Genomic DNA, 120,767 nt, shown 5'->3' with positions numbered 1-120,767 from the left:
TGCAGGCAGAAGATAAGGTGGCTTTCACGTAGTTGCATTTCATCAGAGCAAGACTTACTTGTTTAATGGCCATAGAAGCAGCCCTTCAGGAGGAAGTCTGGGGAAAACAGAGATTGGAGCTTGGAATCTTGAGAGGCAGGTTGAAAGCAGAAGCATGAAGTGATTTTGCCCACGTTTTGAGGGCACCGTATTTTCCTCTTCAGCAGTAGCTGGGTGCATACAAAGTGCCAGGAGCTGCTGCCACCAGCTCTGCCCTTCTGCTCCTACTGACACCCCAGGGGCAGGGTGATGGGCACCACCATGGACCTGGATTCTCAGCAGCAGAACAGCTTGCTCTAAGGCATTGGTAAGTTTCTCAGCAAGCCAGCCCTGTTGTGTTTTGCAGCCTTTTCTCAGGATACAGTGAATGAGTCTTGGCAAGACCTGTAACAGCCAAGGGCTGACTCCTTACTTAGCTTTCCTATGAGTCTCTTCATCCATGAGCCTTGCAACCCAGCCCATCCTCAGTACTGACCCAGTTTATTCATGTAACTACAAGGAAAACAACACTTAAACACCAAACAACAAAACAAAAGGCAAACCTCTCCCTCTTGGCATGCCAGCATGGTCAGGCTATGTGCAGGTTCCAGTGCCAGGCTCACCAAGACTGGGATCCAGTGGTTTCCTTTTGGCTCCCCCAGTTCTGTCCACAGGACCCCCAAAACCACCTGGAGCAGCAGCACCTTCTTCTGCCCCAGGAACAGAGCCTTACCCGGGCCATTGCTGGGGCTCACTGCAGGGCTCAGTGCTAAGAAAGCAACCTTTGCAGAGTGTGGGCTCTTATGGCTCCCAGCAGGAAATGGGGGCTATTGGGAACAGCTGCCAGTGTTACTGGGTCTCTCTACCTCTGATCAGTGGGCTCAGCTGATGCTATGGGGTCAGCTTGGGTTGGCATGGGCTCAGTCAGGAGGAGTAGCACCACGCTATCTTGCTTCTCAAGTGTTTAGAGACTCCTCTTAATAAAAGGGAAAAAAGCAAAATCTGTATTGTGTTTGAAGAGATGAGGCTCGAGCCTTCCTGCTCTTCACCATCTCCTCGCCATTGCTCAAGGCAAAACCTGCATCTCCCAGAAATGTGGGGAGGACTTTCCTCCAGCAGAGCAAGTCCCCTGTGCTGTGCATCATGCCACACCACAGCCCTCTTATTCACGGAATCACAGAACTGTTTGGGTTGAAGGGACCTTAAAGCTCACCCAGTTCCAACCCCTGTCAAGAGCAGGGGCCCCTTCCACTAGAGCAGGTTGCTCCCAGCCCCGTCCAACCTGGCCTTGAGCACTGCCAGGGATGGGGCAGCCACAGCTTCTCTGGGCACCCTGTGCCAGCGCCTCAGCACCCTCACAGGGAAGAGCCTTTTCCCAATGTATAATCAAAATCTACTCTCTTTCACCTTAAATGCATTCCTCAAAGGAAAAAATAATCATTGCATAGCAGACTCCTTCAATCACTAGATTTTAATAGCCATATAAATCCTTTGCATACAGCAATCTGTAGCATATGAGAAACCATAGAGATACCAAACAACATTTTCTGGCTTTAACCACATAAAACTATCAGCAATTTTTATTTTGTTTTTTTTTAGATCAACTCCTGTAGTAGAAACAATAACCAAGCAATAACAGCAAACCTCTGATCTGCTAAAAGAACAATGCTTCTTCTCTCAAAAAGAGCAGAGAAGCTGACAGGGAGTTTCAGATACCTGTACAGATCTGGGGACCTCAGAGAGACGTCGTGAAGATGGCTGTCAGCACCGCAAGCCTGCGCACCCAGTCGGAGGGGCTCTGGTCTAGGGGTGTCAGCCCCGAGGAGCACTGGGGGTGATGCCATCTGCTGATTCACCTTCAAGAGACCCATGCACCTCCATGCCCTCCAACAGCCTGAGTCCTGCCTGAGACAGGACCAGCCCCTTCCCCGTGGTGAGTGTCTCACCCAGGGACATGCAGGACCTGTCTCCTCGCAGGCTGCAAAGTGTATCTTGTCTGCATCTCCCATTTCCACCTACAATTCATCACTCAGCAGTTACAACCATCCAGAGGACACACAAGTACACCGAACCTTCCCACACCACCGCCCAGAGCCTCGCAGGAGACCTGCCCCCCTCCTCCCCACCCAGCAAGCCCAGGAGCCCGCATCCCCTGCGCTATGCACACACACACAGCCTGCTCCAGCCCTCACGCCTGGTTTCAGCGACGCTGGCGTTCGCAGAATTCACGGAATTCATTAAGGAAGTCGCTATTTACATCAACGTGTTCAGCAACGCGATGTGATGGAAGAGCTGAGACAAGAGTTTGCCCGAGTTTGCTGACTCGCACCCTGCCCACGGGCTTATTGCTGACTCAGGCTCGGGGGCCGAATTGCCCCGGGTCGTTTCCATCCCTCTGGCTCACATGCCACCATCTGCATCCCAAGTTTTGACTCTCTATGTTCACCCTCAGGGGGAACCATCCCATGGGCAAGGCAGGCTGTGCGTGGACGCCGTACCCTGGGCAATGTTAAGGCATTACATATACACGGGAGCTGTTCAGGGATTTAGAAAACCCACTCAAAGTGTAAACATTTTGCACATACAGTCATTGGACTCCTACGCATGAAGTTTTCTGTTGTTTTCTGCATAAATCACGAGTTAAGGAGCTACACAAAGAGCACTCGAGCTGGAGCACTGGGGTTCTCTTACAGCACAGCAGCATGCAACGTGACGGGACTCTAAGTAGTAGAAATATTGTTAAGTCTCGGTGCAGGACTCTTCCACCTTCCTACACTTATAGAGTTTAGGTAAGTCATTAACAACTACGTGCTGGTAACTTGGGTAAGACGGGCCACTGCGTAAGGAGCTTCAGCACACGGCATGGCTAGCGCTTGGTGATTTCAGCTCGTTTCTACTTTATCTCTAAGTAGAAAAGGGAGAGATTCTGCTTCCATTCCTGTATCTATGGAGGATGCTCAATGACCCCTAGGTCGCTGTGCTGGCGGTGCTATAGGTTTAGGTCTCAGTGGTTCTGATTCTGCCTTCCTCAGGGACTTTGGCACATTCAACCCGATTCATACAAGATCCCTGAGAACTTATCAAAGCTGCAGTACTTTACAATTTAAAAGACCCAGCGTGGGTGCTTGGCTACCCGCCGCGCTCATGCCTGCTTCTTGTTGTTGTCCGTGCTCTGCAGCAGTGCCAGGAACTCCAGGATGAGGTTGGCTGTCTTGCGGGGCCGCTCCACCACCACCGAGTGCCCGCAGTTCTCCAGGATGTACACATGGCAGTCTGGGATAGCGCTCGATAAAACATTGGCACCGGAAACATCCAGGACCTGGATGGCAGGGGAAAACATAGTCAGTCCCACAGGCAGAGCTGGGCTTTGCTGGACACCATAGAAACCCCACTGGAGGTGACTTTGCAAGCTCAAGTGAGATGCTGAGCAGGGATGTGGATACAATCGTTGTGATGCCAGCTCCATCCCATGGTACCCATGCCTGGGAATAGGGCAGGGAGGCTGCATGGTGTCTGTCTCCTCATACAGCCAGGAACTCTTAGATGTTTTTTGACTGGCAGCTCAGTGCAAAGGAGTCATGGCAAATGCTTACACTTCTGTATTTACAGAGCCCTTTGCATAGGGGACAGGGACACACATGTGCCACACTGCGCCCCTGTGGGTGGGCACGGGCAGAGGTGGAAATGTGGTGCTGTGGGTAAAGAGAAGGGGGCTGCATACCTGGTCCTGCCTTCCCCAGATGACCTGCGTTGGCGCTTTGATCTTGCTCATGTTCTCATGCAGAGAGTGCCTGGACTTCTCATTTGCGATTTCTAAAAACACTAGAGGGGACAAGAGGACAGTCAGTCCGACCAGGGGGATGCTCTGCCTTCCCTTTTCACAGGGTCCCTGTGGGTCAGCCCTGCTAGTGTCCCCTCACTGGGAAACCCAGGCAGGGATGATGTGCAGAGCCCCAGTGGGCTCTCCCTGCATAGCCACCAAGTCCCGCTGTGGAAGGACCCTCTCCCAAGCCCATCTCCTTGTAGGTATTAGCACTGATGTACCCAGCTGGGAGGGTGAGGGTGAAGCAGCCACCCCACTGCCCATGGGGCTGGCAGTGCACTGCTACCAGTGACCAAGGCACATCCCCAAACCTGTTATTGATGTTGCCCCCTCCCACCCTCAGCAAGGCAGCAGGGGTGTGCTGGGGCTGAGCAGCAAGCAGGGGACACGGGGTAGCCTGTCCCCACACCCCAAGGTCTGGCTGGAAAGCCCGGTGAGGGGCTGCTGGACACACTTACATTTCCGGTAGAAATCATTGTGTGGGATGCGAACATCAACGAGGCCCTGGAGAATCTGCAGGGGAGCAGAGGAGAGCTGCTGAGGTGGAACCCGTGTGGGGCTGAGTGTTCCCAAGAGCACCCAAGAGCGTGGCAGGCAGCCGGAACCGTTCCCCCACCGCCCCGATGTGCCCTGCACAGCCTGGCCCCAGCACAAGCATCCTCCTATTCACATCTGGCTCTCACAACTGCGCTTAAGTAACACGTATTTCAGCAACAAGTATTTTTGCCTTCTATGATGCAGACCCGAGTTTCTCCCCCAGGCCGGCTACCCACAGCCAGCAGCACACCTCAGCCATGACCGTGCTTTTCTTGCTTCCCTTATTATTTTGCCAGAAGGGTGTTCCCTTATGGTTTTTTCTTACTCTCCAATCTACTGATGCCAGACTTCCTAAGGAAAACCAGCTTAATGGCCAGCTCCTCGCCAAGTTCCTCTTCCCTGACAATAGAGGAATAACATTTCCATCACTTTTGCTAAAAAAGCCACAGACAATTGCTTTCCAGCCGGACAACAGCCGCTTTAGTTATTTAATGCTTCCTGCCAGCCATATTTGCTTAAAAAACCCTTTGACATCCCAGCTCGCTGCCAAAGACCTCAGGGAAGGAAGAATTTCAGTGGGCGCTGGCAGAGGGAGTGGGAAAAGTGAGTTTGAAGGGAAAGCAATGGAAGTGGTGCCAGGGCTGTGCCGCCCGCCCGGGTGACTGGGGAATGGCAGCGCTGGCTCCAGCCCTGGCACCACCTCATCTCCCACCGTGCAGGCTCCAGGAGAAGCAAACCCCTCTCCACCTCTGACCCCCCCTTTCCCAGCCGCTGCAGCCGGCCCGGGCTCCTCACCTGCTGCGGCACCTTGAAGCGCACATAGGAGCAAAGCTTCAGCATGTCCGCCATCTCCTCGGGTGTCGAGGGAATTAAAGGGATCCTGTCGATGAGTTCGGACTCCTGCAGCTCCCGGAGCTGCTTAATGAACTTGCTGTCGGTGGTACTTGGCAGACCTGTGTTGAAGGAGGAAAGGGGCATGAGCTAAAACCCATATGAGACCTCCAGAGGTAGAGCATCGCTGTACCAACCTCCCTCATCCCTGTCTCTGGCCTACTGCCTGTCACTCATTAAAAAGTACATAACAGTGAAAAACAGGGGAAGGAAAACAACCTGTACATAGAGCACCTCAATGTGCACTCAGAGATGCTCCAGGGCTTGACACTGCCAAGCCCCTCGAAGCAACACGAGGTATATTCCCTGTAGACATTCATTAATTCTTTGGCGAAAACTATAGCATTATTTTCCGTGTACCCAGGAGATGCAAACAGTAATGCCCATGCCCACCCAGTGCAGGCTCAGACAGAAAATTTCAGATGCTCCTTCTGTAGGCAGCACTGTGGGGAAAATCCCTCAGCAGCTTAAACTCCACAGCTAACAGCAGCCCCCACACAGAGGTTTTACATCCAGAAAGATCCAAGCAGGCAGCTAACCCCTCTCCAGAGAGGACCTACCCCCACCTTGCCACCCCCAGAGCCTGGTAGCTAGGTAACATTCACTGTGCTTCATTACTTGTGTCTTATCTGGAGCCGCTTTCCGTGTGTGGGAGGGGGAAGGAGCTGCCATGACAACCGGGATGCAGCAAAGCCCTTCCCAGCAGAGAAGCTCCCCATGCCTCCTGTATCACATCATGCCCAGGCTTCCCAAGCCCCTGGTCAAGGGGATGGTGGGGATGGAGAGGTGCTGCATGGGCACACGGGCACCCCACTGACCCATACCCAGCCACCAAGCACCCTTCCCACTCAGAGCACCCAAACATGTGGGGACAGAGCTCTGGCTCCTGAAGCCCCAGCCTTCCAGCACACCAGGGCTCCCAAGAGGCCAGACTGGGGAGGCTGCTCAGGTTCCCCCTCCAGACCCGAGAGGCTGCAGACATGCCATGTAAAATGCCTGCCATCAAAGGGAAAAGGCATTTTCCCCGGAGCAGAATTTGTGCCATTTGCCCTAAGTCCCAGCTTGAGTCACACAAAGGCACAGTGGGGCAAATTCCAAAGTCTTGGAGAAGTGCAGTCAGGACAAGGCTGTGATTTCCTCATGCACCCTGCAGAGATTTTCAGACTGTAAATACAAATCAGTTCAAAAGCCTAAAAGCCTCATGTGCCTCCAGCACTGCTCTGGACTTTCACACCGGCTCCTGTGTGCCCTCTGCCTATCTCACCTCCCCATCATTGCCCACCTGCAGGACAGATGAGGGTCAGGCTGCAAATGTCCTCTGGGTACTGAGCAGCATAGACACCGGCAACATTTCCCCCCATGGACGTGCCAACCAGATGAAAGGGCCTTTTGTTCAGGTTGATGCATTCCACAAACTGGCAGGGGAGCAAAAGGAGCATTGTTAGGGGAGAGCAAGCATGGGGTCATTAGAGAAATGCAACTCAAAGGTCTGAGGCTGGTGGCTCTGCCTGCCTGGGAAGGAAAGGACTGGGGCTGCATGAGGCAACATCCCTCATGTCCCTACAACCCTCAAGTCCCTGCATCCCTCTGCAGAGGCAATGCAATGCTGGGCTTTTACCTGGTGTATTCTCTTAGCTTGTCCACTAATGGAGTAGTCATCCGAGGCTGAGCGGGTTGTGCCCTCATGCCCGGGCATGTCAACACACACCAAGTGCAGGTTCTTTGGCAGGAACTGCAGAAACAAACCAGGGGTGGTTATTGGTGCAGGAAATCTGCTGCGAAGCCCAGGGATGGGAACTGACGACCACGGGTGGGAGCAGGGAGTCGCTCTCCTCCTAGCAGCCCCTGGTTACTCATGCACCACAGTAAGTCAGCTGATGTACCAAGGATGACATGACAAGAAACCACTGCCAAGACTTGCTTCCCATGGAGGAGGCAGGTACATACTGCCATTCGCCTGCAGCTCTGCACGTCGCAGGGATGAAAGGGATCCAACAAGCAATGAGCGCAGAGATAAGAATGGTGTTTCCAGCATGTTACAGCAATCGTCACATCCCATAAACACAACCACTGGGTGCCCACCTCCCCCCCCCAGCCCAGGACCATCAACTTTCACTAAGTAGCAACGTGGTAGAAATGGAGTCCCACCTTCACTATGGACAGCCACATGTCTTTATGGGCTGAGAACCCATGTAGCATCAGGATGGATGGTCGGTATCCAGGTCTCCCTCTATAGGAATAACAGAACTGATAGTCATCGTAGGTTGTGTATCTAACCTGCATACCCAGGGCTCGGCGCCAGTACCTGGAAACAAGGAGAAAACAATACCAATAAGTGAGGCAAGACCAGGACCCAGAGGCAATAGAAACCAGGTGACAAGTTCAAACTCAGGCTCCAGACTGGCTAGTTAGCTAAAGCCAGTTAGGTTGTGCTCATGTCATGGGACTGTCTGCGACTAACTGGGACTAATCCTGAGCATCTGGTCCCTGGATTACATGTGTCCCTTACAGGTGCAGTACTGGCAGCTGGTTACTCACGGCTGCACTGCAGATGGCTTCTGGAGACACTCTTATTTAAAACTTATAAAAAGACCCTAACCAACTGATTTGGCAGTGGAAATGGGCCAAAATAGCAACCCTGAAACTGAAAATGCCCAAAGGTTGATATGAGAACAGAGGCAGTGTGCAGGATGGGCAGGCCAAGGGAGGCACTTGTTCTAGGTGGGTAAGGTGGATCTGTCACAGGTTTATTTGGACACAGTCCCACATCAATGGCAGAACATCACCCCACAGACAAGCATATTGAATCCCAGCCAAAACAACTGTGTTACCCAGGAATAACACAGAGACCCAGTTCCAAAATGACAACTGTACAATCTTTCAAATGTATTCATACACACAGAGAGGACCAGAGGGACCATCGTTACACAGGGTCAAACACTCCTGGGTTAACCCCAGGGAAGCCCAGGCTGTTCCTCCGAAAGCAGAGGCAGATGGCTCCTGCAGCGTGTGCTTGCAGCCTGCTTGAAGAGGATGCAATGAAACTACTGCCCAGAGGGAACCCAGACAGAGATTACTGGTGACACTTTGGACACATGATGTGTGTGTGCAGTCCAAGACAGGGGAACAGGCTCACTTCCTCAGCATTTCCCCTGTGCTCAGATGTAAACCTTTTCAAGACAACTGCTGGGCTGGTCCTGATGGGCAAGATGCTGGCAAATACTTCTATATGTGATAGCAGTATTTATTTGAGATACAAGAGCAAGGTCACCAACGCTGCTGGGCTGTCCTAGCTCTCTGCCCACTCAAAGCTTATGCATAGTGCAATCCTCTTTTAGCATAATCTCTTTTTAGAGGGAGTTAGTGGGACTTAAGCAGCATCTCAGCTCTGGGCTGGTCCTACAAGGAGAGGTGAATTTCTCCCTAATAAGTGTCTTAAGAGCCCTCGCCTCAAAGGCACCGGTGTAAACTGCCGATGGGCAAGATGATAACATTTTTAGCAACTGATCCTGATGGATCAATTCAGGAGAAGGCAAAATAATCTGTGCAAAGCTGAACTGATCCCTCGCAAGGTGTTAACACGCTTAGCGGCAGCGGCTCAACCGATTAACCCCTGGCAGCAGTGCAGGCAGGCTCGGGGCCGGGGTCAGCCTGGACGTCATGGAGGCGCATTAGCAGCAGGGCAGGCAGAGAGGCCACCAGTGACAGAGCCCAGTGTGACCCTTGCCCGAGCCAGCTGAGGACATGCAGAGCAGCGGCAGGGAGGAGAAGAGGGGCAGTGAGTGGTGGGAGAAGGGAGAAGTGCCCCCAGGGACCCCCGGGGACCTGCCAGGAGCGATGCTGTATGGGGCTGAAAGGGGGAAGCAGCACGGAATGCTGCCTGCCCTCTCTCCTGCCTCTGCTGATGGGGAAACACAACGACTTTCCCCCCACAAAGGTGACTCAGAAAGAAACAAATAGGAAAGGAAGAGTGAAGGGCAAGCCCACTCTTCTTTTTCCAATGACCCAAAGAAAACAGAAGCCCATTTACACGCACAACATCGCAGTTACTCCCGCAAGGAGCTGATCCTTCCAGAAATGCTGGAAGAAAAAGAGATGAGGGACCTTACCCTTCAAAAGAAAACATCCCTGCTGATCTCCACTCACACACTCCCTCCCTCAGCTGAACACAGACCCACCTACCCACGGTGCATTTACATTCAGCCCCTAACTTGCAACCCTGAAGAACAAGGCAACAAGGTCTTCCTCACCTCCCTTTCAACCCAGCTCCTCAAAACTCATCCCTTTGCACCTCTTTTTCCCTGTCCTGCCCCCCCTGCCTGTGGACCTCCAAAGGTTCTGCTCTGGTGCAGCAGCATCCCTTTGGCAATCCTCCTCTGAACCCATGAGGTTCATCAGCCCATCAGGGTCCTCCCTGGCTTCCACCGACCACTTCTATGTCCAAAGGGAAACAAAAACACTGGCAGGACCCTGCTCTCCTTTGGAGAACAACGTTTGGCCTACCCATACAACACACAATGGTAAGAAATTCTCCCCTGTGTCAACCTAATCACTGGGGTTTTCATCCCGTCCTCCCTCCTCTCTCAAGCCTCCAGATGCTCTGATTAAACGGTTGGTAATAAACGTGCCGCTAGAAACAGGCTTCATCACGCTGCTGCATGAGCGCTTGGGTGGGTTAACGTCCTCCTCTCACAGGAGGTCACTTTGATTTGGAAACACCCCGTGAGCAAAACTGCAGGAACCACCATCTGCCAGCAGCACGTGAGGGCAGCCTGCCATGCTGCCTGCTGCTGCCTGCGCCGGGCGATGAGACACTGCCCCAGCTTCTGAAGGGAGCCTTATTCCAGCTTTCCCCTGCAACAAATCCAGGCAGGAAAGCTGCCAACATGCTTATCACTGATTTCCAGGGACAGAGGAGGATGGAAGGGTGGAGGATGTAAAGCCTGCCTCCTGGTATCAGAAAGGACGAGATGCAAGGGGGTCAGGAAAAGCATCACTCCATCTTCTCTGCTGCTGCAGCCCAGAAGAGAGGGAGAAAATGAAAAAAGCCTTATCTGTAACTGCTAGCAAGGGAAAAGTCCCTGCCAGCTGAGCAGCACATGAGGCAGCACATGAGCCCAGGGACCCGCGGCAGAGCCAAGGACACCCTTGCTGACAGCTGCATTGATGAGGTGGGAGGTCACCAGGCTGGGGGCCCGCAGTAGCGATGACGCTTTTCCCACCCACAGCCCTGTCCTTGGGGAAAACAACCCAGGAAACTCAGAGACATCCTGCGAGCTGGTGCTTCAGCAGCCCAGGAGCCCCGCTGCAGGACAGCAAGATGCCGGCAGCCCAGCCGAGCCTGCACTCATAAGCCTCAGCAGCAAAAATGCATTGAGAAAGTGCCCTTTCCTTCTCCCAGAGATGCTCAAAGCCCCACACAGCCCCTGGAAACACCACCTCACCCACTGCAATCGCCATCATGGGCGGGAACACCCCCCTCTGTCCACACCGCCTTGCTGCCCACGGGCTCTCTGCAATAAGCCCCATGCGCCTGCGTGCGTGCGGGGACCGGCTGGGGAGCAGGAGTAATTCCACCCCCGGGCTGAAATGAGAGCAGCCAGGCTAAGAACTCACCAGTAGTAGATGCGGATAAGCGCTGAGGGCCAGAGAAGGAATGAGGCCACAAAGGCCAGGATGGGGATGGCCAGGGTGCCACCGGCGATGACAAACATGTTCAGTACATCCAGGTCCATGCTGCTTTTTACTTCCCGGCCTCACCTGCCTGCATTTAGGGAAGGATCAGACATTAAACATCAGAAATGATGACAAGTCAATGCTATACGTAGTACACCCCCTCTGCTCCCATGGAGAGAGGAAAGCAGCTCTGTGAGAGGCAAAGGATACCAGGCAGGACCACAGAAAAGTCTTTGACTTTCAATTAACTCAATTATTTCATTCGGCTCCTTGATGGATCTAATACTGCAATGTTAACCTTTCAGGAGAGCACGTCTCAAACACACAATGAGCCTCCTAACAGGCATGGACCACATCTGGGGCAACAAAGCACAACATGGCCCCTGGGGCAGTTTACAGACACAGGCAGCACAGCACCCCAGGGGTGCAGGCAGGGCTGTATTAAACAGGCTCTACATTTCTTTTCGGAGGCAGGCGTCCATCTCCAGCTCCCCTCCCCCTGCCCGGTCCCAAATCCCCAGCACACAACCACTGACCTAGAATTGATGGCTTGAGCCTGGCTCTCATTACCACTCCGCACAGGCATGAACTAATCAAGGGAGCAGAGCCTATTAATGGGCTCGGGGGCTGAAGGAAACAACCTGGCAGGGCACTCCTTGGTGACTAGCCCTTAGCTGAGACAAACCCATCCCCACCCCCACATCCTCTGTCCTGCCCCACGGATGTTTTGCACTTGTCAATCACAGGCTCCCATCCTGGCTCCCGAGCATCCTTCAGACAAATCTCGGGGGTTGAGGCAGGCAGAGGACACATGGTACAAGGATGACTCTTCACGCAACACCATTCTAGTCCCTGAGCTCGCCCCACCACGAGCAGCTGGGAGATATTATTCTTATTAAGAGATTAAACCCTGTGGCACACACATCTCCTCTAATTCCCCTTGCTAACCAACTTACGCCTTGCCTTCTCCTCGGCACTAGCTCTTCTGACACACATTCATAAAACGAAACCTCCTCAATGCTTGGTCTCCCACCAGCCATCACCCTTCATCACCACCCCACGTTTTTCCATGCCAGGACAGGCAGATTAATTCCTGCTTCCTGCAAGACTCATGGCAGTATGTGGCATGTTGCGTATTACGCCGTAAAACAGGAACAGAATCACTGCAGTCACATCCTCTCCCCCTCCAACGCCATCACACCCCCCCACCTTACACATGACTAATTAAAACAACAGAACCTCTGAAGCAGCAGCCAGGTTTGCTCTCGTTCCCCAGGGAAAATAGGAATAACTGAAATCTGAGGAATAGTGTAAATATTTCCACCAGGCACCTCCTTTTCAAAGCTAAACCTCATTTCCTTTTTCAAGCCCCAACAACACACCATTATTCGTTTCATTAACATTCTGCAGAACGATCTTTGATCTCTGCATAGCTGAACACTGTGCAACAGATAAACTGCATACGGGAGAGCAGGGGGGCTCGGGAGCCCACCTGAGAGCACTTGCTGCCTTTCATTGTGTCACTGAAACCGGGAAGAAATGAAGCACAGAATATTGCCGTCACTCCCATCGGCAACCGGTAACAAGAGAAAGCTGCAGCTAGGGAAAAGCGTGGGGTACAGGAGCCCCTGTGGTTCCCAGCACGGGGTCACCGCCTCCACCGCTCTTGGAAAGCAAAACAAGGGAAAAGCCTTTAAAAAGCCCAGCTTACTTTGCAGAGATCCCCTCCTCCTCTCGGCACAGGTCCCGCGCACTGGGGGTAGCGGCAGTGCCTGAAAACACCGTCAGAAGAGGAAAAAAAAAGGTTAAAATCACACTTCTGCTTTTCTCTTCCTTTCAGGCTCGGTAGCTGGTGACACGGCGAGTTTGAGGACAGCGAGTTTGGGTATTTAAGCCACTGGCTTCCCCTCCAGACGCCTCATCTTCACCTTGTGACCAACCCTTCCCCTGTTTATGTAAATGTCGTCTTTTGTACAATAAAGCCCAACGAGGGCACTTGTTCCAAGCAGGAACAAAGTGCAAGCTGCCATCCGAGATGAATTGAAAGCCAGCGCGGTGCAGAGGGGAGAGCCAGCACCAGCAGCCCCCGCCGCAGCAGGGCTGCACAGCCCCCAGCGAAACAAGGCTCATGGCTGCGCTTCAGGTGATTACAGCTATTAGAACAAAGCCAGATAAGCTGCTTCCTATCTCCTTCCTCTTCGTCTTAAATGTAATTTTCCAAGCGCTCCCAGTGTCTCCCCTCCCCGAGCCTTCCCTATGCGAGTCAGGCTGAAACGCAGCGCAGCCGCAGGAAATTAGTGGAGAGGCAGGGAAACACTGGCTGAACTCGCCAGCAGCTTTCGGCCGCGGAAAATCACGCTAGAGGCTCAGCGGGAGCACCAGATCCAGCCCCCATACGACTGCCCAGGGCTGCTTTGAAGCAGAAAACCCCCTATAGATCCCCTCTGCCATGGCTGCAGGGTTGCCGTCCCCGCTGTGCTGGCAGTTTTGGCAGGGCCATGGCAGCCACTGCTCACCACGTGAGCCCCGGCACCCAATGCCGGCCACGCGTACCCAGCCAGCCCTGTTCAGGGCCCCCGCTGGCCATGGGTACCCAGGGAGCCCCATGCTGTGGCCAAGCCTCCTCCTGCGTGGGCAGAGCATCACCACCAATCTCCATGGCGATGGAGGTGCTCGGAAGAAAAATGCCAGCAAGCCCAGCTCCGTGGTCAGAGGCTGCCACCATCACCGCAATCCTCGGTACCTCCAGCCACATAAAGCCACCTGTGCCCCCAGCAGCGCTGCGAGAACATCAGCTCCACAAAGCCATGCAGTATCAACCCCCTGCGACGGTGCTTTGCACTGGCACTGATCACCCTCCCTGCTGCACCAGGTATCAGGGACAGGAGTGGGCAACACTGCCCCAAGGACGATCCTTTGCTACCAGCTAGACAGACATCATGGGCTTAAAAGTGACCCCGTGGTAACAACTGTAAGTCTTCAAACTACAGCTCATCCATCACTCGGAGGTGCCTTGTGACCAAGAGTCACAGCAGATGGCCCCAAGCATTGCTACTGCTTCTTGGAAGGATCTCTGAGTACCTCATAAATTAACTCACAAACATCAGTTAGGCAAGTCTGATAATTGCTGTGATCCCTGTGGTGATAAGGCCAAATGGGATGAGCACCTGACAGGACAGATGCCAAATCAGGAGCAGCAGTTCTCACACCAGCATGTGAGCCACAGCCCCTGTGTCCCACCTGAATGGAGAAGCCCCCAAACAAACCACCCCAGGTAATGGGATGGACCCAGGACAGGTGCTAACAGGAGGCTTCAGTGTCTGAGATGGGGTCCCCAAGAACTCCAGCTCACACGCTAGCTGTGTAAGAAAAACCCAAAACCTGCAAGTGAGCCATTTCCCTTGGAATCCACTTCCCCCTTGACATCCTCAACAGGCAGAAAAATAATATTGACTATAAAAAACAACTAATATTGCTTATGTCCTCAGTGGTATATTTTGTACCATGACCTTTTAGATGAGAGTCAGAGTGAAGTTATAATTTAAGATCTGTTAATATTTGAAAGATCTCTGTCCATCAGCCAGCCAGCTCTCAATCTTAATCCAGCCTCCAGAGGGCTGGGAGTAGGAAACATGCCCTTTCACCTTCATTTATTTATAGATGGCAGAAATGAGATCATTATTTCTGCAGCGCCGTTTCACAAGACGTGCATCTCTAACCTGAGTGTACCTGTGCTCTAATGTGAGCTGGGCTGGTCCCCATCGCTGCTGCTGCACCCCAAAAACGGGACAAGCCGGGACAAGCTGTCAGTGTCACTGCTAGCCAGCCTGGGGACAAGGCGGCTAAGAAGCACACCCGGAGCAGGCTGTGCCACCAGCTAGCTACCGGGTTACAAACTCATCCCATGCCCGTCCTGCTTCCGGACCCTGACACCATCCCCATCCTGCCGCACATGCACACAGCAGAGGATGCACAGCACAGCTCATGTCACGAGTGTACCCGGACTCAGCCCTCTCCGGGGGGGAGGGATGGAGTAGAGATATCAGGGACTACCTCCAGGTCCCCTCTCCCAGCACACAGCATCCCCTCTGCCCCAAAGTAACCTCCTCCAGCAAAATGATGGCATCCTCCAAAGAGCAGCAGCCGAGGTCTGCTGCCCTTCATGCCCCATTTCCTGGGGGGGGGGGGAGGGGGGAGGGGGGGGGGAGAACAGAAATTTTAACGAAAATGGATTAAATATTTATATATATTAATTTATTTCTTGTATTTCGGCTTCTCTCCTGACCTGCCCACTCTTCCTCCCCTCCCCCAGTGATGCCAGGGTTGGGACCCAGAGCGGGGTGGCCCGAAGGGCGTCCCGGCATCCTCCCCCCGGTCTCCCCCGGTCTCAGCATCGCTACCGTCAGCCCCCCACCCCCTCCCCGCCTCTCACCGTGCCGATCCGAGCCGGGCCGGGCCGCAATGGCAGCGCGGAGCGGTGAAACGCGGCGGCTCCGCTGCGCCCTCCCTCCGTCCCTCCGCGCCGGTGCGGCTCCGCGGGGGCGCAGCGCAGCGCTGCGAGGCGGGGATGTGGCGCGGCTGCGGGGGGGTGCGAGGGGGGATGTGGAGGGAATACAACGAGGTGCAAGGGGGGGGAAATAGGGGTGTAAGGGGGAGATGCAATATGGCTGCAGTGAGGGGGCAAGGGAGGGCGTAATGTGGCTTCCAGAAGGAAATAAGTAGGGGTATAAGAGGGATGGAAGTGGGGATGCAGTGGAGCTGTAACAGGAGATGTGATGGGAGTTCAACGGGGGTGCAAGGTGGGGATGCAATAGAGTCGCAGTGGGGGGCTGAGGGGGATAGAACGGTGGGAGGACATAATGGGGCTTCTGTGAGGATAGAAGGGGGTACCAGAAGGCTGGAAGGGGAGCTGCAATGGGATGCAAAGTGGGGATGCATTGCAAAGGTGGCTACAATGGGGAGATATAATGGGACTTCAGTGGAGGTGCAAGGAGGGATGCGATGGAGCTGCAGTAGGGATGATATAATGGAGCTTCCATAGGGGTACAAGAAGGGGGTACAACAGATGGAAGGGGGGATACAGCAGAGCAGCAACAGGGAGATGTGATGGGACTTCAGTGGGGGGGCAATGGAGGGTGCAATTGGGCTGCAGCAGGAGTGGAAGACAGATGTAACAGGGGTGTGATTATGGGACTTAGTAGGGTTTCCACGGGGTTACAAGTGGCACTTGAAATAGGGTGTACAAAGGGGATGCAAAGAGGCTGCAAGAGGGCTTTAATAGAGTGCAAAGGGAACATGAAGGGGATACAACAGAATGGGAGGGGGCTGCAATAATGCTGCGACATGAGTACAAGCAGGATACAACGAGGGTGCAAGAGGAAATGCAAGGCAGATGTATAGGGATGCAGTGAGATGCTTAGGGGATGCACTATCACTCTAATTGGGGGTGCAAGAGGAAATGCAACATGGCTGCAACAGGGATGCAGTGCAGCAGTCCAAGAGGCAATGCAACAAGGAGTGCAAGGGGGACATGACAGGGGTGCAAGGGGTTACAGTGGGGAATGCAGTGCAGCTGAAACAGGGATACAACAACTGATGCAAGGGGGTATGCAAAGGAGACACAGCAGGGATACAAGGACGATGCAATGAGGCTATGGAATTTGCACAGTGGGGTTGCCATGGGGATGCAACAGGGATAAAAAAGGGAATACAGTAAGGCTGCAAAGGGTTACAACAAGGAGATGCAAGGGTAGATACAACAGGGTTTACAAGGATGTTAAGGGGAATGTGGTACAAGTGCCACAGAGATACAAAGGGGAATGGAGAGCTACACCCCACACAGAGAGTGCACAGCCCCTTTGCAGGAGGCCTGTGAACAAGCCTGGGGGGCAGGGGACATCTCCCCCTTCCCCAGGTCCTGGCACAGGATTGCAATCAGGGAGCACAGAGCTCTGTCACATTTCCTATGGAAAGGACACAAAGGCTGAAAGTTTAAATCAGAGCATCCCACTGATACTTTAACACCTGAAACAGGATGTTTAAGCCTGCCACTTAGGTTGCAAGCCTGTTACCTGCCCTCTCTTCCGAACAGATAACACTGTTCGCTCTCAAGAGCTGTATTTCAACCTGCATTTAAAATCTGCTTTGGTTTTTCTTACAACTGCTGTCCAAATCCTTCTGCTATGAACTAATTTACTTCCATCTCCCTTGGGTTGCATATCAGGTTGGTATGCACCTTTAAGATATGCCCAGAAATATAAGAAAACTTAATTAAATTGGAAATGAGATCGGCTCCTGACTAAATGCAAGCAAATTAGGTCAAACCTCACTGATGTGTACTTTGACAAAGGATGTCCCTTTGGACTGGCAGGCTGGGAAAGCCAAGAAAAGAACTGGCATAAAGGGCTTTCCAGGTCAGAGTTTACTACAATAACCTAAAGCTTTTGATAACATGAGCTGTCAGAAGAAATGTATAATCAGAACTGAGGGGTTTAGGTGGCCTGGTTTTTAGGTTTTTAGGAAGGCAAGGCACAGATTCATGCAGCTTTTTTAGGGTTTTGTTTGAAGAGCTTCCCAGTCAAGCTAGGCTAAGCAAAAATGAGCTTCCACTAAGATGACCTAAGCAGACACAGGAGGTATTTCACAAGCCTTTAAACACAGGTTATTTGTTCAACTTTCTCAAGCGCGACCCGAGGCTCCCGCAGGACACATGCAGGGCAGTGCTGACTCACGCCAGGGATGGATTACCCACTGCATGGTTATTCCAGGCCACCTGGTGGGAAAACCCCTGGAAACAGTCACAGCAAATTATAGCTCTTAGAACAGCGAAGCTAAAGCAGGGGCCTGCTGTGGTTTTATGTCGAAACATGGCATGAGCTTACTGGGGAACCCACTCTTGTAATCTCAGCCATAGGGAAGAGTCATCAAGTGTCTCCTTTGATGGTGATAGGGAAAGGAGGGATCTTCAAGGCTCTCCTGCGTCAGCTACCGCAAGGGCAACGACACAGATTCAGCAGGTCATGGCTGCAGTGAGGCTGTTGGCAGCACCATGATGACATTACTGTTCAGGGACCAAGGCTGCTCCTCCATCCCAGCACAGCAGAGGGGACCTTGGGTTTTATCGGTGGTACAGGGGCCGTGTCGGAGCGCAGGGTACGGCTGGGCTCCTTGTTCCCATTGAGAGCAGATGAGCCCTGGGCTGGAGGGGAAGCCCCAGCAGCTCTCTGGGCACTCCCTTGAGGACTCTGCAAAGCCGTGTTTGGGGTGGCTGCAGCATGGCAAGCTCAAATTAAAAGCCAGCCCCTGCAGTGACCTGCTCTGTGCTTTTGTTTCTCCTCTCAGCCCACAGACACAACTCATCACAGCTGCAGCCCTGGCAAGGACTGAGTCACCCCATGTCACCCCCTGAGGCTGCCAGTCTTCTGGAGCCAGCACCAGCTAGCCTGACCCTCAGTCCTAATGCCAGGATTCCTCATTCCTAATGCCAGTGTCAGGAGCCAGGCTTCACCCCGGCACGGGAGCACAGCTTTGATGCTGTGAGCAGGCTAGAGGATGACTTATGATCCAGTTAGAAACAAAATGCCTTTCTGAATCAGAGTAGCCAGGGGGGAAGATATGAAAAATAACCAGGATGAGCTGTCCTATTGACCCCAGAAATGAGGCACATAAACTGCCTTGTTTTCCATGGGAAGGTGGAAGCTCTGCTTGGATTCAGGCCAGGGTAGCTCTGGAGAACGCGAAGCTCCTCATGAAACTGAGGAGCAGCATTGCTCCACCAGATGAAAGGCTTCCACGTTATTTTCCACTGCTAGGTGATGAATCCCTGGGGAGCACAGAGGGATTGTTTGCAACCTTAACAAGTGACAGCAAGCTGCTTTGGCAAAGTGAATCAGCTTTCTAGGGTGACTCGTCCCCTCTCATGCAGGGGTGGCACGGTGGTACAATCCCATGAACAATTTCCCATGGGAAAGCACTGTGGCAGTGGGTGCCCCACAAACCCAGCATGGCCCCACAGCTCACCCATGGGACCTGCTGCTGAGGAACACCTCACTGTGCCCTGAGCAGAGGAAAGCTTTGCTGACATACAGCTGCCAAAATCCACCCCTCAGGGCAGAGAGAAGCTCTCAGCTCACCCTGGTTTGCAAACCAGCTCTGGGTGAGCACAGGGGTAGATAACCCCTGCAGGCAGGGCTCCAGGCAGCTGCCCCCGTCACTCTTGAGCAGCTCCATTGCACAGCCTGGGACCCACGCATATACAAATGCTCCTGGGTTTCAAAACATTATGAAGCAGCCCTACCTGCCTGCTAACAGCTTTAAACAATACCTTCTTAACTCAAAGTTAATGCGTGTTACACACAGTCTAATTACATCTTTAGCTGCTGACAATAAGGGTGCACTTACTGTTAGAAACCCCTCCTTCATCGGTGGCTGCAATATCTTTATGGAGGGATGACTTCAAAGCCCGCTCTAATTGCCATGCGTCACAGCCTTTATTCCAGGTTGCTGTGAGCTCTCCTACACTTCAGCTAAGTGGCCTGCTTCAAGAAACTGGAAACACAATGAGGCGTTTTTCCATGAACTGCTTTAGCTGGCAGGCTTTCACCCCTGACATCCACTGCTTGAGCAATCCTGACGTATTAAGTTGAATAAGATAGCCCTATCAGAGCCCTGTATCAGCAAAGGAGTTATGCTCTGACAGTAACTTAGTATTCCAGAATTATAAACAGAGGATTAAGTATCAAAGGTGCTGCTATTGATTCAGAACATACCATAGATCTTGCACACCACATAATTTAACCCTCAATTATACTGAATTTCCAGGGACGCAGGCCACTTATCACCATCGGACTGACACCAAAGCCACTTCCCAAATGACCAGATTCGGTCTGCAGCCCAATGGTGAACTTTAGCATGACAACATGGTCCTAGTGCTTTGCTACTCATTAACTTGAAATTCCAGGAGACTGCCATAAAGTGCTCAGCCCGATGGCTGTGATAAGGTCACCGAGAGCCCAAAGGTCATTTAATTTGCCCAAAGGAACCTACTTTTATGGTGATGTTTGTGACTTTGGGGCTGGCTTCTCCCACAGACCTCCCCTCACCACAACGGGTGTTGACAGAGCTGCAATTTAGGTAGAAACAATAAAAATTAAGGAACACCCAACACAAAGCCCGGCACATGAGAAGGGAAGCACATGAGTCCCTCCTCCAGTAAACAGAGCTGTGGGGGGGAGCTGGGGAGCACCAGCCTGGGGGTGCTGGTCCCCACACCCCAACACCACCCAGTGGTGTCTCCTCTGGAGGGACAGGTGTATGGGGATGCTGACCGGGGCAGCAGGGGGATGCTGACAAGCTGTGGCTCGGGCAGGCAGGAGCAGCCTCTGTGCCCTTCGCAGAAGGAGCACAGCAGCACCGGTGTCCCCAGCAGCGCTGAACCCCCTCCAGCGCACAGACACCACGCTTGGCACGCAGGAGATGAGATAAAATAAAGCCTCAGTGTTACTTCCAGGCTCTGAGCAGAGCCCTAGGTCACCTCGCGCCCCGCAGGTCTCGCCCCACGGAGTGCCCCATGAGTCGCAGTGCCCTGCAAGCCCAGGCCAGGCTTCCTGCGCAGAGCACGAGGGGATGTGGGCTCACTCGGTGGCTGCCACAGAGGCGCAGGAAGCGTCAGAAATCCTCAGTCCATCGCTGCCAGCACAAACAAAGCTGCGGGTGCTCCATGAGGCAGCCAGGGCTGCGGCCAAAAGGAAGCGACTGCACCAAAGGGGAGAGGAGGAACCCCCCATGGCTGCCAGACTGTAGCACCCTGCTATCGCACGGGGACCCCGAGCAGGCAGATGATATGGGGACACATCCCACCCCAACCATCCCTCAGCACCTGCTTGGGAGCAGGAAGGAGACAGAAGGCTGAATCACTGCTCCAGTCCCGGCCCCAGCACAGGCTGTCAGCAAAGCTTGACTGAAACACCCTGAAGAGGAGCAGGCAAGGCTTGAGCAGCACCTACTCACAGCTCTAAGCTCTTGCCCAACCTGGCTTTGGCATTGCCTGCAGCCTCATCACTTGTCCCTTCTTTCCTGGGAGCAGGGAGAGGCTGAGAAGGAGCTTTATTAGGGAACTTCCCACAGGTGCTGCTCAGCTGAAGGTGATGTTCCTCACCCAGCATCGTTCAGAGTAGGGGTGAAAACCCAACCCAGGCTGATTGCACCAGCAGCTTCATTTGTCTTGTGCAAGACCAGGATAGCCCTGAATGGGCAGGGTTCATAAGCTGGCATCGAGTGGGTTTTATGGTGCGATATGGAACAAAGAGCATATGCAGGGAAAATGCAATAAGCAAAGAGATAAAATGGTGCAGAAAGGAGCATGAGCTCCGCACGTCACTGCACAGGGTGGCTCTGCCTGTCTGCTGATAACACCCGGGGTGTAGGGGAGGGCTGTTAAGTGAGTCCTGGGGACAAACAAGGCAGCGTCAAGGCACAGTTCAGGGTCAAAGTCCTCATAGGCACCACAAAAATTGCTTCTTGGTGCCTGGGTAACCCAAGCAAGTCTGGGCTTGGGGAGAGCTCTAGGTTTTGATGGCTCTGACCCCAAGGCTGCAGCCGCTGTTGCAAACCGTTGGCTCACGCTGTGCTTTTAGCGAGGTCAAGCAGGAGATTTACAACCCTTAAAGCTGTTGCTTTCCCTTCTGCATTATTAGTTTCCTCTAGAGCCTGTCCTGCTCAAGGCTGGCTCATTAGAGACCCAGTGGCGAGAAGGCACGGCACAACCCCTGTGATTTGGGAGGGCCACAAGCCTGCTCCCAGGCTGCTGTGCTCATCAGGAAGCAGGAGGGCAGCAGGGCAGCTCCCGGCGCAGGCAGGGCAGTGGGGTCCAACTCAGCTGCAGGGCTGGTCTCAGGGAAAAGAGGATGTGAACGAACCTGTAAGCACAGGGAATAAAATCCAAGATACTTGAAGATGCCATTTAGCCTGACTTCTTGTTATACCTCCTGTCATTATAGACCTCCTGATGATAAATGCATCTCCAGGCACACAGTGGAGGAGTAAGGGAGGTCAGGGGAATGGTTTCCCTGCAAAAGCCACCCAATGTGACAAAGCCATCCCAGCTGCAGCATCCTCACTTGAGTGTCACCTTGGCCAAACTCATGTGCCCCCCACCACCACGCAGCTCAAGCCAGACCCACATACACACACCCTGGGTCACCACCCCAAGACTGCTGTGCTGGGGACACTTGGCTGGAGTTTGGGGACAGCACTGGAGATGTCACGTACCTCCCCATGGCTGCACTGCATTGAGCCATAGGGCCCCATCAGCTGTGGGTGGCCCACAGCAGGGTACACCGTGGCTCTGGATGAAGGTGGTAAAAGCGAGTGGCCTGGGGTGATGGATGGTTCATCGCTTTCTCACAGTGTGACTTTCCAACCACAACACAAGCAGAGCAAAACATGGATATGGTCAAAACCACTGCGTTCAGGGTGTCCCACCACCACCACCTCTCACTGGGGCTTCTGGTGCCCACAACTGGTGCCCTCCAGAAACTTCCCTCTTCCCACTGCTGCTTCCCAGACCCTTTCACTATCCACCCTATTCATTTCCTGGTCTTGACCTCTCTCCTGGGTGGCCCAGGGAGCCTGGTCCTGGCCCAACACTGCCCAAAGTGTTTCTGGCTGGTGTCCAGGCATAGCAGGCGTCCCTATGGGGATGGATGCTGGAGTCTGTTGGAGCAGTTGCTTCTCCAGGATGGGGACATTGGCTTGGGAGAGCTGGTTTTCCCCCTGGCAGATGTTCAAAGCCTCCATGCTGCTTTGTGCAGGGAGATGGAGGTGAGGGAAAGGAGGAAATGGTAATTCCTGTTCTTGTTTGTGATTGACACAGCTGACTGCTTAGTTTGATCTCCCAACTGGCCACAAAGGGACGGATGCACAAACACACGCATAGATATTTATAGGCACACTCACGGCAGCTCGTTTTGTCCAAGTCCCCGAAGATGTTGCTCTTCGTCTTGCTTTGGCTCTTCAATTTCAACCCATCTCTGAGCCTAAGAATCTGCTCCTTCAATGTGAGATCTTTTGGAGAAACTAAAATAGGCAGACCTGAAGTTGTGGATGCCGTGGTAAAGGTACGTTCATTTGCCTGGATGAGACAGACATTGAGTTTTTGGGGGATTTCCTAGCTGCGTAATCTTGCACTTTACCTTTTCACAGTTGAATTTCAGGTTAAAATTCAGTGAATAATTTAAATAACTTCATTCTCTTAAAGTAAAAATCAGCCTGTGTTTGAGTAGGATGTTTACTGCTATTATAGCTTGCATGGGAATAGAACAGAAAAAACATCTGCTGTTTGCTTTGGAAATGGAGTTAGAAAGGAAGCAAAACCTCTGTGTGCAGGAAAAGTAATTTTGACTTTGAATGCACAGAGCTTTGGTTTGCGATACGTTATTGACCTTGGTTTGCAATACTTTACTGACCGTGCTTATGTGCTGGTTATGCTACAGTATTCTTGTCTAATTAAACACATATTCTCAGGACAGCAGAGAGAATCGTATTAGAGTGAAAAGCCTGACTGCTAATTCATGTGAGCAAACCCTCACCATCAGGCTCCCTCTGGAGAAGCTGAAGATAAACTCAGCTTTTTTAAAGAACCTTCTTTTGGACTTACAGCTTTTGCAGATGCCCTCCGAGATGCCACAGTAAGAGAAGGTGGTGCTCAGTGTTAGAGGGATGGCTGCAAATGTCAAAAGGCAGTAATGAGGAACGACACCATTTAGGTTTTAATCCTTCGTTGCAAACTGCTGGAGAAGAGGTGTTTACATATCTGGACTGTTTTTATAGCATCAGCACTATGGGCAACATACTGATTTCTGCATGTTTCAGGGGGCAAAAAGGGGTGCTTTTTCCCATGAAATCACTCACAACAAAGCCATGGGCAGAAAGAAGCCCTGGGGTGTGCTGTGCTGCAGGGTGAGCTGGCCTTTCCCATGGAGATTCTGGTGCTGGCCATGGGGATGAGGCAGCCCCCCCAGCACCCTGGAGCTTCTCTGCTGCAGCCCACAGGTGCTGGGACCTCATTTCAAACCTGGGGTTGCTTTGGGCTGTATGGGCTGTTTCAGAGGGGCTGCAGCAGGAGCAGGGACAGGTGAATGCTGACAGCACACGCAGCTTTAGGATGGCACATGTAGTTGTAGGACCCTCGGGGTGCTTACACCAGAAAAAGGATGGAAACCATTGCAGTGGGTTGGTAACGGACTCTATCTGGCTCCCGTCAAAGCCCCTCAAAAGCTCCTGCCACATCCATCTGGGTACCAAGGGATTTGGGGTGCACAGGACAGGTCTGAAGCGGAGAAGGAAACCAGTGTGGCAAGGGGCAAGGAGGAGAGAAAACAGCCACAGGTGAGGGCAGGGGTGGCAGGGCAGCACCCCAGCAGTGCTGGGGTTAAAGCAGGCTCGCAGCAGCAGCTCTCACTGCCCCTTCCCCTCCACACTTCCTCCTCAAGGGCAGGGACAGAAGTTCTTCAACAAACCCAAAACCGCTCTGCTCCCGAGTTCCCTCTCCCAGCTCCAGTGGGGATGTGAGGCAGCTCTGAAAGCAGAAGGACTCTGCTCAGGCTACTGCCCCCCTCCCACGACCCCAGGCTTGGAGCTGCTTCTTCCACAAAGGACTTCCCCGCACCAGTAACCACTTCTGTCCAACCTTTTCCTAATCCTCCAAAACCCACCACGTGCAAAACTGCTTCTGCTCCTTCCCCTCGCAGATCATTTCTCGCTGTGACATCATGTTGCTGATGGAAATAAAGGAGAACAAGAACCGGGTTTGTCCTCTCCTGGTGGAGAAGCTCACCAGGTACGGTGGCCATGGGCAAGTAGGCAGATGTTGGGAAAGAAGCTTGGCAAGAGCCTGTGCTCTGCTCAGTGCTGCGTTATCAGGGTGAAAGCTCAGGGTCTGGGCTTTGTCCCAGCTGTCAAGGAAAGGACAAGGCTCTGGCAGAAGACCAGGAGCAAAGTCAGCTCCAAACCACCATAGGACATGTATTTTTAAATCTCAGTCTGTTAAAGATAATGCTCAAGGGAAAACCAGAGTTTTCCACTGCGCTGCACCAGGGCAGCTGCCTGTCTGCAGCGTTGGGAATTGCTGTAGCAGGGATTGCCTGCCTGGACTGGCAGCCTAGAGGAACGAGCAGCATATGTCTGGCTGGATGTGAGACCCAGCTGAAAGAGAGGTAGAGCAGCAACAAGCAGGAAGGACGTAAAGAGCCAGCGGTGGAGCACAGATCCAGACCGCAGGTCCTGAGAAGGGTTTATTGTCTTTATAACCCCCCTCTGAGGTCAGGCAGGCAGCATCCCGTACCCTTGGGCAAAACTATCTCCTCCTCATCCCCCCATGAATGCAGACATAAACTCAGGAACACCACTTTCCTTCCAGAGAGCTGAAGGGGCCGAAGGAGGAATACCGCTGCGTGGTCAGCGAGAGGCTGGGAAGGAAGAGCTACAAGGAGCAGTACGCCTTCATCTACCGGTGAGCAAGCTCCCCTTGCCAACAAGCCAGACCCTTACCCTACCCTGCCCTGCCCTGTAGGAATGGGCTGGACACAGTGGTGGCTTTGCTCCAAGGGACCCAGAGAGAAGCAGGCTGTGCGGATGAGATGGGCTGTGCCTGGCTATGGGATTGTCCCAGGCAGAGCCACCAGTGTGGCTGTATCCATTGCAGACCATGGCCTAGAGCACGGAGTCAGAGTTAGACATGTCCCAGCAAGCTATGAGCGTGACATCCCCTGTCCTGTTTATTCTGCTGCAGGCAACACCTGGTATCGGTGAAACAAACCTACCAGTACCCGGACACCCAGCCTGGGGATGAGGATGCCTTCTCCAGAGAGCCCTTCACCGTCTGGTTCCACTCTCCAAAAACTGGTGAGACCTTTGAGAAACAAATCATCCTCCCACTGGCAGGTCTTACGGAGCAAAATAGCCCTGCTGGAACCAAGCATGTGGTGGTGGCTGCGAGAGGGGCCACATCCTGACCCCACACTGCTTTTCCTTAAACAAGCAGCATTTTGCCTTTGGGGCTGCTGCCTCCAGCATCATCCACAGCTCAGTGCATGCTGCAGCCCCAGAAAAGCCTCTTCTGCTGCCATGGGCAGTGGTTTGGTGGATGTGCTCCATGCCACTGGCACAGCCAAGGGAGCAGCTATTGCCATGGGTATCAGAGCAGGGTTTGTCTTGCCCTGACACAGCACCTCACCGCATCACAGCTCAGCCTCACTGGGCAGCTGGTGGGGAGCACTGTGCAATCACACAGCAATGGCCTCTGATCCACAGCCAGAACAGCAGCTTTTTCTTCTTCAGACAAACCTTCTTGCTTCCAAGTCAGTCTCTGTTTCTTTGTGATTCATTGTGTGTTTAACCAGTGCACTTTTTCCTGTTCTTTTGCTTTGTTTTTAAGCTGTCAAAGAATTTGCTATAATCCCTCTACACACCACACCAGAGACAGCAGTACGGGAGATTGATGAGCTCTATGATGTGTATTTAGATGTAAAACAGCGCTGGAAAATTGAGGTTAGTTGCCACATCCACATTACTAACAGCAGCTTTGGTACTGACTCACCTGGCATGCTATTCCTTACTCACAGCCTGGTAACCTTAAAACTGTTGACAACAAGCCCCACATTTGAGTCTCTCTAATGTATTTTCATTGGGTTCACCACATTTTAATAAGTAAACTTGATCTCACAATAAAACTGTTGTTTCATCAGTATGTTTGGTGGTGCGCCCAGCAGAAAGAAGGATCATAGAATCACAGAATGGTTTGGGTTGGAAAGGACCTTAAAGCTCACCCAGTTCCAACCCCCTGCCATGGACAGGGACACCTTCCACTGGACCAGGTTGCTCCAAGCCTCTGTGTCCAACCTGGCCTTGAACACTGCCAGGGATGGGGCAGCCACAGCTTCTCTGGGCACCCTGTGCCAGCGCCTCAGCACCCTCACAGGGAAGTTGTTCTTTCTAATACCTAATCTAAATCTACCCTTTTCATTCACCCGTGTCCTGTCCCTACAGGCCCTTGTCCAAAGTCCCTCTCCAGATTTCTTGTCAGCCCCTTTAGGCATTGGAGCTGCTCTAAGGCCTCTCCAGAGCCTTCTCTTCCCCAGGCTGAACAGCCCCAGCTCCCTCAGTCTGTCTTCACAGGAGAGGTGCTCCAGCCCCCGAGCATCTTTGTTGCCTCATTTAGACTTGCCCCAGTACACCCAATGAGTGCTTGCTATTCAAGCTGCAATGGCTACTGGGAGCACCCACTGACCCTAAAAGTCCTTGCTGTCTTCTTTTGAAAAGCTGTCCTCACGATTACCTTTTAAACCCCTCCTACCTTCCAGAACTTCATCTTCATGGGCGACTTTAATGCTGGGTGTAGCTACGTTCCCCAAAAGCACTGGAAGAACATTCGGCTGAGGACTTACTCCGAATTCATCTGGCTAATCGGCGACAAAAATGACACAACAGTGAAGAGAAGCACAAGCTGCCCATATGACAGGTGAAGTGTTCACCACCAAGTCACTCACTGTGACTCCCTGAGGAAAAAAATATATCAAAAGGTATCAATGACTGTCAGATAAAGCAGATGCGCATGAGGACTTCAAAGATAAAACAGTGTCCAGGGAGAAATGAGGACTGAAACAAGGTCTGGATACTTCTAGTCAGGAGCACAAAGCACTTTCCAGGCTTCTTGTCATGCAGTTTTGCAGAAAGTATGGCTTTGAGCTCTGCAGGGATGGTTTAGATAGAAGTGAGGTAATGCTGGCTTCCAAGGCCAATACACACCAAGACATTCAGGTGCCTCACTGGCAAGGACAGCAATGAGCCAAACTGAGCCGAAAGCCGGTGATGGCATCTCTTAGTACCTGGCCCGTCGGTAAGGACAAACCATAGATACCTGTGATTGCATCAAGGCCACCCCTCTGGCCACCAGCTCAGTGCTGCATGCCGCTGGTTGGGCACCCCATAACAGCACGCCATTCCCTTGTTCCTTGCAGGATCGTGGTCAGTGGGCAGAAGCTTGTCCATGCCATCGTGCCACAGTCTGTCAATATCTTTGATTTCCAGAAGGACTTCCAGATGACCGAGGAGCAGGTAGGCACAGCATGGCCTCTGCAGCACTGGGACAAGGACTAACACAGTACAAAGCCAATAGTATCCAGGCAGTTTTGAACATGGCCCTGGCCACAAAGCCATTGCATCCTCCCAAAGTGATGCAGTGGCCATACTGCACCTCCCCACTGCATGGTGAAACCCGCTGGGGCAGTGTTTGGAAAGAGTGTGAGTATCTGGCTCCCAAACCCCTCTGTGCTCTTGTCTTGCAGGCACTGGGGGTGAGCGACCACTTCCCAGTAGAGTTTGAGTTGAAAGCAAAAGGTGGCTTCTTCAACTGGCTGAAATCAAAATTTACAAAGAGGAGACCAAGAAACAGACGCCGCTCGAGCTCGTGAGCGTGCTGAGTCCTCTCCAGTGATGTGGAAATACACAGATGCTGAAGACTAATGTAGATATACCCACAGCAAGTGCAATAGTTAGTGGACAGGAAGCAAATATTTTGTTAAAGTTCAAGTATTTTGGGTTAGAAGGGAAATTAAACCTTCAGGTTATTTTCCTAATTGTATGCAAAGATAGATCAGCTAGAAGCAGCATACTGCATGTACTGTACTGATCTCAGATGTAAGGAACAAAGGGAAAATACTTCGGTGTGCTTTGACTGTAACACCTGAAAGGCAGGGATCTCCATGTGTTCATGTGGGCTCTGGAGCTCTGCCATTCCTCTCCAGGGGCAGAAGGATTAAAAGGACCTTTCTGCATTGTGCATGTGTGTGTATCTGCTTCAGAGCTGCCACTAGTGGGACACAGGTCTGTGCCTGGTGGTTTGCAATGTAAAATGTTGCTGATCTTGGAGTATTTGCTTGGTGTGGGTTTGAAGCTGCTCACAGCATCGAGGCTTCTGCACTAACCCAGCCAGGAGCAGCAGGAAGAGAGTGCTGCTGGTATCACCCCTGCCTGCCTGCAAACCTCAGGTGAGAAGTCCCACCTGACTGAGGATCCCAGCTGACAGCACTGCAACAGAACATCATAAAACTTACATTAAAACCTGATTTCAGCATCATCGTGTGCACGTGAATTGCATTTCCCCTTCCCAACCCCCCCAAACCTCCATGGCAGCCTGAAGTTGTCTGATGAACCAGCCTCTAATGATGATTATTTAACAGAGTGGTGCAGCAATCTGTTTTCTCAGCTCAGCCCACAGGCTGGAGTCAGTGCAAAGCAAACCCTGCCATGCAGATGGCATGTGAAAAGTGAGAATAATCCAACTGTTAGTAGAGGCAGATACTCACTCTTCATCAGCACCCCGCAGTTTGCCTGCTGATGGGGCAGGAAGGGCTAGCAAATGAGCTGGGCTTTTAGGGGAGGAAAGCAGCTTGGCCTTTACGAAACTCACTGTCTGGGGAGAAAGAATTTAGGGAAGAGTTAAATAGAGAGAAGATTATCCCGAGGGGGCTGGGGAGTGTGTGTGCAAGGCAGACAAGAAATCCTTCAACTTTCAGCAGCAATTAATCTTGAAACAATACAGCATTGCATAAGCTCCCTCAGTTACACTCTAGTCAAAGCAAAAGGAAAGAGTCCGATTTAGAACAAATATTTGCATTGGGATTTTTATAGGAATGCCATTGTCTGGCTGACTGCAGCAACGGTTCATGTGAAGGCTGAAATCAGCCTAAGTCTCTGGCCTCATGTCTTAGTCACACATAAATCCCTACTTTTTCTTGGCTTGCAGAAAGGAGCAGTGCACAAAGGAATAAATCACACTCTATTGATATTTCTCTGTTTACTCCATACATTCACTAGACAATAGTGTAATTACATCCCAAAATGTTCAACAGTCCATGTTGTCTCTAGAATTTCCCCACCCAGGGATCATTACCCGGCTGTCCCAACTGCAAAGGGGTTTCTAAGTTGCAGGAGCCTCGATGTATTCTGCAGCCAGATCAAAGTTTGTCTTTCAATGAATGAGGTTTCTTGAGCTTTATTTATTGTCAAACAGAAGTTTTACACTGGGAATCGGAAATGGCCTGGAGAAACTTTGTCTCACGCAAGCCAGGTCTCAGATCATGGCTGGGAGAGAAACAAAGAGGCTCTTCAGAAGTGAAAACTCAGTTTCCTCCACAGCAGGCCTGGCCAGGTGAGAACACAGAGCAGATAGCGTTCAGCTGAACAAAAAGTGCTAAGATCCCCCAGTCCATCAGGTTTGGGTCCTTGGGAAGCCCTTCTCCAATGCATGATGCCAGAGGCATCCTCAATTCCCATCCCACAAGACCACCTCCTAGCCCCACGGGGGGTCCCTGCTGCCCTGCACTGGGACAGAGCCAGGGCTGCCCTCACCCTGCAGAAACCCACACAATATGGGTTTTGCTGTCCTTGGGGGGAGTGAGTCGCTTGGCAGAGAAGCCCCCAGGAACCCAGAGCAGCAGCCTGCAGCAAGACTGCCGTTTCCTCATAGCCTCCATCACCTCACTGGATAGGTTTGTCCATCTGCACCTAGGACTCATCTGAACAGGGCTCATGTCTTCCTCCTGGCCTTGACACTGCTCCCCACTGACCTTGGTGGGCTTTGACACCTCTCTGCCTGTGTCACAGAATGAGAGAGCCTTTGGCCCTGGGCAAGGCTCTACATACCTCCCTTTGCCTCCTTTTAGGTACTGGCAGCAATGAGGACACAGGAGAGCTGATGTAAAACCCCACAGGGCCCCACCTGGCTTGTTCATTTGGGGCCCGTATATCCAAAATACAGACCAATGGAGCACGCACTGTGATTAAATATGCAACATTAGGGGAACATTAAATAAATTGCACATAAACAATCATCAAACATGCTGGGGTGTGCTGTTTAATGAACTCACAAAGGGACAGGGGTCATTAGGACCAGGGACTGTCCCCTCTCAGCATCACAGCAAGTGCCCCTGGCTTTTAAGCCCTTTGGAACAGATCTGTCTCTGTGCAGCACAACCTCTCTTATTTGGGTTTGCATCCATGTTTGTTTTGCTTTCCTGAAAGTCTAACTGTATGAATACACACAGGCATAAGCGATTCAAGCCTCAACATGCTCCAAAGCTCCCACTGCTTCCCTGCAATGAGGGTGATGAGCCAACAGCAGTAGGTACCAGAGCCACCACTGATGGGGTTTGGGCTGGGACATGTACGCACCCTGTGTCTGAACATACAGATGTACATGTGTACAGATGTGCAGCCAGCAATTGAGCTGCATCCCCGAGAAACACCAGGCTGCACTATCACACAGCAGGGCCAATAGCACCAATAGCAATATCAAAAGAAGGAAAATCAAGGAGCCTACCAGCGTGGGGCTACTGAAACCAGCAGTTGGTCCAAGCCTGGCTGTTTGATGCCTCCCTTGCATCTGGAGGGATGGTGGTGAGCAGCTCTGTTCCCAAGGCTGGACTTGGGCACTCACTGACAGAGCATTCACTGCAGAGAAGGACCAAGAATGGAGCAAGGGCTTCATGGGCAGCACTTACATGGCACCCATGGAGCTTGTTCCCAGTTTCCATGTAGCACAGTGGTACGTGGTCTCTGCCAAGCAATCCAAGGAGATGGGGAGCAGAAGGTGAAGGCAGCAGTCATCTTCTTCCTGCCCTGATTCAGAAGGAAAACAGTTTGAAAAGTCACAGTATTTTTTCTCCACCTTAGAGCCATTAAAAGCATTTCCCCACCCTCTGGCAGCCCCTTGCCCAGGATAAGGAAGGTTTTTCCCCCAGGCTACCCCCCTGCGGAGCCATGCGTGCATTAAATATTATTAGGGCACCCTCTGGTGGCATCGCTATAAATCCCTGTATCCAGGGGGGTCCCCACGGCATTTAGCCCAGATGCCAAAGCCAGCAAACCCAGCTGTGGCAAAGAAACATGATTCCTTCATAGGTGGGAGCTCATAGACCTGCCTTCCTGTGCATGCCTCTGTACAGACCTTTTCTATTCACTGTTGAGAGCTGGCCCGCAGCTGACCCCAAAGTGTCCCTAGTCTCACTGTGCCTGTAAATGAGTTCTACAACAAAAACCAGCACCTTTTTTTGGCTCCAAGCCTGTTTATTCATTGCCCACAGTTATTTAACTAGGAAACACGTTGCAATGACCTTTACAAGACTGCCCTGCTTGCGGGCAGCAGCTCCCAGGACCTGCAGGTTATGGGACACATCCACTCAAGGGGACTCCTTGGTGTCCTTTGATACTCCTGCAACAGGGTGGCTGGTTCTGTCCCAGTGCCACAGGCCCCCTTTTCTGGTGCTGGGGGAAACAGCAGTGTGGATCAGGGGTTCTTTCTGCAATCCCTGGAGCCAGGTTTAGCCCATGTTGCTCTCTGCCATCCCGACGGTTAAGCACCACCACCTCTCTCTCCACTATCACCTGGTACAGCACTATGAACGCACTTTCTATGCAGCCGTTTTCTAGCTGGCGTGAAAACCAAGGTTAAATACTTCATGAGCCATTTTCAATACAGTGCCTCAGCTGCCAGCATTTGCAGGGTATTTGCTGCTAGCTGGGAGACAGATTTATATAAATTAATTTCCATATTGGCTAAGGAGCCAGAAACCTTCCCTGGAAAGCTCTGCAAATGCTGGCCTTTGAGACGTGGCTGCTTTCTGTGCATCTCAGCTGGGAGGAGGGCCTGACCCCAGCCATTTTCAATGAATCCAGATGCAAAATCCCACCCCCAAAAAACATACCTTAGCAGGACATCACTGTCAGAAAGAAATACCCTCACACCAAGGGCAGCTCTTCCACAGGGCTCGAAGGATTCACAGGCTTCCAGCTAAGCGTGGATGTAAATATTTGCAGTACCAAAGTCCTGCAGAAAGCAGTTCATCACAGGAAAGAGCTGTCAAACACACCTCTGGGTCTTGCTAAACCAGATTTTGCCTATTACTTTCTTTTAAATCACATATATTACCCTTCCTTTTATGCTATATAAAGAATTTGCTTTAAATCACGGTCAAATTAATAGCGACACGAGCTATAAATCCAGCCTGATCTAGGGACACTGTTTTTAATAAGTGTGCAATATAAACTCACAACCATGAAAATTAACTCTGGAAGTCTGAGAAATTCCAACAAGCCATTTAAAACCATTTCCCAGGAGGCCTTGGAGAACCAGCCCCACACTGGAGGGACAGCTGGCAGCAGGGCTGTTTTGATAACCTTCTGCAAGAGGGACCTGCTGAATATGAACGATTGCTGCAGGCTGCAGAGTGCTGCAGCCCATCCTGCTGCTTCCTCTCCAGCTCAGATGGAGCCATGAAGACGTGGCACGTCACTGTGGGATGGTAATTTCTCTAAGTTACTATAAGAGAGGGAAAGCATATAGTTTAAAATAGACATTTGCTTTCAGGAGTTGGGAAGTTTGATGCTGAAAGTGCGGGTACCAGGAGGGTTTGCTCCTAGCCCACAGCAATATAGATGGGTGCTTCAGTGGCATGTCCTGCACCACTGCTGCTGGCAGTAAAACTTCACACACTCCTTTGTGCTACTGCAGATGGAGACAGGAGATATATAGAATAAAGGAAAAGAAAAATAAGACCCTCGAGGCCAGCTGGCACCGAGGACAGAACAAAAACCTGGGGATGCTGACAGCAGCTTTGCAAGACCCCATCCCCTGCATGCCAACGGGTGCAGAGCTGTGCCTGACCTGGCAGAGGCCAAACTGAGCAACCAGTTTGGTTTGGCCCATGGGAGAGAGCAGCACAGCCAACTGTCATAGCAACAAATGCTTTGGAAAGAGTCTTTCTCCAAATGAATAAAAATCACTGTGTAAAACGCATTGTGCCATTCCCTGAATTAGCAGTTTCAAGCGGCTCCATCCCAGTTTCTGTCAAATGATGTTTGTTTATATGTAACTGCTTTGGACAGGCTTTTAAATGTGATTAATACATAGCCTGTTTCCTTTTTATTATTTTTAAGTAAGAAAGGTGCATTGTCTGGACTGCAAATACATCTCAGGGTGGGGTGAAAAAATGCTGAAAATACAATCAAACCAGTTTAAACCGATACATCTAGAAGCTAAAACTGAGTAGAGAGAAAAGCAGGTTCTGGATTGGAAACTTCACATTCTCACTTTCCGCAGACAATTAGAGGGAAAACTAATTATAGGGTTTGCATAATCTGACCAAACCCAGAGTCCTGCTAAGCAACAGCCCCACAACCCACATTGCTAATACACCAGATAAACATCAGAGCAGCTCAGTGCTTTTTGGTGGTTGAAGGGAGATCCATTCTGGACACAAAAAGTACTCTGCAAAGCCCCAGGCCTGGCACGGATTGGAGACTTACCTGCTGCAGTAACATCACAAGAAAAATTAAGCATACTGGTTTACCTTTTATCACTCTCTATATATAATTATTATAATTAAATAATTAATCTGAAATTAAGTTCTAATAATTGATTAAGATACATATCTTTAGTTTATTAAGATAATCCCTTATACTAATACTAGAAAGGACAAGGAGGTTCCATCAGCTCCCATCTGCCCATGCACCCCATGGGCAGCCCCACTGGTCACCATATGCCCAAGCTGCAATGAGTCCACCAGCACATGTGTCACAGAGGACGTGATTTAGCCCATTAATAAAGCAAGGCACTTGGTGCTGCACCCCAAACGATACTATCCAAGGTTTTATTATAGTGCAAGAAGAATAATATACCAGGTGTCAAATGGCATGAGAGCCATTTACTGGCGTGCAGACGTTGAAGTAGATGACAAGCTCCTGGCAGGCCCTGGATGGATCACCTTTGCCCTTGCCTGAGGCAAGCAGCTGAGCAGAAACAGCACCTGGTGCCTATTCAAGGAGCTGCACTTAATAATACCGTATTTCAGAAAGGCTGAGACTGCTTCGAAAAGTGAACCCTGTGCTGCCAGGGTAATGCTGGGGCAAAGGATAGAGCTGGCAATGTTAAAAGCATGTGCTGCAGCCTGGGACCAGCTGATGTGCCCATGCCCAGGGTTTTCCCCCCAGAATGACGCACAGCTGGGCACTGCAGCCCTGCAGAAGGCAGCTTTGTGTCCAGCATGGACACCTACAGCAAACCGGGACCTTTACCACTGTTAGTGCCTGACAGAGCTGGGCCTGTAACAAGCTGCCTCCCCCAGCTAACACGAGACCTCTTGCATTTTCTGCATGAGGCACAGTAAAACAAAAGGCATCCATTCACATTTGTGCGTGGTGCAGAAAGCAAGGGCTGTGCTGTCAGCAGGTTTAAGTGCACTGTGGGGCTGTTAACCACCTCACTTCTCCCCAGGAGCCGCCAAGCACTGATTAGAAGTGGTGGATGTTCCTGATTGCATCTCTGTAATAGAGCTGCACAACACAAAATGCTATTCTCAGTTCTGAGCAACACCCAAGTATACAAGATACTGCTGGCCAGTGACAGCCATCAGAAACAGATGGAAGCAAGAACTTAATTTTAATCAAACCGGCAGAAAAGAACACTTCCACAGCTAAAGGCAAAAAACCCATGCCAGTCCTCCATGAATAATGAAGTGCACCTCATACCATTGCAAGTCTACTGAGCAAGAGGCACTGGCACACCAGTAACCAGGTACTGCGATACCCCAGCCCTAGAGCTGCCTGCTAAGGTGGGAACTGCAAATGAAAACCCTTGCCAAGGTGCCAAAGACCAAATGCACAGCACAGTTTCCCCCCCCAAACACCACTTCGTGCCCAACAGAAAGTCAGTCTTCAGCTGCCAGAGCTGGTGGAGTTGGCCGGACCTTGTTGCCAAAGAAGATCAATACAGCCATGCTGCACCAAAACCTCGTGTCATCACCACCACCCCATGCTTGCTGCCCCTTAGCAAGTCCATTTTTGTGGCCACCCTCAGTTGTCAGTGCCCAGGCAACGCAGAATTGCTTGCTTTTGCTGGCGGCAACCTCAGACAAGGTAACAATCAGGGTCCATCAGCTTCACAGGCAACTCCCATTAACTTCAGATCATGATTAGACCAAGGTGCCAAGTGGTAACAGGCAAGAGGCGGCCAGACAAGCCCAGGCTTATTGGGAACTAGGAATTACAGAGGCACGAGGCTCTCGAGGTTTACTCAACCCAACAGCTGCATCCAGTTTTTTGGGGTTTGTTTTGTTTAGCAACATGAAACGGGAGGCTCAGGCTGACATAGCACACAGCTAATGAAACACAGCTAACTATAAAAAGGAAATAATCTGATAAACCCAAGGCAGGGGAGTCTTTGGTAACCGCTGCGTCTCAGGTTTCAGCAGGGCTTCCAGCGGGACCATGTTTGGGAAAACATCTGATGGTTTCCATGGCCCTGTGCCGGAGCCAGCCAGCTCCAGGTACAGCATCCTGCTGGGAAACACCTTCTGCAAACAACCACAGGGAGCCTGAGGAGCCAGTGAGTGCCAGCAGTGCCTCAGGATCAGACCGATAACAGGTTATGCCCACCTACCTGCACAGCTCACAGGCATGGGGTTATTTGGGCTGCCTGAAGCTGCTGCTTGCTGTAGTTTGAGCTTTACTGACTACATATGAAAAGAATCCAATGTTGGTTTTAACATGCACATTTTAATGAAGCAAACATTTCTATTTAATAAGTTATAAGATACAATTTTACAATCCTGCATTTTATTCCAGTTTATTTTGTTTTTACTTCCTAGTTTACAATGTAGTGAGCATTTCACATTAAGGCACAAAAAAAGCACAGTAAAAAAAAACCCAACCTTCCTTTATTTTCCCAATGACTGTGCTGGAGAGTAGTGCATCCACACATAACTACAGAACAGTAAGCATGAACTTCTCCCTAGGGTCAGACAGTGACGTTTCAACAGGTTCTCAACAAATCCTACCTTCTCCTAATTGCAGAGTTAAAGCTCAGTTGAAGGGTTTACTAAAGCCCCAGCAGCTGACAGCAACTCAGATATGGACTCGGGAAGTAGCATGGAGTAATCCAGGACAGACAGACAAATTAATAAGGAAGTTTTCTTTCCCCATCCCTCAGCCTTTTGTGGTGCAAGGGGAATTTTAAGAGAGATGAGCGTGCTTCAGGCATGTCCTTGGACTGAGCTACAATAAAATGACTTGCACCAAAGGCGAGTTTGTTGACTGGTATTGCTGTGATTGGTAAATTCATACACCCACCCTCCCTCCTGCCCGATACCCAATTACAGATTTGGGGTCCCATCCCCAGGCTGGCTTCTTTGCACCATCTCAGCTACTTGCCTGGCCCGCAGCCTCCAGGGCCTTTATTTAACCCAGCCAACCCAGGAGTTGTTCTTAAAATGAATGAAAAAGAGTGTGGGGAGTTAGCTGTAAAGTCACAGAAATCTCAGCAGAATCCCAAGCTAATTAAAAACCGCATCATGGCCAACAAGCTACCTGTCTAGATTTACAAAGCGTACAAAGTTTAGAAAGGCTGAAAGCTTCCAGGAAGTCTTTTTCAGTCTGCTTTTGGTTTGCTATAAAAGATAAACTTTTCCTAAATGTAAACCATTAGCAAAGCATTTTCAGAAACATTTCGAGTGGTAAAGCCACTTTTAGTAGCTTTTTATCATGTTAAGCGTTAAAATTGATCAAGTATACAAAGGCACCCATTATAGTACCAGTTTTACCTCATTTCTTTACAGAAAAGAATTTGAACTGGGGACAGCCCATGTCATATTCCATAACTAAAATGTAAAGTCTCCAGTCAAATAAAATCAGTAGTTAAGATATCCAATTACAGAGACAAATTCCAGTTTTTGATTAACATCTAAAGTCTTTAACATCCGCAAGGGAAATTAGTGTCTAGTTATCCACATGATTCTCCAAACATTAACAGTGACCCAGACAGTACCGCCAAAGTACAATTTGAGGAGGACATTAAATAGATTGGCATTAGGTTGGTAAGTAGGATAGAAGTGAAATGCTTGTAAAAAAATGAAGTTACAGAGTTTATGTCTGACTGCATTGAAATGTGAGCCGTGTGTATCTAGATACCGCATTTCGCAACAGGACTGCATCCAGTATAACCCTACATCTGAATTGCAAACAAAGATCGATTCCGATGCCCAGCAAGTTTAAGGAACAGTGACATGGAAGGGACTCCCAGGGATGTGCTCGTCACCCCACTTCACTGCCAGAACATAGTCACCCCTTTCCTTGACGACGTACGTTACGTTGTACTGATGGCTGCCCAAATGCTTGATGGATACCTCTTCACATGGTATTGTAGGCCCGTGGACGCCAACTAACAACATATTTGAACCTACAGCAAAATAACAGACTGTTAGAATTGCTAAGCCTAAATAAACAAGCATGGTTATACCATAATTTATTAGCCCCATAACACAAGGATTTTGTTGTTTTAATTCACAGAGTGGCAGTCTAAGGTATGGTTAAAGTAATTTGGTATAAGAAGGAATTTCATTTATAAAAGCCTTCAACCTCATAGAGGCAAGGGCTCATTTGTGTATTTTGCAAGACCTGAGAGGCTACCACTAACTAACTAGAGCACAGGAGACATTAACAGTGCTTGTGAAAACGAGCAGGCACTGTTGGTCAAGTACTTGGTTAGAAGTTAATAGCAGAGACCAGTGAACACGGCTGGTCTGTAATCCTACCACCGCAATGCTCCCAGAGGATAATGATCAGCTCTCAAGGCTGACGGGAACACTTTGCATCACATGCTACAATCCACCAGGAGGGCTGCTCAAGTTCAGCAACCTGTTTGTTCTCATGCCATAACCCTGTGGTTTCTTTCAGGTGCACCTGGCTCAGATAAAGCCATGTGGAAACGAACTGGCATCTTTACAGCCTCTATATCAGGACTGATTTGGTGAGCACCATGTAGCATTTAGAGTTTTTCTTTAGAACTAAATCATCCTCTCAATCTCTGAATTTTAACTCTTCAAATTGATTTAGGCAAACAGAAAGTCCCATCTGGTTCCTATACTCATACCTGCTTTGCTGCAGTCCACAGAGAAGGAGCTTTTCTGACCCACAAAAGCCTTTGAGAGTCCTGCTCCCCGAGAAACCACTTTGCTAGCATCCGAGGTGGATTTGGGAATGGCGCTATAGCAAGTTTCAGTTGATGACCTTGTAACTGACTCTACCAGGATGGAAGAAGTTTCGTTAGCACTGCCTGGGCTAACCAGTCGCTGTCCTGGAAACAGAAAAGGTTTCAGATAATCAGATTCACCCCATCTGAAAGGCGTTTACAAGGAGGTTTCAAAACCCTCCTAATGACTAGCACACATTCTGCATCCAAAATGCATTTTTGGAGAGGAGCAATTTCCCTCTTGGGACTTTAAGCCAACATCTTTGAGCAACACTGGCAACAACCCCATCCCAGAGCCCTCGAGTGGTTTAAGGACCACAGGATCTTCAAGATGTATTAAGCAAAGCTGGCTGCTGAAGAAGAGTTAATTGTGCTCCAATCACCAAATGCCAAAAATGACTTGAGTTGGCAGAAAAGCAGGTGCAATTTTGCAACAACCCATTTTGAAGGCAGAGCATGTCCCAGCTCAGGGAGATGCAGACCCTGCCATCTGCTCCCAAGGACATCACTGCACCACAGGCACCAGGAGAGGGCTCCCCAGCTCAGGGGCAGCAGTAGAGGTGAATTGCAGTCTGCACTTAAACACAGCACTGGAGAGAGAAAGAGCTTCCTAAATAGCCTTCCTCACATCACCTAAAAGCCTCCCAGACATTACTGACCTTTGCTTAGGTGACACCTGCACCACCAAAATGAGACCAAGAGGGACATCACTTATGCTGCAGGTGACCAGGGTTCAGGCTTTGGGGGGGCGGGGGGGGGGGGGGTAAGGGGTCAATACATCATATTTTCCTTCTACCAATGCAACATCCTAGCGCTAGGTCAGGATTTCATATTCCCCCATGCAACATTTACAGCACTCCACTAAGTCAAGCTGCAAACACTGTGGCTAATGCTCCTGTCGCCTCTCCTGAGATCCCTCATCTAGGCTTTGGAGGTGATGGGGAGAAATGTTTCTCTTCTCATGCTTTTGGGCATCTAGACCTGAATGCCTCACTATCTCAGAGGGACATGTTTGCTCAATGACACAAACTACTTCAGGCACACAGTAAACACCGGTTAGCTTTTTACCTGTAACCTTTGCCTTGAAGGGGCTGCCCACTATGTGGTTAGGTCCACCATATTTAACTCCAATTAAATAGTTTCCTGGAGCCATGGGTGTGTACATGACTTTGTAACCTTCTGGAGTTTCCTGGCAGTCCATTTTCACCTTTGATGGCCCTTCAATTGTAACAGATAGGGTACCTGGACCAGCCTTGGTCGTGTTAATGAAAAACTCCGACTGCAATCCTAGAAAGATGTAGCACAGTAAGAAACACTCCTCACACCCAAGGTTACACAAACAGCCTCAGTTATTACACAGGGATGGGTAGTTCAGTACAAGACAAGGCTGCACATAGGGAGGGACAGCACACACACACCCCTAGCATCTTCACATGGGGCTCTGCACCCCAGCAGCCTCCCCACCAGCACTCAGCTCCCTCCTCTGCTCCAGTTATGCGACTGTGTGGGAGAATGGGTCATGAGAGCCCTTCAGGGACAAAATGGAAGTAATTTGGAATCAAAAGACTGGATTGCAGAGAAAACTCTAAGAACAAGAGCCTTTCTGCTGGGTGTTGGAGCCTGCGCCAACACAGCCAGCCTCCTGCAAGGCTAAGCTTGGGAAAACTCAGAGCCATCTCACTGCCTGGACTATAAATCAGCAGTGAAGAGCCCACAAGAAAGCAAGAGAGACAAGGGACAGGAGATCTCCTGGAGGAGATGGGTGTTTGAACTGCTTGGCAGCAGCACTCCAAGCAGTTTGTGGAAACAAAAGCTTGTTTAATTACAGCATCTGGTTAACACAGCTGAATTATTGCTGCTAATACTAAGCCAATGACACAATGCCAGGAACACAAGAAAAAATTAAGCCAGACTTTCAGCCCCCAAATAATTTACTGTCGAACTCTGGCTTCAAATATTTATGATCTTTAGGCTGTTTTATGAGACACTGCTAAGGAGGAATAAGTGCTTGAGCTCAGTCAAAACCAGGATGGTTATGGGAAAGTTCATGCATGCAACTGAAGCATGCAGGCGTGGTGGTGAACTAGGGAGAAGTTCCTAGCCTCTCCTCCACACAAGAGGCTGCTGTGTCACAACGCTGAAAGAACCCAGCTCCCACAGATGATTGTACCATCTTCCAGGGCTTTAGCAGTAAATCTCACTGGTGCTGCCTGTGAGGCAACATGCGCTGCTCAACCAGAGGAAGATTAATTTCCAAAGCCAGCAAGCTACACGCAGCTTCTCACTGAAGACTTCTTGCTCCCATGTCACTGCTCTTTCCCTGTGCCCCAGATGAAAGCCTGCTTTGTTGGAGGCTGCAGACATGCATCCCTCCTGCGGGGACGTTTCAGGTGCTCAGCCACCAGCTATTGAAACCTCTACACTAGATCATTGTTCAGAAACTGCTGCGCAGCAGCTCCCAGGGCACTGAGCTTTTGGCAGCCGGCAGGACTCAACAAGGGGGCACAGAGTAACTTTGCTGAAGTTAAAGTCTATTTAGATTAAAAACAAACAACCCCGAGCGCTTTTATAGATGAAGAAAAATCGCCCTGTCCCTGATGCATCAGTGGCTAGTATTAATGAGTGCTTTTGTTTCCACCTATTAAAGCAGCACAGGCTATAGTATCTTTATTTTTAGACAGTATGGCTGCCTGTTTCCAAAACCAACTGCTGGGTTTCTCCAGAACAGCAGAAGCTTTGACTAAAGAACTGCAGTAGTTATATTTTTTTCCCCCCAGGGAAGCAAAAAGGTATGAAATGGGGTCCACAAAAGACATCAATAGATAGGGTGAAAGGAATGAGCTATCACCTTGCCTATCAAAAGGTAAAAAACTATCAGTTTTACTCTGCTGTTCACCTGTGTGTGGCCTAATAGAGCACACAATTAAATAAACCAAAGTGCACATCCTGGAATGTTTTCATACTTTCTTACTAAGGCAGTAAATCATATCAATAAGAAAAAAACCCACCAAACCCTAAACCCTACATTCTTGAGTTGAGAACTATCAGATGGGGCAGCCACAGCAGATAAGTGTCAGACTTCCAAGAAGAGTCAGCATTCACACTGCATTTGAAGCACGTGTAGCACACTACAAACAGAACAATACACCATACTCCCTGGAGTTTACACATCAAATTAAATTTACCTTGACATTCCTTAGAGATGCAAGCACTGAAGAAAAGCTAACTGGGTACAGCCTTGCACTCATTTAAGTAACAGGGGTATGCAAGTTAAACAAGACTCCTTCAGCTAGACAGCCAACTCAGTATCTGCATCCACAAAAGCCTCCAGCCTTTACTGTTCATGTTCATGCGTGGAAGGGAGCCAGAGCACCTTGGGAGCACTTACACGGAGCTACGCTAGCCAGCAGAGTCGTAGCCCAGCTGCTAACCAGTTCAAGTGAACTCATGCTGCAGTTGCTGGTTTACAGAGGCTTTAAGTTTGTTATGTCTCAGTATAACCTGCAGACTCACCAATCGATGGTTGTAAGACTTGAGGAGCATGCGGAAAAGCAGAATTAGCCTATGCCCAGGTCAGCAGAGAATGTGTTAGTTCAGCTGCCTTAGCAGGGAAAGTCATGTACATGCCTAGGAACAGGTTCTGCCTCTCTCAACATCCAAGAGCCAACAGGTCTGCAGCAGAGCTGTAAAAGCAGGATTACCTGTGGTACCACTCTCCAGGCCGGCCCCATATGCCGTGACGAGAGCAGGGTTGCCCGCCTGCCCAGGCTCCCCGACGCGCACTTTGAAAGGGCTGCCCACAACGTGGCTCCCATTGAACTTCACATCGATCGAGTGGATGCCGTTCTCATGGGGGATGAACCGAACAGCATACTTATCTGCAAGAGAGGATACAGCAGAGAGAACAATAAAACAGCAATTAAACCACTGCAGGGCTGGGTAGCAACCCTAGCAAGGCTTCTGTAGTGCTTTGACATATTTTGGTCTCACCTTAAGACAACTCAGCAACACAAGCTGCTAAGCTCATACTTAAGTAGGAAAACACTGTATTTATCACAAGAGGTGTCATGAGTTGCACTTTCACCTTGTCTACCAGGACCTGATCTCAGCTGTCATCTAGTCTGCAGGGTGAGTTTTAGTGTTATTTGCCTCACATGTGCACTAAACATGACAACTTAATCACAGCCCAACCTGTCAGCAGGCAAGGGAGCAGCACAGAGAAGTAAAGCAGCTGGTAAGAAAAGGCCAAATCTTACCAGTGGCTTCTCTGACTCCACAGACACCACACCTTTATTTAATAAAGTCAGCCAGCAATTTGCTGATATTTAACATTTTTGATTGCTCGTTAACCCAGAGAAGGGACTGATCTTCCCCAGCCAGACAGCTGCTGTCTGTAGTAAAGACCATAAATCATTCAGGCTTCAAGAGAAAAAGAAAAGCTCGTTGCTGAAATCAGTGCTGAGCTTTCTGTAGTGTTTGCTTATATTTAGCTTCCTTGGCCTTTCGTATGAAGGAGTGCAAGTTAAAAATAAACTATTACTCAAAGATGGAAGCATAGCTTTGAAAAATAAACTTCTTCCCTGGCTAAATTCAACAACCACATCTTATTCCATCTATGATTAATATCATAGATGCAAGCCAAGACTTAAATATCTGTATCTTACACAAGTTAGGCCTCAGTCATTTCAGGAGCTATCTAGCAAAGCATAGATATGACCAAACAACTCTTGACAGTATGAGGTCACTCTCCAAGCCACGTGCTTGTCCCTTGGGTACACTGTTTGCAAGCCAAAGGGACTGAACTCCCTCGCTACGGGGCATGAGCGCGTTTTGGAGGTCACCCAGTTTGCTTCAACCAACGTAAAGCCGTGCTCACCTGGCTCCAGCTCGGACACATGGCACTCTTCTACAGCTCCGGAGGGGCTGTGGACTTTGGCATCGATCTTGCCCTTTGCCCCGTTCAGCCTTATAGCAAAGGATGCTGGCTGATTAACTTTTAATCCAGACTCCTGAGAATGCAACAGTCAGATTATCAAATCTAAACTTCTCGTTTCAGACAGCACAAGATTTGTGGCAGGGAAATAACCACTTTTGCACAGTTTTTCTTTTTCTTTTTTTTTTTTTTTTTTCAGTTTCAACAAAAGGCATAAAGCTGTGACTTGTCTTTACTCTCAGATCAGAAGCTCTCTCTCCCTCAGGGGGTGGCTGACTCAGTAGTCACCCACATTGGCTAGGCTGATTTTTCCCATGGTAACACACTAGTATGGGAAGCCAACAACTCTGCCAAATCAGGCAGAGGCAGGTTTAGGACGCTAATCACCCGTTATCACTGAAGTCAGCCTGCGGTATTCAGGCACTTGATTTAAAGGATGCTTAAGCTATAGCTCCATTTTTCAGCCCGCTCATTCATTCCAGATTCATTCAGGGGAAAACCTCTGATAATTCAGTTGTCTGAAAGAGTAATATGAATGTTTATATTTGCCGCAAGAGGCTGCATTTAGAACGCCACCACAAGACTTCTTAACATAAGAAAGCAATTTAAATCATGAAACCAGATGTTGCTGTGTGTCAGGCCATCGGCAGAAGGCAAGGCAGCTCAGCATCCGTGCTGCAACGGTCCTCAACCGGAGCAGCCCTTGCAGCTATCCAGCAGTAATATTTTACACTTAACATACTTTACCTGATTTCGTTTTCAACTAAATCCTGAAGAGGGAAATAAATGCAACTGAGTAGAACTGAGGTACAATATATAAAGCAAGTCCCTGATGTGGGTTTAGCAAAAACTGATGCTGCCCACTGCGCTCTGTTACTGAATACTCAGCTTTATCTGCCTCTCCAAGACTCAATTGAAGTGAGTATTCCTGTCAAAGAGTCTTTAAATGAAACACAAGAGAAACATCAGTACCACAGTGACTAATTAACGCCCTTGTAACTCCTGGTTAGAAGAGATATTATCAGATCAGACTGCCGTGATTCATTTACACTGCCATGGTGGAGGAGTCCTGCAGCCCAGACAAACTCCTGGGGGCCACAGCTGGGATATATCCAAAAAATCACCACAACTGAAGTACTAATTGGTTATCCTCCTTGATGAGAACTGAGGTACCATATATTTAGACACAGATTCTCAGGCTCACATCCAAGGTTCTGGCTTCGAAGATTTAAGTCAGGCCTTTAATGTCACTTGTATTTTAATGTACGCAGCCACACACATACCAAAATGATATGGTGAGGTTAAGGTGAGGTTAACAGATGAGCCCAGACCAACTACAAAGCTGTGATTCACTCTGAGATTCACTACTGTTCATGAATCATCAGAGCTGCAACTGTGGTTGCATGACCTCAGCCAGCACAAATCTGTGCTCTGAGCTAACGGTGGGGCCCCCTCCATCTGCCCACTCAAATGCTCCAGCAAGGCTGCAGCTACATCCCAGCCACGCAGCCCTGCACTGATTCGCCTGTGGAAACCCTGCTCCTCAGTCAATGTGCCAATCAAGTAACTCAGTATCAGCACAATCGCATTCATGTTTCAGTTCTCCCCTGGCTAATGTGGGTGGAAGACAAGTTTTACGTCCTCCAGTGCTCCTTCTAGAGCCTCTTATTCCTAATTCCCAAGTATTACACTCAGGTGAGCCTTCTGCCTTCATATTTTGGCTAGCTAGAGCTGGGCCAACTCTACCAGCCTGTTACCAAAGGGCCAGCTGCCAAAAATCTCTCTCTGGCTGCAGGCTAAGTTTTAAAACAAGCACCAGCCCAGGCAAGGCTATTATTAAGAAGAAGGGACAACCATTTTGGTCTTGGAGAACAAGGACGAAATCGGTCTGTGTGGTAAGTTTTGGAGATGTTTCCTTATGTCTCACCTGAAGGCTAGTGACAGTGAGCCTACGAGCATCATCGGAGGGGGCGATGACAGGAACCAGGTAGGGGCTTTCAGGAATGTGCTCATCATTGAACTTTATGGACACTTCATAGTTGCCTGAAGGGAGAAAAGAAACAGGGAGTGTCCTTAGTTTCTTTGAAAGTAGCATTCAGTGTTATTTCAGCATGACTTGGTCTTGGTATGTACCTGGCTCTTGAACTATGTATGATACACCACAAGATCCATCTTTATGGTCCTCAAACGCAATTTCTGCTTTACTTGGGCCTTCCACAGCAATAGACAGTCCTCCAGCTCCAGCTTCCCGTGTCCATATACTGAACTCGGCTGTTGAAACACACAAGAGCACATATAAGAGTCAGTTTGCTGCTTCTGGGCTGCAGCTCCTTCCTAACAGACCATGCAGCATCCCATACTTATGTGTATGAGGAAAGGTACCTCATCCCATCACCCTGGGTGATAACACTTTGCAGTTTCTCCAAGAGGCTCCTATTAGCCTTGAATTAGCCTGTCTGCCCATATAACACACCTTACAGCCTCAAGCTCATCCTGTGAGAGCAGTTTCCAAAACAGAAACTGTTTTCTGTTCCAGACTGTATCTGCAGGACGCAGCAGTTATTATTTCTCCCTGTCTTGGGGTGAACCTACAGTGTTACACTAACCTCTGCTTAAGCTTTCAGAGGACAGGTCAGTAGAAACCAAGGCACTGTGCTGCAGACCTGCACATGGTCGGCACTGGACCCTAGTGCAAGCAGAGGACTCACCTGGGACACCTGTCTCTCCACGCTCCAGCCCTGGGCCTCCAGCTCTCACTTTATGGGCTCCTCCCTCGCCCAGCGGTCCCACCGTGAACTGGAAAGGGCTGCCCGGCACCGGCTGCCCTCTGTATTTGACATCCACAGTGTGGACTCCCATTTCTTGTGGCACAAAGCGGACGCAATAGGTGTTTTTGTCAGCTTCTACAATTTCAGCATCAAAGTTTCTCCCAGAGGGACTAGTTACCTGGGCTGCCATATCCCCACAATCAATTTCTAACAAGAGAATAAAATAAATGCAGATTAGAAAGTGACAAATGTTTTCGGTATTTTGTTTTTGGAAGGAGGACCTGAGCTCACACAGTACAAATGACAGAAGAGGCACGTAGGTGCCAGATTGTATGCTGTGTGTGGCTGAGCAGCAAGCCTGTCCAGTTACAGCAGGTGTTATGGAGGCAGGTGAAGAGACCGCCTAAGCCAGCTAAGACTGGCCTGTATCATTTACATTTGGCACACAGCAGTACAAACACTTATCAGCCAACAAGATGATCTTAAAACCCTGGAGACAGGGTGAGCTGTGCAACCCATTCTCCAGCCTCCTGGACACAGAATAGATTAAGGCCTCCCGGATACTTATTTCCCTATATGCTAATCAAGTTTATGTTTATTTTTAACCCTTCAGAGAGACCACACTACCAGGGTCTCTTTCCTCAACTATCTTTATATGAGGATGTCTTAACAACACTGAAGTTCCTATTTCTATTGCTTCAGGTAGACCCAAGCTATACAAGTGTAAGTTATGGTTATGAGGATGACAACATTGGTTACCTGGAATTTTTAGGTTCAGATCACATATGCTTCCTACTGTTGCAACAGACGGAGCCCGTCTTGTTCGTGTGATGCTCTCCTTAACTCTTCCTTCACCACTTATCTTCACAGTAAATGGGCTGCCTGTAAGTACCACAGCAAGTCATTCGTCCTCTGCTCATTACACACTGCATCAAGGGGAGGCATGAAAGCTTTCTCTGAATTGTAGTGGATCATAGGGGAAGTTTTAGAGTCAGCTAGCAGTCAGGTCCAAGTGAAATACATCCATGTTACCAGAACTTGGATTGCTGCTGCTTGTGGAGGGTACTGGTAGGACCTTCTTGAATCTTTGAGACTTACGGTCCAAGCCAGATGACACGGCCCACCTGCAGCTCCAGTGCACTGGCCAGTAAGGCTTTTGTCTACTAACCACAAAGTTCCCAATGCTTCTGCTTACCTGGAATATGTTCATCTGCAAATTTAGTGGACACAATGTACACGCCAGGTACAGTTGGAAAATAGGACACTTTGCAAGTTCCATCCTCTAGGTCTTCAGTTTGGATATCTACCTTGCTGGGTCCTTCAACTGCCAGTGAGATCCCGCCATAACCTACAATACAGCTAAGTTAGCCTCAGATTTCCATAGTCCTATTATAAATTTGACATAAAATAGTCCAAAACCATAGCAGTAGCTAGCCAGTAGGTTTGCATCACAGCAGACATATGGGAGTTGCATGATACCATAACAACATTTTCGTAGTCCTTAGTGCATATTCAAAGTAAAGAATGCATTCAGCATCTAAAATGCTCTGACCATATGTCTTTAATTTAATTAATGTTGTGAAGTTAGCTTGAAAGACTGTGGCCAAGGCTCCACATTAAACCAAAAGGGAAATATCTTCCTCATTTCCTTGTTGCTGTACACACCACCACCAGAACAAGCACAATCAAATGAAAGAAAAGCTTCATCAGTGTCTCAGTGACAGTGCTTTGGCTATAACAGAAGACATCCGCCAAGACAACACAAAGCATTTTAGAAGTTAACAGCAATGCCTGCAGTTAATAACAAGCAATAATGACTGTGCATGCTTAACACATCTCCCATAGCATCTCACAGTCCCTTTGTGATGCAACTAACCTGCATCTCTTGTATCTACAATGAAATCACACATTTCAAAGGTTCGTCCTTCTACCAAGCCACGTCCAAAAACTCTTGCTCGTCTGGCGTCTCCTATCTCAGACTGGACCACCATGATTGTTACAGGGCTGTTTGGTACATGACTCCCGTTTTTCTTGATGCTAACCAGATGTTCTCCCACTTCTCGTGGAATGAATGAGATTCCTACGAAGCAGAGAAATGTGACAAACTTACTCACTTTTTATGCATTTATACTTGATTCAAATGCCTTAATCACACCAAGAAGTGAAATACTGAAAGAGCACCCTCTTTATACATGTTGACATACTGCTCTCAGTTGGGCCACAAAGCCATTCACATATGCTGACAAGAAGTACTTCAATCACAACCTGCAAGCTAACACAAGAGGTCATTTTTCATACTCTTCTGTCTTTGGCCAATGGTACCAAACAACTTCAGCTACTTAGTTTGACAATACTCTTCTAGGAAGGCACAGGGAAGTGAGTCATTTTATGTAGCAAAGCAAACTGGAGTAGACTCTACTATACTACCTTCTCAGCTCATGACTGTCAGAGCTTACCAATGTGGTTATTGGGTAGCCTCTTCAGAAGACAAGGCTCATCACGACCTGACGGGGCTTTAATGGTGGCTGTCAGGAGACTGAGATCAGTCTCATTGATGTCCAACAAAAAGTCAGCAGCAGAACCAAGCTTAACCTGGGACCGTCTTCTGTTATCATCTGAATACATAAAGAGAAATGAGTCAGAAATTATCACAAAGTTAAGTGCAGAACAAGTCAAGGGACTTCACGTTTCAGCCACAAACCAGGTCCTTCATGCTATCAGAGGTTAATTTTCATTATGAAGTGCTTCCAGAAGTCTAAACTTCATACCTGTGATCTTGGCCGTGAATGGACTGCCTGGGATGTGTTTGTCGTTGTACTTGACCAGGATGCTGTAGTTCCCAGGTAGAGTAGGCAGGTACGTGACTGTGCATGTCCCGTCTTTGTTATCAATGCAGCTGATCTCTGCTTTTGAAGGTCCTTCAATAGCCAAGTCCAGCCCACCTAGGAAACAAGGAGAACAGCACTTACGTACATCTTTGTGTATACCAAGTCCAAAGACCTGGTCCAAAGGGGAAGATCCAGTGCTTGGTACTGAAAATGCAGCTTAGATGCATGTTTTCAAAGAAAGGCAGTAAAAGGAGCTCAAGCCAATCCACTAAGACCAAAGCTCTATTTAGTCTGCTAGATTTACCTAACAGTGAGTCAACATCCACTGTATCTAAGCTGCCTTCAGTTTATTTTTAATTTAACATACCATTTGCACCCTGTACCACAGGGTACATCGACTACTATCAGGAAGAGGTAGGAGAACAGTTTTTACTGCAAGTTACAACCTGATATTTGCACAAGTCATCTGCATCACACCAAAGATTTACAGTTGGACAGACTAACACAAGTCAACACTGATGCACCTAACTTCCAAGAAGCTCCTAGTTTAGGGTAGGATGACTTTAAAGAACAGACTTACCCTCTCCTGCATCTTCTGTGACAATGGTGAAAGTTGCTGGTTTATTTGCAACCCCATAAATGAGGCCAGGCCCATAAGCAGACACACTGCCACTGTTTGGATAATTCACATAGAACTGCAGAGGGCTCTCTACAGGAAAAAGAAAAAAAGGGGAGGTGGGGGGAACAAACAAAAGAAGAAGGATGAGTGGCCTGGACTGCAAGAACAAAACAGACATTGAACTGCTCTAACCCAACAGGATCTTATTCTTATGCTTACTGACACCCATGCTCTTCAGTACCATTCCCACTACTTAATATTTGAAGAACCTTTATGTGACTATAATGTACTCAAAAAAAATGGATAAGCCTCCCCTTTTAATTTCCAAAAGATACTTCGCCACAATTTGTTCCACATTCAGTCATGACAAAGTAAGTGCTACTCAAATTACCAGAGATAAGCTTCAATGATGCTGTAAAGGGTCCTATTCATTACAAGTTTATTTTTAGCACATTAAATCAGAACATGACTCAGAAGCAGGCTTTCAGTTCAGGCACAGATCCTGAATTTTAGTAGCTCAGAATTAGAAAATAGCACAGCACATTGTCAGACTCAATGAACCTGAACTAGCAAATTTGAAGGGTATCCAAAACCGTATTTGTCAGCCTCCGATTAGCTAAGCTGATGCACAAGAACAAAAAGTACAGTCACCAATAGCCAACAGTGGTTTCAAAAAAAGGCACAGATAGCTCTTAAGGCCAAAGCTAGATTTTGCAGCTGTGAAAGTAGCAAGTTTGATTCATGACAGCCTTCAAGAAGGAAACATTACAGCACATCATCCTGTCCAGGTGCAGGGTGATGGTCTTACTGAACCAATACATCCAACAGCTTGGCACCTATGGAGGTGCTATATACATACAAAGTGCTGAAGATACTGAAGTAGCACCATGCATCAAAGTTATTGAGCCTCCTGCTTCAATCAAAGTTAACCTTTGTTTCTGAAACAGAACCAGCAGCCCAGTTCAGGCAGTGCTGAAGGTATTTTATCTCATGTCTACACATTCTTCTACAGATCTGCCCCTTTTTGTCCTGGCCCCATGCAGCAGCATGCCTAGAGAACTGTGGGGCAGCGCCAGCCTCCAGGCAAGGCACAGCTTCAGCTGGGGAGCTGGTGAAGTAAGGACAAAAGAAGAGAAGAGAAAAGGAATGAAAGGCAGTGGTTTCTGCTTGTTAAGAAGCAGTCAGGAAGAAAGGAAGATTACAGCTTAGTGTGCATGTGTGTTTTATTTTATTGCAATGAGATGGAAAGAGTAACTATAGTGTTTTAGCCACTGAGTCCTCCCCACAGATTGGAGATTTTATGCCAATGCAGTTTTAAGGATAAACATACACTGTACCCACTAGTTTTGTTGAGCAGCATGGCAGTAAATTTCAACCTGAAAAAAATGGTGGTTAGAAAATTGTACGTTTCTTCTTCATAATAAAAATGCCACAAAAGCTGGTTTCCAAAACTAAGCTCCATTTTAAGCCTGGCTGGTACTATTAAACCACAATGGAGGCTCACATGTGCCAGCACTTACTCCTTTGCTTTAGTTGCTCTCTAGACTGCTTGCAGATGAACTGCTGCTGAATAGTAAGACATCTCAGGCAGTTCTTACTGCAGTGTATACAAGTAAGCTACAGAAACCTCACCAGGGAGCAGATACATCCCCAGGACACTGCACTTGGATTTTCCTCACCTGCTTTGTCAGACTCACCTGGGATGTGCTTTCCCATATACTTTATGTGCATTTCGTGCAGCCCGACCTCCATAGGAGCATATCTCACTGTTACTGTGCCATCTTTGTTATCCACAATATCTGGAGTATCTGTCTTTCCAGAGGGCATGTGTACTTCACCTACAAAAAGCCACCATGGGAGTTACAGAAGGAGAAGCTGCCTACTTCCCCTCTCCCACCCACAGAGAATTGTCTGGCCATTTAAAACAAGCATTTTAAATTGTTAAATTCCTTACCCACAGGCACAAATAGGAGACGAATGGGAACACTAACCAGACATGTTTTCTACTTAAGCTACATGAATGCAACACAGTGGTAGACATCTGGCAAACAGTCCTGTGACCTGACAAACTCTACAGGCAGAGCTATTTGCTTCAGCCACTGAAAATTCCACAGCCAGTCCCAGGGAAGCTCTGATCTACCTCGTCACAAGGCGTTCCCTCTCCAGCAGCTCCTTTATAAAGGAAAGATCAACTGTCCCTTCAGCAGGGACATGCCAGGGCTTGGGATGGGACTGCTGAGCTAGAGGGCAGGAGGTGACACAGCCCGTGTGTGAAGGTTAGTACACCTGAGGCATTACTGGGGTGATGCTCTCAGCTGCCAGACCTGTGGAAGAGGGGTCACCTGTTTTGGAGGAGGTATATGACAGGAATGCAGGATTAGACTGTTTTGCAGCATCTGCACAAAATAAATAATGGAGCTTATCAAGGATGCAGGTAGCTGCTTCAGAGGGGAAAAAGCAGCAATAGGTCCTACGGTGCAGTAGCTCATAGCCTAGCACTGAGGACCACGGCAGCACCAAGAATCCCCTCATTTAACTCACACCATCAGCAGGGCGTATCCTACTCATCCCTCAGTGGGTGCCACTTGACGTGAAATTAAACAACCAAATTGCTGGCAGGATACAATCATTCCCCACATGCAGTCTAGACCACCCAGACTGTTAGCTGCAAATGGATAAACATGCTCATAAAAAGCAAAACTGCCCCCAGAGGCTACGCATACTCCAGGTACCTGTTATTTCTCCCTTCCTTACAGCAAAAGGGATAACCATATCAAAGGGCCTGAATCCCATGCCGTTCATGTCTCCAACCGGGACATACGCTTCTTCTGTGACCTAAAGGAAGCAAAAGGATGGGTCATTTCAGAAAGGAGGGTAGACTCAAACGAACACTGAGCAACTCCACCGTGAGCACAAGCAGAAGAGAGCGTGCGGTGATTATCGCAGCAGCAACAGGACTGGGCTCAACCAGAGCAGCGTCTGGCCAAGCTCTCCTTCGCAACACCACCACACCACAGAGCAGAGCGAATCAAACACGGAATCAATGGAAGACATGCTGGAATAAAGTGAGAGATAAAATGGAACACAAAGGGATGGAACACAATGTAGCGCACACAAGACCCAAAGTGGCTCCATCTGAAAGGATTTAGTTGCTTAAGGCCTGGAAGAGAAAGTGATTTTTGAATGGGCAGAGTGATTGCAACACAAAATGGACAAAAGAAACAAGTTTCACAATGCAACTCTGGACTCAAGACACTGTGCTATTTGACTGTGAAAACAAAGCGATGCATTTGGGTTGCTTTTGCCAACAGTAGACATTGCAGAAGTAGAAGCTGCTGTAGGTGTAATGATCCTCTTCGTGTTTAAATGAGAGTTTATTTGAAGACTCCCTTCAAGCAGCAAAGAAAAAACAAGGTGTGGATCCCAAGAACAATTCATCAAACAGAAAGAATGAACACAATGACCAGAGCAATTCAAGCAGTCCCAAGAAGCGGGCTGTCATCTGGAATGGAACACAGATGGGGAAAAATAGCTGAAAAATGTAAAAATTGTGTACCCAAGGGCGGAATCCGGGGGGGGAGGTGCCCACTGGCTCCTGCGACCGCACGGCAGCATCATCTGCATCTACAGCCTGGGCAGGGGTAAAGGCAGGTTAGCTGTTATTCCGGCATGGAGGCAGTCCTGCCTTTCACAGTACAGAACTTGCAGCTCCTTCCAAGCTGCTCAACACCTTCCTCCCACCATGAAGCCCTCCCAGTCCTCTCACCGTTGCAAGGATCCTAAATTCAGCCAGGGAGCTGGGACATTGCCTGTATCCACAAGCATTGGGCATGGGGGGAAGACACCAGCCAGTATGTGCTGTTGCTGGGAGCTTGGAAGGGAAGCTGGAAGCAGTGCCTAAACACTGGTGGAATTGAATTTCAGAGTTGCTTTTCTATGGGTCTGGTGCAGGGAGGGAACTGAAAGGTTTACACCTAAGACGCAAGTCTCCAAGCACAGCACAGTGAGCGAGCCAGGAGGCAGGGGGGCTGTTGCCACGGGAAGGCTGCTCCCAGTTCATGCACTTGGGTGACTGACCCAGCCCACGTCAAGTCATAGCTGCAAAGCTATTCTTCTGATTCACTGCTGGGATAGCGTTGTCAAGGCATCAAATGTGTTTTCCCGTGGCGCAGCCTCCCTTCCCACCAGGCATGCCAAGAGGATGACTTGTAAATTCCCCATCTCCCCCACTTCACCCAATGAGAGAGGCTGGAGCTTACACTCATGCAACACAGCTCTGCTGGGCTCACTACTGCCCGTTCACACCACTGCAAACCATCCACACAAAATAATCCACTGGAAACATATACGTGGAAAGACTCCACTGGAAAACCAACGCAAAACAGAAATACTGCTGCTTTGCTGTTCTGTGTTCCCAGCTGAGACACCCAAGTCAAACACGTACTGTATCAGTCAGCTAGGAAGTGGGAATTTTGGCTGGCTGGGAGCGGGCTCCCTGACCTCAAGAGGCATTTCCTGTGGTGAGCTTTGAGCAGTGACCAAGGGAGTCATTTTTCTTGCAGAAACCTTCAGAGACACCAGCAACAATCCTCCAGAGTGGCAGGTAGGAAGAGCCACTGTGCCTGGCACCAGGGACTTGCCTGCAAGCTCCAGCCGGACCCAGCACAAATACAGCCATCTGGCTTCATGGACTGAGATGTGCTGGAAGCCCCCTCAGCTGAGATTACAAGTCTAAGACTTGTTTTCCCAACACAGAGAGCTGTTCTTCACATGAAGGGCTTCTGTGAGCCCTGAGAGGCACCTAATCTGCTCCTCGGGAGGGCTATAGTTTTGTTTGCTTTTTAAATCTAAACATGCTGAAGTACTGCACACTGTAAGGAACATGGTGAGAAGGAGAGTGATTTGTCTATAACAGTTTAACTAGCACTTGCAAATCATTTTTAAGTGTGAGCTAACAGCCTGCTTCCCTGGGATCTGCCAGCAGACCATTCCTTATTTTTTGGTCAACATTATAAAGAGACGCAGACAAGTCAGAGCACTGTATCTGACGAGAGCTGAAGTAATTAGTTGTAGAAGCTGATTACAACCACCCTTACATCATTTAGAACAGGAACTACATGGTCAGGAAATGAAAAATTCGTTTGTTCAAAGAAGCCATGTCTTCATCTTGTGGTGACTTCTATCCCTCTTCACTTAACTGTAGTGCCTGCTCAAAATAAGCTCTGCATGTAACAAGGATTCATTAGCTCCTAGTAGTCTAATGAATGCCTAAAGAAACATTTACACACAGAGTTAACCTATCACTAAATAAAATGTGGCAGCAGGAATCCAAGTGGGAGGTATTTCCGGAGCAGAGCTGGCTTACCATGACGGTGAATGGGCTGTTGGGAATGTCCACCCCACCAAAGCGGACATAAATCACATAGGTTCCTGGTTTGGCAGCGGTGTAAAAGATATCGTAAGTCCCATCCTCATTTTCAACAACATCTGCTTCAGCTTCTGTCCCATCTGGTGTCAGGACGGTGCACGTCACTTTTCCCTTCCCTGCTGATTTAGCATCTACCACAAAACCAACCTCTTCACCAGTCTTCACAGTGGGTGCAATTCCAGGACCTACAAGGCAATTTAGTTACAGAAAGTGCTCAGGGAATATTTTTTCTAGGCAGGACACCCACAAGCACCTAGGAAGCATGGCCCCAAAACACCATATAACAAGGGAGGTTAATAGTGTTGATCAGCACAGGGGCATGAAGAGCCAGGCACCAGCTTTCCTTCTCCTCTGCAGTCAGAGAGGCTGAATGAGAACAGAGGGGAAAAAAGCTAAGTTTGAAGAAAGCAGTGCCTTAACCCGTGCTCTTATCATCATACTCCTTTATGCAGGGCCAAAGGCACCATCTTCCTGGCCAGCGACTCAGCTGTCACCGCTTTAACATAAACCTCACTCTGTAAGCAGCTATAAAAGGGCACAGTAGTAGCCATGGCCATGCTTCCTCCTACATTACCCACAAATGATTTTCCACTGCTCTGAGACACATCCAAAAAGAACAGAATATCATGAAACAATGCTCAAATTGTAGCAATCCGATCCAGCCTAAAGAAAGCTGTGTTTAAATGACGACTATTAAGTCTTATTTGCAGTACGTACTTAATACTCCTGCTTTTGACCAGCACTTGTTACCAGGTAAATGGTTCATTTTCAAGTGGCAATGAACCTGCCTTGACAGTATTCCAGCATCTACTCCTACAGTGATTGTATTTCAGCTTTACAGCAGAGAGTCAGAGGCACCTCTTGGAAAGAGGAAATTTAAGCTGGCGTCTGAGAGTAACCTCCATTACAGTTATTTTGAACTATTAGCAATTTAATTTGCTTGGAAGAGTATCACATTCAGCCATTAAGGCCTCTTTTAAACAAATTTTGAAGCAAAGGGGATACCTGCTCTGTGTTTTCCATTGTGCCAGGAATACATTTCTGTTTAAGCAGGCCTGAAAGCAGTCAGCTGCTGGACAGGCACCAGGTATGCTCCAACTGAACGATGCAGGTGAGCACTGTGTCGGGGCTCTTTCAAATGTCTGCCACCAGAGATTAAGTTTCCCTGTTCAATTTGGTCTCACCTTGTTTATTTTAAAATCAGAGGATTTAACATTCAGTGCCATTCTTGTAACTAGTTCCTGTCACTTCTGCTCCCTGGGAGCAGCCTTTAGGTGGCTGGGAGGTGGCAACGCGCCGCAGTGGCCAGCCCAAGTTGTATTTACATCCTTGGAATGAATTCTGGGTTTGCTGGGAACAAAAACTTCTTGCAACACTCACGGTGCGAGGAGCATCATGTAGTGAACGTGTGCAGATGTGTTCTTTTTAAATCAACCTCACTGCATTTCTCAGCAGGATTTATCTAGGCCAAAACAAGCATCAGACTTCAGTTGCATCTGGCTGTTTATAACCACCCAGGCAGATTGAAAGATCTTGCTAGAGACTGCAAGAGATTCCTGCTCACCGACCGGGTGGATACTTCTTTATCACTGGGAAAACACTCTTGTAAGAGCAGCTGGATTACACAACTCTCTAGCATCTTCTACCCCCATTACATCAACTGTACCATGCTCAGAAGGCAGCTTTACCAAGCATAACCAACAGCAACAGAAAAAAGCCAGCACTCACCTGTGGCCAAACACTTGCTGGCATCCCCAGCTGGAGAAGCCCGGATCCGATAGGGAGAGGATGGGATATCATCTCCACCGTACTTAACACCAATCGTATAGCGTCCTGTTTTGTCAGGGACATAGGTGACTGTGTAAGTGCCATCCTTGTTGTCATGAATGTCCACTCTCTTGGGTTTGCCCTCTTGGTCCTGAGGAGTGCAAAACAGAAGATTTAGCCACTATGAAGTTAGTTATGAATTCCTTTAGCAGGGCAGAAAATCTGTTCACAACCATGTTTAGATAGCCTGAAACAAATACAGAACTGCAGCTTTTTGAGGGCTAAATATATTTCACTCAAGGACTAGTACAAGGAATAGACTATTAGGAGCAAAAAGGTATCAGACCACTATAAAACAATCAGTGCTATCATTAACTACCCTTTGTTTGATAAAAGAACGTTTATAAGATGCAGCAAGCAGTTTTAACGAACTCTATATTAACTGGAAGAAGTTTTGGGCCTCATTGTCATATCACTGCTGGAAACGAAGAACATTTCCTGGGTCCTGAGGCACAGATCAAAAGCCAGACTGAATACAAGAATTAAAGAGATACATAAACAACAGAGATCTGAGCTTCAGCATTAAGCTTTTGTATCTACAACCAAGATCATCACTGTGCATGTTTCTGAGAGATACTTCAAGCCTCAGCTTTCAGCACAACTCGTCAGCTGCAAATCATGAAGCATTTTAGAAAGTCTTCCAGGTCTGCATACAGGGAACCACATGTTGACCCCACTCTGTATTTTATCCCTTAACACACTACTAGTGTAAGCTGCACAGGATTTGATATTTTAGGTACAGCATGAAAGAGCTTACTTCTTTTAGCAAGGCTTGTGAAACATCTGACATTCAACAGATCAGAACAAGAAGCAAACAAATGCTGTGAGGAGGATCACCTATGCACTCCCACCGTGCAGGAATTGTGGAACTTCAAAGCCATGGCCAGACTAGGAGCTCTGATAAGTATTTTGGATCTTTTAAGAGCCCACTTGCATGCCAGAATAAAGGCAACTGCTTCGCTGCCCCTGAGCAGCCAGCAGGAGAGCACAGGAACAAGAATGCAGAAGGGCAAGTACAACCGGCCATGCCATGACCTTGGCATGTCAGAGCTAAGAAATATGCTTTATGGCCCACTAGCCAGGGACCTCTCTGCTGAGGACACAGAGTCCAGGCACCAGAAATTTCAGGGAGAGCAGTAACAAGGTCAAATAAAAACATTCCTGTAGTATCTCCTTAAGCAACTTAGGACTTTTGGCAACCTTGAGGGAGACTTGTTTGTTAATTTATCCTCATGTAATGCTGTGTGGATGTTATCTCATGGCCTTGTTGACGAGCCAGCCTTGCTAGAAGGCTGTCTCCATTTCAAATTCCAGCATTTTCATAATCTTACAAGTCACTATTTCTCTCATTTTGGGCATTTGCAGAGTGTAAGGTTAACCAAGAGCCAAGAGCTGTGGACCCTTTTGATAGGAGCCACTCGCACCCACCTGGAACAGGTTGTTTCCACCCCTGCTTCGTTCTGTAGCTACTTACAGTGATTTGTACAGCCAGGAGTCCCTGCCCAGCATCCTTAGCATCCACAGCGAACTCCACAGGCAGGCTGGCTGGTATGCCATAGGAACTGAGACCTGGTCCACTCGCTGTCACTTTACTGGCATCATACGTAGGAAGCACCTTCACCTTGAAGGGACTTAAAGGAAAACCTGTTACTGCCCCCTCCTCCTAAGCCAGTTGCTGCAGTACACACTGAGGTGTGGATACACCTCTCCTGCGGCATCTCTACGACAGGTGCAGCAGGTTCAAAGAACTGCTGAACCTTGAAGTTGTGCAAAGAGCTGCACTGATTAGTAGAAAGGACTACAGCTAGCCCTTAAATGGTGCTCATGTGCTGGGGGAGCACAATCAGGTCACTGAATCTTCAGTTCATTAAACTTAGATGATTTAAATGAAGATAAATTTCATCTTCATCACCTTACCTGCGAGGAATCTCTTCATCAGCGTATTTGACAGAGATCATATAGGGTCCCTCTTGCGTAGGGGTGTACACCACCGTGTGGGTGCCATCTCCATTGTCTACTACATTAACAGGCCCCACAACTCCTAAAAAAGCAACAGACAGTTTTCTCAGCTGTGCTATTAAAACTCAGTTCCTCACCAGCCATTTGCTGCACAAAGCTCCAAGATGCACTGCTCATTTACAGCTTGCAACAGGCTAAATTTCCTTTATTTTGTATTTGAATGAAGGCAATGGACATAGACCAGTGATCGATTTCCCTTATTTTGTATTCAATATCCACTGACTTGAGATAGATTTGTTATCCACTCTCTGGGCTCTCATCTTCTGACTGTAAACAAAAACTAGCATGAAAATACTGGAGAAAAACCTGCTTTCTGTGCAGCCCAGGTCACAAACAATTGCTCAGAATACACTGAAGATCTTTTGAGAAAGAAAATGAGTAATGGTTATAACTGCCTGAACTGTCATTTACAAGATTATATACTGTTACTGGGATTCATTGCACAGAACTGAGCCCTAAAGCCAGTTGATGTGTAGCATTCACCGAGTCTTTCACAACCAGGTATTTGGAAAGGGAAGCTTGCTGCCTAGGCAAGAGAGCCCTGCAAGCTGCCAAAGTCCTAAGAAAGCAGGATCAATTATTTCAATTTGCATTAAGCTAAATCTATAGCAGATTACATGTCATACCAGTTCAGATCAACACACAAAGCAGTCTACAATTATGAGTTGGCTTAAAAACACAGGAAGGATTAGCAGTAAAGCAAGCACAAAAGAAACGTATAGTTGCTGTGCAAAGCCTAAAAGCAGTTCCGCTGGTTCCTACTCCCTCCTCCAGATGATTCCTGCTGTTGCCAATTGGATTTCCAAGAAACAAAATTGCCAGTAGTTAGGGAGAGCTCAAACCTGTCTCAGTGTCACCCTTTGGATCACCTTTAAAGAAATCCGAAATCACTTTCAATGGGGAGCGCTATCCCTGGGAATCCATCTCATCCGCTGCAATTACAGAAGGGTTACCTGAGGGGCACCTGCAGCAGTGAGACCTGACACATCAAGTGGGGAAGCAGCTCTCACGTCCTAGCAAGGCAAGACTTGCAGCCAATACGTACTCACTGCCAACCTCTTCAGCTTAATATCCTGTGCCACTGAGACACAGCTTTCTAGGTTAATGGAAGCATCATTAACACTACTGCTCGAGAGCCTTGGCACTCTCTGGGGACCACTGAGGGGTCCCACAATGTTTCAGAGACTCCTGCAACTCAGCCACGTGTTTCTTCCAAGTCACCATTCACGTGTGAGACTTTGGATTTACTTTTTGATGTCTAAGTCAAAATTGTTCACCAGTGGTGGCTACTCATGTCACATCTCCCAGCTATGAGGATTAGGAAACAGCCATCAGAGATACTGCTAAAAGCAGCACTACCTACGACACAGTTCTCCTTTTACAGCATGACATGTGAGTCAGCTGTCAAGGTACATAAGCCAGATGAAATGCTCATTCAAGTGGTATCACCACCTCTGCAAGAAGGGCCAGGACCATGTTACCCACACAAACACAGAGATGGCAGCACAGCTGGATGGAGGACTTTGGTTCTTACCTCTGGGCCCTGCCACCACCACCTCAAGGGGTGCTACTCCTGCCTTGCTGGCATCTACAGTGAAGGACTGTGGGATTTTGGCTCGAACAGCTGTTCCCAGACCTGGTCCTGCTATCTTCACCTTGCTGGGATCCACAACATCCTTCACAGGAACCTTGAAAGGGCTGCCTGGAAGTTAATGCAACAAGTGTTAAACACCACAGAGCTAACAGTTACAGGAAACCAAAGGTCTTTTTCCCTACTTTTCCCTGGGCTTCCTTATTACTATCTCTCACTCTCAGGTAGTAATGACAACCCCACAGTCTCCATGCTACATCTCTGCTCCTGCAAAAGCCAGAAGTGTAACGATGGTGCTTTCATATATTCACTGTCGAGACTCAACAGTTCAGTTATTTGCCAAGGGACAGCCTTGCTTTCCCTGTCTTACCATCTGTACCCGCTCTTTTATTCCTCCCCTGCAAGTGCTACAGTCTCAACAAGGCTCTTCCACATCCCCACAAAGGCTGTTTCAGAAACAAGAAGAGACTGCAGCCCTTCCTCAAAACTACCACACCACAGCACAAAGGGCTCCACACTTCCCCCCCCAGGTCTGAGGAACAAGTGCCACCTCTGTTTCTGCTGAAATTCCCAGGAAAAGCAGAAAGGAAAACCTCAACATCCCCCAACACAAGTGAGATGCAGCCAAGGAACCTAAGTCCTTAGCTCAATGCCTTCCCTCTTCTGAAAGCCACTGAGCAATAGCTCTTACCAGGAATGTGCTCTCCCCCATATGTGATGTTAACATCGTAGTCTCCTGGAACATAAGGAACATATTCGGCACTGCAGCTCCCATCCTTGTTATCTTTACAGCTAATTTTAGACTCTGAAGGTCCTTCAACAGTTATTCCAAGGCCACCAATTCCTGCCCCTCTGCAAGACAGAAACACACACTGTTAGTATTACCTGCTTCTAACAGCAGCTTCGTAGCCTTCGCACGCTCTGGCTGCGTTTTTACCCTTACTGGAAAAGCAATAACCTGACTTCTGATGTCCAGCCTTCAGTGTGCTCTGCCATGCAAAGCCATTCAGCAGAACCTCACTCACATTTTCCTACAATTTCATTCTCAAGCACTATTGATCCCTAATCTCTGCAGAGTGCTCAGTACACGATGAGGTATTGCACACAGGAATCAGGACACAGCTTGGTCTTGGTATTAATATTTGTACTGGGTTTAGCATCCTGCAATGCTCATTCCCTCAGATATCCCTTAAGGATCAAATAGGCCCAGTTACCTGGTGACAACTGAAAAGGCATTTGGCTGATTTGTGAAGGCTTCTTTAAGTCCAGGTCCTTGTGCTTTTACACGTGATGGATGGCAGCCCTCTGACACATTCACTCTGAAAGGACTGTTTGGCACAGGTACACCATCATATGTTACACTGACTGTGTGTGGTCCTGTTAAGAGGAGGAAAACTCATTCTGAATTCTGTAAATATTCTCATCACTTAACATCACTTCTACAAGATGCTACCGACTTAAATGTCATTATATGGGTAAGAACTTCCTCCTGCATTTCACAATACTTCACTAGTGCTTCATAACTAAGATGCCATATATGCAATGTTCTTCTGAAGCCAAGTTACTGTACAAGTCAATTCTTCAAGTTAAAATAGAGCTACTTTCTGCAGAACCAGCTCCTCCATTGGCAAAAATCTTGCCAAGACGCCAACAAGTTACCGGCAAACCTCAGCAGTTTGCCAAATGCAAGTGTCAGAAGAGCTGCTAGTTCTCGGTTTTCCCCTCTCAAAAAAACAAACCAAAACCCCAGAGGTTACCCTTTTCAAATGGCGTGTACTCTACTGAATATGTGCCATCAGCATTGTCCTGGATGAGACAGTCCGCGGGGGAGCCAGATGGGCTTGTGATCTGTGTCCTGATGTGATCACCACCAGCCTTGGTTAGAGGTCGAGCATCCACAGTGAACTCGGTTGTGGCTTCTCGGAAGACATCTGCAGGATACATTTTGAAGAGTCACTTCAAGAACTTCCAATGACAAAACATTTACCAGCATGATAAACAACTTGTTTGGGAACATAACGAGACACCCCCATCTGAGGGTCACCATGGGAACACGCAAGGCTATTACAGCTTTTATTGCTCAGAATACTCTGTGCAGGACAAAGGACCACAAGTGCTACAAACTCTGATAACAACAGTTATTCTCACCTTTCCCTTCCACTCCTGGACCAAACACTTTAACTCTGCTTGTATCCACAGCTGGCTCCACCTTGACCCGGGCTGGGAATTTAGGCACTTGCTCTCCTCCGTATCTCATCTTGATCGTGTACATGCCAGCCGAGAGTGGCACGTACGTTACGACATAGGTCCCATCTTTGTTATCATCGATCTGGACCTCGGCTTTGGAACCAGTATCCGACACCATGTCCACCCGCAGGTCCCCGGGACCTGCTTCCGTACAGTCAACATTCAGCAGCCCTGCCTCACCTACTTTACCACGGTCCAGACCCGGGCCCGTGGCAATGACTTTGGAGACATCAAATGGCATTTCTATGTCTGCCTTAAACGGTGAACCAGGAATGTGAACTTCTTCAAAGAGGATGTTTACAAAATACTCTCCAGGCTTCGTGGGCAGGTATGAGACAGAGCAGGTTCCATCACCATTGTCTGAGCATTCAATTTTAGCTTCACATGGGCCTTCTACTGTCAAACCCAAGCCTCCAGTTCCTGCCCCTTTGGTATCTATGGTGAACTGGGCTGGTTTTCCAACAAGGCCCCCTCGAAGACCTGGACCGTGAGCTTTTACCTAGAAGAGAATATGCAGTTGAGCTAAACTTGTTTTTTCATGTTATTGCCAGCACACGCTGCCTAGTCAGGCTTGTTTGTATGTAGGACTCAACTAACAAGCTCTTATAAATGCTCTTGTAAAACTCTTTTGCCACTCCTCCCAGTTCTACTATAAAGTTAGTACCTCTTGTCCAAAGAGGTTTCTAGGCAAGGATATTCATACTCTCACCATAACTGTTTTTATATAGCCACGGGCTATAAAAGGTAGAAACATTCAAATACTGGATGGCTGTATGCATGTTTTTCTTGATTTCTATTTCCTTAGAAAGAAGCATCTCAAATACAGTCGAGATGCTCAGGAGGCCTACTTCTATCAAATTAGGGGCAATACTTGTATTTGCCACACTATGCAGGATGCTTGTAGTATTCTTAATTAGTTCAATGCTTTTTCAAATACAGTGTTACAGGAATTACTTCCATGAGTTATGGAACCTCAGTGCTCTCAGTAAGGACATCCCTGGGTCTGGTTTGGCCAAAACCAAGCCAAATCTCATGCAGTAGCCCACATTCAGTTTTTATGTATCAGTTGCTGTTAGAGCCCTAAACCATTCACTTACCTTGGAGGGGTCTGGAGGTAGCGTGGCCTCCACAGTATAGGGACTCCCTGGGATTGGATTGCCATCATAACTCACATCGACCACATACAGTCCTTCTTCCCTTGGGATGTATTTTGCTGTGCTGCACTCCTTACCCAGAACCGGTTCCACCAAACATGGCACAGCCTTCCTCATGGGACTGGAAATATTAACTTCCAGTTTACCCTGCCCACCAGCTCCTCTGGTGTCAATTACAAATTCCTGATCTTTCCCTACTTCCACTCCTGAAAAAGACAAAATGTGTATTACTATGTTAAGTACTCAATATCAGACAGTGCTTCAAGAAATCTCTCATACCACTGAGGGAGCAAGCACTGGCAAAGCCCTGCTCAGGCTGCACCCCCCTGCATGCAAAAACCCTCCAAACTGAGGGGGGGGGGGGGGAACAAACAAAACAGAAACAGCGATTGCTTTGCTTAGTTGGAGCTACAAAGCTACAGTGCTAAACAAGCCTGTAAGACATGGCCTGACAGTATCAGAGGCTCATTTCAGGAGCACAACAATATTTCACAGCCCTAAGCTCTTTCACTTCTAGAAAACCAGGTTTCAGCAGCAGGTGCTCAGCCTGGTGAAGAATTCAGCTCTATTCACAAGAGACTAAACCTCGACACATGCTTTATCCACACTGCTCTGTAATCGTTGCTCCTTTCCCATCAAAAATACCCAAACAAAAAAACCCCAACCAACCCCCCCAAAAAACTTAATTGGATTCAGTCCTCAAGAGGAACAGATAAGTCAGAGTGGCCAAGCTACAAAATTGGACATGGATGATCCCAACTGTAGCAAGTTAAAGATTGTTTTGCCCACTTTTATTCCAGCAGGACATGCTGGCTATAGCACACATTCAGGAGACACTTCAGGAGGAGGCTATGGGGCTTGTAGCCCAGAGATACTTACTGTTTTCCAGTCCATTGACTTTAATTTTGCTCAGGTCTAGTGGAGCAGCAACGCCCACAGTGAAAGGGCTTTTAGGGATAGGATCACCACCGTAAGTTACCAAAACCTTCATCGGACCCTAGTTGGAGAATTTACAAGTTTAGCTCAGTTCCTCACTTCATGCAGATAGTACGTACAGCAGTACATAACCACTTCACGTAATCCATTGTAGCTGACCACAGCCAAACTTACTGGTTTATGGACTCCCAAGCTCTCAGCCCTTCAAAGTACTAAATGTTTTTTAATGCAGGAAGAGAGAAACAGACAGTCCTTTCCAACAGCTAATTAGACTATATTCAAGCTGCTTGGCAAAACCTCCGGCTCAGGCTGGCTCCCACCCTCCTGACGCTCAGACCCATCAGCTGAATGAATGTCCCAGTGCTCCAGACCAGGTATCCCCTTCCACCACACAGAGAAGCCAGGCCAAAGCCAAGCCCACAAAGAGGCCATATTATTACAGCATCTGAAATACCAGGGGTTTAAGCTATACAAGTCAGAAAGATTAATGCTCTTGTGTATTTTGGCTGGAATACCACACAGCCATGGCAAGCTCCAGCCCCATGATGTGTGCTCCTTTTATTCTCTCCTACCGCAGTCCATATTTTAGCTATATTCACTGTTTGCTTACTTTTCGTTCTTGGCCGGTTCAGCTCCCAAGTGAACTAATCATGGATGGTTCACGCAAGCTAGTGAATAGCTTCCATGATTACTCTTGGTTGTTTTTAGAAAACACACACACGGGTATCTGTAGCAACACCATGAGATAGATAAGGCTGAGTAAACAGCACTAAACCAAGGCTCCTCTGCTGCTGACACAGCCCCTCAGGAATTTAACTACCTAGTCTGTCCTCCCCCTACTCTTAAGAGTCGAGAGTCTTATTCACAAGCTACTGCTTACAAACCCAAGAAAGGGTCCAGGAATGACCTACATGCTCACAGCCTGGAGGGACGACAAGGCTACTCTAATTACTGTGCAGTCTATTTCCATCTCCTCTTTTTAACCATTGTCTTCCTGCCACTGCTATCTGCGAGCATCTCCTGTAAGCTCACAGCTCCTCCATGACCCAAGGTACTCCTCCAGATGGGAGGACCAAGGGGAAAGCCTGGTTTAGGCATCCTGGCTTGTCTCAACACTGTTTTTCACATGAAACATAGCAATCTATTACTGCTTACACACACAAGCATGGAGTTCAGATGACTTCGAGCCCTTCTGCGTACCAACTCTGACTGAAAAAGCAAAAGCTTCTCCAAACAGGCATGCCAGCCATTTCCTGAGATCATGCAACTGCTTTATCCAAAACCAAATGCTAGCTCTATGGCGCTTCCAAGAATGCTAATCCAGCATTATCAGTTAAATAATGCTGCAGTCCTCCATATCAGTCCACTTTTATACAGCTACAATCAAGGAAGCTGCCGCAGATGATTGACTAGCTCATGTGTTTGTTCAGCAGAGTAAGAGCAGCAAAATGCTTTCATCTTGGCACTGCAGCACCTACGTCTTTAGAAATACATGAGATTTGTGCATTCTGGCATTTAAGGGCCCTTTACAAACACGCAAGCACAGCATAAGGAAAAACGCTTCTAGTCATTAGCAGCTTCTTCTTTCAGATCTTAAATGGTGTTGCTAGGAAGCATCTTTGAACAAAAAAAGTTAGACTGAATTAATTTCCAACCCAAGGGCAAACCTAAAATACAGGCAAATACTTTGATGCAGTTAATCTGCAGCCCAGCTTCCTTCCTCAGCACCAACTCTTTTGTCTTCCTTCTGGGGAGCTGCTGTACCATCACCCAAACTTTTTGTCCCTGCTCAGGTTTACACCACAGCTCCTTTGACAACAGCAGCTTGCTGAGGGGCAGCACACCACAGCTCAGACTTTGCAGGACCACAGCAGCCCAGAGCAGCTGGTACAGCAGCCAGCTCCATTTTGGACCCTGGGAAGGTTCACCACCTCTCCTCTTCAACTGATAAGGTGTGGAATCACAACATGAGCTGTTTGCTACTGCTTCAATACCTCACTTGTTCCCAGAAAATAAAACAGCAACAAGCTATCAATAACTACATTAGAAAACTGCTTTACTGCTTTCCAATCCCAATTGTCCCGCAGACTTTAGGGGACAGGACACCCTGGCAAGGTTTATCTGCTCATTCCTCTGTGCATAAATACCAGGGAGGAAGGTCACAGCACTATGGCAATATGAGCCATTCACTCTTGCATTCCTACAGAAGTCAAACCTACCTGCTGGATCGGAGTGTACCTAACAGTGTGGGAATAGTCATAGTTATCAATGATGTCCACATCTGCCACTGCCTCTCCTGGCACCGGGCTGCTGAACTGCACATCCAGCGGCGCTTTTCCAGCTCCTTTGGTGAACACAGTGAAGTGCGTTGGCTTGCCATTTTCCACGCCTGAGAAAAAATGTTAATTGTAATTTATGCAGAATTCACACACGGAAACTCTTCCCAAGAACATTTGGTACCTATAAAGCCCAGTCAAGCAAAATGCCAAGAGAATGGAGTTGCTTCCAATCACCTGGCACCCCACCCTGTTGCATTCAGGACTGCATCACTGCATCCCAGCAATGCTCATCCAGGCAGTGACTATCCCACAATAGGTCCAGCACTGGCCGCACCATCCCAAACCAGCTCTCACCAGTTTTGCTCAGCCCAGGTCCCTCAGCTTTCACTTTGCTGGCATCATGCGAGGGGTCCACTTTAACTCTGAATGGGCTGGCAGGAATTTCCTGCAACAAATACACATCTATAAACATAACAACCCTTTACTAGCCAAAACCCAGACAGATAAATCATTTTAAGACACTGTTGCTATAACTCCAGCACCAATTTGAGTAAACTTTCACCCCACTTAAGCACTCTGCTTTGCCTGAGTAGTATCACTCAAAGTCTAGGGCAAAGTTAACAGCTGGATAGTTTGCAAGGGCCTCTTCCTCCCTCCCTTTTTTTTAATAAAGAAAACTTATTTTTACTGCCATGTTCCTTCGAGAGTCACTTAGGTTTTCTATCCTTTAGAAAGCAGCTTTGCCCCATCACTGAGACCACACTCATTATGCCAGCCCAACATATCACATGCTTGAACTCCAGTTTCTCCATCCAAGCCCTCTCACTTGTGTACCTTCAAGTATTACAAAAGTGTTTTTGGAAGCAGTGACCAAAGTGCACGTGAGCTGAAATGGAAGGAGCCAGCTGCAAATTGCCACAGCCAGCTGTTAACTGGCACATGCTTGTTGATCAAAGAGCAGATAAACACTCTAAAACCATCAGGCTGTAAAAGGAAGATGACAAACCTCTCCTGCGAAAAGCACTTTAATAGTGTAGCGCCCAGCGGCAGGTGGTGCATACTTCACTGTGAACGTATCATTAGCATTGTGGATGATGTCAAAATCTATGTCTTCCTCTTCATCACTGACCACACGAGCATCACACTTAATTCCAACACTGACGTCACCTAGGGAAAGTAAATGGAGGCTATGCTACAGGACAGTACAGACATTGCTAGCCAAACAGCCAGCACATTCCCATTTCCAGTAGCTGTTCAAGCGCCCATGTTAACTGATGTAACAGATCACATCACAATTCACTGCAATGTTTTGCTTCCCAAGGTTTTTCCATGAAACAAGGAAAACTAGCATGAAACAGTACATAACCCCCTCCTTGTATGACCTGTGGTTCAGATACCACAGCAACAGCCCAGCCTGCCTTTACCTTCTCCTGCATCTGTGCAGTCAACAGTGAAGTGGGTTGGCTCATTTGCTTTCAGGCCAGTTCTCTCCACGCCAGGTCCAAACACTTTCACTTTCTGAGGATGACTCCCTTGACCTATAAGGACCTACATGGATTCAAAAGGGTGAGAATCACACATCTGTGTCGTCTTTGAGATCACAGTCAAGTCAGAGCATTGCTTGGACAGAGGCTATAGAAAACTGTGCCAAGGTAAGAGTAAATTGCCCCGATTCCCCCAGGCTGCAGCTTGACCTCTGAAATGTGAGCTTGTGAAAACAGAAAGCTTTTTTCAAGTGGGCAAATTCCTAAAAAATAGGAGCAGAAGGACACACCTCCTTGAAGTTCACTGAAGGGTTTTATCATCCTGCTTGTAATGAGAAGTAGTTGTGAGCATGAATGTCCTACTTAGCAAGAACTAGTAATAGCCATCTCTGTACTTACCCTGAAGGGGCTATTGGGAATATTGGCTCCTCCCCAGACAACAGAAATTGTATGTTTGATTGGTTTAACTGGCACATAGGAACAGGCAAACACACCATCAGGCTTGCCCTTTATCTGGATATCGATAGGGTTTCCTTCTCCATCCTAAAAAGCAGTAATACAGAGGGTTTGGGTACTTTAAAAATGTTTGTAATATTTGAACAGCCCAAGACTGTTCCAAAATGTGGTGCTGGGATTTTTTTTCCCCAGAACTGCAGCTCAGAAAGGAGCTGAAGGAACATGCAAATCACACTCCTGTTAGATGAGGAAGACTTACACTTGCTCATTTCTAACACCATCCTACAACACCTATTTTAACAAGCTTGCCTGAAATTCACAGGCTCAAAGACATTTTGGGTGCTTCCAAATGACAACTCCAGGAAATTACACCTTGTTTTGCTGAGAAGATTCCAAGTAAGGAAGCAAAGCCATGTATTTCACATGCCACAGAGAAGTCACCTTGTCTTGAGTTAGGTTTGTTGCCTGACTACATTACACAGATCAAAGCACAGAGCTTTGAGAGAATTACACATGCCCAGAATTAAGTGGTGTGTAAGTGAGCAGAAATACTTAAGGCATTTTTCTCAACAGTATTAAAGCCCTTTTGCTGAAGTTTCACATGGCTGCCTTTGGCTTCTTACCTGTGCATACATCTTCAGAGGTGCTTTCCCAGCATCCTTGGTTTCAACTGTGAACTCAGCAGGATTGTTCACTATACAGCCAGTCCTCTCCAAGCCCGGCCCATAAGCCTTCACCTAAAAAAAATACCCCAAGAGTCTTAGCTTGCAGTTCAGAAAGAAAAGTAAAACTAAGCAATTTACTTCTAAATACCTTCCCCTTCCCACAAGACCCAGGAAGCATGGGATACAATTAGAGGCTAGTGTGAAAGCTGAGAATTTGGACTAATTCAGCAAGTCTTCGTTACATTAAATCAAAACCACAACAGTGTTATTAGAAAAAGCTGAGTAATATCTGGCTGGAGCATGGCAAACTCAGAGCTTTAAGCAGAGGTAGCTTAAGAATCAAGCCTATTACCAGAAGCCTTCAGAAATATCTCTACTGTAGTTATATCAAAGATGTGTTACGCAGGGGTGAACTCTTTCTTATACACCACCTTATCTGGGTTGAAGTCTCCTGAAGCCGGTCGGATGAAGGCCATGTAAGGGCTGTCTTTTATGTCCTCGTCATCACACATGATGTGCACAGCATATTCACCAGGCTCTTTGGGCCAATACTTCACATCACATGAGCCATCGTTCTTGTCATCACACTCAATTTTAGCCTGAGAAGGGCCTTCTATAGCAAAGCCTGAAAAAGTAACAAGTAGGATCCTCATGTTAGGTTTGTGTGGCTGTTAATTTAACACCACTTCCCCAAACTGATTTTTATTAGCATTAATGACAACTGATTCTCTCTGTCACCCTTCTTCAGCAGTATAGGAGATAATCCATCATTCCCTTTTGGATATCATCCCACAAAACCATAGCTTTACACTCCCCATCACACACGTTCCTGTCTCTAGGACTTGCCTTTGATACTCTGATATAAGTTTGTGTCTAGACCAAAAGTCTTACAGACATGTTTGGGGTTTTTTACTGCTGGGAAATCTATTGTTTCTCATGAGTTCATTGCTAGCATTGCAATTGATAAATATTTCAGGCAAGCTAAGTAAAGAAACATACCAAGAGAGCCAACTTCTGTGCCAATGGACTCTACCACAAAATCAGCTGATTTGCCCACAACACCTTCATGCAATCCTGGTCCCCAGGCTCGCACTTTCTGAGGACCTGCTTCATGACCCACTTGAACTTCAAAGGGGCTACAAGAGAAAAGCAAAGCATGGGATTAGAAATAAGGACAAATACAGCATCCAGGCTTTTCCCCAGGCATTTTAATGAGGCTTTACATTGGATTTTCCAAATTAATAGATGCTATCGTGTGGTGGCACAGTGCCCAGCAGACTCTTTCTCTAGCAGAGAGGTCATCCAACCCATCACGTACTTCCATCTTGCACCACAAATCCTGAGTGTCAAATACTTGGTCTGCACTGCTTGCTGCAGCCCTAGACACTGAAATAACAGATCCCTTCAAAAACTCACAGCAAAGTCCAAGCTGCATAATCCACCAAGTTTTATTGGGTTTTGTATTCATCATTTGGGTTTTGCGAGACTGATGCAAATCACCCTTCAAAGCCTTCTCAATATAAGCTGCTGCAGCTCTTGAACAGGCTGTAGATAAACTTTCACAGCAACTGCTTGCCACTAACTTGTCCCCCAGAGTTTCTTCAAAGGTCAGCATTGTTTTAAAAACACACCAACTACACACCCCATCAAAGGGCACAGAACTCAAAAAGGCTTCTTCCAACTCACCTTTTGGGGATGTTGTGCCCACCCCATGTAATCATGACAACGTACTTCCCTGGGGTAGATGGATAATACTCAAACGCATATACACCGTCCATAAAGCCTTTTTGTTTCACCAGCTCCTCCAAGCCCTCTGTTGAAAGATTAGTTCAGCATTAAACTTAACAGCTTCCATCCTGCTTTCAATTACTGAGACAAGCTCATGTTTTCTAGTATTTATTTTAGCTTGCAAGACTAAATTTCTTCCACCAAAAAAAAAGAAAAGGTCAGGTTATATGGGAAGTTAGTTCTAGTTGCCCTCTAGGACAAAGACAGCAAACACTTCCAGAAGAAATACAGCAGAAAGTATTTTAACTTACCAGACTTAATAGATTCCCTTGTGTTTTATTTTCTTAGTCTGCAGTATGATGCATGTCATATGTTAAAACAAAAAAGCTTAACATTTGTCAGACTTTGCAACCACAAGTATGCAGGGAATGCCTACTTTTCATTTTCTTCAAGATGAAGAATTTACGGAGAAAAGCTTAATACACTAAAATTTACATTGATACGTCTGTTGCTTTTTTCCCCCCTTAACGGCATTAAGCCACACAGTCAGAGCACTGTGCGTGTGGAGGAGGTGAAGGCAATACAATGCACCTTTTAATGCTGTCTCAGCCGGGGGGAGGTGACTGGCTCACAAGTACAACACCAGCACAGCAGCTCTCCAAGAGCAGCAGCACGGCCACCACTGCTGGCTGCCTCAGGAGCCAGACCCACCAGTGCTCCCATCACCCCAGCCTGCCTAAGCCAGGTAGAGAGCCACATCCAGAGCTCTTGACACAGCAAAGGACTTGGGGACGGAGCCTGGTAGAAGGTCTTAATGTCAGCCTACCCTGCTCCTGAGCCCAGGCATCCAGTGCAGCCAGAAGTGCTTCCCTGAGACACTCCCAGCTTTATGAGAGCAGGATTTTTACCCTGCCAAAAACCTGGAACATGACTTACTCCTATGGATCAGATGAAGAAACAATGTGAATGCATAAAGCTTGGAGGCCACGGCAGGCAAAGGTGTGGATTTTCTCAGTTTTGCTAACCAATGTGCACTAAGACCTAAACCCAGGTGTAACCTTACCCAGCCCTGCAGATCAAAACCTTCACATTAAGCAGAAAGTATCAGAAATTTGGCTTTTCATGGTGACACAAATCCCATCAGTTCCATCAGGTAATTATAGCCTTGCCACTCTTCCTTTTTGCAATCTCCACTTCCCCCCCTTCTCCAAAACACATCCACAGCACACATTCACCCCAACACTTACTCGGTCCCTTTATAGTCACCGCAAGATCTCCACTCCCTGCTGCTCTAGTATCAACCTTGAAGTCAGCAGTTTCCCTCATGCGGACACCCTTGGGCTGCAGACCTCTGCCAGTGGCACGACATGCGTTTGGATTGCAGGCTGCAAGGGAATTTCAGACATCAATACTGTCTTTCACTCTCAACACACACGTAGCGTAGCCAGCCTGGAACAACCTTTAGATTAGTGTTGATTCAGGCCAACCACAGCTTAGCATTCAGCACAAGTTTTAATGTTATAATACTTAAGGCAGACAGTCAGGAGTCTGCACAACCATTGTCTATGTCCCATGGCTTTTGGGCAGTAAGTGCAGCCAGGCAATACTGACCCCCTAGGAGGGCCATCTTTTAGAATTAAAACAAATTCTGAAGCACTGTTGTTTTCCAATTTGATGCCAGTTATCAATATAAAACTTACATGGCTATCACATACAGATATTCACCATACTAGGCACAATCTTCTTGACACCTTTTGCATTGGGAGGCACACTGCAGAATGGGGTGAAGCTTCTCTTTGCAGGTAAGCCCCCGTGAGCCATATTATTGTGCTGTTCTTTCAGAAGCACGTGCCTGGAATAACTGCTATCAGTACAGCAGAGTTCTACATGTGTTTTGTCAAGTGACGTCACATCAAAACCGCTCCTTGTTGCAGTTCACACTTTCAGAAGCAAAGCCATCAAGCCTTCTGCAGACCAAAGCAGCCTCGGGCAGGGGCAGTAGGTTACATATGGCTGAACTGAAGCTTATGCTTGACCTCTTTACTCCACATGCTTCCCTAGGCTTGCAGAGTGGCTACATAAATAAGAACGTGCACTTATGAACAGTTTTTGTTACACAACCCCAGCTATCATGGGGTCTTCAACTCCAGAAACCTGAAAGGTTTGAAGAGACTTACAAATACTGACAGCTTCCCAGCAGTGTAAACCCAACATGCATTTCCCCACAATACGCTGTGCTTACAGCAGGAGCACAAGTCTGCGAAGCTGCTCGTTAGGTTTTCACTCATTTCAATAGCTTACAAGTTTCATCCTCACCCCTGCAGCAGCAACCAGCATCACTCCACATCCTACACTGGATGGTGTAAGCAAAGATCACATGCTATCTGCTAGCTCTGAAAACTCAGTGGGACATACATGAGCGTGCCCAATGTGGGGTGTGAACAGCTCACAGAGCCCTTGCACAACTGTATCAAGCAGCTTGTGGTTAAGCCAGTTTCTCTGACTGGGACATACACCACTTGCAACTTTCTTCCCCAACCCCAACAAAAACAAAAGCCCCTTTTGCCAGGACAAGCTGCAGGCTAGAAGCTTACAGAAAGCACACATGACAAAGCATCCTGCACACCTCTTACCAACTATGAAGCCATTAGCAGTGAAGTCCAAAATTCCACAAATGGAGGGTAGCTCAGGAGAGATGAGCAGAGATCTAAAAGCATAGGAGCACGCAAGGATGGAACAGAAAGCAAGTTAAGTGTCAGTTAAGGAGGAAAACAGTAAATACAGTCATTTGAGGAACAAAGGTGGAAAATAGCAAGACACTGCATAGCTGCATAAAACACTTCAAAAAAAATAAGGGCAGCTTAATCGGAGGTCTAGGCAGAAAGGAAACTCTAGCAACAAAAGCTGTATTACTGTTAGCACTGTTTTGCCCTGTGAATATCTAGGCGACCCACTGAATCAGGTCAAAGATGTTGAAAAGCACAGAGAATGCCCCAGGCAAAACCAAGCATATTCTGTGATCACACTCTAGGAGAAAAGTGACCATCTACATTTAGGTGTATTTTTAAAAAGCATACCCTCTCCAACAAGAACAGTGCAAGGAGTTTTGGGAATTGCCTCTCCAGCAAAAGTCACTTTGACAATGTGAGGACCAGCTTGAACAGGTTTGTAGGTGCAACGGTAGACTTGGTTGCCTTTGTCTTCTATTGCAACTTCAGCAAGGCTTCTCCCCTGAGGATCCTCCACTTCCATGTTCACGTCACCCACACCAGCACCTGCAAAGGAAATAAGCCCAGATGAGCCTTGGCTTCCCCACAGCAACACATACTGCCTCTAGGATCACAGCCAGCTCTCTGTGCTCCGCCAGCCATCCTCTGCTACCATTTCCAGGCACAGCCTAAATGTTCAGCTTCTGCTGACAGCAACCAGACATTCAAGTGGGGAGGGGGAAAGACAGGATAGAGGCATCTCCATGAAGCCATCAAACTGACAGGGCTCTGCTGCTCCAGCCACAGGGTTTCACAACAGTATTACAATACTGAATACACACACAGCCTGGTTTATCCTATCGCTACCACCCTGCAGCACCTCTGTCACACGCTAGCCCACAACTTTACCAGTCAATTCAACTTTTCAAGCTTTAAAGCGGTTTAGGTGAAGAGCTTGGGCAATGTGCATGATGGTCTGGACAAGGATCCTTCTCTGCTGGACTATACATATTCACTTTTGTGGCACCTGCTTCTCTCACATCTTATTCAACCCATCATGCAGCAAAAACAGTTTTCCAGACACTTCCAGAGGCCAGACATGTCTTTACATGATTCAGACCACTCCCTCTCCCAATTAGAGGCTGAACATTACACTTCCCCTCACTGTAACCACATTTCATTTTATTTCCAAGCACCCTTAGGCAGAAGGCAATTTAAAATAAGCTACTCAGCATATTTTGGTGTTTAAATACTTCAAGTAACTGCCCTAAATAGTTTCACATTGTTCGAAATGAGTTAGCATTTGTAGCATCTTATTGACTCGTTCCTCTAGGCTACAGCATTGGCCTAATAACAGGCATCAAGTCACATGATGGAGATGCCCTAATGAAGATAGTAGCCCTCTAATAATTACAATAGAGGTTGATACCAGTTTGTCATTGCACTATGAACTCGAGGTAGCACTGTGGCAGGTTCTTTCGTAAAGCTAAATACAGAATGCATGAGGCATTTACAGTTTACTCACAGTTCATGCTTCTGAGGTGGGCATTTCACATTCCTGTTTAAAATGAGTTTGGGGAAGAAACCAGCCAGGAACTTGCCTGCTGCCGTTCAGCAAGTGCATGGCAAATTTCTGGGTAATGCTTAGCACCTTCTTGCCCCAGCTCAGCTCCATACTTATAGAATACTTCAAATGTTTCAGACAAAGCTGAAGTCTCCAGAGCAGCCTGGCTGTTATTTCACCTCTGAACTTGATGAGGCTGCAAATACTCATCCATTTTTCAGTTTGTTTATTCCTCCCAGGCTTAGGTTCTCCTCACATTTGAGGAAGCTGCACAATTTCAGCATTCGTTCATCCTGCTTACCTGCTGTGTAGAGGTCAAAGTAGGTAGGCTTGTTGGCAATGTTCCCTGTTGCCTCCAGTCCTGGCCCCTTTGCTGTTACTTTGCTCGCATCTCCCTGGGCTTTGTCAACGTTCACTTCAAACGGGCTCTTGGAGATGTGCTGCCCAGCAAACAGGACTGAAACCTAAAGACAGACAGTGTCAGCTCTGACCCATTGGGCAGAGGCAGAATCTGTGTCACTGCCACATAGCCAAGCAGGGGCTCAAACATCTGCATTCCTAGCACAGAGTCTATGCCTCCAAGGGAAGGGAGACCATCCATCCCACAGCCTTCATCCTGTCCATGCAGCAGAACTGATGGCCACCTCCTTGAAGTGGTGATGCTTGAATCTGGATGTGCCAGTAAGAGGCAGATCACCATCCAGAGAGGAAGTGGCAGCAGAAGTTGCATTTATCTTTTCAAGCTGGCTGTGGGACCAGCCACTTGGGCCAGTGCCAAGCAATGGGATCACCCATAAACCTGCTTCTGCAGGCATCCTGGGACAGTGCTGTGCGGGGAACCTCCTCTGCACAGCCCCTGTGAAGTACAGTATCATGAATAAAGAAATGTCTTACAGAAACAACCTGGTATTTTCCTCTGTGTGTCTGTGACAACTCATAAAACTGGCTTAATGAGCTGCAGGAAGTGGCCCCATGTGAGTGGAGAGTCAGCTGCAGCACCTGATACCCAAACACTCCCCATTTCCCCTTGAGAAGGGGGCAGACTGATAGCCTAGATGGAGAATTAAGGCCACACCAGGTTACGTTTCTTCAGGATGCCCCAAGTGACTTATGCTGCCAGCATGCAGGCAGCCCTCAGGGGCTCATGTTAACAAACAGAAGAGGAGCACATTTAGCAAAAGATTACTGGCTATTGACGCACAACCCACCTTGTGAGGTCCAGTAACCCTTGGCACATACTGAACTGAATAGGTTTTGTTTTTGTCACTGGCCGGTGTTATCTTTGCCTAGGAGAGAAAACACATGCACCATTGAGCTGTGCCTACACACACCAACCTAAGACTTCTCTGGGTAGCGCTTGATATTGTGAACTATTTCCAGCGTCAGACTTGTTGCTGTGAGAGCAGGGATCCTTCCTACCTCCTCTTCTCATATGGAAAAACCCCACTGGTTTTATTATTTCATGAGATGAAGCAAGCTACCTTCTCCCCACCCCCAGCCCTTTTCCTTGCTGTTAATTGCTTTACTAAGGCAAGCCAAAACTGAGGAGACGTGAAGTCCAACATACAGCTGTATTTTTCTGGAATGCTGTAACATGATCAAGTGGAGCACTTGGATGAGAAGTTTCTATAAACATTAAAACCAGCATTTTAACTCAAAATGATTCATGGCATCTAAATAGCTGCTTTAGCCATTCTTGCAGAATGAGTAAGGGCAGAGAGTGATTTAGTGATGTATGTTATCTAAAAACATAGACACTTGGCTAGTCAAGCTAAAGCACTACAACTACCGGACATTGGAGTTGTGTTGCTTAATTGCAGATAGTGACATTTTCTTCAAGTTCATCCAGTAAGGCAATTACGAGTAAAATCTTCAGGCTTGCACTTTTGATAGATAGCATTTTGCAATTTCCTTTTAGATTACTTATCTGCTAAGACCTCATTGTGAAAGATGAATGTTACCGAAAAAACTTCAGCATTCAGACCAGCTTTACTTTTCCACACAAAATATTTACCATACATACCTCTTCTCTGTTTCCTTCCGGATCCTCTATGAAGACCATCAGGTCTCCCTGCCCAGCACTGATGGTGTCAACTGTGAAGATGGCAGGCTGCTTCACCATGTTCCCATGAGGCTCAATCCCTGTGAGACAGACACAGAGCTGTACATTAGCTGCTGCTACAAAACCCAGAAGTTAGTTTGGAGGCTACCTGCAAGCCGTCCAATCCATTCTCTCACACAAAACCCCAGCACCAGGTTCCCCAGGCCTCTTCACCAGCTGCCCGGAGCATCACATTCACAATCATCCCTACTCTTACAGTATCAGCATTTGTAAAAATTGGTTGAATCCCAGTGGCTCAACCCATCTCGGGATCTCTGGATGAGTCAGGAACTCAGCTGGCATCTGGTTTCAGGTGAAAGCAAGTTACTGCATTTGCCTGAGCAATGTATGGAGGGTCCACTCCACAGCTTGTCAGTGCCCAACTGACACTGAGACACCTACAACAGTAGGAGTTGCTCTCTTTCACACAGCTAAAAGCTGCAATGGTCCTGCACTGCTGGAAGGGCAGGTAAGGAGGGCAGGAGATAAATTTTGGGAAGCCTTTTGGTAAAGGTGCTACCCTAGAGTCAAGGGTGAAAGATTTTTCAAAGCAAAACTGTTCTTACCTATACTGTCCCATTTTATTTCACTTTCAGAACTCAGCTGTACAGACACTAGTCAGATTTATTGTTCTTTGAAAGCTGCTCAAACAACCTTGCCAGAGTGAACACTGTACAAATGGCACACAGGAACCTCTTTAAACCACGAAAATCCTGCAATTCAGTGCCACTTCCACTTCACTTTTAATCAGTGTTTCCTTATTCCTCAGCACAGGGCCTGCTACAGCAAACATTTAGCAGCAGGATTTCATCATCTCCCTACACGTAGCCCCAGGTTATGACACCTGTCATGATGGTGTCAGACTGAGTGGGTGGAAGAACTTCCCAAAGTTGCTGGTTCCAGACTAGCCCAAACACATATACCCTTCCTTCCAAGGGAATTACTTGCTGGCTTATTCATAAAACCGTGGGCACTGCTGCTCCATCACACAATTAGTGGAAAGTACAACGTCTGATAGATTATAAAGGAAGTGGTTGTGAACAACAGAATTCCTGAACTTGTTTATCTTCAGAAAACAATAACTTGAGAGCAATGCAAGGAAGATCATGTTTTTACTAGGAAATCTGAGCATTTTGATAAGGTGTTAACAATTGGCATATTCATTCTTTCAAACTAAGCCCTAGATTATCATGTAGTTTAAACAGCTATAAATTCACTTTGTGTATCTTCAGTCCACCACACAAGCATTAGGATATGATATTTGAGTTAAGTATCCCTCTTTTTGCAAGCACAACAAGAATAGCTTATCCTCAGTAGACACATTCAGCCAGGACAGCATTAGTCACAGCACTTTCTTATCCCACATTGCAACTTCTGGGTTTTACTCTTTTATCAGAGATCTGCTTTGGTGGTTAAATGAAAACTCATAGTGCATCAGAGAGGATCTGCACGATTCTGTACAGCAGAATTCTGCAAGCTCACTTCACATCAGGTCTACACACAGCAGCCCTCAGAGTAAACCACCACAGTGTCCATGGTCTTGTGCTACCACTAAGACTCATGACAGGAAGTTACGAGCAACTTACATGGAAAAACAACAATAACCAATGCTAAGACTGACCCACTTCCCACTTGACAGTCACCTTTCTCTGGAAGCATGAAGACCTGTTACTCATTTGTCCAAAAGACCCTGCCCAGTTTGGTAGTGAGCCCTTGCTGCTGGAGTCACCTTTCAGTTCTGACGTATGCTAGCAGTCAGAACTGTCAATTATATTTAGTGACCCTGTTTTGGCAATTAACATTGAGAAAGCAGCCATTTTTCAAGAAGAGCAGTTCCCCCTTCATAATTTACATTACAATGGCTCCAGAGGACTGTATGCATGGAAGCAGATGACAAAGTAATTGCAGTTTTTGAAAGAATAAGAAAATTACTAAAGCCATATTTTACAGCTGAGGCAGGTTGATCAGTCATTTACACAGTAAGTGGAGTACAGGCGGTCTATAATTCAGGGTCTGACAAATGTGTCTGTGTATTGTGGTTTGTGGAAGGCACCAATGAAGGACATAAACCCCAAGTAGGGTAAGTGCTAAAACCCACTTCTGACTATAATGACTGCTCTTCAGTGCACAGATAGTGACCATGTCCATTTATTCCATTAGTTAAGTCTCAGTGGAAAATCAAATTTAAAGAAGAAAAAAGAGATGGAATGGAGAGCAAAGAGCAATGTTTCAGTGATGTTTTGCTGCAGACCTAGCATATTAAAGGTAAAAATGTGTTATTCATTCACTGTGATTGTATTCCAATCTGGAGTAGACCACATCAGAAGTTACAGGAAATTATCCATTTAAAAGCTAAGTTAGAAATAAGAATGCCTATGTAGATCTACAGTTGCATAAACATCTATGGACAAGTCCTTCCAATTAGCAAACACAGCCTTTACAACAAAGGCTCTGCACTATTTAATGTTTGAAGCGTTGCAACCCACCGTTGCACACTCACACCTCCAGATAGATATAAATAACTTATTTAGAATTAGTCTACCCTAATACACATCTGCCATCAAGGCTGGGAAACTGGAGACTCTGCCTCTAGAGAGAGCCTGCTCAGAGACACACACAGATGTAAAGAGGTTTTTCCTCTTTAAAGGAGCACTTTATCACAAGAAGCATTCGCTGCTAGATCAACAACTGTCAGCAGCAATACTGTTTACAGCTTAAATTTCACACCAAGGCTGTTTTAGCCCCGTATCATGCTACTTCTTCCAGCTGTGGACTGCAAGGCTGGCAGCTTGCAGAACAGGTTCAGAGACTTTGGGGAATTTACATGTTAGAACTAGGAGTGTCTTTTGGACTATATCCACGTATTTCTGAAACTAGGCACCACACCAAGAGTATACAAGTGAAACTTTGAAGTCAGTTACTGTAGGTCTGGAGTTCAACATAAGCAAAAAACCCCACCCAGCTTTCTGAAGAGTTAAATACTCTGTGCAGCTTAAGCTCACCAAGTCTTTACCTCTGCCATAAGCCCTTGCTTTCTTTGGATTCAGTTTGGGCTTTAAAGGAGCTCCTGGTTTCAGCTTGGCTTTGGGGAACTGGGACAGGTAAGTCATTACAGAGTGTTCATCCACATCAGGGTGGATAATTTCTTCAGGGGTAATAACCTGAAAGACAGCACAATTAAGTATATTGTACCAGTGCTTAGTTACCGCATGTCAACACAGAAACACAGCTATGACACAGTCTTACATTTCAAAACTCCCACATGCTATTGCAGTTTCTTACATTTATTTTCCCTTTGATACACACAGCACGGTTTATTATCTCATGGCAAGAAAATAAAGCTCATTATGGCCCCAATGTGGTTTGGGGGCTTTTTTGTGTGTTGATTATTAGGGGTTTTCAGGTGACTGTGTCAAATTAAATGACAGCAAGGCAAGACAGTGGTAGCTATGTTCCCCTCAAAAAGCAAAATGGGGATCATTAAAACTGAAAGAATAAGTAATTCCTAATCCTGTGTGCTAGAGCTCTGAACTGCAGTGCTTGCAAAGTAGAACTTGTGACCAGGCTCTTCTCTCCTGCTCCCACGACATAAGCTGCTCCAACAGTTTCAGAGACTTCAGCAATTCCAACCAACTTTATCAGCATGAAAACAACCCTGTTTGCAAATACACTGCTCTGTGCTTGAAAGTCATCTTTGCAGGTGATTTCCTAAACCAGGTAAGGGCTGGGTTTTTTAACTGTGGCATTCAGTGCAGCAAAACAAACTCACTCCAAGGGCTAACAGAGCAGGCACCACTCCACATGCACTTTTCCCCCACTCCACATGCTACAACACCAGCTGCCTTCAGTGGAGACACCTGCACAAAACCTTACAACCAGAGCTCTGAAATGTAATAGTGTGTTTCATTACAATTTGCCCTTTCTTAGGCAACTTCACAGGAGTAAACTGTAACCTTTGGAAGCATCCAACAACTTCAGCTGCTTGGCTCAATTGAAAATGAAGGTAGTCACAAGCACAGAGCTATGCGCTGTGCTCCCGCAGGCAGCCTGCATCCCAGTGCCCATACAGCCTCACCTGCGGCACACCCAGCCAGTCGTCTGCCTGCTGCATGGCTTCACGGGCATTGTCAACGGGCTTCTTTGGGTCCCAGGTCTCCCAGTCAGGACACAGGCCTGCAAGCACATTTCAGTTATTAGGTGTTATCTGCAAAGGAGCTTCCCTTGCTGAAGAAACCAAGTGCAAGCTCCACCGCCACTTGTATTACACTGCTATACAGAAAGACATTCAGAACTTTGCAGAAGTAGCCAAAACAAGATGAGTGTGTGCTGCTCACCGAAATGATTCTGAGACAACAGCCAGCATCTCCATAGGCCCTTACAGCACAGACCGTAACAGCAAAATCAGAAAGACCCACCCTGCCTATCAACTAAATAATAATATATAGCTTGTCACGCAACTGCACTGATTTAAAGTGCAAGTGGTGCAAGACACCACTCTAAATTTAGGATGACTACATCCACCCATTCTTTATGTTTCTCTGGCTCTCCTGCAGCAAATTTGGAAAAGAACATTTCAAGTGCTTGCTATAGCACCCCAGATTGTATTAGATGAACACCAGCAAGAGCACTAGTAAGGCTGTTTTACAAGAAGGTGAGGAAACTGTGCCTTTTTCACACTTCATCACGTTACTCGCCTTAAGTAGCACAGCCTCAGCTTGCTAAACACTGAAGTATCAGGTAGTGTACAGCTTCTGGCTGCTCTGTGCTCCCTCTGCAATCCTATTTCAGCAGAACACATGAAGCCTCCTGCTGCGCCCTGAAGTTGAAAGGTTGTTGGCACTCACTGTGAGAACAAGTCTTTCTTGCATTTAGAAGCCAGCATTCGCGCCTTTGTCCCTTGCACCCAATACAAAGCTTAGACCTGGCGCCTCCAATAATGCAATCACATTCTGCTTTAGGCCAGTATTTCTCTTGGCCAACTTATTTACAACTTGCTGCTTCCCACAGCCGGCTTCTTTGGACTTGGGTCTCTTGAAAGCCTCACTCTGTCTCCAGCTCAGCAGTGAAAACCTCCTCCAGGAGAACAGCAGAGCAGCCACAAGGACACTAAGCAAGGAAACACTGACCATCATAGCAAAGGACTTACCTGGAGCACAGCTATCAACAAGAGCCCCCAGTGCTTTGCCATCCTGCCAGTTTTGATTGAAGTTCGTGATTGGCAAGTAAGGGATTTTGTTCTGGATCCAGCCCAGCAGCCTCTGCTTAGGGGTCTGCTTCTTTGCATCATCATCACCTTCATCCTCCCACACTGGCATGGAAATGGAGTAGTGGAGAATAAGGGTCCATATCAGGCCAAGGATCAACTTCAAGTTTCCATCGACTATGGCTTTACTATCTGGAAGACAAAAGACACATAACTGTTTACTTCCCACCCTAAAGAGACATGCTTTTAAAATACTGTGCCTGCACTTATGCTCAGGCAATCAAGGACAAGAAAAGCAGCCCAGCTCACTGCATACACTTTCTTAAGCAAAGACATCTTCATGCCCTGCATTAGACAGCAGGGAAGAAAGGAGTCCAAGCACTCAGTGCTCTCCAGCTGTCTTGAGAGCTCTGTGCTCTCCAAGGGTCGTGTGACTTGCCCTTGAAGCTTTACAGCATTAAGCTTAGAAGAATTGGCAGTTTAAGTTCTCTGGTATTTTGCATTTGGATGATAAGTGCCACCTGTTGTATTTAATGGCATTTGTATATTATGAAAGAGGCCAAACAGCATGTGATGGAGGTCACAAGAACAGCATCCCAACAGGGGCTGCTAAAAGCACCGTTTAGGAAACCACAATTTTATAGAGCAACATGCCTCCTCACACACAGCAATAATTTGCATTAAAAATGATAGCAAGAAAAAAGTGCTATATAATGAAGTCCAGGAAAGCCACACTTTGGAATTAGAACAAAATCCAGATATACCATGACCTGTGCACAAATGGCAAAGTGGAGAGTGGAGGCCCATTAAGCATCCTTTGCACCATCACTGTCGTGCCTGCACAAAAAGTCATCCCTTCAAGCTACAAATGCAGAGTTAGAAGAGAAGGAAAAGCCAGCTCTGGCTTTTCTATGTTATGCTCTAGCCTAGCAAAGGTTTACCACCACAGCAGCTCTACTTTAAGACACACCATGCAGCTAAGACTAAGGTATCAAGATCAGACTGTTGTAAGAAGCTGTCTGAACGGGCAGGATATTTCTTGGCATCACTTTGGCCTTATGAAGTGACCTCTACAGTTTTGTGAATACTCTTGCAATTTACTTCGGTTTTAATGAGTCACAAATTGAATGCACTGCCTTTGAGACTGTAGCTGCTACTCAGGTTGTATTACACTCGTAAAAGCTCCAGTTTGTCCAAGCGCACCCAAACCAGGGTTCTTCTGCAGTGTTTTGGGATGCCCTCAGACTGACTGATTCTTTCAGTCACAGCAGCAGGTTACAGTAGAGCTTTTTTCTATTCTTTCCTCCATTTCAGTGAAAACTGCTGCAGAGACTCCTTTTTAGTCACAGAAGCTACAAGTGACCTGGGAGCTTTTGTCTGCTCTCCAGTGCCTGGAGCAGATGCTGGAGTAAAGACAAGTTCAGTGGTATAAACTCACTTTCATGCCACCAGAATGCACAAGGATCTGACTGAGTCCTAGATAGCAAAAGAAAAGCGTTTTGTATTTCAATTGCCTATTCCAGCTCAAATTCAGAGTGTTAACACGTAGAGAGTCCTCCAAGCTGAGCCTCAACATGCCCAGCATCCATACTCATGCCTTAGTTGTGCCTCTTCAGCTACAGAAACCACAGTAGCAACCCAGTAACATCTTATCAATACAGACAGATCTCCTGACTTTCAAAACAAGTGATTATACAGAATAGCCACCAAGAACAGTAAGCACCAGGGTGTGTTCCCTTTAACCCAATGCTAAGGTGAAGTAGTTAATATTTACATGGTTTCACAATAGGGCAGGTATGTCCTGAACAGATAATACTGTAATTTCAGACCCTGATGTGCATTTGGCCTCTCTGTATAGTTAAAGTCTGGTTTATAGTCAGATTTTATTTGCACTAGGGCTTTTTAATATAAATCACCCCAGTTTTGACTAATCTTACAGGATTATGATAAGTGTCTGCCACTTGACTGCTCACTGATGATTTCATATCCAGTCTGAGATACACAATAGATATCTGTGAGGTGATTAAGCCCCGTTGGGTTTTAATTACAGGTTTCAAGGTAAAAGCCTGCATCATGCAATAGTTTGTCTCTTAGCAACAACTAAACATTCCTGCTGTAACCCATCTCCCCCCTCTTTCCAGTAGAGCTGCAAACTGGTCAGTGGAGAGAAGGTGCTCCCTTGCAATCTATTAAGGAAAGCTTTCTTGGAAGAACTCATGCTGGAGCAGGAGGAAGAGCTACATTTTAAACGATAGAGACCCAGTGCCATGCTGGCAAGCTCACCACAGTGCCTGAGATCTGCAAGCTGGAATTAATGGCTGCAGAGTGTAAAACCCAGACTGTCAGCGTGAGCCCCCGTGCCTGCAGCACCTCCATCCTGCACCCCCGCGGCAGGACCACCCGCTTACACCACAGCACTGCAGCATACAGCCAGCCACCGCATCCCTGCGCCAGGAACACCTCTGAGTTTTGGTTTCGAATTCACACTGACATAGGCGTTTTTACCGGAGTGGACACAGTATGATTTAGTATGCTACAAGTAACCTGGCTTCAGAAAGCCATCCAGCACTCCCAGGGAGGAAAGCCAACGGGACAGAATCACCTCGAGCACACTGCTACCCGCACGTTATCGAGATAAAGAATGGCTCGTTTCACATTTACAGCACATAAATAATGTCTATAAGGGGATGCACTGCGGTTACTGCAGCACTCAGCCGCGTGCTCAGAGCTTCCTCTGGCACCCCATCATCATCTCTGAAGGCACGGCTGGGCAGTGGTTCTTGACCTGTCAAACAGAGCCTGTACACAAGACAGCTTCAGATCGAGAGCAAGAATATCCCATCTCATTAGCCTGGTCCAGAGAGGCCAGCCCCAGACCGCTGTCCCAGTGACAGGAAAAGGTCACCACAGGAATGGGACAGCTCTTCCTCTGCAGGGCTGGTGCCATCCCACAACTGCACTCTGTTAGCACAGTTAGCAAGCTCTTGCAGCCTCCCAGCTTCCTGACAGGCATAGGGATCTCATGATGTAATTTTTTCCAAGCCTGCTTGTAGGAGGGCTTGTCTGCTTTCAATTGGGGTGGGGAAGATGGTGGGAGAAGAACTCCTGGGCAGGACAGGAGACCTTATCAGCACTCAGCAGAACAGCCTGCGCTCCCTTCCCACAGGTACCCTGCTCCCAGCTACAGGGGATCCCACCAGCAGCTCAACCCTGGCTCACTATCTCTACCACCATATATAAAAGGACTCTCCAAAGCAGGCATAGCTTCCAAGTGCTGGTGTAAAGCTCAGCTCCACCCGAGCATTCAGCCTCTCTACTCTAGTGCTGCCTTTTTAACTGACTGAAAACATTCAGTGCATTCTCCTCAAGGTCTCTCAGGCATTAAGATGCAAGTGGCACCCAGGAAGAGAAGCATCCATGAACAGGTCCTGCACAGGGAGCACAGCACTGTCCCAGAGAACCCTGAAACCCTCGCAGTACAACCAGATTTGCAGCATCCCCCACTGGCTCCGAGTGCACACTGACAGTGCAGCACTGCCAAGGTTTTAGAGCAGTGGAAAAAAAACGTGTTTCCAATGACACCTAAGCACCAACAACCATTACTGCAGGCACTGCTGTGTACCCCAGCTCAGCTGGCTTTCCACTGGATTCTCCCTATTTCCTGGTCTGCTTCAAGACACTTTTTCTGGCCATCACAGGGTGGAAAACGGATTACATCAACAGCAGATCTTGAAACGCTGCTTTCCTACTACAGTTACTTTTAGGCATACTTCTTACTCACACCATCTATACTGTGCAGCTTTACAGTGCCTTTTTCAAGCCATGTTTCTCAATTGCTTCTCTGGAGTTTACTGTAAAGTTACAATATAGAGACGGCACACTTGTGGTGAGTGCTTCAGAACCACAGTTGAGGAGGGTGCACCTCCACCATCAGCAGTGTTTGGCTTTCAGCATCAATGAATTAGGTAGACGGGAACAGATTGTCTGCTTTCAGCTGAAGTGAAGAGTGTGTGTTTACTCCATGGCACCAGGCGAGTTTCCGCAGATTAAAGGATCCTCTCCAGGCAGGCAACAGCCACCGGATCCCTGCCTTCCCGTGGCTTGGAGGAAGTGAGCTGTCGCATCTCAGCCGCCAAGATAATTTAGTGGGGCTGAGCAAACTCTTCACAGCACCACTGTAGACAGCTTTAATGTAATTTCTCCTGGAGAAATGGTGGTAATCTGCATCATTTGCTTTATTCACGTTACAGTGCTTACATTGACATCTCCGAGATGCACTTGCATGCATGTCAGAGCGCACTTGATCACTGTTTCACTGTACCCAGGAGGAGATGAGTGCTTTGAAGAACAAAGCTCCTGCACAGGTGAGTCACATCACTGCACCAGAGCAGGATACCTGCTGACAGCCATCTCACTTACACTTTCAAAGGATGCATTTATGGGGAGCCCAGGCACAAAGCAGGAATCCATCCATGCCACAGGATCTCTCACCTGCCTCAGACCAGTATCTGAGAGGACTTCGGCTCAATTGGAGACACAACCAACCAACTTTAGAGGTGCCATCTAGAACAGGGAAAGGGTGAGGGGTTTGGAGGGCTTGGTTTGGTTTTTTTAATTAGAACAAAGACTTTCTGGGCTGTTACATGCAAGTCCTACTGACATTCTGCTGCTGACTCCAAATTCTTTAATGCTTTTAGTGACCACTTTCAGACGGTCTGCAAGTTATCACAGCTAGACACACAGTCCTAAACCAGCAAGAAGCAGAAAAAGCAGAAACACTCAGATTTGGATTTAACACAAATCTGCATTTCCACCTACACTGTTCAACATGCATTTTAGCTTCAGTTACTCCAACTTGCTTTCCTCCTCTAACAGTACGTGATGGCAATCCAATGTCAACAAAACAGCAACTGCCATCAAACAAGATGCAGCCCTCGTCCAGCTGCACGCAGGCAGAAGCTGTCCGCAGGGTCAGGCTGCAGTCCGCCTGCTGCTGAGAGGTCCTGGCGTCAGGATGCAGCTCGACGCGACCTGAAGGCTGACTGCAGGGAAAACCTGCCAACCAGACATAAGCTGTTCTGCAGAATCAACACCAGCACTGAACAATCAAGCATTCACTCTTCTGTGAAAAAAAAAAAGCCTATATATAGCCTCCAACATTAAATTTTATGTAGGAGTATCCTGCTTCTTAGTCAGCTATTAGAATTTAAGTGCCTGCCTGGTAGGGTAAAGAGGAAAACAGACTGAACCAGAGCTCGTTTGCTTCCCCCATCACACCTCTGAGTCTAGATTGTAATTCTTACCATTTTATTATCCTATTAACTAAGTGGCAACTGGCCCCAAAAAAATGGATTATGGCAATTCCATAGGCCAGCATTATAAACCACCAGTCTCAGTCTTGAAAAGGAACCAAGTTGTAACTGCTCAAGCTGATTTATAATTGTTGCTCTATACTAAAAATTAATATGATATGTTATACTTGGACTGTTAATATCACGCTCCTTAAAGCGCAAAGGAAGATGTTAAAGTGCCTAGGCTTCAGCCAGCAGCGTGACTAGCCTGAGCCAGCAATACGACCATCAAGACAAACGTGTGTCATTTTTATGACCTGGGCCACAAAATACTTCCCAACCTAACCTCCCAAGTGGAAAACCGCCAGCACTGCAGAGCCGGGTCCTCTGTATCTGTGCTTGCAGCTGCCCCAGGAGCAAATGTCAGAACTACAACCCGGCATTGATTTGAAGGTTGCAAGTTCATCTACTCCAGTAGAGAACCTTGAACTTTACCTGCAGTACATAGCCTGAATTACATGACCTTCCCTAGGTCTCTTCAAAACTATTCTACAATTCAAAAAAAGCCCCAGTGTTACAAACAAGTTTGTGAGCAGTGTCTTTTGCTCATGTGCAAGCCTGCTTTGCATCAGATTAAGCACAAGAACTGCGGCAATGCTTCTTGAACCCTGCCCTAGAGCAGAGCTGCAAGTCATTTTCTGTTGGACAATTAAGGGAAACAAGATAAGCTACCAAAGCAGACGGCTTCCTTACTAAACTGAGCTAGTAATATAGACTGCTCAAAGTGCTGTGGAACAAATGAAGGACTGAAAAAGCAACTTCTGAGTGGCAAACTTCTTTTTTAAAGCAGTTTCTTGGTTGAGGCTGCAGTCAACGCTGTCTTATTCACAGTCTGGGCGAAGTCTGCTGCTCTTCACACGTGACATCTGCATCCAGCTTTTTTAAGAAGTGCCCACTCTCTCCAATCTTGATGTCTTCCCTACTTAAAATTCTGGTTTATGCACTAGACAGAAGAGCCCCCCCGAGATGGATGCTCCTTTAATACTACACAAAGGAGTTGTCTCACCAGCAGCCCTTACTCCTTATTTCCAGACATGGAAGGAACTTGGTATAGCACAAAGTTCATCGCAGTTGTGGATCATTTATGTAGACACTGTAGGAATTTTAAATCCCTGTACCTTGAAGTTTCCAAGCATTTCCCCACCTCTAATTATTCTTGTCTACTGTTAATCAGCTATAGCAGTTGAAGGACAGAAAAAATAAGCTCTCACTAGGGCTTAATCTTCTGCAACAGTGAGAACTCCACATTGAACAGAGCTCTTCGAAAGCCCTGCTCCACACTCATGCATGCCAAACAGAAGTATGCAGATGAGATGGAGCTGAGCAAGCTGCCTAAGGAAATCCTTTGCTGAAGCATAGAGTATGTGTTCACAAGCTTACCACGCCTGCTAAAGACATTAGCGGCATCCTCTGTAGGGATAATATGTCTTAAAATCAATTACACGGGTTCCTCTGTGCTTTAAGAACATACGGCAACCATTTTCTCCAGAGACCCTTAAGCCCAGGTCCACCTCACAGCTTCTTGGGGCTCAGCCCATAGCTGTTGCCTGGCCCCATGCAGCCAGCTTGGGCTGTGAAAAGCACAAGGCTGTGCTTATTGCACACAGTTGGCACCAGGGCAGCTGAACTCAGGCCAGTTTCGTAGATTCCTGGCTGTGACCTGCCAGCCTCTAACAGCAACATGCTCTAGCCCCATTGCTTCCCTGCTTCTCAGCACTGTTTGCAGTTGGTGCAGTGACCCACAGGAGAACTGTTTCTCAGCATCCAGCCTACCTGCATAGCAGCAGGCTTTCAGCTCATCCGCTCCCAGCTTAGCTCCTGCACCACCAAGGCTCAGCCAGTGGCCAGCTCCACCAATGAGCCTCAGGGCATTCATCACCTGAGGAAGCGAACCTTCAGGAAGTGTGATACACCATGTACATAACAGATCCACTAAGCTTCTTCCAAGGTGAGTTTTTCAAAGGAAGAATGCCATTTCAGAGGAGAGCTGTAAGAACTGTAACTGAGTGCTGGTCTGAGCACGGGCAGGAGAATGGAAAAAAGTGATAGGTTTTTATTTTGGTGCAAGGGGACAACAACCATTTTCCTCGATGCTTACCAATGTGTCTGGTTATTAACAAAATAAAGTAAGATTCCTTTGTGAGACTCATGAATCAAAAGATTAAACATCACAATTCAGAGCTTTTTCAACAGTTTTTACTTTAACTGGATTTGAAGCCATTCAGACCAGAGAGCTTCAGGCTATTAATGCATCTACCACCTTGTATTGTCTACTGGTGCATGCTGGGCTTCTGGAAAGGACCTCTTAGGAGGTGGATCAGGCAACCATAAAATTAAGTTCAAATCCAGTCCTTTCAGTGCAGGTTTGGCAAGAAAAAACAAAAACATATAGACTTTTAATACAGAAAAGAATAAAAAGAATCTAGCCAGCGAAGCTCAAAGAAGTGAAGCACAGATTAAAATAGCTCTGCCCGACTTCTTAATGGGCATCCAGAGACCACTTACATCTCACATCCAGAAGAGAAAGGCATAACATAAAGCAAGTTAAAGCCCACAGTGTAACAGCGACAGCAACCGACACAGCTTCTCCAAGAGAAACTGAAAACACCCAGGGGGGCTGGAAGAAGTCAAGAATTTCAAAATGAGGAATTGTTAGGGTGGGAGGGGAAAAAAAGTCAAACTGCAGGTGGCTTATGATCAAATTCCTTAATACTTTCAGTCTGAATATACCTAGGGCTTCTGTTGCCTTAAGAGCCATATACCAAATTATGGATATGAGAGGGTAAAAGTGTTGATACGGTGTTCAGGAACAGCCTGAGGCAGGAGTGTCAGGGCACATCCGCCTCTTGCCACAAGTGCCCCTAGGGAGCATCTTCACCATGAGCACCAGGAGGGCTCCATGATGCCTGCACACTGCTGGGACAGGATTAGCAGCGAGTAAGGATGCAACACAGGATAATAAGAGCTGGCATTCACACTGGCTATTTCAGACTCGGTTGCTCACTGCCAAGCAGGTCCGCGCTCGCAGCTGTGGGACCATGGAGCTGATACCCAGCTGAGCCACATACAGGAATGCTGCGTTAATTATTCCAGATCCTTTTCAGGGGAGGGAAAAACAGAAGGGAGTGTGAATGTTCAGCCTTTGTACCGCAGCAAGTTTCCATGAGTGCTGCTTTGTTCACAGCGAGCGAGCCAATCTCCAGCTCCACAGGGCAGCCCGCCAGCGGCCACCACCACGGCACCGACCCCGAAACCCTGGCCTGTTAACCGGCACAGCCATGGGGCACCGAAACACTCCCCATTATGGGAGCCCCCATGCCCATGGAAAAGCAGCTCTGGCTGTCCCGGGCCTGCCACGGCACGCCACCGTCCATGACTTCATTGCCAAAACCGCCCCGACAATGGGCTCTGTGAGCACAGCCCCTCGCACCCAGCAACGCGCATTCCCTATGGCTGAGCTCATCCCAACGCCCCGCCGGTGCCGGTCCTGGCCCCGGTAGCAGTCGGGACACTGTGGCTCCTGCTCCCCTCTGCCATGGATGGCGGATGCGCCCCACGCTGTGCTGGCTAATGTTAAGCCCCTTCAACTGCAGAGCTCTGCACTTCAGGGCAGGAATAAGTGGCAGCCAGGCAAGAACAGGGCTGCAGCCCTTTCATGCCTCACCAGGCAAAGGACATTCCTGCTTCCCAATGGCTCGGGGTGCACAGCAGCACCCCGCAGAGTGGGTGCACTGACCCCACGGGCAACAGGCAGCTTGGGAATGTTCCCAGAAAGGGCCAGGCAGCGTGGGATTAGACCGTGGGAAGGGCTGCAGGCCCGGACCCGCACTACCACTCACCCTGCTGCCCCAGGGTCAAGCACCGGAGGAGGGAAACACCAGGAAGCAATGGGGACAGGGCAACGTAAGCTGCCCCCATGCTGATTAATCATTCAGGAATGACTTGTCAAGGGAAGTCAACATGCGGGAAAGTGGATTTCTGTTAAAGGAGGGAGGGCAGGCGGGCGGGGGAAGGAGGTGTCCTACCTTTGCCACACTGCCGAGAAACACTTGGCTTGGAGTTTGAAACCAAGGGGCAGGAGACAAACTACACCTCCTTCCTCTGGGCAGGGCATGGGAGTGAAAGGGGAATGACCGTGCCAGGACTGGCACTGCTCCCCAGAGGTCGGTACATTTATTCCCACGGCACACTGGAGCAGGCAGCTACACCCAAGTCAGCAACACCACCACCACCACCCAATTCACAGGAAACAAGTCCCACTTTAAGAGAGACATTAACATTTTAGTCAAATGCAAAGCTGTCCAAGCTTAGCACAAAATACTCGTGTGGGAGTCATGAGGTTGCTACTCCACACACACAAAGAAAGCGGCACCGCCTCACAACACATGGTGTGCTTCCACAAGTGCAAAGCCAAGCCTCGATCAACAAGGCTGCACTGATAGAAGCAGCTGTAGGGGCAGAACCCTACAAGTGTAGGACAACAGAACTAAGAATTGTGTCTGAAGCATGCGAGTGCTGTAACCACCTCTGCAGGATTAAGGTAATCCTAAATCTCACCAGGTCAATTCAGGTTGCCTCAAGGTTAAAGACCTGGGTAGTTCTTACAAAGACCTCCGAGGGGTTGGCAGAGGCATTAGGGGACAAGTCCTTGGCACTGTGTGGTCTTTTATACTACTGAAGGAAGGCTACTGAGCTTCAGGGCAGGGGACCAACAAGAACATCCACCCTCAGGCACCAGCATACATTGGAGATGGAAAAGGTGCAAGAGATGAAGCTGCAAAGAAAACCCTGCCTCGGCGAGGCTGAAGAGCAGTGAGTAATTCCGAGGTTTCCAGACGCCAGAGTGACCTCTGCGTTACTGAAGAGCATGTTTACTCACACTGGGTGTAGGTCAAGATAGTTATAAGAAATGGCATGTAAAATCCCGCCGAGATAAATGAGCCCATTCAGATAGGGCTGTCTAACATCTTCTGTGTAGTAAGACACCAGGCACGAAAGCTGCAATGGATGGAGTTTCTGAGGCCAAAACCAACACATTCGAAATTATCAGAAGTGATTACTGTTTGGGGAAATCCCTGGCCACAACAGACACCAAGATTCAGTTTTTCCATCTGCAACCAGAATTGCTGTACTGACTGTGATTCACTGTGCAAAGGGCTGTCTGAAGGAAATCCCCATTCATGCAGCCCTGTACTGCTCAACCCATCTCCACTCCACACTGCAGCACCAAAGTGCTCGGGATTGGAGCACCCTGTGTGGTCTGGGATTGGTGAGACATCAGAAAACTCCTGTGCAGCTGAAGTAACTGGCAGGGTGATTTGTGGTTTGTCTTGGTTTTGATAGTCTCCGATTCTGAGCACTTAATAGCACTGCTTCATGCAGGTTTGTTTTGAAGTATTTAAGCAAAATAGCCTGTTAGAGATGCTCGGTAGCTCAGAGACAAAGTTATTCCAGAATTTATCAGCACGTAAGCCATCTGCCCTACCATGTCACTGAGAAGCAATAGGAAAGGTAATCAGTCTCTAACATGCTACGCTAATTTTGGCTGCAACAGAGTTAATTTCTCCCATTGTAGCTTGTACGGGCTCTGTTTTGGATCCGTGCTGAGAACAGTGTTGATAAATAACACAGGGATGTTTCAGTGATTGCTGAGCAGTACTTATACAGTCAAGGTCCTTCTTGAGCCTCACCCTACCAGAGAGGAGGCTGGGGGTGCACAGGAGTTGGGAGCTGACACCAACTGACCCAAGGAATAATCCACACCATAGGACATCATGCTCACCATATAAAGCTCGGGAAAAAAGAAGGAAGGGGAGGACATTGGAGTGATGGCAGTTGTCTTCCCTAGTCACTGCTACACATGACAGAGCCCTGCTTTCCTGGAGGTGGCTGAACACCCACCTGACCATGGGAAGTGGTGAATTAATTCCTTGCTTTACTTAAAGTGTCCTTATCTCAACCCATGAATTTTCTCACTTTTTCTCTTCTGAAGCTCTCCCCACCCCACCAGTGAAGCGAGTGAGGGGCTGTGTGGGGCTGAGTTGCCAGCTGGGGTTAAACCATGACACGTGCAACTGTACCCTTCTGCAGACAGAAACGGTCACTTTGGAAATCCAACATCTGAGCCATTTCAACACTTCATTTTGACATCCAGACATAAGTATCCAGCACGGAAAGCAGCCCCACACCACACACTGCACAGATGTGAGGATGCTCAGGGCAGTTGCACAGTCACTATAAACATGCATCCACTGTGCACCCCTGCGGTCTTGGCAGACACTGTTGCTTTTCCATGGCCACTATGAAGAGGTCTTAATGCTTTTGTGTGTAAGCCAGCTAGATGTAAATTCTTCATGAGCTTTCACATACAGACACCTACCCTCCCCTCCTGGAAACCATGACTATGCCAGTCCAAGAAGGAAGAAGGCCACTTTCCTTCAATTTTTAACTAAAAAAAAATATTCAGTGAAGAACACCTCAAGAGGCAGCTGCTTTTTGAAAGGGGAAGCTTTCCCCTCTTTGTGATGAAAGCAGTGGAGTCATTTGAACATATTTTTGTATACTTGTGCAACCCAGCAGTAAACACACTTCCATCTGCACACAGAACAAGGCTCGCCCTGCACGGTCCAGACTGAAGTCCTGTGTGTTTAGCATCCCACACAGGATAGCTTGGCGTTTATACGGTTCCAGCTACAAGCTGCTAACATAAGGAATAGACACTTGGCTTGAGGCCCTGGTAATTCATCCAATGATGGCAGCCGCTATCAGACAGACCTCTTTTGAGTGGAGCTTTCATAAGCAGGAGAGCAGTGGTGAATCTGCAGAGGCACAGCCTGCATGGGTGGTCTCTGAACACCTTAAAGAGGACCATATGGGATTAGTGGTACAGCTTGAGCACATATTAGCCACAGCTGTGCAATGCTTGCGCAGACCATGTACCCACTCCTCCCACCCAAACTCACCACACAGCAAAGCTTTGCTTCAGATGTGCAAGTGCTGCATTGCTCCAAGCAGCCCAAGGCACCCCCATGGCTCACACCAGATGCTACAAGCTGGCCAGCACCAGCCCCCAGGGCTGCTTTCCAGCATGCGTGTCCTGTGCCATGGGCTCTGCTTGGGTCCTCCTCCGAAGGGGCAGGAGCAGCTCTGCTCAGTCTAATCCAACTTTGTCAAGAGCTGCTCAGCCATAACAGGCTCTGGCTGCTAACAGCAACTCCTGAGCTATCCAGTGCTCAGAAGGATACCACCTTTCCTCCCCGGAGCCTGGACTTCAAATCTTCCAACTTCAAATCTTCCAACTTCAAGACTTCGCACAAGTCTTTCCAGACTTCACAAGCTCGCAGCTCTATCCCTAGTCTCCAGGGACAGCCCTCCACCACACACATGCTGACTGAGCAGGGTACAGGCAATTACCCAAATCCTCACCAGATGCAAGACCTCATTTTTAATCTGCAGTCTCACATTGTTCACATTTGCAAGCCTATTGTATTTCACATTTTTAGCACAACACAAAAAAATTAGCTCTAGAGGCAGTTTTGCTAGAGCTGGAACAACTGCAGCAACACTGTAAGCTACTCTTCTCTGCTGACCTCCCATACCCCTTCCAGCTACGCACAGCATTAGGCTACCTCATTTGTTATCAACACTTAATGTTAGTAACATGCTATTACCTCAGTCCAGGCAGAACAAGAGCCCCATAGGTGTTTATGCTACTCCTAGACAAAAACTAGGCTGCTCCTTTCAGCTTCTGCACTTGAGCTTGAATACTGTTGTTGTCCAGGTACTGCTTCAGAAGCCTGAGCTACTTCTTTTACATACAGAGCATGGAATATTCTGCAGCTTGTTAAAGCCTATGCTTAAAAGTAATAAAGCTGGTTAATTAAAATATTAAAGCTTCCTCTGCCTTAGGCAGATTTTTCAACCAACAGTTGCAGCAGTTCAGATGAAGCAATGCAATTCTCCTCCTTGCACTTAAAAACTGTTGAAGTTACAGTTTTCAATTATTTATCTATATCAGAAGAGGTGTTTCTTTAAACAGGGAACTCTGAGCTAGGTTACAAAACCACAGCAAGCTCTGAAGTAGGGCTTTATGACTCTAACATCAGGAGGCTTCCCTGCAAGAATCAGGGCTTTCCATCCAGGAAACACCAAACATTTCCACTATTTCTGGGGTCTGAACTAGAAGCTTCTCACTCGAGTCTGCTGTTCTGGTGCTTTCCTGGCAGAGCAAACCATCCTGACAGCTGACCCTAGCAGAGTAGCTCCAAACCATTTCCTGCTAGAAAGCAGTATACTGGGATCTACTCAAGTGAGGATCCCGGCAGTAATGTGGTTAATTCTCCGGGACAAGATCTTCACAGTACCCTTGTCCAGGAGTCCCACATGCTCCTATCTCTATAACTGCAGATGTCTGCAAGTCATTAGAATCCTCACTGATGCGCACTCAGCACCCGCTAATCATCCGGTGTGACAGTACCAAGAGCAGGGCTGGGCTGCCCCACTTTACAATAGTAGCGAGCTGAATCCAACAAGTGCTTCTTCACTCTTATATTTTTGAGGAGAACCTGAACCACTGGAAGACTGTCTCAGGCTTTTCTAAGTTTTTTGGGATGCAAAACATATAATGGCTACCTGTGAGCCATGCCTGCTTTGGCAATGGTCTGGGAAGCCCCAGGGCATGCTGTAGGTCAGGGCCATCAGGATCTGAAGGCACTATTTGGTCTCTGATTTGTGGCCCCTCAAGTAGACATCTCACTTGGTCGTTTATGACTTGATTGAGCTGACAATCCTCACTCTTGCTTATTACTACTCAGGCTAGGTCAGGGAAATAGTGTTGGAGCTGATTTATCAACATGCAGCCAACCTCTGCCAGCTGGGGTCTTCCCTGACAGCAGCTGTACTGGGTTGTGACAAGAGTGACCCTCTTCCCTTTAGCCACCCACATCTGACGTAGCTGTTCAGCTGCCCAGCACACATGATGCATCCTCTCTTCAGGGTCAGATTCACTTCAGCCAGCACTACGCAGTGTGAGGCTATACAACCACAAAGCTCTGAGAGAGCATTAGGATGGCACCACTATAGAGGGTCCTGTGGTCCCAGTTTAAAAGCCTCCATATGTCTGTCCTGACATCTGACAGCCACAGGGTCCAGCACAACTGAGCTTGGACTGTGGCACTGGAAGTCACTACCCTTTCAAGAGTCACCACAAAGTTTCCTTGCAGTCACCAGCCTATTTCTTCTAGTTCTTCTTAGCTACAGTTTCACCACAAGCCTAAAAGAGTTACCAAAAGACATAATCTTCAGAGACAACTAAAGCTGTTTTGATTCAACTTTTAATTAGATCATTGATTTTGTTCAAGCAGTTACATAAGGTATCAAATATTTACACGCAGCCACACTGTTAATCAACAGCCAGAACAAAGCTGTAACAACACCATTAGCATCCCGAGTCTTCCCACAGCCAGTCTGCTCAGACACCAACTCTTCCCCCACAGCGGAATTTGATAACAAGCCGAGCAAGTGACAACTGCTCAGAGAACCACCACAACAAGCACTGACACAGAAAACAGCAGCTCCACAGTGGCATTCCAGGGCTGGAGCAGGCTCAAAGGTGCCTGGGCTTTGGATTGTTTGGGAGAACAAGCAGCAGAATTACTCCAAGCCTTGCAAAGAAAAGGAAACCCTAAGAAATTCACTGTCTAGACATGATGCTGAAGTAACATTTGGTATCTTGCGCCATCAAGATGACAGTTAGACACGCACTTTGTTTAGCAAGCCATTGTTCTCTATTCTGTAGTAAGGATCACAAGCAGACAGATTAATCCAAGATTTGTGTCTCACACCACGATCAATACAAGGTGCATCTGTCATATGGCCACTTCCCAGCCAGGGAGATGTGCCAAACAAATGCAGGACCTTGCACATACCCACCAGCTCAGGTTCTTCACTCCTGTAGTCCAAGCCCAGAGGAACCTGCTGCTACCACCCACCTTACAATAAAGGGATAATCTGCACAAAGGTAAAGGAAACCTTCAAGACTACTCATCCATGTGTTAGCACTGAAATCTAAAATAGCTCCAAGACTTGGCTTGCCAGTATTTACCTATGGGAAGGCCACTAAACCTGCTGCACCTACTGCTCTAAGGTTGCTGTGAGCAAAGGGAATGTAAAACAGTTAATTATATCAATTAAAGGAAGCATAGATAGAGCATGTTAGTATCTAGCTGAGGGGAACAGTATTTCCTCTTGTGTGTTTGAATAACCTTCAGATGCACGTACCATGGGTGTTTGCTCAGAGCAGCTCTGAACACTGTGTCTTCTGCTGCAGGGCTCCAGAGGAGACTTTCAAAGCTTGTTTACTCAACATAACTCACCAGTTGCCACCTACAGCGCACTTTGGGCCCACCAATCCCAACAGTGCCCTTTAATATAAGCTCAGAAATACAGACACATACATTGTGTCCTCACAAGAGCAGACACAGACTAATCAAAACCAGTAGGCAGCCAGAGGCGCCCGGCACAGCCTGACATCACTGTGAGCTGCGAGTGGTGGAGGAGAGCCAGCCGCCAGCATCCCACCCCAGGTCAGGCTGGGGCAGCCCCCAGGTCCAGATGTGCTCACAGCACCTATGCAGGACACAGCAATGGCATTTCAGAGCAGCATTTAACAGCTCAACCCAGAGCCCATCTCACAGGCAGGCAGTTTGTAGCACACCCCAGATTTCAGCACAAGAAGAGGGTGGAAATGCATGGGCTGGCAGGAAGGGTGGCTCCACAGCTTTCAGTTACTGCTCTGCAGCAGAGCCGCAGTGCACAGAGCCTGCGGCCAGTAGTGAAAACACTTGAACCCCACCCAGGATTGCAGAAGACAGCAACAACCTCCCTAACAGCATGGGCAGAGCTCAGGGCTGCTCACAGCCTTTGCCTGGGTGCTCAACACAGCACCCAGCCATGCTAGTCCCATCTGCAGCGATGCACAGCCTGCTAGCGTGTGCTTGGGCCATGCCAGGACATGCTGCCGAGACAGCCCTTGACCAAGTTCTTCCTCACAGCAGGCAGGCTGGGTGTCAGCATGGCAGTCTGTCTGTGCCCACCTCACCCTCAGAGGACACGCAGCACGGCCAGCTCATGCTGGAGTAATCCAATGCTCCGACAAACGCGTCATGATTTACGGCATGCCCTGAAGCCGGGGAGAAAGAGCTGCAGTCCATGATGTCATTGCAGCCCACATCCATTTTTGTGCTATGGGTAAGATTGGCAGGGACTCCCCTCATGCAACCTACTGCTGCTGTTAGGTGTTTGGACAGTTTGTCCCTTCCACAGGAAAGATCCCAGCCTGCATGTTCAAAGCTCAACCACTTCCAGCTTATCAGACTGGTCAGTGAAACTTGCTATAATTCAGTGACCCTGAGAAAACTCAGAAATACCTGCTGAATTTATGCTTTAGACATTGGCTTACTTTCCATTAGATTGGCTGTCTTCTTCTACAAGTTGCAAGCAGAGGACCATGACATACAGACTCAGAGGAAGCATCCCATTAGCAGTCAGACAGTACAATTGTACATGTGGCCACTCTTCCCAGACAGAAACACAGCTTAGAGAGCCACAGCTGCTTTCTTCCAAGGGCAGTATCAGCAGGAGGTCCAAACAATCCTAGACCATCACACCAGGAGAGACAGGATTCAGCTGCTCCATCCTCTGCCCACCCCAGGCAGCTCCAGGGCAGCGTCTGCTGTGTTACTCAGCGCAAGGGAGAATATGCAAGGCAACCCTTGGTTCCCCAGGGACTTGGGCAAGGCTTCATTTGGGTATTGTTTGAAGTGGCCTAGCTTGTTTTCACTAACAAAAACAGAAAATCCAGTTTATTCTTGTAGTGGTTGTGAGTATTAGAGTTGCCATGCAGTAGCACAGTAGGAACTAGACACTGCATACATCTCACTACGGATGTTAGACTTCAACTGCTTACAGCAGAATAGTGTTCACACAAAGAATTGCAATTCATTAGCTAAACCCATGCCCATCACAGCAGTCAGTCCTCACTGTGATGATATACCAGGTACTATGTAATCACCTCCAACACTCAAGGCTAGTTGCAGGAGGGTTAGAAAGCTTAGGGAGGCTCGCAGACAGGTGACCACATCAGACCCCAAACAACCATTTGGTTATGATGCAACACACACCCAGTATGAGGCTTTCAAGTACAGGAACTAGGATTTATCTCCTAATGATGACCTGGAAGAAAGCGTCTTCCCAATTAGATTACAGAGCATGGGTCCTTCCTCAGGAGACACACGAACAGGCAAGAGTGCAAGCTACAGAAACTTCTGCCTTGGGGGAAAAAGCCTGCACCAAGTCCCCAGAAGCAAGACCTAGGGGAAAAAGACCTCGCTTGACCATCACTGCATTAATCCACATCAACAGGCAGAGCTTGCTTAGCCCAGAAGCTGAGAACCTCAGATCTCTGTTGACTCAACTCTGAACCCAAGGCCAAGCTCTCAGGAAGAGCAAGTGTTGCTCTGCTCACCCCACCCAAGCAGCAGTTGCAAGATGGATGGGTGAGTATTCACCTCTACCACACATACTGCTAGAGCAACCCAGCAAAGATACCCAAGCATCCAGCACAGGCTTCACAGACATAGTGTTTTCAGGAGAACCGCTACATTTACTTCTCCAAACACAATGTAAAGGCACATACCTCTTCCTCCACACCATTAGCATGAAGTCGGCCTGCAACAAACAGGTTTATGAGCACTGGCATCCAATGAAGGCTGTAGCAAAGACTGCTCAGAAATTCCTACAAGGATGGGCAGTGCCTTCCCTTAACCTTTTTCCATATATCTTTTGTTTTGGCTTCTTCCCTCAGCAGTTAACACACAGCTACATGGTATTTCCTTCCTTAGACAGGCTTGGAACATCTGATGCTGTTTTTCTTGCAGAGTCCAAGCAGACTGCAGCAACACATCCTCACCTACCCGCATCTACCACACATGCCCATCACTACCTTGGTGCACCTGCATGAAGATGATTCCCCTTCCCCATGGGTGGGTGCTCTGGAACAGGACCCACAGTACTACCACAGTACATACACACAAACCAAGAAATCTCACAGGAACCTACAGGTTTCTCCACAAAAAGCCTGGCTACCTCACCAAGAGCCAAACTCAGGCTTGACACTTCGTAAGCAACAGCCACTAGGACAGGCTCTTCAGGCACACCAGTACCAAGCACTAACAGAGCCAAACCTGGGTTGCTGAGCTTTGCATCTTCATTATTGTAATAGCTTACAAGTCAGGTGCTATATTCATTAACTGTGCAGCACACCAGGCAGCAGAGGATAGGTCCACAGGCAGGTCCACCTGATGCTGGCAGAGAAGAAATGGCAAATATCACAGTAGATCTATTCACACCAGCACCACCTGCAACACACTGTTTCACTCTGGTGTGCTTGCTCAGCATATGTGCTAAACTTGGCAGGGGTTTGTCCAGGTCCTAAACCAGCTGCACATCAAAGTCTGTTTCTGAGGTTCAGAGAAAACAGAATTCCTCTGCAGCCTGGGGGACTCAGAGACCATTGTTTTATTCCCCATTGCTTGGAGCAGACACCGAACAATACTGGCAGTGCAAGAGCATGGCCACACACAAGGCTAACCATGTTCTTAGATTACAGTTGTAGGCTAGAAAAAGAATTATGCTGACCCATTTAGATTTAAACATCCCCATGTAAATCAATACAGGACATGGCATTGGAATATAGAGCAGTTAAGACTTCAGTCCTTCTTGAATAGCTGGCAAAGTGTTCAACGCCTTAAATGAAAAAGCTGTTTAGCGCATTAGTCTCGCTGGTCCCAAGTAATTTTACCTAAGTTTGATCACTTTACAAGTTTCCACTCATATGTAAAAGAACACAAGAACAGTGTGTGTGTGAGCTACCTTAAAGTTTCCTGTCACTTGGAGCAAGTAACTCATGCAAAGCCACTTTCACTTTTGACCAGCAGTCGAACTATTGAAACAAAAGATCCTGAGCAGACCAAACACCCTCAGAAACTGAAGCCACCTCTAGTCTCCAGCTGTGAGGCCCACTGCCAGTCTATCAAAAATAGGTTTTGAGGGGAAGAATTAAGTGTCACATTTCCAAGTAGCAGAAACCTGCTTCCAAGACACACTGGATATTTTCCAGGAAACAGCCTCCAGGGAAGTCACAGGTAAACAGCAGAAAAAAAAAAAAATCAAAGAGTATTTTGACTACGTCCTTATGATGTGTTAATAGCACCTGGAGTGGGACAGAGTGAGACCCAAAGTATACACAGGCTGAAAACACATTTTTCTTTTCCCAGTTTTCAAGCACCTAGCTCTAGGCATCACAGGACAACACACCAAGTCATAAAAGAGCCAAGTTTTCCTCTAGATTTGCTTTGTCACCCTTTAGTGTAGCCTAGGGAAGAAAGCTGGTATTCCATTATTTTTCTAAAATAAGATTTCCATGAGATACTCCAGCTCAGGTCAAGATACTTTCATCTTTATGAGCACGCTGGAGGTCTGCACTACAGAGCACAGTGCATGCATAAAGTACTTGGTCATTAACTCCAAGCCCACCTGATAAATGGATGGCCCCTGCCCATCCATTTACCTGCATCACCACTTGACATCCTGCAGTTGCAAGGCACTTACCTGGTGAAAGTGCAACCCAGCAAAGAGAAACCACATGTTTTTCAGTTTAATCAATCTGACTTTGGCAATCCAAAACTGCAGTTTTACAAACCAAGCCAGCCAGCTGCTCAGCACCCATCCTGCCTTTGCCAGCAATACAGGGCTGCTGGGTGAGAAGCAGCCATGAGGACACTGCCAACAGGTACTGAACAGCCCAGGAGCATGCACCTAGGACCTGCCAGCTGCAAGCTTCGGTGCAACTTGGCAGGTCACAGCCTGAAACCACCTGCCAGGCTTCAAACACCAAATGCTTCTGTTTCCAAGTTAAATCAGTTAACTCCTATTGCCTGGTATCAGGGTTTCCAGGGGCAAGCTCAAAGCCAAATTAGCTTCAATCCCCCTTTCTCTGCCACTTGCTATGGCTTTTACCAAGGCACAATGTGGGTCTCATACAAAGTAATCTGTGAAGTTGATCAGCTCCTTCAGCCAAGAGCTAAGCCCTTGTGCTCTGCATTCCTGGCATCCTACTCCCCAGTGCCTTGCATATGCCACTCAGCACCCAGGAATCTGCAATTATCTCAGTCTAGCAGACAAATAAAAAGCAAGACTTGACACTTTAACACTTGAGTAGCACAGCAGCCACCTTGTGTCAGGCAGAAAACTCAATGTAGTAGTAGTCACCTGCCCACACAGTAGTTTTTTCAGAGCTTCCAATCCCATCTTTGTGGGATGGCTGTTTTTCAGTAGACCACATACACAGTTGAATCTGCACTGAAGTGAAGGCACTTCATGCCTAAAAGGAAAGCATCCAAAACAACCAGAAGACTCTGAGCAGAAGCTAAAGAAGTGGTAAGAGCAGCAGGAGAGGTTGGACTTCTGACTGTGCATCAGAAAAGCTCACAGTTGAACACTACAAATTTAACTGATTTCTGTGTATAGGCAGAATTATTTTAAATGGACAAAACCTGAATGCCAAAAGCTTGCTACTGAAAAAGTTTAAAAGTGTGGTTGTAGTATAGCAGCATTAGCTGAGCCATAATACATGGCTTCCAAAAAATTCCTGGAAGTTAAATAATAACTGGAAGAGGCACCACATCTACTTAGCAGAGGTCTGATGGCATTATTAATGCCAGAAATTCAGCAGCTGCAGCTGTCAGGTTTTCCCAGCTGATTTAGCTCAGAGCTGGCCCTAAACACCCCAGGCCCTAAAGACCAACCTGGACGTAAAAGTTGTCCACCTAAAAGCCCTTACTGGTACACAGTTCCAGGCCCTGTAACAGCCTTGGTTTTGTTCAGTAACACATAAGAGACTGAAAACTAAGAGAAAGCCCCAAGTTCTTCAGAACCTGCAGGGAGAAACACAGCACAGACAGGTAGTCAGCCCAGCAGATGCTGCGCCTGCAGGAGAGGTGCACAGGCTTCAGCCCCTTCAACCAAGAAGAGCACCACAAGGCTTGCTTTGAACCTCTTTTTTGGAAAGCAAACTGAGGATATTTTTTCAGGATTGGCTCAGTTTATCCAGGGCTGTACAGTAGAGCTCCTGTGCTACCATTTGGCTCCAGCTCTGGTGGCACAGCACAGATGGAGCTGTGTACCACTTTCGTGCAGAGGCTGGGATATGGCAAAGGCACTTGCAGCCACAGCCATTCCATTCTCCCAAAGCTTCAGCTACAAGGATTTTTTCGGAGCTTGGAGTTTAATTTGTTTTTTTAACAGCCAACACAACACGAGCAAGCTGCAAAACAGTTAGGCATGTCTTAAAAGATTATGGCCACCCTAAAGCTCAGTCTAATCCAGCAAGGAAGCTGTGCTGCTGCAGCAACATTTCTTATAAAGGAAGTCGCTGGAAGCCAGGCCTGACCGGACTAACCTTGATCTTCCAAGCCCACAGCCCTCGGGAAGTCCCACAGACAAATAGGAAGGCAGCTGGAACAGCTACATTTTAATAGGGCAAACAATACAATAGGAGGGAACACTGGGCTGTTGTTAGCACTGTGGCTGCAAAGGAGCTATTCCAGCAGCTGAAGAAGAAAGGTGAGCTCTGATGTTAGGAAAAGTAAGCTCAGCCCAGGAGTCCGCAGCTGCAACTCGAACCCTACTGTGTGCAAAGGGAACGCATTGCTAAGTAAATAATTAGCACCAGCTCCATTCCCAGCTGCAAGGACACTAGCTGTTTTGCCCTAGGAGGATAATCAGCCTTTCGGGACCCAACAGTCTCTATTTGTCCAAAGCTGATCTTACAAGTTAGTAGAGAGGAACAACAGGGACCTAGACTTACTCCACCCAGCCACAGGTTTTCAGAGAGAGCCAGGTCTCCCCCAGACTGGAATAGCTTATATTCCCTTGTTACTGTAGCTAAAGCCTCTGAAGGGAAAAAGCTATCACCTTGGCCAAGAGTTTTGGAGAACTGAGCAGCGCTGCACTCACCCAAATTCAGCTGTGCAGTTCATCCAGGCCAGAGTCATCAGGAGGCAGTAATTACAGTTATCTGGCAAAGAGCTAGAAAAGGCATTCACATTCCTTCCCAGAGATCTCTCAGGCATTCAAATTACTGCTTTACAGACTGCACTGCAGCCACACCTGAGCTATTCCCCCAACGGTCACCACATGCATTCCTGAGGGATCATCTACAATTTGACATGTATGCCAACAGCTTTAATTTTCTGAGCAAAGCATCAGTTACCTAGCAATTGCACCCTCCAAGTGATAGCCAAGCCTAGTGCCAGCCAGGGTGGGCATTAGCTCAAACCACCCATCTCCTGGAGTGAGCAGAGGTCCTTATACATTTTCTGCCTACACGACCTACCACAGCAGAAAGATTCAGGAGAAAGCGCAAGCCTGCTAAAAAACTGCAACTGTCCACGCTAATCTGAACACTGGCATCATCTACTGGGCTCTGGCGAGTAAATCTTGCTCTCCTATACCACGTATGGTAACACCTACCTACACACAGGTCACCCACCCCAAGAGACACAGGCTCCAGCACCCTGCCAGGGCCCAGAGACATCTGGCCAGACACAGGGAAACTGCCTGCATAGGGAGAGAACGTGCTCTGGTACTGGGCTTTTTCAGAAAGAGACCTGAAAGGAAAGCCTCACCTATGAGCTAGTGACTAAGAGAGAAGCCGAGGCAGAGAGGAGAGCATTGCCAGCCCCAGCAGCCGGGCTGTGGGACAGTCTCACAGCACACACCGCACACTCAGCTTTAGACCAACACTACGCTTCACCCCCAGAACTTGCTCTTTGTAGAAACAAAAAGCAGCAACCCATCAGTTGCCGACCACACAGCCCCGAGGGGCCGACCAGCAGCACACCACGGCTGCCCCATGCCCCGATCCCGTCCATGCTCTGTGAGGCAAAGATCCAGCGCAGGAAAAAACACACAATGAGAAAAACCTAAACCCGACCCGCTGGAGATGCACTCACCGATGGAGACCAGCTTGATGCTCTCCCGCTCCAGGAACTCGAGGGCCACCGAGACGTTCTCCAGCTGCATCTGTCGGAAGGTGGGCCGCTGGTGGTACTTGCGGTACATGCGCTTCTGGCTGAGCACCTCCAGGAGGGCGATGAGGCGCAGCCCATCGCTCAGGTCGTGCTGCAGGTTACCGATGCGCTTGTTGACGCAGCGCAGGTGCTCGTTGCACCAGCGGGTGAAGGTGTTCTGCTGGATCCGCTTCCACGGCGCGTCCTCCGCCAGGTCCTTCTCGGTGGCCGGCATCTCGCCGTCGGGATCAGCCGCTCTGCGCCCGCCCTGGCCCCGCGCCTGCGTGCTCATGGCGCAGCCCCGCTCCGCCTCCTCGATTCGATCCGCTCCGCTCCGCCCGCGCCCCGCCCGCCGCCTGCAGTGAGGGAGTGCAGTGCTCAGCTGCCGCCCAGCTCCTGCGCCTGGTCCCGCTCTGCCTCAGCCCGCCCGCTCCGGGCTGCTCCGCCGCTCCCCGGCTCTGTGCGAGCCCCGCGCCGCCGCCCGGCCTTTATCCGCCGGGAGCGGCACGCCCTCGGCCGCATCAACCTCCCGCGCCCCGCTGGGGGCGCTGCGCGGGGCCGGGCCGGGAGCGCGCCCGCCTGCCCCTGCGGGAACGGGACCCCTCTGAACTGACCCTCACCTGGCCGGGACTGTGGCCGTGGCAGGGGAGCTGCCGCCGTGTCACGGCTACAGGGCCGAAGCACAGCCCTGTGCACTGGCAGCGCGGCACCAGTGCAGCTCACCTGGCTCTGGCAAGGGGCCGCGGGGCCAGCCCCGTTCCCCTCTTGTACGGCCGGGCCGCGCTGCGCTGCGCCCCGCACGGAAGGAGGGGAGCCCTGCAGCGAGGCGAGGGAATGCCGGGGGGCTCCCGGCGCAGGGCGGTGGAACAGTGCGGCCGTCGGAGGTGGTGTTCGCACCGGCCACAGCATGCTGCTCAGGGATAGCCCCCGCGGTGCTGGCACGCACCCTTTTACCGGACATATATAGAAAACATAAACTTCAAAAAGCACTCAAGCAAGGCTTAAATTCTCGGGACGGTGAGGGGGGGGAAGGTCTCTCCCCCCCCTCTTTTGTGATTGATTTCCTGGTGTGCCACTCCTGCTGACATCCAAGGCTGTGACTTGCCGCTGACTCATTTGATGACAGCAAACAGTCAACTGAACTGTCCCATCTCCCGTGGCTACAAGCTGATCTGCGCAGGTTGCTAGATGCCTCCTGACACTGGGGCAGTGAGAGCTGCGGGGGTGTCCCTGCCCGGGGAGCCGGTGCCCACCCGCTCGCCCTCGCCCACCTCGCTGATCCCGCACACTTACAGTGCTGGCTTTGCTACCGGGAGCTGCTCCGCCGATTTCAAGCGAGGTGTATGCGTGTGGATTGGTTCACAGCAAGGCTGTCACGCTGGAAGATGCGGGAGTCTGTCAGAGAAAACAAATCCATTAAAAGACAATCAATAAGGTCTAATTGAATTAAATGTCCATAGCCACTCTCCACTAAAATTAGAATGCAGTTTTCCAATTATTTTCTTTCAAGGGTTTTATTCTTACACCTTTGCTGAAGGGTGGCAGTGTGGTTTCTCTCCAGTGACCCAACAGTTCCTTCCCCCAGACCAAGCTATATTAGATACATTTGTTCAGAAGACAATAAGAAAGAAGCAAAGAGGTGAGGTAAGGTGGGAGTTTTGCCTAAACTTCCATTGGTCCCCAAGCAGCATTGCCTCCTGTTTTAAAACTATCAAAGAAATCAGATTTAATTTACTGAAAAGATGAGGTGTATCTCATGGCACAGCAGCCAAAATCCTTTCCTCAGTCACTGAGCCAAGCAGCAAGAAGGATTCAAATGAAAAATGTCTTTAATTGAGGGATTATATTTACAGAGCAAAACCAGTGAGAGGCCGCAGAGGTGCCCCAGCTCATGCCACCACGAGCAGCTCCCCAGGGGAAAGCAGGCTGGAAACGTGAAGCTGAGCCTTTTCTCAAGGGCTTTTCTCCCATCACCCCATACTTCATCTTTAATGGATCCTAATTGCTTATTGACTTTGGCCTGTGTTGGAACGCCTTAGCAACCATTCCACATCCGGATTAGGTGATTGCTTATAACACTTTAATTTCAGTTCCTTTCCACTCCTGCACCTAGTAATGCACACTCTCTTAAATATTCTTTAGCACCCACACCACACTGAAAGTTGAAGCCTCAGCCTTTTCTTTCTTTTTTTTTTCTGCAACAAAATTAATGAATAAAATTTAAACAGGAAAAAGGCAGAATCAGCACCAGAACCTTCATTTTTAACTTAAATATTTAGCTAAAATTTTCAGTAAAGGTCATTTTTTCCATAGGCCTAGCAAAGAAAATTTTCATCCTAGCAACTTACTGTTCAACAATATGCTCTGCACACATCAGGACAGGGATTTCTTCTAGTGGTTTTGCACCACTTCATCCATCCATCCATCCATCCATCCATCCATCCATCCATCCATCCATCCATCCATCCATCTATCCACATCCATCCCTTCCTCTTTCCCTTCCCTCACCCATTCCACCAGAAGCACTGAGGCATGAAAACAGATGTTTTCCTCAGCTGGTGAGGAGATGTAAGCCCAGCTCACCCCATCAGCCTCAGGAGAAGGGCAGCAGCACAGCTGGGGCTGCTGCTGCTTGGGACCACACGGGGACCTTGGGATGCTGATGGTCTGGATGTAGCAGCCCGTGTCACAGCTGCCCTTCCCTGCACATCCCAGGGCTTTTGAACAGAATTTGAACACAGGGCTTTTGAACAGAATTATTGTTTCCCAATAATCATGAAAGCAATCAGGATGCAAAAGGCATCCTGATTATTGGGAAACAAAGACTGCTTTATGGGAAAAGAATACATTGAAAAAAATAATTTCTGCTCAGAGGAACAGATCTTATTTTCTTCCTTCCTCCCTTCTTTCCTTCCTCCCCATTCACAGATGACCCTCCCAGCTGCAATCTGAGCAATGCTTCTGGTGGATGGGCAGCGGAGGGGGCAGCTCCTGCATGCACCCCTTTGCTTGCATGGGTGTTGAGACCAGGAGAGGCACCATGCCTGGGAGTTGCTTGGCCACAAGTATAGCACCTGGCTGTAGCAGTAACCACTGCGCCAGGCAGATCCTCTGGCATCAATGCTTTGTCCTCCTCTACAAATGAGAGAGTTCCCCTGTGCTGCTCCGTGACTGGATTCTTCTTGGGGTCATGTTTGGCCTGAAAAACTGGAATCCATTTGAAATGAAGTTGGAGGGCACTTTAACACAAGCGAACACGTGTTTCAAGTTTCATCAGGAGGCAGAGAAGTAAAAACAGGCTAACCCAAGAATTTGTACTTGACAGAATACTGTCTTGGTACTGTGTGTTATTACAAATAAACTAATGTATGCCTTGCAGAGATACCTTATGTGTGTATTTATATGGGTAGATATTTGTGTGGACATATGTGTATACGCAGAGAGGGAGGGAGATTTCAACACTGTGCTCTGGGGCAAATACTTTTTCCTTTTCATTTGTCCTGTATGACAAGGATCTTTCCATCCCACCTCTTGCTTTGCTCACTAGATGCAGATATGAGGAAGGAAGAACATTGTCATTGCTTCTTTTGGTTCCCTTTAAGCAGCTGCAGGAACACAGTATTGATTTTTTTCCACTAAAAGAACTCTTCCTCCCTCTTAATGGTAATTCACTGCAAGGCTGGACTTCAAAAAGATCCTGTTCATCCAGTGGTGGAGATCGTCCACTGCCATGTACTTACTGTTTTATCATAGAACTGCTCAGAATCTTTTGTGTCTGAAAATGCAGCCTTGGCAAATGGAATGAATTGTAATGGCATTTGGTTTCTCTATTTTTAGCAAAAAGACATTAAAGAATGTCCCTCAAACCAGAATATGGCATTAGGCTCCATGAATTTATAGAGAGTTGCTTTGTAGGCAGGAATAACAGAATCAGGAGCAGAGTTTAAACTGTAAAGGTAAGTAAAAGTTGGTTGGCCTTTATAGGTCTGCTGCTGCTCTTGCTGGGATCAGTGATAATCCTTAATGGAAATCTAATCTCAGCAAAGACTATTTATCACATCTGTGGGGACCCTGGAAGCATACTGTGGGACTGCACAGTGGACATTTGCCATTTTTGGAGTATCCTAAATAGCAGGGGAAATAGCTGCTCTGACCACAGACTGTTTCGTCCGGGAAAGGTCTGTATCAGCCTGGCTTGCAAAAGCAGAAGGGTGGGGGGAGCAGTGGTGCGGCCCTCGCTGACATCAGTGGACAGGCAGCGCATGATATGGTGACTAATGAAGTCTGAGGTCTGCTCCAGGGTAATCAACTTTATCACAGTCTCATGTGATGATATGTTCTTGGATTCCTCCAGATCATGGGCTATTGATGAGAGATCCTGGCCATTTGGGACACTACATGCTCTCTGCTTGACGCATTCTTCTGCAACAGCTTGCTTTGATCGTAAGAGGGCAAGAATCGGAATTAATATCAAATGGTAATCCAATATCTGCCGAGTTTGCTTAAAGCGGGAATCAGCCATGGCTGAGGATTCAGGGCTGAGCCTTCACAGGTGAAACAGCTTTTCTCTACCACTGGCAAATCATGGTTCAGTTGCTGCCTTTCTGAAGATCTGTGCAAGTAGAAATGTCACCTTTTAAAGATTTCAGTGGTGCTGCTCAAACACAAGGAGCACTGATTCTTCCCACACTAACACAGCTAACCCCACACAAATAACTTTGAAGATGCAAACCACCTCAACAGAAATGTGTGGTGAAAAGCCTGCATGATGCTTCCATCCTTTCTAAAGGTTTCTGTCAAAGCCACAGCACCCTGATGGTTCGTAAGCTTGGAAGTTGTCAGGGCAATGGCTTGGAAAAAGAGTAACTGGGCCATGGGCTATAGCACCCGGGTAGCTTTAAAAATTTATCATGAGATTTAAAATATTTATAACTCTTGGCCCATAATAGCCTTATCCAAACATAGGACAGCATTGTGCATTGCAACAAAAGCCATGCACTACAAATGCCGTAAAATACATTATAGCACATTCAAAACTGTGCAGCTGCTAATCCTCACAGCACCATGGGAGGACTCATCTGCTAATCCAGTAACGGTAAAGATAGAGAAGCTGAGGCTCAAACCAGTTAGAGGGTTGGTTTTTCAAGCAGCCACAGAAACTGTAACTTGATGGGATGTCATGACTCAGGGACCATTAATGGCACTGCCACGGAGCTGGCAGCCCTGATCCTGGCTCAGCAATCACAGCTCCCTGGAGCAGCACCCAGAGAACAATTTCAAACACACCGCACATCTTCTTCTCACCCTACACTATTCACTGGGCTTTAAAAGACAATAGAAGTGTTTCTTCTCCATTGATGAAGTAGTCATTAAGCCTCTCCTTTCATTACCATGATCTCTACCAAGCGAAGCAAAACCGAGACAAGTCGTTCAAGTCAAAGCATGAATCAAATGGATTGCGTCATGGATTGTGTTTTCCTTATTCAGCAGCTCTATGGAAGGCACAGAAATTCTGCATTATCTAAATATTGGCTAGGACATTTGATACAACTTGTTCTGAGTTTTTCCATCTTGGTTTTCCTCCTACTTCTGTTATTCAGGGAAGACAGCAATACGAGAGCATGCAGCAGCAGTTCAGTCCAAGTTAGACAGAGAAATGTCTTTAGGCAGAGAAATCTCTAGAAATATGCTGAAAAATACAAGACTTGTCCTGGAATTTGTATTGAAATTTATCATTCGAAAGTATATTTAGGCAACAGTTGCTTGTAGTAGCAGTTGTGTCTGGGGCACTTTTTTCATCTCTCTGTGCCCGGAAGAATACGATTTTTCTTCTGTTTATAGAGGGTCTTGCTGCATTATATATGTGTATATATATATGTCTTGCTGCATTATATATGTATCCAGAAGCTGAAACTGGTGCCAAAAGCAGCCATCCATCTGGCAAACACAGTGCTTTGCCAGAACTTACAGTGCTGTTCTTGCTTTGGATCCCAGGGAGACTCACAGCTGGAATTTAAAGCCCTGGGTTTGACACAGGCTGTAAATGGCCCAAGAGCAAGGCTGCTCATGCTTTGTGCTATTCCATGGCAGCTGAAATCAGGGGAGACAAGGAAACTGGAATACATTTAGCACATACTGGAAGAGCAGGGACAGGGCATTCCCTGGGATTGTGTCTCATGCAGGAATTCACCTCCCTTCTTTGTCCAAAATACCCTCCCTCCTTGTTCCTAGGAATGCTCCAAAGTTCATCTATTTTTCTAGGTTCATTTCTTTTTCTTATTGATAAACTGCTGCAGGGTGTTTTATTTTACTTCTAATTTGTGAAGATGGTTTTGAGTGAAAAAATGTGTACTCACAGCCAGGGATAAGCATCTCCCTGTTTGCAAACTCCAAATACCAGTTGTGTTAGTACCTGAGGACAATGCCTGGCAGTGTGAACATCCCCAAGGCAGCGCCTGCTCTCAGCCAGAACCCCCACTGAGCCCCAGGAATGCAGCAATGGCGCGCTGTGGGTGTCCGAGTGAAACATGCTTACCCAAATAAATGTGACCTGACATATCAAACACGAAGCTGAAAAGTAATTTGAAATAGCAACTCATTTTTAAAATAACTCAGGATCTGATTTCATGACCTGGGAAGTCAGAGCCTATACAAAACCACACAATGCTCCAGTGTGCAGCTAATCACAGCTTCCTGCCCGTATCTGATACCGCAGGCACGGTCCTCATCAGACATTTTCTGTGCTTACTTCCAGCTTTACCTACTTGTGTTTGCATCCAGAGCAGCCGGGGCTCTCTTCCTAAAATGGTACGCCCATTTCTCTCAGGGTTTGAGCTTCTTTCCTTGTGCTTTTACTGCATGAGTTGGAGTTTGCTGGAGTGATGGTGCGGACTCAGAGTAAAACATCTTACATTGGGCAGAGCTTGTGGATCACATTTAATTCCAGGTGTCCCTGGCTACTCTTCAGGAGCTGTTTTAACCTGGGGTACAGTTGTGTTTGACTGCAGAGGAACAGCCAAGCTCCTCCCCGGGACAGCTGGACGAAGTGCAGGAAGGAATGCTTTCTAGGGGAACAGTATATATTTTTTTAAGCAAACCAAAGCCCTTCCACGTGACACAAACAAGGACTGAAGTCACTCTCCTTTCCTTTAAACATTGCTCACAAATGTACTCCCAGACACAAATCCTGCCTAAGAAGCCTTAAATCTACTGACTCATTTTGAGAGCTGTTTTATTAGCCCCTACATGGGCTGATAAGCTTTGACTGGAGCACAAGGACACAAGGGCTGTGCATTGTTCTGCTGCTCAGCCCAGCGCAGTGCTGGCAGCCTGGTCTTGATCCAGCCAAGCAATTAGAGAATTTAACTTCCTTCCTAAATGCTTGTATGCGTGAGGCCATATATTTGGGATATTTCTCTGCTCGAAAGAGAGCTAACCTTTTAAACATGTTGCAGAACCAGGAGGAATGACAGAGGCCTCTGAGGACAGCATCACATTGATTTGGGTGAGAATCAGGAAGAATAAAGGATGGAAGAAAAGCACTTGGTCCCTGCCAGCAGCCAGCAGTCCCAAGCCACCGTTCCCCCCGCACAGCTCTTCGTCAGTCCTGCTGTTAGTATATTGCAGCCCAACGATGTCCCACGGCTGAGCTCTGCCCAGCAACACCCTGCGAGGAGGAAAGGCGGGTGCAAGAAGCACCAGCCGGGGGGAAAGGGCAGGGTGTTGCTGCTGTCCCAGAACATAGTGGGAGACGCCACCACAGGGATGGGTGGGAGGAAGGCGGCAGCGCGGGGAGCCCAGGCCTGGCACAGCCCAGCAGGAGCTGTGGGGCTGGGTGTCCCGGGACGGCTCCTCAGGGTTCACACAGAAGAAAGGGGGCTCCCAAACAGGAGAGAACAGGGCAGGAAGAGAGCCGAGCACATCCCTCGTCCTTGGGAGCTTTCCTAGGTGTAAGCTTTTCCTAAGAGCTGTGAGATTCCCCTCTGGGGACCCTCTCTCTGCTCTGGCTCTGCCCTGGTCTTGTGGGACAAAACCTGTGATTCCCATATTCCTGCTTGTCTCCTAACTGTGATTCCTGGATTTTGTGAAGCAGCTCCAAAATCACCACCTAAAATAAACACAAACCCGGCAATAAAAGGTATGCTACTGGGATTACCGGCATGGAAAGGTGTTACTGGTGGAGCTAGCTGGGCAGCTGGCAACTCTTGCTTCTTGTGTGCCTGACAGAGGCCTGGAACAGGAGATAATACCAAGTCACATGCTGCCTGATTGAAAAAGGACCAAAGAGTAAAAATAGATCCTTTTCGGTCAAAGAACAGTGTATTTCAAAGGGCAGTTGGGCCACACCACAGTGTTGGCACTGCGCTTCACATTTGCCATCTGCTATAGTGCTCCCAGCAAGGAACCTTGTCTTTGTAAGCTGTACACACTGGGGCTTCCCTAAAGGTTAAAACACCAACAGATAGGCTGGTATGGCACAGACGGGAAAAAGGGAGCCCTATCAAGCCCAGTCCTGCTAATCAGAGTGAGCAAGAGCAAAATCTAACAGGGAACAGAGTTGGAGAATGGCCTGAGACCCTTTTTTGAGGGTGGTCAGTGAGTGAACCCTAGTCCCAGTTACCCCGTTGCTGCCAGGATGGCATCCGGGAGGGAGAGGGAGAATGAGATATAGATACAGCAGCCCCAGGCAGGTGGGTTTATCCTTACAGACATGGGGATAAGAGGGGTTGCAGCAGGATGGAAGCGATCCAGCGGGGGCCGGTCGTGCCACGTGGGAGCCCCATGGGGTCCTGCAGCAAGACCTCTCCAGTTCCCGGGCAGGGCTGCAGGGGCTTGCACAGCTCTGGGTTACCACCACTGCTCTCTCAGAGGCACTGGCTGCTGGCATGGGCACAGTACAGTGGCCACCCAGCACCTCTGACAGCCCTTGTTTGCTTTTGGCCTCTTTGAAGCTTGAGCCTGGAGGGGAGGTGACAGCAGCCTTTCTGTGGACCAGACACTCCCTGCCTTCAGGTTGCAACACACACTGGCAGGGCCAGGCACACCCACAAGAAGCCCCCTCGTCCTGCTTTCCGCATGGCAATAGTCTTCAGGATGTACCTCCTTCCTGCTGTATTTGTACGTAACTCTTCCTCTGTTCTGCATGGACTTTGGTCCTTTTGGCACCCGCACCACCATCACTGGCTGGCAGGCTCCTGGATGACAGTGTTGGGCAGAGCAGGGTGCATACCAGCACACCTGCGTTATCTCCTTGCTGTGGGAGCAGGAGCTGGGAAGATTCCGCAGGGAGAGCCTCTGCTCCTGTAAGGAAAGCACAGCCCTGGCTCTTAACACTCTGGTGGGTATGGTGGTACAGCTGCATCCCTGAGCCCAGAAGTTCTGTGCAGGCAGATGAGCTGTGCTACCCCATGACAGACTGGTTCAGCACCACAGGAGCCTTCCTCCTGCTCCTTCACCAGCCCCAGCAGTGGTGCTCTCAGCCACACGCCAACCTGGGTTGGCACTGGCCCACTGTGCTTCCTGTAGTCCCCACACAGCAGCCAGTTTTCCTTCTGCAAAGCAAAAATCCTCTCCCTGGCTGCTTGACAGCAGCAAGTTTCCAGTAGCAAAGAGGGGTGCGTGACGGCGTGGTTGCAAACTGGTGAAGTGCAACTGGAAAATGGCTTCAGCGGTAGCTTCCAGGCTTTTCCAGCCTGGAAAGCTCAAGGCAGGAGAGCAGCGACTGGTGCAGTTCAGTTTCTCTTCCCAGCAAATCCCAGCCCCTCTGGCAGCTTAGAAACGCTAATTAGCACAAAGTCCATTGAGCTTCTGGCCTTGGAGGATGAAAAGATGGGGTAAAGGCAGTTGTTGCCCCAGAGGGCTCTGCAAAGCAGAGTGTCTGAGGGTTCTGAGGGCTCAAAATGCTGCAGTTCTGCTGTGATTCCACAGCCAGACAGGACACACCGATACAGCGAGGCAACAGCTTCCCGGAGTGGGTGCCTCATGCAGGACCCAGCCTGAGGGTGCAGAGCTGTGCAGGGGGCTGGCAGGGTGTCGGTGCTCAGTGGATGCCCCCAAGCAAGGCCAGCAGAGGGAAGGGACAGCCCATGGGCTCCCTGTGTCTCACACCGGGAGAGGATGAACCCTCCACACATACATTTCACAATGCTGTCGCCATGCTGGCACATTGGGATGCTCCCTCGGGGCCCTGCACAGGACAAACCCCAGTGAAACGCTGTACTAGTTAAATCCGATAAAAACCTGCAAACCCACAGTGAGGAAATCACCAAACCCAGCACAGACGAAGGGCTCTCTCGCTCTGCCTGAGCCTGGAGACCCGCAGCGGCCGGGTGGGAGCAGGGAAAGGGATGTGCAGCCCCTGCCGAGGCCTGGGAATATCTCCTAATGCCGCAGGAATGCGGTTATGTCATGGCGAGTCCCCCACACGCCCTGCCACTGCCTCCCAGCCATCCGCCAGCCGAAAGCTCTGGGAAGCATCGTTACTGCTGAAATGGAGGCATAAATCTCTGCTGGCAGGGCTCCTGGCTGCGAGAACTTGCAAGCCGTAACAGCCGCTCAGTGCAACAACGCTACTCCGATGTTTCCCATGGTACCTGTCCCATTGGTGAGGCAGGAGGAGGGGGGGAAGGTCTGAAAACCCTTTTCCTTTTCCTGATGTAGTGGAGCGTTACTGGGGGCAATATTTCTGGCGGTGCATGAATTCTTCCTGCTGAACTCACTGGGCATGACACACCCACGGGAGGGGAAAGCATGCCCGAGACAAGAGCAGCTAAAGTACTGTCCCGCTGAGCTGCTCTTGCTGCAGTTTTGTGTTCCTTTCTCCAGCCAAGGAGCTCTATTATTACAGAACGAGCACGAGATTTTTTTTTCTTTTTTAATGAGTGATTTCACAAATTAGTTCCTCAAATTGTTTGCAGCAGCACAAGAAATGTTGCAGTCATTAAAGTTCATAGAAAGTATCAAAGGCTCCAGCACTGCAAAGCTTTTCCTTGTGCAACAGAAACAAAGCAAAGTCGCCCCTGACATGTTTGGATGTCTGACCCCGAAACACGGTTCATCACTTCTCCATGTAGCCATACAGGCACTCAACCTGCCCTTGTGCACACTGGCGGAACGAGCCGGGAGCTGAACCAGCACAAGCCCAGCTACAAACATGATTTTAAAAACAAATAACTAATTATTTCCATTCACCACACTTAATTTGGGCTCATGCAGAAATGCTGTTCATCCAATAGTCCAAAGTATGTCACGTATTAGGAGCTAAAGAGTCCAACCCAATGAATGAGTCATCACCCAGTGGATGAAATCCCATATCTTCATGGCTGCTCATAAATAAGACAAGCTCAACTTTATAGTAAGTCATAAGTAAACAATGAACTATATGAAAATCAGAATCAGCTGTGTTATAACTGCATGGGCATGGTGCCTACACAGAAATGAAAAGCGAATGTGATACCATCACCATTTGGCTTGGGAGGCTGAATGTGGGGCTGAAACTCTTAACAGTTTCAGGGGGTTTAATGCATGCAGCAGGGCAGTCAGACCTCCAGACCTTCGGGGCCACTGCAGATACCTGTTTGCAATAAACAACACATTATCCTGGCCATTACCACTTCCGAACGCAGCCTCAGATCCCAACGGGCAGATTTTCTGTAACTACCATCTGGTATCTTCTCATTACAGCCCAGCATCTCCAGGCAGTGCTCGCATGCTTGCACAGCCCGCTCCTGCTTTGGTGCTCTTTCCTAGGTGGAAAAGGGCAGCAAAAAGCTGCTCCTTCACCCCAAGATGAGCATCAGCGCATCCCCCATAACCGCTACCCTGAGAGCTGGACTGGGCTCACAAAGCTGGCTGGGGTTTTTTGGAGGGGGAGTGGTTTGTTAATAACAGTTTGAGCCAACACTGTGAGAAAGGGCAGGAAATAGCAGAAAGTATTGATCAACCTCTGCCTCGCTATAAAATTAACACTATATAAAACTTAGTATTGAAATCACTGGGAGCCTGACCGCACCACAGATGGGTGAGAGATGATGTGCTCTTGCCACGGGGAAAGACTCTGTCACGTGGCTCTGAAGGGACCATGAGCAGTGGCAGCAGCTGAAGCCACCTCCAAGTTCAAGCTCCATCATCCCTGCAGGGAGGGTCTCCGTTGGCCACAAGCAGCTTGTGAGGCTGTGGCCAGTTTTGTGGGGGCATTTACTCCAATGAATGTATCCTTCTGCTCCTGAGGAGGAGAAGTGGTTTGCTATCTTGTCAAAGACTTTGGGAAACTAACGTTTTTCTCCCCCCTCTTCTCAAACCCTGCTTGGGTTTGGGTTTGGGTTCGGGTTCATGGTGCAAGTGGGATACTCATTCTCAGCGCATTGCAGGAAGCAGATCCTTGGATTTTAGGGAAAACCAGGATGTCCTTGGGCAGTACTGGAGGGGAAGCAGCAGGTAGACAAGGCTGAGCATCTATGGTCTGAAGGAAGCATTCTGGGGATAAGAGCTGGCTAGAGGAGCAGCCTTTGAAGACTCCCAGGTCTTGGTGATGCACACTGAGGTGGAGATGTCCTGCTGCTCCCTCACCCTAACCTTCTCCTCTTCAGTACAACAGAGCAGCTCAGGCTGCCATTAGAATAGCTATAGGGCCAAGACAGTAGCTGTCTGGCTATAGGAAGGGGAGAGACCAAAGCAGCTTTCCCCTGAGAGAGCAAAGCTCTGCCAAAATACACAAGGACACAGACTGCCTTGTGACTGTCCCTGCAGAGCAGGGGTTGGGGCAGGTCGGGTTATCCGTTCTACAGTGACGTGTCCAGACACGAGGCGGGGACCTTTGGGATGCGGCAGAAGAATGGAAGCCCAGAAGAGGCACAAGCCTGGTCACAGGCGCTCCTTCCACCCCAGGGGATGCAGCATCTTGTGCCAGAGGTGGAGCCTGGATCCTGCCCTCCCTCCCTCCCTCCCTCCCTCCCTCCCCCTGGGGCACTCCCGCCACCTCTGACTGCATTTCTCTAGAGCGCTGGGAACAGCAGGGCCCTCTTGGGACTCCACAGATGATTTCCAATCCTCTCCAAAGATCTCCTTTGGTTCCCTGGCTTCCCGACGGTCCTCAGCCCCAGTGGCTCCAGCAGTCAGAGCAGGCTGGGCAGCACCAAGCCCACAGTGCAGGCTCTTCACACCAAGGATGCTCCAAACAGGGAAGCTGTTTTGTTGTCTCAAGCCCGTTATATTACAGATGTAATCTAACCAGGGATGTGCCTGCACAAGCCCTAGTCGCTATTTTCTGTGCAAGCAGGCACCCTCTGTATACACTCTCTTTTTAACATCAGAAAATGATTGTACCTTGCTAATAAAGTTCTGCAAATAGATGAAAGATTTCCACAAAGAAAAGAACGTAAAACCTGCATCGGTACAACCTTCCTCCTTATCAAGCGATCTTCATAATTCTCTAGAACAAACAGAACTTCATATTTTCCATATGTAACCATCTTTGTCACCCAGAGCACTTTGCATTCAATGAAAATACCAGCTTTCATTAGAGAAAAAAAAACATTCTGGTGCACAGTTTTCCTGGCATTGCACATCTCTGGTCCCTCAGTCAACATGTTTAGAATTAAATCGCAAAACCTTAACTCACCCTCTAATGATCTGTTTGTTTCCAGGTTCATATTCCCACAATATGTTTGCTGACAGCAGTTGGGCTCTTTGACAAGAGACAAGGCATTTTTCCCAACAATGTATATTTG

The 120,767-nt window shown here is 48.2% G+C and overlaps 3 protein-coding genes across 6 annotated transcripts; 1 reads left to right on the top strand and 2 right to left on the bottom strand.

Annotated features, from left to right (window-relative positions):
- Nucleotides 1–1,473: 1,473 nt before the first annotated feature.
- Nucleotides 1,474–13,329, bottom strand: ABHD6 (abhydrolase domain containing 6, acylglycerol lipase). Of its 2 annotated transcripts, none has more exons than XM_061456022.1 (9): nt 12,657–13,329; nt 10,886–11,033; nt 7,418–7,574; nt 6,888–7,001; nt 6,552–6,684; nt 5,174–5,331; nt 4,300–4,354; nt 3,740–3,840; nt 1,474–3,337 (listed from the first exon to the last, which is right to left on the bottom strand). In XM_061456022.1, exons 2-9 carry the CDS (start codon nt 11,002–11,004, stop codon nt 3,161–3,163), a joined length of 1,014 nt encoding a protein of 337 aa, XP_061312006.1. In that variant the 5' UTR covers nt 11,005–11,033; nt 12,657–13,329; the 3' UTR covers nt 1,474–3,160. The 2 variants fall into 2 exon arrangements, with proteins under 2 accessions (XP_061312006.1, XP_061312007.1); XM_061456023.1 differs by lacking the exon at nt 12,657–13,329 and adding an exon at nt 11,482–11,502.
- A 9,441-nt stretch (nt 13,330–22,770) lies between these two features.
- DNASE1L3 (deoxyribonuclease 1 like 3) lies at nt 22,771–28,781 on the top strand. Its single transcript, XM_061455963.1, has 8 exons — nt 22,771–23,061; nt 24,694–24,782; nt 25,362–25,454; nt 25,734–25,846; nt 26,379–26,491; nt 27,304–27,461; nt 27,961–28,057; nt 28,288–28,781. The coding sequence occupies exons 1-8, from the start codon at nt 22,930–22,932 to the stop codon at nt 28,411–28,413; spliced, it is 921 nt and encodes a 306-aa protein (XP_061311947.1). The 5' UTR covers nt 22,771–22,929; the 3' UTR covers nt 28,414–28,781.
- Nucleotides 28,782–36,533: 7,752 nt separating this feature from the next.
- FLNB (filamin B) lies at nt 36,534–107,438 on the bottom strand. 3 transcript variants are annotated; one of them, XM_061455913.1, is made up of 46 exons: nt 106,984–107,425; nt 83,505–83,753; nt 82,434–82,531; nt 81,372–81,519; nt 78,281–78,399; nt 77,466–77,543; nt 76,559–76,721; nt 75,063–75,260; nt 73,233–73,370; nt 71,944–72,070; nt 71,257–71,393; nt 70,689–70,882; nt 70,216–70,329; nt 69,536–69,679; nt 69,077–69,200; nt 68,659–68,819; nt 68,007–68,097; nt 67,593–67,762; nt 65,317–65,434; nt 64,381–64,643; nt 63,185–63,782; nt 62,794–62,967; nt 62,251–62,413; nt 61,728–61,888; nt 60,980–61,147; nt 59,344–59,467; nt 58,901–59,057; nt 57,328–57,517; nt 55,537–55,784; nt 53,728–53,802; nt 52,904–53,006; nt 51,869–52,009; nt 50,133–50,261; nt 49,493–49,666; nt 49,181–49,339; nt 48,601–48,804; nt 47,920–48,072; nt 47,484–47,606; nt 46,665–46,931; nt 46,090–46,227; nt 45,884–45,999; nt 43,900–44,032; nt 42,725–42,901; nt 40,092–40,310; nt 38,925–39,128; nt 36,534–38,231 (listed from the first exon to the last, which is right to left on the bottom strand). In XM_061455913.1, exons 1-46 carry the CDS (start codon nt 107,330–107,332, stop codon nt 38,044–38,046), a joined length of 7,869 nt encoding a protein of 2,622 aa, XP_061311897.1. In that variant the 5' UTR covers nt 107,333–107,425; the 3' UTR covers nt 36,534–38,043. The 3 variants fall into 3 exon arrangements, with proteins under 3 accessions (XP_061311897.1, XP_061311899.1, XP_061311898.1); XM_061455915.1 differs by lacking the exon at nt 40,092–40,310 and having other exon boundaries at nt 106,984–107,438; XM_061455914.1 differs by lacking the exon at nt 53,728–53,802 and having other exon boundaries at nt 106,984–107,424.
- Between the last annotated feature and the right edge of the window lie 13,329 nt (nt 107,439–120,767).

The sequence above is a fragment of the Pezoporus flaviventris genome, unplaced genomic scaffold, assembly GCF_033815535.1.
Source record: "Pezoporus flaviventris isolate CSIRO_AGI_PZ_B2104156 unplaced genomic scaffold, CSIRO_AGI_Pfla_v1 ptg000021l, whole genome shotgun sequence".
NCBI lineage: Eukaryota > Metazoa > Chordata > Aves > Psittaciformes > Psittacidae > Pezoporus > Pezoporus flaviventris.
The sequence above is the reverse complement of the archived record's forward strand: the minus strand, read 5'-3'. Positions and strand labels throughout refer to the sequence as shown.

Coding starts and splice junctions, on each gene's coding strand:
- ABHD6 (XM_061456022.1), bottom strand. CDS start 11,004: ATGGACCTGGATGTACTGAACATGTTTGTCATCGCCGGTGGCACCCTG. Junction 6,685..6,887: donor AAGCTAAGAGAATACACCAG/GTAAAAGCCCAG, acceptor CTCCCCTGCCAG/TTTGTGGAATGCATCAACCT. Junction 3,338..3,739: donor TCTGGGGAAGGCAGGACCAG/GTATGCAGCCCC, acceptor CCTGCCATCCAG/GTCCTGGATGTTTCCGGTGC.
- DNASE1L3 (XM_061455963.1), top strand. CDS start 22,930: ATGTTGCTCTTCGTCTTGCTTTGGCTCTTCAATTTCAACCCATCTCTG. Junction 26,492..27,303: donor AACAGCGCTGGAAAATTGAG/GTTAGTTGCCAC, acceptor CCTACCTTCCAG/AACTTCATCTTCATGGGCGA. Junction 28,058..28,287: donor TCCAGATGACCGAGGAGCAG/GTAGGCACAGCA, acceptor CTTGTCTTGCAG/GCACTGGGGGTGAGCGACCA.
- FLNB (XM_061455913.1), bottom strand. CDS start 107,332: ATGAGCACGCAGGCGCGGGGCCAGGGCGGGCGCAGAGCGGCTGATCCC. Junction 61,148..61,727: donor TGGGGGAGAGCACATTCCTG/GTAAGAGCTATT, acceptor ATTAACTTCCAG/GCAGCCCTTTCAAGGTTCCT. Junction 55,785..57,327: donor CAGCAAGTGTTTGGCCACAG/GTGAGTGCTGGC, acceptor ATTGCCTTGTAG/GTCCTGGAATTGCACCCACT.